The sequence below is a fragment of the Anser brachyrhynchus genome (genome assembly GCF_964034855.1).
Source record: "Anser brachyrhynchus genome assembly, contig: SCAFFOLD_106, whole genome shotgun sequence".
Classification (NCBI taxonomy): Eukaryota; Metazoa; Chordata; class Aves; order Anseriformes; family Anatidae; genus Anser; species Anser brachyrhynchus.
In genome coordinates, this window is record NW_027664005.1 from 218,189 (window position 1) to 358,132 (window position 139,944).

General features: G+C 48.4%; 2 protein-coding genes, 2 long non-coding RNA genes and 1 pseudogene across 6 annotated transcripts in view; all 5 read left to right on the top strand.

Moving 5' to 3' along the window:
• The first annotated feature begins 21,253 nt into the window (after window positions 1-21,253).
• On the top strand, window positions 21,254-89,682 carry LOC308186514 (zinc finger CCCH domain-containing protein 11A-like; annotated as a pseudogene). The gene is made up of 16 exons (XR_013956150.1): window positions 21,254-24,751; window positions 25,223-25,281; window positions 25,489-28,959; window positions 73,957-78,365; window positions 78,591-78,710; window positions 79,493-79,616; window positions 80,061-80,264; window positions 80,788-80,907; window positions 81,416-81,496; window positions 81,912-82,022; window positions 82,760-82,822; window positions 83,081-83,176; window positions 83,387-83,452; window positions 83,966-84,346; window positions 85,462-85,664; window positions 86,811-89,682. The product of XR_013956150.1 is annotated as a zinc finger CCCH domain-containing protein 11A-like (transcript).
• On the top strand, window positions 40,375-44,283 carry LOC308186497 (zinc finger CCCH domain-containing protein 11A-like). 2 transcript variants are annotated; one of them, XM_080608615.1, is made up of 5 exons: window positions 40,375-41,348; window positions 41,716-41,909; window positions 42,136-42,255; window positions 43,038-43,161; window positions 43,606-44,283. In XM_080608615.1, exons 2-5 carry the CDS (start codon window positions 41,856-41,858, stop codon window positions 43,707-43,709), a joined length of 402 nt encoding a protein of 133 aa, XP_080464741.1. In that variant the 5' UTR covers window positions 40,375-41,348; window positions 41,716-41,855; the 3' UTR covers window positions 43,710-44,283. The 2 variants fall into 2 exon arrangements, with proteins under 2 accessions (XP_080464741.1, XP_080464740.1); XM_080608614.1 differs by having other exon boundaries at window positions 40,375-41,909.
• On the top strand, window positions 45,495-49,872 carry LOC308186513 (zinc finger CCCH domain-containing protein 11A-like; the record flags this gene model as incomplete). The annotated part of the gene is made up of 7 exons (XM_080608623.1): window positions 45,495-45,567; window positions 46,305-46,367; window positions 46,626-46,721; window positions 46,932-46,997; window positions 47,511-47,891; window positions 49,007-49,176; window positions 49,593-49,872. The coding sequence occupies 7 exons, from the start codon at window positions 45,495-45,497 to the stop codon at window positions 49,656-49,658; spliced, it is 915 nt and encodes a 304-aa protein (XP_080464749.1). The 3' UTR covers window positions 49,659-49,872.
• Window positions 89,683-89,692: 10 nt separating the features above from the next.
• LOC308186503 lies at window positions 89,693-100,309 on the top strand. The gene is made up of 2 exons (XR_013944089.1): window positions 89,693-90,401; window positions 97,202-100,309. It is a non-coding gene; the product is annotated as an uncharacterized lncRNA (long non-coding RNA).
• A 37,668-nt stretch (window positions 100,310-137,977) lies between these two features.
• LOC308186512 overlaps window positions 137,978-139,944 on the top strand; it is a 5,680-nt gene continuing 3,713 nt past the window's right edge. Inside the window, exon 1 of the long non-coding RNA XR_013944092.1 lies at window positions 137,978-139,944. This exon is cut by the window's right edge and continues 306 nt beyond it. This is a non-coding gene — a long non-coding RNA (uncharacterized lncRNA).

A 139,944-nucleotide genomic window follows, 5' to 3' on the forward strand; every position in this document is an offset into this window, starting at 1 on the left:
TTACAGGAAAATTAAGCAAGGTGGCAAAGTGCCTCTTGCTACAAAAACTGAACCATCTCTGCTAGACTCCGGGTGCTCTGGCTTCACAGAGAAACCCCCAAACTGAAAAATGTACCTGCTAATATATTGGGCTCTAAATGTAGCCCTGGGTTAATTGAATAACAATCCCTGGGTAAGATTGAAGTGCAGGAGGGGTTGGCTACGGTTTTAAGAGCCGGTTTGCAGAAAAGGGATTTCCCGTTAAGAAATGGCATATACTGATTGTTCTCTTCCTTGCTCTGCCAAGACCTGAAGCACATCTTGGAAGCCAGGCAGAATCCGTGGAGCCAATGGAGTTCTCAAGCTCGACTTCAGCTTCTTCCCAGCTAGAAGAAGCAAGGACACGCCGGCTGAGTTCCACAGGCAACGCGCCCGTATCTGTAGACGAGGATTTAGAGATGCTACTTTGGGAACTCTCAGACGGCATACTGGAAGCCGAGCTCGACTTGGACCCAGGGAAGGATGAGGATGACCTCCTCCTTGAGCTTTCCAAGATGATTGATGATTGAACTGCATAGTCCTATGGTATATTAAAAAAAAAAAAAAAAAAACCAACAAGAAAAAAAAACTCTTCTTCTTGTTGGATACCCCGAGGTGATCCTTTTTCTAACTGAGGCTTTGCAATGAGACTTAAAGCACAGTTGGAACTGGTAGAAATTGGCAGGATCTGCACTCAGTTGTCCTAAGTTTTCCTGCTGGTCAGAGTTAAGGTCTTGTGCATGGTTCCGTAACTATAGGTGGCTACCTTTGATATCAAGAGGACAAAGCACTTGTTTCTTTTGGCACAGAAAGATGTCCATCGGCACGCTGTGGTGGCTGTGAATTGACGTAGTGATGGAGCGATGCTCTGAAGGCTTAAACGGAAAGCTTCTTCCTTCCGCCCCCCCTTGGCACAGCTCGATGTTGGGCACATTGTGAAGCCTGGGTGTTCTGATTTCTCGGACAGTTGATACCCAAATCCCGGAGTTACTATGTCAACTCTTGACTTTTATTTGTGTATGCCATTGTTTTGACTGTAATCTTTTCAGATGATGAAGCTGTAGGGGCGGGAGGGAGCAAAATAATTATTCTAGCGTTGTGGACCAAACATGCTGCCAGGAGTGGTGGTGGTGGGGTCAGCCCACCCGGCCTTACTTTCAATTATCAGGGATGATAAAATGGTGTGAAAAGCAGCAGCTCTGCGATACGGCTACGCTACCCCCACTCCCTTCTCTTGTGCTGTACCAAAGTTCCCCCAAGCTTTGGTTGGTGCTTTTTGCTGGTGACAGTAGGACTCCAGGGCGAGTAGTCGGGACTCTCCTGCAGTAACTGGGTCAATTAAGGGTTGGTTTAAGTGCCTCCTGGTTTTTAAAATTGCTCCCCTGAGCTGCTGGCTCTGCTGCCTGCTACAGCAAATGTTCGGGTGCCATCAGCGTCGCACTTGGGCGTGGGCACTGACCCTGCGGAGGAGAGCTGAGACTCGCGTGTATTGTGTACCCTGCCGCCAGTGATCGTTTTCCCCTAGCAGATCTATTTTGAATCATTTCCCTAAATTTTAGAGGAACTTTAGGCTCTTTGTGCTATGATTTGTGAAGCTGTAGGGGCCCTCAGGCATTTGCTGCTGGCAGAGGAAAACCGCTTGTCGAATTTGTTGTAAATACTTTCTGTTTGGACAACAACGCCTGTGTGTGTGTGTGTGTGTGTGTGTGTGTGTGCACGCGTGCGTGCTTTGACGACCCCCTGCGACGCCCCAGCTCCGCGAGGGAAGCTTTGAAGCGGCTCTGGGAAAACCTCTGCGGAAGAAACCGCTGCTAGTGACTTGCGGAAAAGGGACTCCACAATCAGTGAGATTGTAAAGTAGGTATGTTTATTCAGCGCTGGGCAGCACGGGAGGTCGTGGGCATGAAGATTGATGACTCTTCCTCGTCACCGCTAGTTGACCTCTTGTCTTTGCACAGACTCAGTTGCTCCTTGGCTCTTGTCCATCTGCAGGACCAGTTTCTCCCAGTTTCTTAAGACAGGCTCACTCTCTTATTAGGAGACTGACCTTGGTAAGGGGCCCAAGGCTTCTTGCTTTAGTTAATTGGCACAATGCACCATAGTTAGCAAAGACACTAAGTAGCATCCTAGTTTAACGCTGTCAGCGCTCTATCTCTACTTGATAAGATTCTCCTAACTCCCTCTCTCACTGGAGCCCACGCAGCCCTCCGTCCTGCCGAAGGACTTCACGGGGACTTCTGCCGGCTCCGGGTGCCCGCACACAGACAGAAATGGCTTTGAGAGAAAACAATCAGGAGGAGGAGAGCTCAGAGACTGCGGCCGGCTTCGGCCACCTTCCCCTCGCTTTCCCTCTCCGTGTTCAAACCGAGCACTGTTCTGCCGTCAACCTTCGCTGCCTCTGCCCGCGGCGCCGGGCTTTCGCGGGTGCCATTGCTCCTCTACATATTTTATCCTTCCTTTTGTAAGGAATGGTCCAGCAATTCGTGTCACTAAGGGATTTGAAGGGTTACCATCGAGGCCCGGGTCTAGGTGATAAGAGAACAAAGGGGTTTTTAGGGAAAAGTGCTGACTACTGCAGGGGATGTTGCTAGAGTTTCTGAAATCCGGCGCAGAGGCTCCCAAACGAGGAGGAAGGGGGAGCTGAAGGACAATTGAAGGACAAAAGCCTGAGAGGAAGACAACCAGCATTCAGCCCGAGCAAGCCCCGAGAGACCACCAGAGACTGGTACGCAGGCGCCCCTGGGAGGGGTTTCGGATTCCGGAAACCAATTCTAATAACCCTGCCTCTTCTCGAAGTAGTAATGAATATGTATTAGCCTGGGAGCATCAAAACCAGCCGCCTTACGTAACAGGTGTGCGTCCTGGGGGAGCAGAGACTCCCGGCGCACCCAGCGCTGCTTGCTTGCCTCTATTCGTTTAATAAATTGTAAACTTTGATTGTAATCCTATTTGGATTTATAACAGCCATTTGTAACACTTTTTATATTTGTATTTTATTTAAGGCTGTCTTGCCCCCCTCCCCCCCCAGCCTCGCTGCTCGCCAATAAAGCTGGCGCAGGGGCTAAGGGATTTGAAGGGCCTGCTTGTACACCTAAGGGATTTGAGGGCCTGCTTGTACACCTTTGGGGACTGCCTCTTTTGGGGGGGGGGGGGGGGGGGGGGTGTTAGGAGCTGCTTGTATACTTTTTTAGGCATTCCTCTGAGAGGGGGTTGGGAGCTTCGTGTATACTGGGGGGGGAGGGCCTCCCTCGAGGTGGAAGCGGGGGGGGTTGGAGCGTTTCTACACTGTAGGGGCCTGCCTGTACACTTTTGGGGCCTGCCTTGGAGGGGTTGGGAACTGCTTGTACACCTTTGGGGCCTGCGTCTGCGCGGGGCGGGGGGGGTTAGGGGGTTGGAGCTGGTTTTAACCTTTCGGGCTTGCATCTGGAGGGGCTTGGGGCCTGCCTTTGGGGGGGTGGTTGTGAGCTGCTTGTATACTGTAGGGGCCTGCTTGTACACCTTTGGGGCCTGCGTCTAGGGGGGGGTGGGAGCTGCTTGTACACTGTTAGGGCCTGCCTTGGGGGAGGGGTTGGGGCATGTGCCTTGGGGGCATGGGGTTGGGAGCTGCTTCTACGCTGTAGGGGTCTGGGTCTTGGGGGGTTGGGGCTGTTTGTACACCTTTGGGGCGTGCCTCTGGGGAGGATGGGGAGTTGCTTGTACACCTTTGGGGCCTGTGTCTGGGGGGGGGTTGGGGCCTGTGCCGGGGGGGTTGGGAGCTGCTTGTATGCTCTAGGGTCCTCTGGCAGGCTTTGGGGCCTCCCTTTGAGGGGGGCAGTTGGGAGCTGGTTGTACACCTTTGGGGCCTGAGTCTGGGGTGTGGGGGCTGGGGCTGAGGCCTGGGGCCTGGGGCATGCATCTGGGTGGTGGTGGGGGGGGGTCCAGTTCATGGGGGGGGTGGGTTGGGAGCTGCTTGTGGACAGTTGGGGTCTGCATCCGGGTGTGGCTGGGGCCTGCTTGTAGACTTCTGCAGCCTGTGTCTGGTGTTTGGGGGCTTTTCTGTAGTGTTTGGGGATTGCATTTTGGCTTTGGGATGTGTCTAGAGCTTCTGGGGCCTAGCTGTAGTGCTTGGGGCCTGCGTCTGGGGCTTTTCTGTAGCATTTTGGTAGCGTGTTTGTGATTTGGGGTCTGTATCCAGGGTTTTGCCTTTTTTGTAGTTTTCAGCTTTGTGTCTGTTTCTTTGTTGGTTGCCTGGGGTTTGGGGTTTGGATCATTAGTCAGTGTCATTAGCGTCGGGGGGTTGATATGAAGGGTTAGGGTTGTGGTTAGAGTTGTTACGGTTAAAGAGAATAAGGATTTTAGGGTAAGGGGATCAAGGTTGTGGGAATAAAAATGTTTTTGCACAGAGTTACATCGTTTAGAGGGAAGGAAGGTGGTATTGATATATGCTTGCAGTGATAAGAAAGCTTAACAGACAACCTTGTAAAATGCAGACAACCAGAATCCTTAGAGCAATTGGGTGGAAATCACGGTGTAAGAAACATTACCACCTCAAAGAGGAAAACAGTCAAGAAAAAAATAAAATTGACTAGTAACAGGCCAGCAGCTGTGTATTTTCTGTGAAGCACTGGATAGATCGTGAACATGGATTACCCAGTCAATGGGGAAACTGGGGAGGGTCCTGGTCACCGAGAGGAAAAAAAAAATTATATAAACTGTGTTATGGAACTAGTAGGTGGCTTGTGGGACGCCTGCCATTGCAATCGTGAATAAAAATGCTACCTCACTGAGATACTTGCCTGAGCCTATGGTATTGGTTACAGAGTGTTTCTAATAAGGTGTTAGGGTTTTAAGGTTTCAGGGCTAAGGCACTAGGGTTGGGTTTCAGGGTTAGGGTTTCCAGGGTTTAGGGTTAGGATTTTAAGGTTGTTAGGGTTGGAGTTATAAGGGTTAGGGTTTGGGGGTTAGTGTGTTAAGGTTTTAAAGTATTTTGTGGTTTTAGTGTTGATAGGGTTTTTAGGGTTAGGGTCTTAGGGTTTTAGTTATGGTCAGGTATTTAGGGTTAGGGTTTTAAGGTATTTTTTTTTTTTTTTAAGGTTAGGGTCTCCAGCGGTAGGGCTTTGAGAATCTTTACGTTTTGGGTTAGGGTTTAGAGGGTCTTAATTTTTAGGGTTAGGGCTTTTAGGCGTAGGTCTAGTGTGGTAAATTTTATCGGGTTAGGACTGTAAGGGTTTTTAGGGTTAGGGTTTCTAGGGTTTTTTGGGGTAGGGGTTAGGGTTAGATCCGTGGGAGCCGTAGTGTTAGGGGTCAGGGTTCTTAGGGGTAAGGCCCAATATTAGGGTGGAAGGCCAAACTAAGGGGGGAGCCCCCCCCAAAATTGAAGGGTCGAAGCCCCAATTTAGGGGAAGAAACGTCAAAATTGTGGGGTCCCCCAAAATTGGGCGGAAGAGCTCTTAATATTGGGGGAAACCCAAAAAAGGAGGGTGGAGGACTCTAAAATTGGGGGGACCCCCCCAAATTGGTTGTGTCCCCCCCAAAATTGGTTGTGTCCCCCCCAATTAGGGGAGGAACCCCCAAAATTGGGTGGGCGAACCCCCATATTGGGGGGGCAGAACACTTAAATGGAAGTGTGAAATTCCAGAATTGAATGTGGACCCCCCAGAACAGTCTTCAGGGGTTTAGTGTGGTAAATTTTATCGGGTTAGGGCTGTAAGGGTTTTTAGGGTTAGGGTTTCTAGGGTTTGTTGGGGTAGGGGTTAGGGTTAGATCTGTGGTTGCCATAGCGTTAGGGGTCAAGGTTCTTAGGGGTTAGGCCTAATATTAGGGCGGAAGGCCAAAATAAGAGGGTGGGAGCCCCCCCCAAAATTGAAGGGTTGAAGCCCCAAGTTAGGGGAAGGAACGTCAAAATTGTGGGGTCCCCCAAAATTGGGCGGAAGAACTTTTAATATTAGGGGGGAACCCAAAAAAGGAGGGTGGGGGACTCTAAAATCGGTTGTGTCCCCCCCAAATTAGGGGAGGAACCCCCAAAATTGGGTGGGCGAACCCCCAAATTGGGGGGAAGAAGACTTAAATGGAAGTATGAAATTCCAGAATTGGATGTGGACCCCCCAGAACAGTCTTCAGGGGTTTAGTGTGGTAAATTTTATCGGGTTAGGGCTGTAAGGGTTTTTAGGGTTAGGGTTTCTAGGGTTTGTTGGGGTAGGGGTTAGGGTTAGATCCGTGGTTGCCATAGGGTTAGGGGTCAAGGTTCTTAGGGGTTAGGCCTAATATTAGGGCGGAAGGCCAAAATAAGAGGGGAGGAGCCCACCCAAAATTGAAGGGTTGAAGCCCAAAGTTAGGGGAAGGAACGTCAAAATTGTGGGGTCCCCCAAAATTGAGCGGAAGAGCTCTTAATATTGGGGGAAACCCAAAAAAGGAGGGTGGGGGACTCTAAAATTGGTTGTGTCCCCCCCAAAATTGGTTGTGTCCCCCCCAATTAGGGGAGGAACCCCCAAAATTGGGTGGGCGAACCCCCATATTGGGGGGGCAGAACACTTAAATGGAAGTGTGAAATTCCAGAATTGAATGTGGACCCCCCAGAACAGTCTTCAGGGGTTTAGTGTGGTAAATTTTATCGGGTTAGGGCTGCAAGGGTTTTTAGGGTTAGGGTTTCTAGGGTTTGTTGGGGTAGGGGTTAGGGTTAGATCCGTGGTTGCCATAGGCTTAGGGGTCAAGGTTCTTAGGGGTTAGGCCTAATATTAGGGCGGAAGGCCAAAATAAGAGGGGGGGAGCCCCCCCCAAAATCGAAGGGTTGAAGCCCAAAGTTAGGGGAAGGAACGGCCAAATTGTGGGGTCCCCCAAAATTGGGCGGAAGAACTCTTTAATATTAGGGGGGAACCCAAAAAAGGAGGGTGGGGGACTCTACAATTGGGGGGGACCCCCAAAATTGGTCGGGTCCCCCCAAATTAGGGGAGGAACCCCCAAAATTGGGTGGGTGAACCCCCAAATTGGGGGGAAGAAGACTTAAATGGAAGTGTGAAATTCCAGAATTGAATGTGGACCCCCCCCAGACCTGGGGAGGAATCCCCAAACTTGGGGGGGACCCCCAAAATTGGGGTTAAAGCCCCAGATCCCGGGGAGCTAAGCCCCAAATTAAGGGAAGGAACCTCAAACATGTGGTGAGAACCCCAACACTGGGGGAAAGAACCTTAATATTAGGGTGGCAGGCCAAGAAAGGATGGTGGGGGCCTCCAAAATTGTGGGGGGCTTGGAATTGGGGGGAATCCCCAAAATGGAGGGGGAACCCCAAAAGTGGGGGGGGGGCGAAGCACCAAATTAGGGGAAGGAACCCCAAAATTGCGGGGAAGAACTCTGAAATGGAGAGCTGAAAACCCGAAATTGAGGGGAAACCCCCCAAAACGGCGGGAAAACCCTCCATAAACACGAAACCGGTAATGTAACAGAGCAAAAAATGGCGTCCTACGGCAAGGTGCGAGGCTCAATTTTCTGGGGAGTGCTGGGAAATGTAGTTCTTGGCCACCGGGTTTCCGGGAGTCCATATTGTTTTCCCAGAGCATGCCGGGAGATGTAGTTCTCGGACACTGGGCTTCCGGGAGGCCATGTTGGTTTCCCATCTTTGCTAGACTCCGGGTGCTCTGGCTTCACAGAGAAACCCCCAAACTGAAAAATGTACCTGCTAATATATTGGGCTCTAAATGTAGCCCTGGGTTAATTGAATAACAATCCCTGGGTAAGATTGAAGTGCAGGAGGGGTTGGCTACGGTTTTAAGAGCCGGTTTGCAGAAAAGGGATTTCCCGTTAAGAAATGGCATATACTGATTGTTCTCTTCCTTGCTCTGCCAAGACCTGAGGCACATCTTGGAAGCCAGGCAGAATCCGTGGAGCCAATGGAGTTCTCAAGCTCGACTTCAGCTTCTTCCCAGCTAGAAGAAGCAAGGACACGCCGGCTGAGTTCCACAGGCAACGCGCCCGTATCTGTAGACGAGGATTTAGAGATGCTACTTTGGGAACTCTCAGACGGCATACTGGAAGCCGAGCTCGACTTGGACCCAGGGAAGGATGAGGATGACCTCCTCCTTGAGCTTTCCAAGATGATTGATGATTGAACTGCATAGTCCTATGGTATATTAAAAAAAAAAAAAAAAAAAAAAAGAAAACAACTCTTCTTCTTGTTGGATACCCTGAGGTGATCCTTTTTCTAACTGAGGCTTTGCAATGAGACTTAAAGCACAGTTGGAACTGGTAGAAATTGGCAGGATCTGCACTCAGTTGTCCTAAGTTTTCCTGCTGGTCAGAGTTAAGGTCTTGTGCATGGTTCCGTAACTATAGGTGGCTACCTTTGATATCAAGAGGACAAAGCACTTGTTTCTTTTGGCACAGAAAGATGTCCATCGGCACGCTGTGGTGGCTGTGAATTGACGTAGTGATGGAGCGATGCTCTGAAGGCTTAAACGGAAAGCTTCTTCCTTCCGCCCCCCCTTGGCACAGCTCGATGTTGGGCACATTGTGAAGCCTGAGTGTTCTGATTTCTCGGACAGTTGATACCCAAATCCCGGAGTTACTATGTCAACTCTTGACTTTTATTTGTGTATGCCATTGTTTTGACTGTAATCTTTTCAGATGATGAAGCTGTAGGGGCGGGAGGGAGCAAAATAATTATTCTAGCGTTGTGGACCAAACATGCTGCCAGGAGTGGTGGTGGTGGGGTCAGCCCACCCGGCCTTACTTTCAATTATCAGGGATGATAAAATGGTGTGAAAAGCAGCAGCTCTGCGATACGGCTACGCTACCCCCACTCCCTTCTCTTGTGCTGTACCAAAGTTCCCCCAAGCTTTGGTTGGTGCTTTTTGCTGGTGACAGTAGGACTCCAGGGCGAGTAGTCGGGACTCTCCTGCAGTAACTGGGTCAATTAAGGGTTGGTTTAAGTGCCTCCTGGTTTTTAAAATTGCTCCCCTGAGCTGCTGGCTCTGCTGCCTGCTACAGCAAATGTTCGGGTGCCATCTGCGTCGCACTTGGGCGTGGGCACTGACCCTGCGGAGGAGAGCTGAGAATCGCGTGTATTGTGTACCCTGCCGCCAGTGATCGTTTTCCCCTAGCAGATCTATTTTGAATCATTTCCCTAAATTTTAGAGGAACTTTAGGCTCTTTGTGCTATGATTTGTGAAGCTGTAGGGGCCCTCAGGCATTTGCTGCTGGCAGAGGAAAACCGCTTGTCGAATTTGTTGTAAATACTTTCTGTTTGGACAACAACGCCTGTGTGTGTGTGTGTGTGTGTGTGTGTGTGTGTGTGCGTGCTTTGACGACCCCCTGCGACGCCCCAGCTCCGCGAGGGAAGCTTTGAAGCGGCTCTGGGAAAACCTCTGCGGAAGAAACCGCTGCTAGTGACTTGCGGAAAAGGGACTCCACAATCAGTGAGATTGTAAAGTAGGTATGTTTATTCAGCGCTGGGCAGCACGGGAGGTCGTGGGCATGAAGATTGATGACTCTTCCTCGTCACCGCTAGTTGACCTCTTGTCTTTGCACAGACTCAGTTGCTCCTTGGCTCTTGTCCATCTGCAGGACCAGTTTCTCCCAGTTTCTTAAGACAGGCTCACTCTCTTATTAGGAGACTGACCTTGGTAAGGGGCCCAAGGCTTCTTGCTTTAGTTAATTGGCACAATGCACCATAGTTAGCAAAGACACTAAGTAGCATCCTAGTTTAACGCTGTCAGCGCTCTATCTCTACTTGATAAGATTCTCCTAACTCCCTCTCTCACTGGAGCCCACGCAGCCCTCCGTCCTGCCGAAGGACTTCACGGGGACTTCTGCCGGCTCCGGGTGCCCGCACACAGACAGAAATGGCTTTGAGAGAAAACAATCAGGAGGAGGAGAGCTCAGAGACTGCGGCCGGCTTCGGCCACCTTCCCCTCGCTTTCCCTCTCCGTGTTCAAACCGAGCACTGTTCTGCCGTCAACCTTCGCTGCCTCTGCCCGCGGCGCCGGGCTTTCGCGGGTGCCATTGCTCCTCTACATATTTTATCCTTCCTTTTGTAAGGAATGGTCCAGCAATTCGTGTCACTAAGGGATTTGAAGGGTTACCATCGAGGCCCGGGTCTAGGTGATAAGAGAACAAAGGGGTTTTTAGGGAAAAGTGCTGACTACTGCAGGGGATGTTGCTAGAGTTTCTGAAATCCGGCGCAGAGGCTCCCAAACGAGGAGGAAGGGGGAGCTGAAGGACAATTGAAGGACAAAAGCCTGAGAGGAAGACAACCAGCATTCAGCCCGAGCAAGCCCCGAGAGACCACCAGAGACTGGTACGCAGGCGCCCCTGGGAGGGGTTTCGGATTCCGGAAACCAATTCTAATAACCCTGCCTCTTCTCGAAGTAGTAATGAATATGTATTAGCCTGGGAGCATCAAAACCAGCCGCCTTACGTAACAGGCGTGCGTCCTGGCGGAGCAGAGACTCCCGGCGCACCCAGCGCTGCTTGCTTGCCTCTATTCGTTTAATAAATTGTAAACTTTGATTGTAATCCTATTTGGATTTATAACAGCCATTTATAACACTTTTTATATTTGTATTTTATTTAAGGCTGTCTTGCCCCCCTCCCCCCCCAGCCTCGCTGCTCGCCAATAAAGCTGGCGCAGGGGCTAAGGGATTTGAAGGGCCTGCTTGTACACCTAAGGGATTTGAGGGCCTGCTTGTACACCTTTGGGGACTGCCTCTTTTGGGGGGGGGGGGGGGGGTGTTAGGAGCTGCTTGTATACTTTTTTAGGCATTCCTCTGAGAGGGGGTTGGGAGCTTCGTGTATACTGGGGGGGGAGGGCCTCCCTCGAGGTGGAAGCGGGGGGGGTTGGAGCGTTTCTACACTGTAGGGGCCTGCCTGTACACTTCTGGGGCCTGCCTTGGAGGGGTTGGGAACTGCTTGTACACCTTTGGGGCCTGCGTCTGCGCGGGGCGGGGGGGGTTAGGGGGTTGGAGCTGGTTTTAACCTTTCGGGCTTGCATCTGGAGGGGCTTGGGGCCTGCCTTTGGGGGGGTGGTTGTGAGCTGCTTGTATACTGTAGGGGCCTGCTTGTACACCTTTGGGGCCTGCGTCTAGGGGGGGGTGGGAGCTGCTTGTACACTGTTAGGGCCTGCCTTGGGGGAGGGGTTGGGGCATGTGCCTTGGGGGCATGGGGTTGGGAGCTGCTTCTACGCTGTAGGGGTCTGGGTCTTGGGGGGTTGGGGCTGTTTGTACACCTTTGGGGCGTGCCTCTGGGGAGGATGGGGAGTTGCTTGTACACCTTTGGGGCCTGTGTCTGGGGGGGGGTTGGGGCCTGTGCCGGGGGGGTTGGGAGCTGCTTGTACGCTCTAGGGTCCTCTGGCAGGCTTTGGGGCCTCCCTTTGAGGGGGGCAGTTGGGAGCTGGTTGTACACCTTTGGGGCCTGAGTCTGGGGTGTGGGGGCTGGGGCTGAGGCCTGGGGCCTGGGGCATGCATCTGGGTGGTGGTGGGGGGGGGTCCAGTTCATGGGGGGGGTGGGTTGGGAGCTGCTTGTGGACAGTTGGGGTCTGCATCCGGGTGTGGCTGGGGCCTGCTTGTAGACTTCTGCAGCCTGTGTCTGGTGTTTGGGGGCTTTTCTGTAGTGTTTGGGGATCGCATTTTGGCTTTGGGATGTGTCTAGAGCTTCTGGGGCCTAGCTGTAGTGCTTGGGGCCTGCGTCTGGGGCTTTTCTGTAGCATTTTGGTAGCGTGTTTGTGATTTGGGGTCTGTATCCAGGGTTTTGCCTTTTTTGTAGTTTTCAGCTTTGTGTCTGTTTCTTTGTTGGTTGCCTGGGGTTTGGGGTTTGGATCATTAGTCAGTGTCATTAGCGTCGGGGGGTTGATATGAAGGGTTAGGGTTGTGGTTAGAGTTGTTACGGTTAAAGAGAATAAGGATTTTAGGGTAAGGGGATCAAGGTTGTGGGAATAAAAATGTTTTTGCACAGAGTTACATCGTTTAGAGGGAAGGAAGGTGGTATTGATATATGCTTGCAGTGATAAGAAAGCTTAACAGACAACCTTGTAAAATGCAGACAACCAGAATCCTTAGAGCAATTGGGTGGAAATCACGGTGTAAGAAACATTACCACCTCAAAGAGGAAAACAGTCAAGAAAAAAATAAAATTGACTAGTAACAGGCCAGCAGCTGTGTATTTTCTGTGAAGCACTGGATAGATCGTGAACATGGATTACCCAGTCAATGGGGAAACTGGGGAGGGTCCTGGTCACCGAGAGGAAAAAAAAAATTATATAAACTGTGTTATGGAACTAGTAGGTGGCTTGTGGGACGCCTGCCATTGCAATCGTGAATAAAAATGCTACCTCACTGAGATACTTGCCTGAGCCTATGGTATTGGTTACAGAGTGTTTCTAATAAGGTGTTAGGGTTTTAAGGTTTCAGGGCTAAGGCACTAGGGTTGGGTTTCAGGGTTAGGGTTTCCAGGGTTTAGGGTTAGGATTTTAAGGTTGTTAGGGTTGGAGTTATAAGGGTTAGGGTTTGGGGGTTAGTGTGTTAAGGTTTTAAAGTATTTTGTGGTTTTAGTGTTGATAGGGTTTTTAGGGTTAGGGTCTTAGGGTTTTAGTTATGGTCAGGTATTTAGGGTTAGGGTTTTAAGGTCTTATTTTTTTTTTTTTTAAGGTTAGGGTCTCCAGCGTTAGGGCTTTGAGAATCTTTACGTTTTGGGTTAGGGTTTAGAGGGTCTTAATTTTTAGGGTTAGGGCTTTTAGGCGTAGGTCTAGGGTGGTAAATTTTATCGGGTTAGGACTGTAAGGGTTTTTAGGGTTAGGGTTTCTAGGGTTTTTTGGGGTAGGGGTTAGGGTTAGATCCGTGGGAGCCGTAGTGTTAGGGGTCAGGGTTCTTAGGGGTAAGGCCCAATATTAGGGTGGAAGGCCAAACTAAGGGGGGAGCCCCCCCCAGAATTGAAGGGTCGAAGCCCCAATTTAGGGGAAGAAACGTCAAAATTGTGGGGTCCCCCAAAATTGGGCGGAAGAGCTCTTAATATTGGGGGAAACCCAAAAAAGGAGGGTGGAGGACTCTAAAATTGGGGGGACCCCCCCAAATTGGTTGTGTCCCCCCCAAAATTGGTTGTGTCCCCCCCAATTAGGGGAGGAACCCCCAAAATTGGGTGGGCGAACCCCCATATTGGGGGGGCAGAACACTTAAATGGAAGTGTGAAATTCCAGAATTGAATGTGGACCCCCCAGAACAGTCTTCAGGGGTTTAGTGTGGTAAATTTTATCGGGTTAGGGCTGTAAGGGTTTTTAGGGTTAGGGTTTCTAGGGTTTGTTGGGGTAGGGGTTAGGGTTAGATCCGTGGTTGCCATAGGGTTAGGGGTCAAGGTTCTTAGGGGTTAGGCCTAATATTAGGGCGGAAGGCCAAAATAAGAGGGGAGGAGCCCACCCAAAATTGAAGGGTTGAAGCCCAAAGTTAGGGGAAGGAACGTCAAAATTGTGGGGTCCCCCAAAATTGAGCGGAAGAGCTCTTAATATTGGGGGAAACCCAAAAAAGGAGGGTGGGGGACTCTAAAATTGGTTGTGTCCCCCCCAAAATTGGTTGTGTCCCCCCCAATTAGGGGAGGAACCCCCAAAATTGGGTGGGCGAACCCCCATATTGGGGGGGCAGAACACTTAAATGGAAGTGTGAAATTCCAGAATTGAATGTGGACCCCCCAGAACAGTCTTCAGGGGTTTAGTGTGGTAAATTTTATCGGGTTAGGGCTGCAAGGGTTTTTAGGGTTAGGGTTTCTAGGGTTTGTTGGGGTAGGGGTTAGGGTTAGATCCGTGGTTGCCATAGGCTTAGGGGTCAAGGTTCTTAGGGGTTAGGCCTAATATTAGGGCGGAAGGCCAAAATAAGAGGGGGGGAGCCCCCCCCAAAATCGAAGGGTTGAAGCCCAAAGTTAGGGGAAGGAACGGCCAAATTGTGGGGTCCCCCAAAATTGGGCGGAAGAACTCTTTAATATTAGGGGGGAACCCAAAAAAGGAGGGTGGGGGACTCCACAATTGGGGGGGACCCCCAAAATTGGTCGGGTCCCCCCAAATTAGGGGAGGAACCCCCAAAATTGGGTGGGTGAACCCCCAAATTGGGGGGAAGAAGACTTAAATGGAAGTGTGAAATTCCAGAATTGAATGTGGACCCCCCCCAGACCTGGGGAGGAATCCCCAAACTTGGGGGGGACCCCCAAAATTGGGGTTAAAGCCCCAGATCCCGGGGAGCTAAGCCCCAAATTAAGGGAAGGAACCTCAAACATGTGGTGAGAACCCCAACATTGGGGGAAAGAACCTTAATATTAGGGTGGCAGGCCAAGAAAGGATGGTGGGGGCCTCCAAAATTGTGGGGGGCTTGGAATTGGGGGGAATCCCCAAAATGGAGGGGGAACCCCAAAAGTGGGGGGGGGGCGAAGCACCAAATTAGGGGAAGGAACCCCAAAATTGCGGGGAAGAACTCTGAAATGGAGAGCTGAAAACCCGAAATTGAGGGGAAACCCCCCAAAACGGCGGGAAAACCCTCCATAAACACGAAACCGGTAATGTAACAGAGCAAAAAATGGCGTCCTACGGCCAGGTGCGAGGCTCAATTTTCTGGGGAGTGCTGGGAAATGTAGTTCTTGGCCACCGGGTTTCCGGGAGTCCATATTGTTTTCCCAGAGCATGCCGGGAGATGTAGTTCTCGGACACTGGGCTTCCGGGAGGCCATGTTGGTTTCCCATCTTTGCTAGACTCCGGGTGCTCTGGCTTCACAGAGAAACCCCCAAACTGAAAAATGTACCTGCTAATATATTGGGCTCTAAATGTAGCCCTGGGTTAATTGAATAACAATCCCTGGGTAAGATTGAAGTGCAGGAGGGGTTGGCTACGGTTTTAAGAGCCGGTTTGCAGAAAAGGGATTTCCCGTTAAGAAATGGCATATACTGATTGTTCTCTTCCTTGCTCTGCCAAGACCTGAAGCACATCTTGGAAGCCAGGCAGAATCCGTGGAGCCAATGGAGTTCTCAAGCTCGACTTCAGCTTCTTCCCAGCTAGAAGAAGCAAGGACACGCCGGCTGAGTTCCACAGGCAACGCGCCCGTATCTGTAGACGAGGATTTAGAGATGCTACTTTGGGAACTCTCAGACGGCATACTGGAAGCCGAGCTCGACTTGGACCCAGGGAAGGATGAGGATGACCTCCTCCTTGAGCTTTCCAAGATGATTGATGATTGAACTGCATAGTCCTATGGTATATTAAAAAAAAAAAAAAAAAAAAGAAAAAAAAGAAAACAACTCTTCTTCTTGTTGGATACCCTGAGGTGATCCTTTTTCTAACTGAGGCTTTGCAATGAGACTTAAAGCACAGTTGGAACTGGTAGAAATTGGCAGGATCTGCACTCAGTTGTCCTAAGTTTTCCTGCTGGTCAGAGTTAAGGTCTTGTGCATGGTTCCGTAACTATAGGTGGCTACCTTTGATATCAAGAGGACAAAGCACTTGTTTCTTTTGGCACAGAAAGATGTCCATCGGCACGCTGTGGTGGCTGTGAATTGACGTAGTGATGGAGCGATGCTCTGAAGGCTTAAACGGAAAGCTTCTTCCTTCCGCCCCCCCTTGGCACAGCTCGATGTTGGGCACATTGTGAAGCCTGAGTGTTCTGATTTCTCGGACAGTTGATACCCAAATCCCGGAGTTACTATGTCAACTCTTGACTTTTATTTGTGTATGCCATTGTTTTGACTGTAATCTTTTCAGATGATGAAGCTGTAGGGGCGGGAGGGAGCAAAATAATTATTCTAGCGTTGTGGACCAAACATGCTGCCAGGAGTGGTGGTGGTGGGGTCAGCCCACCCGGCCTTACTTTCAATTATCAGGGATGATAAAATGGTGTGAAAAGCAGCAGCTCTGCGATACGGCTACGCTACCCCCACTCCCTTCTCTTGTGCTGTACCAAAGTTCCCCCAAGCTTTGGTTGGTGCTTTTTGCTGGTGACAGTAGGACTCCAGGGCGAGTAGTCGGGACTCTCCTGCAGTAACTGGGTCAATTAAGGGTTGGTTTAAGTGCCTCCTGGTTTTTAAAATTGCTCCCCTGAGCTGCTGGCTCTGCTGCCTGCTACAGCAAATGTTCGGGTGCCATCTGCGTCGCACTTGGGCGTGGGCACTGACCCTGCGGAGGAGAGCTGAGAATCGCGTGTATTGTGTACCCTGCCGCCAGTGATCGTTTTCCCCTAGCAGATCTATTTTGAATCATTTCCCTAAATTTTAGAGGAACTTTAGGCTCTTTGTGCTATGATTTGTGAAGCTGTAGGGGCCCTCAGGCATTTGCTGCTGGCAGAGGAAAACCGCTTGTCGAATTTGTTGTAAATACTTTCTGTTTGGACAACAACGCCTGTGTGTGTGTGTGTGTGTGTGTGTGTGTGTGTGTGCGTGCTTTGACGACCCCCTGCGACGCCCCAGCTCCGCGAGGGAAGCTTTGAAGCGGCTCTGGGAAAACCTCTGCGGAAGAAACCGCTGCTAGTGACTTGCGGAAAAGGGACTCCACAATCAGTGAGATTGTAAAGTAGGTATGTTTATTCAGCGCTGGGCAGCACGGGAGGTCGTGGGCATGAAGATTGATGACTCTTCCTCGTCACCGCTAGTTGACCTCTTGTCTTTGCACAGACTCAGTTGCTCCTTGGCTCTTGTCCATCTGCAGGACCAGTTTCTCCCAGTTTCTTAAGACAGGCTCACTCTCTTATTAGGAGACTGACCTTGGTAAGGGGCCCAAGGCTTCTTGCTTTAGTTAATTGGCACAATGCACCATAGTTAGCAAAGACACTAAGTAGCATCCTAGTTTAACGCTGTCAGCGCTCTATCTCTACTTGATAAGATTCTCCTAACTCCCTCTCTCACTGGAGCCCACGCAGCCCTCCGTCCTGCCGAAGGACTTCACGGGGACTTCTGCCGGCTCCGGGTGCCCGCACACAGACAGAAATGGCTTTGAGAGAAAACAATCAGGAGGAGGAGAGCTCAGAGACTGCGGCCGGCTTCGGCCACCTTCCCCTCGCTTTCCCTCTCCGTGTTCAAACCGAGCACTGTTCTGCCGTCAACCTTCGCTGCCTCTGCCCGCGGCGCCGGGCTTTCGCGGGTGCCATTGCTCCTCTACATATTTTATCCTTCCTTTTGTAAGGAATGGTCCAGCAATTCGTGTCACTAAGGGATTTGAAGGGTTACCATCGAGGCCCGGGTCTAGGTGATAAGAGAACAAAGGGGTTTTTAGGGAAAAGTGCTGACTACTGCAGGGGATGTTGCTAGAGTTTCTGAAATCCGGCGCAGAGGCTCCCAAACGAGGAGGAAGGGGGAGCTGAAGGACAATTGAAGGACAAAAGCCTGAGAGGAAGACAACCAGCATTCAGCCCGAGCAAGCCCCGAGAGACCACCAGAGACTGGTACGCAGGCGCCCCTGAGAGGGGTTTCGGATTCCGGAAACCAATTCTAATAACCCTGCCTCTTCTCGAAGTAGTAATGAATATGTATTAGCCTGGGAGCATCAAAACCAGCCGCCTTACGTAACAGGCGTGCGTCCTGGGGGAGCAGAGACTCCCGGCGCACCCAGCGCTGCTTGCTTGCCTCTATTCGTTTAATAAATTGTAAACTTTGATTGTAATCCTATTTGGATTTATAACAGCCATTTATAACACTTTTTATATTTGTATTTTATTTAAGGCTGTCTTGCCCCCCTCCCCCCCCAGCCTCGCTGCTCGCCAATAAAGCTGGCGCAGGGGCTAAGGGATTTGAAGGGCCTGCTTGTACACCTAAGGGATTTGAGGGCCTGCTTGTACACCTTTGGGGACTGCCTCTTTTGGGGGGGGGGGGGGGGGTGTTAGGAGCTGCTTGTATACTTTTTTAGGCATTCCTCTGAGAGGGGGTTGGGAGCTTCGTGTATACTGGGGGGGGAGGGCCTCCCTCGAGGTGGAAGCGGGGGGGGTTGGAGCGTTTCTACACTGTAGGGGCCTGCCTGTACACTTCTGGGGCCTGCCTTGGAGGGGTTGGGAACTGCTTGTACACCTTTGGGGCCTGCGTCTGCGCGGGGCGGGGGGGGTTAGGGGGTTGGAGCTGGTTTTAACCTTTCGGGCTTGCATCTGGAGGGGCTTGGGGCCTGCCTTTGGGGGGGTGGTTGTGAGCTGCTTGTATACTGTAGGGGCCTGCTTGTACACCTTTGGGGCCTGCGTCTGGGGGGGGTGGGAGCTGCTTGTACACTGTTAGGGCCTGCCTTGGGGGAGGGGTTGGGGCATGTGCCTTGGGGGCATGGGGTTGGGAGCTGCTTCTACGCTGTAGGGGTCTGGGTCTTGGGGGGTTGGGGCTGTTTGTACACCTTTGGGGCGTGCCTCTGGGGAGGATGGGGAGTTGCTTGTACACCTTTGGGGCCTGTGTCTGGGGGGGGGTTGGGGCCTGTGCCGGGGGGGTTGGGAGCTGCTTGTACGCTCTAGGGTCCTCTGGCAGGCTTTGGGGCCTCCCTTTGAGGGGGGCAGTTGGGAGCTGGTTGTACACCTTTGGGGCCTGAGTCTGGGGTGTGGGGGCTGGGGCTGAGGCCTGGGGCCTGGGGCATGCATCTGGGTGGTGGTGGTGGGGGGTCCAGTTCATGGGGCGGGTGGGTTGGGAGCTGCTTGTGGACAGTTGGGGTCTGCATCCGGGTGTGGCTGGGGCCTGCTTGTAGACTTCTGCAGCCTGTGTCTGGTGTTTGGGGGCTTTTCTGTAGTGTTTGGGGATTGCATTTTGGCTTTGGGATGTGTCTAGAGCTTCTGGGGCCTAGCTGTAGTGCTTGGGGCCTGCGTCTGGGGCTTTTCTGTAGCATTTTGGTAGCGTGTTTGTGATTTGGGGTCTGTATCCAGGGTTTTGCCTTTTTTGTAGTTTTCAGCTTTGTGTCTGTTTCTTTGTTGGTTGCCTGGGGTTTGGGGTTTGGATCATTAGTCAGTGTCATTAGCGTCGGGGGGTTGATATGAAGGGTTAGGGTTGTGGTTAGAGTTGTTACGGTTAAAGAGAATAAGGATTTTAGGGTAAGGGGATCAAGGTTGTGGGAATAAAAATGTTTTTGCACAGAGTTACATCGTTTAGAGGGAAGGAAGGTGGTATTGATATATGCTTGCAGTGATAAGAAAGCTTAACAGACAACCTTGTAAAATGCAGACAACCAGAATCCTTAGAGCAATTGGGTGGAAATCACGGTGTAAGAAACATTACCACCTCAAAGAGGAAAACAGTCAAGAAAAAAATAAAATTGACTAGTAACAGGCCAGCAGCTGTGTATTTTCTGTGAAGCACTGGATAGATCGTGAACATGGATTACCCAGTCAATGGGGAAACTGGGGAGGGTCCTGGTCACCGAGAGGAAAAAAAAAATTATATAAACTGTGTTATGGAACTAGTAGGTGGCTTGTGGGACGCCTGCCATTGCAATCGTGAATAAAAATGCTACCTCACTGAGATACTTGCCTGAGCCTATGGTATTGGTTACAGAGTGTTTCTAATAAGGTGTTAGGGTTTTAAGGTTTCAGGGCTAAGGCACTAGGGTTGGGTTTCAGGGTTAGGGTTTCCAGGGTTTAGGGTTAGGATTTTAAGGTTGTTAGGGTTGGAGTTATAAGGGTTAGGGTTTGGGGGTTAGTGTGTTAAGGTTTTAAAGTATTTTGTGGTTTTAGTGTTGATAGGGTTTTTAGGGTTAGGGTCTTAGGGTTTTAGTTATGGTCAGGTATTTAGGGTTAGGGTTTTAAGGTCTTATTTTTTTTTTTTTAAGGTTAGGGTCTCCAGCGTTAGGGCTTTGAGAATCTTTACGTTTTGGGTTAGGGTTTAGAGGGTCTTAATTTTTAGGGTTAGGGCTTTTAGGCGTAGGTCTAGTGTGGTAAATTTTATCGGGTTAGGACTGTAAGGGTTTTTAGGGTTAGGGTTTCTAGGGTTTTTTGGGGTAGGGGTTAGGGTTAGATCCGTGGGAGCCGTAGTGTTAGGGGTCAGGGTTCTTAGGGGTAAGGCCCAATATTAGGGTGGAAGGCCAAACTAAGGGGGGAGCCCCCCCCAAAATTGAAGGGTCGAAGCCCCAATTTAGGGGAAGAAACGTCAAAATTGTGGGGTCCCCCAAAATTGGGCGGAAGAGCTCTTAATATTGGGGGAAACCCAAAAAAGGAGGGTGGGGGACTCTAAAATTGGGGGGACCCCCCCAAATTGGTTGTGTCCCCCCCAAAATTGGTTGTGTCCCCCCCAATTAGGGGAGGAACCCCCAAAATTGGGTGGGCGAACCCCCATATTGGGGGGGCAGAACACTTAAATGGAAGTGTGAAATTCCAGAATTGAATGTGGACCCCCCAGAACAGTCTTCAGGGGTTTAGTGTGGTAAATTTTATCGGGTTAGGGCTGTAAGGGTTTTTAGGGTTAGGGTTTCTAGGGTTTGTTGGGGTAGGGGTTAGGGTTAGATCTGTGGTTGCCATAGCGTTAGGGGTCAAGGTTCTTAGGGGTTAGGCCTAATATTAGGGCGGAAGGCCAAAATAAGAGGGTGGGAGCCCCCCCCAAAATTGAAGGGTTGAAGCCCCAAGTTAGGGGAAGGAACGTCAAAATTGTGGGGTCCCCCAAAATTGGGCGGAAGAACTTTTAATATTAGGGGGGAACCCAAAAAAGGAGGGTGGGGGACTCTAAAATCGGTTGTGTCCCCCCCAAATTAGGGGAGGAACCCCCAAAATTGGGTGGGCGAACCCCCAAATTGGGGGGAAGAAGACTTAAATGGAAGTGTGAAATTCCAGAATTGAATGTGGACCCCCCCCAGACCTGGGGAGGAATCCCCAAACTTGGGGGGGACCCCCAAAATTGGGGTTAAAGCCCCAGATCCCGGGGAGCTAAGCCCCAAATTAAGGGAAGGAACCTCAAACATGTGGTGAGAACCCCAACATTGGGGGAAAGAACCTTAATATTAGGGTGGCAGGCCAAGAAAGGATGGTGGGGGCCTCCAAAATTGTGGGGGGCTTGGAATTGGGGGGAATCCCCAAAATGGAGGGGGAACCCCAAAAGTGGGGGGGGGGCGAAGCACCAAATTAGGGGAAGGAACCCCAAAATTGCGGGGAAGAACTCTGAAATGGAGAGCTGAAAACCCGAAATTGAGGGGAAACCCCCCAAAACGGCGGGAAAACCCTCCATAAACACGAAACCGGTAATGTAACAGAGCAAAAAATGGCGTCCTACGGCAAGGTGCGAGGCTCAGTTTTCTGGGGAGTGCTGGGAAATGTAGTTCTTGGCCACCGGGTTTCCGGGAGTCCATATTGTTTTCCCAGAGCATGCCGGGAGATGTAGTTCTCGGACACTGGGCTTCCGGGAGGCCATGTTGGTTTCCCATCTTTGCTAGACTCCGGGTGCTCTGGCTTCACAGAGAAACCCCCAAACTGAAAAATGTACCTGCTAATATATTGGGCTCTAAATGTAGCCCTGGGTTAATTGAATAACAATCCCTGGGTAAGATTGAAGTGCAGGAGGGGTTGGCTACGGTTTTAAGAGCCGGTTTGCAGAAAAGGGATTTCCCGTTAAGAAATGGCATATACTGATTGTTCTCTTCCTTGCTCTGCCAAGACCTCAAGCACATCTTGGAAGCCAGGCAGAATCCGTGGAGCCAATGGAGTTCTCAAGCTCGACTTCAGCTTCTTCCCAGCTAGAAGAAGCAAGGACACGCCGGCTGAGTTCCACAGGCAACGCGCCCGTATCTGTAGACGAGGATTTAGAGATGCTACTTTGGGAACTCTCAGACGGCATACTGGAAGCCGAGCTCGACTTGGACCCAGGGAAGGATGAGGATGACCTCCTCCTTGAGCTTTCCAAGATGATTGATGATTGAACTGCATAGTCCTATGGTATATTAAAAAAAAAAAAAAAAAAAAAAAGAAAACAACTCTTCTTCTTGTTGGATACCCTGAGGTGATCCTTTTTCTAACTGAGGCTTTGCAATGAGACTTAAAGCACAGTTGGAACTGGTAGAAATTGGCAGGATCTGCACTCAGTTGTCCTAAGTTTTCCTGCTGGTCAGAGTTAAGGTCTTGTGCATGGTTCCGTAACTATAGGTGGCTACCTTTGATATCAAGAGGACAAAGCACTTGTTTCTTTTGGCACAGAAAGATGTCCATCGGCACGCTGTGGTGGCTGTGAATTGACGTAGTGATGGAGCGATGCTCTGAAGGCTTAAACGGAAAGCTTCTTCCTTCCGCCCCCCCTTGGCACAGCTCGATGTTGGGCACATTGTGAAGCCTGAGTGTTCTGATTTCTCGGACAGTTGATACCCAAATCCCGGAGTTACTATGTCAACTCTTGACTTTTATTTGTGTATGCCATTGTTTTGACTGTAATCTTTTCAGATGATGAAGCTGTAGGGGCGGGAGGGAGCAAAATAATTATTCTAGCACTGTGGACCAAACATGCTGCCAGGAGTGGTGGTGGTGGGGTCAGCCCACCCGGCCTTACTTTCAATTATCAGGGATGATAAAATGGTGTGAAAAGCAGCAGCTCTGCGATACGGCTACGCTACCCCCACTCCCTTCTCTTGTGCTGTACCAAAGTTCCCCCAAGCTTTGGTTGGTGCTTTTTGCTGGTGACAGTAGGACTCCAGGGCGAGTAGTCGGGACTCTCCTGCAGTAACTGGGTCAATTAAGGGTTGGTTTAAGTGCCTCCTGGTTTTTAAAATTGCTCCCCTGAGCTGCTGGCTCTGCTGCCTGCTACAGCAAATGTTCGGGTGCCATCAGCGTCGCACTTGGGCGTGGGCACTGACCCTGCGGAGGAGAGCTGAGACTCGCGTGTATTGTGTACCCTGCCGCCAGTGATCGTTTTCCCCTAGCAGATCTATTTTGAATCATTTCCCTAAATTTTAGAGGAACTTTAGGCTCTTTGTGCTATGATTTGTGAAGCTGTAGGGGCCCTCAGGCATTTGCTGCTGGCAGAGGAAAACCGCTTGTCGAATTTGTTGTAAATACTTTCTGTTTGGACAACAACGCCTGTGTGTGTGTGTGTGTGTGTGTGTGTGTGTGTGTGCGTGCTTTGACGACCCCCTGCGACGCCCCAGCTCCGCGAGGGAAGCTTTGAAGCGGCTCTGGGAAAACCTCTGCGGAAGAAACCGCTGCTAGTGACTTGCGGAAAAGGGACTCCACAATCAGTGAGATTGTAAAGTAGGTATGTTTATTCAGCGCTGGGCAGCACGGGAGGTCGTGGGCATGAAGATTGATGACTCTTCCTCGTCACCGCTAGTTGACCTCTTGTCTTTGCACAGACTCAGTTGCTCCTTGGCTCTTGTCCATCTGCAGGACCAGTTTCTCCCAGTTTCTTAAGACAGGCTCACTCTCTTATTAGGAGACTGACCTTGGTAAGGGGCCCAAGGCTTCTTGCTTTAGTTAATTGGCACAATGCACCATAGTTAGCAAAGACACTAAGTAGCATCCTAGTTTAACGCTGTCAGCGCTCTATCTCTACTTGATAAGATTCTCCTAACTCCCTCTCTCACTGGAGCCCACGCAGCCCTCCGTCCTGCCGAAGGACTTCACGGGGACTTCTGCCGGCTCCGGGTGCCCGCACACAGACAGAAATGGCTTTGAGAGAAAACAATCAGGAGGAGGAGAGCTCAGAGACTGTGGCCAGCTTCGGCCACCTTCCCCTCGCTTTCCCTCTCCGTGTTCAAACCGAGCACTGTTCTGCCGTCAACCTTCGCTGCCTCTGCCCGCGGTGCCGGGCTTTCGCGGGTGCCATTGCTCCTCTACATATTTTATCCTTCCTTTTGTAAGGAATGGTCCAGCAATTTGTGTCACTAAGGGATTTGAAGGGTTACCATCGAGGCCCGGGTCTAGGTGATAAGAGAACAAAGGGGTTTTTAGGGAAAAGTGCTGACTACTGCAGGGGATGTTGCTAGAGTTTCTGAAATCCGGCGCAGAGGCTCCCAAACGAGGAGGAAGGGGGAGCTGAAGGACAATTGAAGGACAAAAGCCTGAGAGGAAGACAACCAGCATTCAGCCCGAGCAAGCCCCGAGAGACCACCAGAGACTGGTACGCAGGCGCCCCTGGGAGGGGTTTCGGATTCCGGAAACCAATTCTAATAACCCTGCCTCTTCTCGAAGTAGTAATGAATATGTATTAGCCTGGGAGCATCAAAACCAGCCGCCTTACGTAACAGGCGTGCGTCCTGGGGGAGCAGAGACTCCCGGCGCACCCAGCGCTGCTTGCTTGCCTCTATTCGTTTAATAAATTGTAAACTTTGATTGTAATCCTATTTGGGACTCAGCCATTTATAAAACTTTTTATATTCGTATTTTATTTAAGGCTGTCTTGCCCCCCTCCCCCCCCCAGCCTCGCTGCTCGCCAATAAAGCTAGCGCAGGGACCCCTGCCTGCAACCATAGAGACGCGGTCCTCCCGGCCTGCTAGAGCGGCCCCCCACGCTCCTCCAGCATCCCAGCGTCCCTTGCGCGCTCCCGCCCGGCCTCAGGGGCTTCCGGAGGCGGCCCAGCAGGGGCGGCGGGAGCAGCGAGGCGGCGGCAGCCATGGCGTACCGCGGGCAGGACCAGAAGGTGCAGAAGGTGATGGTGCAGCCCATCGTAGCCTTCCTGCGGCCGGGGAGCGACGGGGGAGCGGGTGGGGGGCGGCCCCGGCCTCAGGGGTCTCGGCCCGGGCCTTGAGGCCTTGTCCCGGGGCCCTGGGGCCTCGTTGCAGGGTTTGAGGCCTTGTCCTGAGGCCTTGTCCCGGGCCTGGAGCTCTTGTCCCCGTGCTGAGCCCTTCACGCAGCGCCCCAGAACCTCATCTTCCGCTACCTGCAGAGCGTGAGTAGCGCGGGGAGAGGACGGGGAGGGGATGGGGATGGGGATTTGGGGGGGGTGGGGGGAGCGGGGAGGGTCCGGGGATCTCCCTCGCTGAGTTTTCGGCTCCCACCCGTTGCTCGGGGCAGGTTTGTGGGGAATGGAGAGCTGTGCGGCGTGCTGGTGGGTACAAGGAGCTGCTGCGCAGCCCGGCGTTTCGCCCTCGTGTTAACGGGAGTGGGATCGTGCAGCCGGGCGTGCAGGAGTGTTCCCTTGTGACTGGAAACGTGTCCTTCAGCAAACGTGTAGTATTCACCCAGTCATATAAGACTCTAAAATGTCAGACTGTTAATTGAAACTGCCCCTGAGAGTTGCTCCTTGGAGTGTTTGGGAGCTCTAGCGGCTATGGTTAGCGGGTATTTCTGAACACACGAGAGAGAACAAAACTGCTCGCGGTGTTTGTGTTCCAGTTTACTCTCCTCCTTCGTTCTGCAGAGCTCGAGGATCCAGGTGTGGCTGAGCAAGTGAACGTGCGGATAGAAGGCTGCATCATCGTGAGTGTCAGCACGACCCCACGTTACGTCGTTAGTTTGTTTTCCCTCATTCACAATCCTGTTTTTTCTTGTCAAGAAAAACTAGCCCAAGGGAAAAAAGAAATCGTGCTTCTCTAACAATTAGTCTTCATTGTCCAGCCTGGCTCAGCAAAGCTGACGATGGTTCGTGTTGTTGCTGAACTAATTGCCACTGTTGCCGATTTCTAGGGCTTTGACGAGTACGTGAATTTGGCGCTGGACGACGCAGAGGAGATTCACTCCAAGACAAAATCAAGGAAACAGCTGGGTGTGTCGTGTGTCTGTGCAACCCGAGTGACGCGCGGTCTGAAACCTGCCCGGGTGAGCCTTCTAGGTAGCAGCACTGAGAGGTACCAACCGTGTGACGAGCCTTGCTGTTGAAGTTCAGTGAGCAATTCCTGGCTACATCTCTGTCCCTGATGATTTTTGAGCTGCTGATTTTGCTGAATGAAGGAGAATCTGTCCCTGCCTGAGACCAGTTCTGGTCTTTGAAACGTGTAATACCAGGCGGCCTGCACTCTGCGTGATGGGCAAAACCCTGCTCAACCACACGAAACACTTTCTGAAAACACGAGATTATTCTCAGGTTCTGGGCTCTCTCTAATCCCCTCTTTCCCTTCTCTGTGCTGCAGGCCGTATCGTGTTAAAAGGGGACAGCATCACTCTTCTACAGAGCGTTTCTAAGTAGAATTTGCCATCCTTAGAACAAAGGTGGCTGCCGTGCTGCGGAGTGACTGAGTGCCAGGGGAACGCGGCCCGCTGGTAGATAGGAAGTTATTTGTAACTGGGGTTGCATGCTGAGGTCAAAAGTCCTTCCTTTGTGGGAGCGAGTTGTTTGTAGCTTGAAACAATACGTGATGTATTTCACAAATAGCCATTTTTCACATTAACTGTAAATGTAAACCACAAATCTGCTTGTTTTCAGTCTCTTCCTTCTGTGAATGGAGAAGGAGGAGAAATATAGAAGCGTGGGCTTTTCTTTTTGCTGTGGATCTGATAAGTTTCGATAACGCTATGTGCTTTCTTGACCATTACATCTGCATTACGTGGCCAGGGTGGACTCGTTCAGGGCACGGAAGCCCCACACAGTCCTTGAGCTAGCAGGGTGCTAAGGAGGGTGTTGGAGATTTTGCATGCAATTGCAGCCCTTTGTTGCTGCAGTGACAGGTTCCTCAGATTCTTTCTAAACAGGGTTTAACTTGTTGAGAATCTTTTTGGGAGTGCTTATTGTGGATCAGTCAGTAAAAGTATCTTAGTGGGCCCGTGAGGGATTTGGGGCTGTGGTGCAGTAACCCAGTGTTTACAAGTGTTACTGCTACGCATGCTTGTCCAATAACGTCTCCAGATCAGAGAGTGAGAGCGGGCAACTGGTTTGGATTAAATCTGTCACTTCTTGCTGCTTTGGACAGAGCCTGTAGATTAAACCCTTGTGCTGTTCAATAAGCTGGGGTATCAGATGTGTCGGTTGGGTTTTTACCATTTGATTTATTTTTTTTATCCGTTTGGAGATCTGTCTTTTCTATTTAAGTTTCCCCAAGAGAGCTGAGTTGCTTGATGCATCGACCAAAGAGAAGTTCCCCGGCTGGCTTGGGACAGCCAGTCCCCTCGTTTTTCTGATCACAAAAAAAAAGAAAAAAGAAAAAAATCGAAGAAGAAAAATTTTGACTGTAACTGTAACTCAGAAACTAAGATTACCTAAATGGAGAGAAATGAATTTTGATGCACAGGCTGTGCTAGAAATCTGTTAATCAGCATTCAGTTTTTCAAAACTTCAATTTGTGTATCATCATCATGAAAATTAATAAATTCAAGGTGGGAGATCCTTTCCTGAAAGGGAAGGACAGAAATACGAGTCTTGCTGTGGGGCCTACCCAGCGCAGTTCTGCCATTCCGAGAAGTAATACGTCAGGAGTGTCACAGCAGACGTTCCCAGGAAGAAACCTTTGAGGGGCAGCACGACACACTTGATTGGCTAAAGCAGCTTCAGCTGGACAGCCTGCTGCCGGGATGGGTAATTCTAAGTTGTGTTCAAGTTGCTGAGTTCCTTTCAGCATGTAGTAAAGATGTAACGTGCCAATGTCGTTCGGGAACAGGAGGCATTACGTGTCACCAGCAGTGGGCACGTAGGGAACAAAACAGTATCTTACGAGGTCCTCCACATCTGCCTTTCATTTTGTCCTTGGTTTGCCAGCTGGAGCTTTCAGGAGGTGAGGAAGGAGGCTGTCCCAGTGAATAGTTCAGGTGTTGCAGGGTATTTGTGATGCAGTGCTTGTAAAATTTACCTGCCCGCATCTCCTGTTACAGGCAGCCCCCCGCGGGCCCTGTGAGACGGGGAGCTGCTGCCCGGGGTTAGGCCCAAGGTGCCCTGTCAGGCCCAGGGCCGCCCTTCCCCTTGCCCTGCCCTTCCCTCCCGCTCCGCAGCCCTTGCTCAGGCCTTTTGGGCCGTCTGGCCGTCCGTCTGGCCGTCTGTCCATCCATCCGGCCGTCTGGCCATCCATCTGGCCCTATGTCCCTCCATCCCACCTCCCTGCCCTGTCCCTGCCGTCTCCCTGGGGAAGCAAAGAGTCCCTGGGCTGTCTTCAGGGGGGAGGTTCTGCTCAGGAAATTAAAGCTTCCCCCTTAACCCGCCTTGCGAGTTATTTTGAGTTCCAACCTTCTGCCTTCCTTTCGTAGCAGTGCCTCTGAGGGGTGCGCTGTAAGGTAGCCGTCATCTGGCGCGCTGCTCCTGCGTTTCCCAAAGGAACTGCCTTCGGGATCTGACTAACTCTGGATGCACGCGGTTGTCACCTTAATTTCTCCGTTAGTTTGCTGAAAACAACCCGCTTGGGTTGTTCAAACCCGCTTGGGTTTGTTCAAACTTGGATCGAGGAGGTCTCTGTTTCCTTATGCTGATGTTCACAATGAAAGTGCAGAAGGGATGCTTACTGTTGCCCGGGTCAGTCCTGTTGCCAGGATGGGAATGTTTAGCCTACCGGCCCTCTGGTGCTGTTAGGCTGCACTCGGAGTGTGAGCTCTGGGCCTTATTTGGAAAAGACTGCGTTATTTGAGTGTACAAACCCGAGATATTCTGCGGATAGGTGATTCTCAAACCACGTCAGAACCACCGCTGTGGCGTGTGCTGGAGTCGGACGCGCGTTTGACTGATCAGGCGGAGCAGGTGAATTGAATTTGTTGCTGGATGGCGAGGTGTTCTGGGGGAAGAGCTAGTCTAAGGAAAACTTCCTCTTACTGCCCCTTCCCATCTCAAATGGCCACTGTCTGGGGAAATTGCTTCTTTATGACATTAACTACAACGTTACAGTGAGGATGAGGAATCATCATTACTCCCATAGTTATTTGCTGCCAGGCCGCAGCGTTGATTTCAGAGATTTAAAAAAAAAAAAAGGAAAAAGAAAGGAAGTATGTATTCTTTCACATACTCTCTTTTCCCTGAGAGTAAATGTTGTAGCTTCAGCAGTACCCTTCCTCTGGAAACGATTCCCAGTGCCTGCTCAGACACTGGGGAGGAAAATGACAGAGAGAACAATGGAGGAGAGCCACCCGATACAAAGAAAGGAAAAAAGGGGTTATGGATGAAGGGAAAGCAACTACATAAAAAATTGGTGCTATCTAAAAATTGGTTAAGGGTTTGGGACCTGCAGGTGCTGCCTACACGTGCGTGTGTTGCAGTCGTGCCTGTTGCCACTGCGCAAAATGGAGAGAGCTTCTTTGTTGAATGCAGCATGTTAAAGCATGCGCCATTGCCTGGAAGAAAAGCACGGCCTTCCCTCGTGTGGGACTTCTTCCCCATTGATCTGTGGTTTACCTGAAGGTTTACCATAACCTGCATAAGTTTCAAAAGCAAGCAAACAACCAACCAAAAAACAACACCAACATTAAAGAGTGGCAAGGCAGATGCTCATCTGGGGACTCTGACTCATCGGTGACATCACCAAGCAAAGCACTGTGAGTGCTTCGGGTCGGGGCTGCTGCGGCGAGCCTCGCAGCCGGGAGGGAGAGCGGGTACGGTTCGCCTCTGGCGGGTCTGTGTCAGCCCTCTGCCCTGGTGGCTTCGTTAGCAGTGAGAGTTTGACTGCTGTGTTCCCAGCTTTCGCTTCTGCACCGACCGTGTGGCAGAGCCCGCAAGCTGCTTCCTCAGCTGGAAGAGGAAGAGGAGTGACCTCAACTGTGCCGAGGTAAAGCAGAACTGTTGAAAAGATTTGTCAAAGATGCGGGTTGTACCAGCGCAGCCGCTGCAGCTGCAGCAGGTCCTGGAGCATTGGAGAAGATAGAGAGGGGTTTCTTCGTGAAAAGAACGCTGTGAAAGTGTTTTCACGCGGGAAATTAGGAGAAGCGCCTCTGTTGTTTGGATATCCTCTATTGACCTGGCACACGGGCATTACAGCATACCTGGCACACTCTTTGTATTGTTTGTAAAAAAAAAAAAAAAAAAGTGTTTTAGGGCAGGCCAAAAACCTGCCTTGGCACTTCCACATCGCAGCAGTGCTTGCAGGCCGTGCATCCTGGATGCCAGGCCAGGATCTAAATCCGATGGTGCTGTTGGTAACGTGAAGTTCAGGAAGCACTTCTGGGTTTTTCTGCTCTTCCATGTGAATTTTTGCCCTGTGAAGGTGGTGTACTGAGCTCTTTTCTTACCAACAAATAGGTTTAAAAGCAGTTACAGCAAGGATGAGCTGTGCTAGCAGGGGGCTGTTCTGTGCTTCGACCATGGGAAGATGAATGGTTTACCTATGCACCGTTAAATATAGTTTGACACCTAGCACACAACACTTGCAGCCTGTGGGGTGCTTTAACAAGCAGGTAAATCAGCGGAGACTGTTTTGCAGCCAGGCTGATGCTGGGTGATTGAAAAGCAGGGTCACAACAAGGAGTTTATGCTGTTCTTTCTTGCTTGTCATCCGACTGTCCGCTTACACTGTTCTAAAAAAAAAAAAACCACCAAAACGGGGTAAGCATCTTTAATACCTTTATTATAAATGGAAGGCACAAAACAGGCCAGCAACAGAGACTGTCCAAGAGAAAGACTTTGTGCTTTATAAACAAACAAGAAATTACCCTTAGGTAGGTGTGATAATCCTTCCCTAATGCATTTTTTGGAGTGCAAAAATATTTTGTTCCCTTCTTGCTCTTCTCTCCAGGACAAAGGCAGAATAGCCAACTGGAAAGTTAGACCAGGGAGGTCAGTTTGTTCCATACTGAGAAAGACAAGCCTGTAAAACAAACTAGACAGGTTTTCTTTGGACTAGTTATCTTTGTTATAAATGACTGAGTCCCAAATAGGATTGCAATCAAAGTTTACAATTTATTAAATGAATAGAGGGAAGCAAACAGCGCTGGGTGCGCCGGGAGTCTCTGCTCCACCAGGACGCACACCCGTTACGTGAGGCATCTAATTTTTTTATACTCCTAGGCTAATACATATTTATTACTACTTCTAAAAGAGGCAAGGTTATTATAATTGGTTTCCCGAATCCGACGTCCTTCCAAGTGCACCCGCTTATCAGTCTTTGTTACTTTCTCGGGGGCCGCTCGGACAGGGAGACAGGGAGGCTCATATTTTTCCTCCTTATCTAGTGGTCTCTTGGCCGGCTGTCAGAAGTTACTGCACATTCGTGCAAAGTCAGCAGTTTTTTCTCCGAAGAAATCCCTTTGTTCTTTTCTCGCCTAAACCCAGGCCTCAATGTTAACCCTTCAAAACCCCTTAGTGGCACGAATTGCTGGACCATTTCTTACAATTCCTCCCTTTTTTTTTTTTTTTTTTTTTTTTTTAATCTTCAATTCGTGTCTCTCCTTCAACCTTTGTCAGTAACAATTGGATTTCATCAGTCAGTTCTCGGGGTGTCCACTTTTTAAGCATCATTATCGACACGTCACCTTTTCTCTCCACTGAAGTCATCACAAATTGGGTGCTATTTATTACTCGCCGTATCAACAACGTAAAGCAAGGTATCATACAAGGTATAAACAATAATGTCACTATACCACATAAAAATAAAAACAGCATCCTTTTAACCCATGGTTCACCAGGCAACCATGAAAAGAAATCCCAATCCATACCCTTCCAAGTTTGTACTGGGACGTGGGCTAACTTTCTAATTTCCTTTGTTATCTGCTTGACCACTTTTCCATTATCATCAATCTGTAGACAACAATTAGAATCGTTCAGTTTTCCACATACTCCCCCTTCTTCTGCTAGTAAATAGTCTAAGACCATTCTATGTTGGAATATAGCATTTCTCATTTGAGTGGATTGGTCAGCCAAAAGATCCAAGGCTGTCGCTGTTTGATTTGTTACAACCTCGAGGATAGCTTGCAACCTAATTATTCGGTTCAAATTATAAATAGGTTCTCGGGCTCCTGATATCAACTCATTCGGGTTCCAGGTGGCTGGCCCATAATGCTGTATGATTCTTTCAGGAGGCCATTCATCCTTTCCCCATTTTTGGGCACTACCCCCGGTTAAGGAAGTATCTATAGATCGTTTCACTCTGTTCAGGTCATCATATAATCTTATTCCTAAATGATCTCCTTGTGTTTGTGACAATAAAAAGAACAAGGGTCTTATGTACCCCACATAGCATATTCCCGACCAATTTTCAGGTAGCCTCTTGTAAGCATGTTTGCCACACACCCAATAATGTCCCTTTAGGGCCCATGTCCCATTTGGAAAAGGACCATTCCATCCCTTTTTAGCCCTTGGGGCGTGATAATACAGAGTGTCCTTGTTACCGAGTGGTCCTGTTACAATGTCTGCCCCGTTCGTACTCGTATATGCGCACTTCCAAGCTCCCGCATCGGGTTTCCACTTACAGTCACAATTCAGTTCTCCTTGGTGGCCAGTTATATTATAAGCTGACCAGAAATGCTTAAAGAACACTCGCCTCCCATTCTCATTCTGCCATCTCCAGCGATAGACCCGCACCACATGCTGTTCCTTAGTTGTGTTATCATGTTGACAGTCTAAGATTCGACTATCGAATTGTCCCCCCGCTTGGGCTCTTGCCACAGTTTTACATCCGGATCCAAAAAATTCTCTGTATGAGCATTTCAGCCAAGTCCCATTTCTCAGCTGAACATGTGTGGTGTTCCATTTCCCACTACGTGCTGTACAGTTTATAGGACTACATCCAGGATCGGTACAATCATATCCAGGTGACAGAGTCCAATTGCAAATGCTTTTTCCCACCGCCACTGTTCCTGTTCTGTTCAAGCAGTATACACCCCGAGCTGACGAGTGTAACCGCCATGGGCCTCCTTCCTCTTTCCAAAATTGCGTCCCATTATGAACTTCGCTCAGATTACTGACCCACCACTTGGGTTCAACTGGGCCTGCTACCCAGGGCCAACTTTCAGTTCCCCCCGGTCCTCCACAAATCCAGCAGTTACTAAGGTTAAAGGCCCTAGCCACTTCCTCCCCCAAAGTGAAAAAGTTATTCCTCCATTGTTGCCCATGGCCCAATTGCCCCTGTAAAAACAATACCAGAAAGTATAGCATTTCTTATCCTTTTTCGTCGTCCAATCTTGAGAGTGTGGGAAACGCCTTCAATCATGAGGTCGGGCCCGTTTCAGAGCTTGTGTTACCATTCAGCCCTTCGGGGTGATCCAGCTCCTGGAAAAACTAATCACAATTTCATTATGGGTTTAAGAGATTCTCATGATACTTTTCTCAGGACAACCTGATCTTAGCGCGGGAGAAGTCCGGTCGAGGCCCTCTCACTCGGCAGTCAATACCCATAGGGGTTGCCTCCCTCGGTAGACCATACACACCGCAGTGGAGGGTCCTACCCCGGTCTTGCCTTCTCCCTTTCCTCCCTTCAGACTTGTCCTCTTTATCCAGTGCCCTTAATTCATGCAGAACCTTATTGCTGGGATATCAGTTCCTCTTTAATCTCAGTTTCAGTTCCCCAGGAGTGGACTCAACCCTCCAGGCTTCGGTAGTTATTGGTCCTTTTATTCTGGATGCGTGGGTCCAACCCCTTTCTGCCGTTCTCACAGCTGTTTCAGTAGTAAGTAAAACAAGGTACGGTCCCTCCCATCGGGGGTTCAATGATTCTTCTCTCCAGGTTTTTATTAAGACCTTGTCTCCTGGTTGTATCTTATGAATAGCAAATCCTAAAGGTGGTGTCTGAGTCATCATCCCAATTTCTCTTAGCTCTTGTAATCTCCTTCCAATGGTAATTATGTATTTCTGGATACTATGATCCTCAATTACATTGTTCCCTAGGGGCATCCCTTGAGAATAAGGCATACCATATAACATTTCATATGATGATAATCCAGTCTCACTGTGTGGTTTAGTTCTTATGTTTAAAAGTGCCAATGGTAAGCATTTCGTCCAGGGCAGCTGTGTCTCGATCATTAACTTAGTCAATTGTTGTTTTATTGTTTGATTCATCCTTTCTACTTTCCCTGAGCTCTGTGGGTGCCAGGGAGTGTGGTATTCCCACTGAATACCTAATGATTGACACAACAATTTTATTATTTTAGAAGTAAAGTGTGTGCCCTGATCAGAATCAATGTACTGGATTATCCCATACCTTGGTATTAAATGTTCCAATAAAATTTTTACCACTGTCTGTGCAGTAGCTCGTGCTACAGGATAAGCTTCTACCCATTGTGTTAAATGATCTACGATTACCAATAGATATTTCATTCTCCCTACCTTGGGCAATTCAGTGAAATCAACTTGTACTTTCTCGAAAGGCCTATAAGCTGTTTTTCTCCCTCCCATAGCTGCTTGTCGAAACACTTTCTTATTTATTTTCTGACAAGTTAAACAACCTTGTGTAACTTGTTTCGCTATTTCAAAAATTCCAATGCAACCAAATTGTTTAAGGAAATGATCGCTTAATGCCTTCATACCCCAATGTGTTTGTGCATGTAAACGTTCCAGTATTTGCCTCGCATAGGCTTTTGGCAATATCTCTCGCCCGTCAGGCAGTGTCCATTCTCCTTGTTCTAACTTAGCCCCTATTTTCTCCAATTTTGCTTGTTCTTCAGGGGTAAATTTCTTTTCTTCTCTTTCTCGCCTTTCTTCCTCTCGTATCACATTGATTTTAACAACCTGAGTCCTCAGGGCTGCTTCCTGGGCCTCCTTATCTGCTAGATTATTTCCTCTGATTCGATAATCCAATCCCTTTTGGTGTCCTCTTACATGTACCACTGCTATCTCCTTTGGTTCTCTTAATGCCCTTAAAATTTTTATTATTAACTCTTGATGTATAAGATTCCTCCCTTGAGTATTAATTAGACCTCTTTCTTCCCAAATTTTTCCAAAAGTATGGACCACCCCATATGCATATTTAGAGTCTGTATATATCGTCCCACTTTTCCCTTTTAATAGTTCCAGGGCCCTACATAGGGCATACAGCTCACAAGCCTGAGCTGACCATGATGGGCTCAAAGGTCCGGATTCCACAGGTTCTAAGTTCTTATTAATTATTGCATATCCTGATTTTCTTTTTCCTTCCACTACTCGGGAGGAGCCATCTACAAACAGTGCCTCTCCTTTCTCCAACTCAGCATCCTTTAAATCCGGCCTCACTGTTGTCTGAGTCTCAATTACCTCTAAACAGTTATGTTGTACTCCCTCCTGTGGTTCTCCGAACAAAAATTGTGCTGGGCTCTGAGCAGAGGTTACCCTCAGTTCTAAGTCAGGTGAGTCAATTAGTATTGCTTCATACTTTAGGATCCGACTATCCGTTAACCATTTTTCTGCTTTTTGCTGTAAGACACTTCTAACATTGTGTGGAGTATACACCTTTAAAGGAGCACTAAAGGTAATCTTCCTAACTTCTTCTATTAGTAATGCTGTAGCGACCAGAGCTTGAAGACAAGCAGGCCACCCTCTACTTACTGGATCAAGCAACCTAGAGCAATACCCTACAGGTTTCTTAATCCCTGCCCAATCTTGAGTGAGAACTCCATATGCTGTTTGGTTCGATGTATTTACAAAGAGATAGAAAGGTTTTTCCAGATCCGGAAGGCTCAGTACAGGTGCCTGTATTAAAGCCCTTTTTATTTCCTCAAATTTCTGATCATCCTCTGTGAACCACTTAAGCTGGTTATTAGTTAATTTCTCATATAAGAATTTGACCTTTTCACTGTAGCCTTCAAGCCACGGTCTACAATATCCTAATAATCCCAATACTTGCCGAATTTCCTTTTTAGTTTGTGGGGGTCTTAAAGATAGAATCCCTAATACCCTGTCAGGATCTAATTTCTTTTTTCCCTTACTCAGCCAGTGCCCCAAGTATTTTACTTCCTGTTCCACAAACTGTAATTTCGATCGAGACACCTTTAATCTCCTTTCCCCTAAAAAGTTTAGCAATTTAATAGTAGCTTCTCGGGTTCCCTCTTCAGTTTCTCCTGCTATTAATAGATCATCCACATATTGCAATAATTTGACCCCCCTAGGTAACGTGAAATCTTGTAAAATTTTTTCTAAGGTTTGTCCAAATAGATTTGGTGACTCTGTAAACCCCTGTGGTAGCACAGTCCATCTTAATTGTTGTTTTCGTCCCGTTTCGGGGTCCTCCCACTCGAAGGCAAAATAATCTCTGGATCTCTCATCCAGAGGGCAGGCCCAAAATGCATCTTTCAGATCTATTACACTATACCAGGTATGTTTGGGAGATATGCGACTCAATAAAGTATAAGGATTTGCCACCACAGGGAATTTAGCGAGTGTTCGCTGATTTACAGCTCTCAGGTCTTGCACCATCCTGTATGACCCATCCGATTTTTTTACGGGGAGGATGGGTGTATTATGAGGCGACATGCACGGTTCTAAAGTTCCTTTTCCCAGAAGTCTGTCAACCACAGGTTTTAACCCCTTTCGACCCTCCATTGGTATAGGGTATTGTTTGACTCGGATTGGACGATGGGGATCCATTATTTGAATATTTATGGGGTCCATTTCTATGCTTCCGGTCTCCCCCTCCTTATACCATACTAAAGGGTTAATGACTTCTTCATCTTTTTGTGTCAAAGTGTATAATTTAATCTGCAATTCGTCCCCTTGACTCTGAATGCTCAAATTCAATCTTAAAATCAAATCTCTCCCCAGTAAATTGTACTCCGCTTCAGGGAGCAAAAGAAAATCATTAACATAAGTTTTCTTCCCAGTTTCTACTTTTACATTCTTCAAGACAGGCACTCTAAAAGGCTCTCCTTTTGCCCCTATTACTGACATATAATTGTTCCCTTCCTCTACTCCTTTTGGAAGTTTTTGAATAGTAGATTTTTCAGCTCCTGTGTCCACTAAAAACAAAACTTCCTCTTTATGGGGACCAATTAGTAGTTTTATCAAGGGCTCCGTTGGTGTTGACGTCCCCAGAAGATACAGCCCCTGACACCCCTATTCTTCTTTGAATGTTTTCTCATCTTGTTCCCGCTTACGACAGTTCCTCTGAATGTGTCCCTTCTTGTTACAATAGTAACAAGCGGGAATGGTGTACTTCTCTCGACAAGACTGCCCCCTAGGGGCTTTCTCTATTCCCTTCTCCCTCCTTTCTCCGGACAGAGTCTTATTTCTCTGACTTTCTCTTACTGCTGCTACAAAAATCTTAGCTTTTGCTTTTTGTTTTTCCTCATCTCTCCTAACATATACTTTCTGTGCTTCCCTAAGTAACTCTTCTAATCCCCTCTCTTGCCAATCTTCCAGCTTCTCTAATTTCCTCCTTATGTCCCCCCAGGATTTAGCTACAAATTGCGTTCTAAGGAGTGCAGTTCCAGCCACTGTATTCGGGTCAATTCCAGAGTACATTTGTAAACTTCTCCTTAATCTCTCCAACCATTCTGTTGGAGATTCGTCTTTCCCTTGTTGCTCATTAAATGCTTTATTAATGTTTTGCCCTCGGGGAACAGCTTCCCTTATTCCCTGTATGATTAATGTTCTCAAATCCCTCATATTCTGCCTTCCTTGGGGTTGTTGATGATCCCAGTGGGGATCCACGTTTGGCCATTTTTGGTCTCCTGGGGGTCCTGCCTGATTCTGTCTCTCCCACATTCTCATTCCAGCTTGCCTAATCATTCCTTTTTCCTCGACAGTAAATAAGATCCCTAAAATGGACTGTATTTCTTCCCAGGTATAAGTATTGGGACCTAGGAATTGGTCCAGTCTTTCAGCTACTCCGAGGGGGTCATCTAATAAGGCCCCCATTTCTTTCTTGAAATTCCTTACATCTGTGGTATTTAAGGGGACTGCCACAAACCCAATGCCTCCCTGATTGCCCCCCAGGGGTACCTCTCTTAAGGGATATAGAGAAGCTCCCTCAGATGTGGCAGTTCTACTTCTCGTACATGCAGCCGGGGGTCGGTCTGATTCCGGTGCTGTCGGCGGTGGAGATATCACAGCTGCCGGAGGTGGGGCCACTGCCAGAGGTGGATTGTTAGAATATAGAGGTGGTAAATTATCTAATGGCTCCCATTTATCCTCTTTTTCTTTTTCCCGTTTTTCTTCTCCTTTTTCAAACTCCTCCTCTGTTTTTAGTGTAAATACTGAGGCTGGAAAAGGACGTGAAGTCCTGATCCATAACCTTGCATAATCACTTTCCTCCTGACTAAAAGGTTCCTTTGAGTTAACATGTAGATTTAAAGCCTGGCAAACCCAGTCTTCAAAAGATCCGAAAATAGGCCAAAAGACATGTGGTCTTAAAGGCTCCTTTGGCCATTCTATCATACAATACTGAATCATTTTTACTTTGCTTTTTCCTTTTCTGGGGCCCCTATAGTTCCAATTTCTAATCATTATCCCTAATGGACTTTCTGGTGGTATGTCTGGTAATTTGCTCCCTTTTCTCTGGTCCCGGGTCTTCGATTTAATCTGACCCATCTAGGAATTTTACTGTGGCAATTCCTACAGCCCTTGGTTGCCTTAGTGAGAGTGTCTTGCAGGGGGTTTAGGACCTATCACCCACCCACGAATCCTATAGGAATCGCTTCGGTCCTTCACCGGCCAAGTCCCTCGCGGGAGATTGGAACCGCGGTTAGAAGACCTCCACAATCGCTTCGGAACTACGTTCCGTCTCAATCACACTCTCACACACACAGGCAACCGAATCCCACCCAACCGAACGGTATACACATTAAATACTTACGACTCCGTCGTCTTCGTTCGGATCTTCGCGCGCAGAATTACGGGCAAAATATAGTGCTGCAGCCGGCAAAAGGGAGCTCATAAAAATCTAAATCTTTGCTTGCCCTTATTCAGGTTCGAGATGGCATTAGTCCCGACCTGACTCGAACAGGAGCCACCAAATGGTGGGGGCGCCCCTCCTAGATCAAGTCAGAATTCAGGAACCAAGACCATCCCGGACGAGCCCCCAATTGTTATAAATGACTGAGTCCCAAATAGGATTGCAATCAAAGTTTACAATTTATTAAATGAATAGAGGCAAGCAAACAGCGCTGGGTGCGCCGGGAGTCTCTGCTCCACCAGGACGCACACCCGTTACGTGAGGCATCTAATTTTTTTATACTCCTAGGCTAATACATATTTATTACACTTCTAAAAGAGGCAAGGTTATTATAATTGGTTTCCCGAATCCGACGTCCTTCCAAGTGCACCCGCTTATCAGTCTTTGTTACTTTCTCGGGGGCCGCTCGGACAGGGAGACAGGGAGGCTCATATTTTTCCTCCTTATCTAGTGGTCTCTTGGCCGGCTGTCAGAAGTTACTGCACATTCGTGCAAAGTCAGCAGTTTTTTCTCCGAAGAAATCCCTTTGTTCTTTTCTCGCCTAAACCCAGGCCTCAATGTTAACCCTTCAAAACCCCTTAGTGGCACGAATTGCTGGACCATTTCTTACATCTTCCTTCAGCAAAGGCAAAGTTTATGACACTTGTTGGCATGTATTTCCAGACCCCCAGCTACCGTGACTGTAGTGCATCTGTAATTCTTTTGTACAAAAAGAGTTCAAAATCTCGTAACGCAAAAACTTTACTAGCACCCTGGAGAAAAAAGAAATCTAAAACTCTTGCCAACTTCTATTACAGACCTGCTGAGTGCACCAGAGTTACTCATTTTTATTCAGGCTTTCAGGGGCTAGTTCAGTTGGTTTCTGTTCAGCACTTGGATCGCCATATTGGCAGATGTCAGTTAAAAAAAAAAAAAAAGCTTTGGAGATCTTTTTTAAAATGAGACTGCTTTTTATGGCATTTAGGGCTGTGAGGTATCCTTGGTTTTTGCTTTCTTCCCATTCCTTAGACCAGATCCATTCATACCCTGAACAGCGTTCTGGGTCTGTTCAGGAAAATGGAAGGCAACAAGCAAAATGATGAGCGCCTTGGGCATTCAAAAGAGCTCAATCTGGAAAAGATTTCAAGTCCAACTTCCATGCTAAGGAGCACCAGTAATTTTTAGAAGTAGATGCAGAGGAATCTGCATGGCACTAAGTGTGTTTCTGAAGGTGCTAAAGGTCGGAAGTGACGATTCCTCTCAATACTAAAGAAGAGAAGGAAACCTTGCACTTAACTACTGTTTTTATTCCCTTTGTCAAGCAGTCAAAACCAACAACTAATACGAGAACCCAACTTTTCCCCTCTTTACTTTAGATTTGGGAAAATTCCCTGCCAAAATAATACTTCCTGGAAAATTCACTAGTGTTTGTGTGAGTAAAAGGTTCCAACCTTTTATTATTAATTTGTAAGAACTATTTCATCCGCTTTTGTCCAGAAGAGTCAGAAATAATTTGCACAGAAATGTGCAGCATTTTAATGAAAGGATTCAGAATCACTCTAATTTGAACTTTATCTGGTCTGGTTGCAGGTTTTATGACATTTAGTATCTTAAAAAAAAATCAAAATATCTGACTTCACATCAGAAAAAAAAACCTGCTTGTGGCTAAATAAAATCTGTTGCAGCTCTGGTCATTGAAAAATCATTGGCTGTTAAATTGGACCTAAGTCATCTTTTCTAACCTTTCATGATCTTGCAGCAATGGATGATGATGGATATATGGATTAGGGAACAGCACGTGATGGCAAACCTGTGGTATTTGCTACAGCGCAGAAAGAAAACAAATTGCTTCCAAAAAATCAAACTAATTCAAAATTCTTGGTATCATGCAGCCATGCCACTGGCAAAGTGAGCACTGCCCTGCCTCTCAAAGCTTGCTGTATCCTTGATCTGCTGTCTTCCTGCTGTTAATTGATTGCAACTCTACGTGTCTGATCAGGGCTACGAGTTGTTCTCCATATGGATACCATACAACATATACTGTGCACGCTTGTGTGTATAGGTATGTTTATCCTGTATGCATGTACATATGTATGCATATTTGTGTGCTGGCCCCCAGATCACTCATGGTATAAAGCATTGGCCTCGAAGGCATACTCATCAAAATATTTGGTAGATCCTCCATTTTTTTCTAGTTCCCTCAAAATGAGAGAGTTTTTACGCGCTCTCTGTGTCAAAAAGGCAAAACTTCTGATTTCCACTGTCGCTCTCGCTAACTTTCTATCACTCACTCCTCGTGTGTGTGTCTAAACACATATGTGTGTATGCGTATGCACATTTGTGTATTTCTATGCACTGGTGTGTTTTTTGCTGTACAGGTAATAAAGACGGGGAAAGGTTTTAGTGTTTTCTTAATAGGTGAAGAAATCTTGAAGACCAGAGATTGGAACATACTGAATTTTGAATTAAAAAAAAAAAAAAAAGAGTCAAATTGTCTGGCTGTGGAAGATGGATCCTCATTTTTGCAGCCACTTTGAATCACGAGTTCATCTCTAAAGGCACTGGGTTTTTTTGTTTTTGTTTTGTTTTGTGGGGGTTTTTTTTTGGTTTTTATTTTTTGAAGAGCTAACTAACCCTGGCTGTCTCCAGTCTGAGAGAGTGTTCAGATGGACTTGCTTCCTCCATTAGTTATAAGCTGTTTAAAAGCACATCCTACGTTTGAATTGTGGATGAGAGGTTCCCTTGGCAAAGTGGAGAGGCAAATTCTTCCTACCCCTTTATCATTAATTCACGGATTCAGTGTTGGTTCGGCCTCCAGGAGAAGTTAACTGGAAGTCTTTGAAGATCAATAACTTTGCTGAGGTTGTCCAGGTAGGTGAACTCGAAGACCCACAGTGACTGGAACATGCTATTTAACGCGTCATACTGCGTTCTGTAGAAGTTACTCGTAGCCATAGTTGATCATTGCCTTGCATGTATGATCAGGTGGTTTTTGAAGAAGTGACTCCATTTTCAGGCTTCCAGGTGTGCTCCAAGGCATATTATTGAGGACGTGGAAGAGAACACTTGCTGACAAAGCTCCTGGCAGCTTTACAGAACTTTAGTTTAATATTGTGTTAGTTCCCGTAACAGCTGATTTCAAGGCATTGCTCTCCTCAAGAGACTAATTTGATGAACAGAAGAAAGCTGGAAAAATGCTTGTTACTCATTATTTTTCACTTGTTGGTACTTTGTTTAGGGTTACTTTTAAAAAGAAGATTTCACTGATCACAAGCCAGTGGAAGACTTTCAGCCCAAGCAAGGGTGAAGACAGCTCTCTCCAAGAGCAGAGGAAGTCGCTGTGGAGAGAACCCGAGCTTGTTATCAGAACTTGTCGGCATGTCTAAACAAGGAGACGATTGCTACTTCTATTTCTATTCTACCTGTACCAAGGTATGGCTGGGTTTCTTTTGCTTTGCTTTGCTTTGTTTTTTTGTTGGTTTTTTTTTTTTTTTCATTTTTTTCAGGAAGGGGTAGAGTAGGAGGAGGAGGCACACTGGTCTTTGGTTAACGTGATAACCAGATAGATTCTGAATTCAATCGTAGCAACCTGAGGCAGTAGCATGGACGTTTTTGAGGCTGTACTATATTTTCCTTGTTGGTTTCCTTTTGGTTACAGGGAGACAACTGTTCCTTCCGCCACTGCGAAGCTGCTCTGGGGAACGAGACAGTCTGCACGCTGTGGCAGGAGGGTCGTTGTTTCAGGAATGTCTGCCGATTCAGACACATGGAAATTGACGTGAGTGCCTAAAGATGTGTTCTCAAAATAAATCAACAAAAGCATTTTTCAGTGCTGTAGGTGTGCTGATTGTGCTTTTGCAGGATAGAGTCATTTGCTTTGGAATTACACTGGTTTCTGTTAGCAGGGGAGGGGGTGGGAGGAAGGAGAGGGAAATAAAATCAATGCCTTAGGTATGTCTTAGCAAGATTTTCTTTTATTAGACGCCGACAGTATTGTCTCAACAGATGCAGAATAACCGCTAACTAGACTGCTAAAACCTGCTGGAGCAGGGGGGTAATAAACAGGCTGTACTAGCCTCCTGAGAGCAGGCTTGATAATGATCTATCAGGTCTCTTGTGTCCCGGAGTCCTTCAGATAATGCTGTTCTAGCTGCCTGGGCTAGGAAGCAGTGGGGAAAGTTAAAGGTGCAGAAGAACGAAGTCTCCAAGAAGTAGTTCTGGATAGAGTTAACGTAGGCAATTTAAGATGTTCTTTTTCCCTCTGAATAATCCTAGTATAATCCTAGGTGTATTAGTTTAACCCACCCTAAACTGATGTCTGAGAGTGCCTGTCTTCTCAAACTGAATGATGACAGGGCTAAACGTGCATAGTGGTTACAGCTTCTGCAAACTTTGTGAATATGCCCGGAAATACTATACTTCCGTGATAAACTGACCTTTGGAATGATGTTTCAGCACTGTATTGTGACAGCCCTATCGCTGTCGTGACCTGGAACTGTGCATCTCTTTGCAAACCTTAGGTGCATGTTATCACGAGCTTGTCTTTCTTTCTGTCTTCAGAAAAAGCGCGGTGAGATTCCCTGCTACTGGGAGAAGCAGCCAGTAGGCTGTCAGAAAGCCAACTGTGCTTTTCATCACGCAAAGGGACGTTACATCGATGGAGTCTTCTTACCACCAAGCAAGAGTGAGTTTAGGTCCTTTTTCTTTAAGTATTGAAGAATTAATTTTGCATATTACTTAGTGGGTGCCAATAGTGTAGGAGACATCAGGTAACCGTCCATTTGTGAGTGCAGGAAAAGGTCTGCAGCCCTAGGTGGTCAGCTAAACCGAGTGTACTGCTGCTGTACTGCTGGTATTTGTTTTCTGCTTTCATGCTCAGCTTCTCTCTGCTTTGTGTGATATTTGCCTTGCAGTTTGCTTTCTGTTGTTTCGTCCTCTGCTGGGTGGTAGGGAGATGTGTTGTTGTTTGAAGGCAAGTCATTGTTCACGGTGTAAACAGTGGCGGGATGGGCAAAAGGAGATGCTGAATTCATTGTCTGTGCAGGTTATCTGCCTTAGCTACCATCTTCGTGCATTGTGGTCAAAGTTTTAAACTGCCATATTACTGATGATCCTCCTCTTCCTCTAGCTACACTGCCAAGTCCGCCTGAGTCCGCGGACGATGATTTGAAAGTGGCTCAGATGTCACTGCAGCAAAACAAACTTTCTGTCCAGTCCAATCCCTCTCCATAGCTAAGGCGGGTGATGAAAGTGGAAAACTCGGAAAATGTCCCAAGCCCTACACACCCTCCAGTTGTAATCAATGCTGCAGATGATGATGAAGATGATGATGGTGAGCATGGTTTGGTTCTTGGAAGGAATTTGTGCTGTAAATGATTGTGTAAGTCTTTGGTTCTTGGAAGGAATTTGTGCTGTAAATCAATGTATAAATCACAGATGACCTGAGGTCTGACTAGCGATAGGGCAGGCAGTCTGGTCAGGTCACTGGTGGCTTTGTCTGGCAGTCAGTGGACAGAACCTGAAATGTTGGAGGAAAGCTTAGAACCCCTCTTGGCTTTAGTTGGTCTGTTGTGTAAAGCTCTATGTGAAACTAGGAAGGAAATTCCTTTTTTTTTGTCTGAAGAGTAATATGTTGTGTAGTAGTTAAAGCTGCAGAGAGAATCTAGAGTCCTAGATGTTTTGTCCTAGGGTAGTCTACTTACGAGTTCATCAGGTCAGTGTAGCTGTATTAAAAAAAAAAAAAAAAAAAAAAAAAAGCTTTTTTATAGGAACCATGGACTGAAGTGTCATTGCATGAGCTACATAATCACGAACAATCTGGCCTATGCATAACTGAATAGATTTTTCCCCTTCAGACCAGCTTTCTGCGGAAGGAGAAGAAACTAAAACTCCCGTCCAGCAACCAGCTGAGGAAGGCCAAAATGGATTACGGATGATTTCCACTCGGAAAGCCAGTGCTACTACTGCTAAACAAGGTATTCCAGCACCTGTAGTAGGATAAATCGGAAGGAGAACTTGACAATTAACTCAAAAGCAATGTGGCGTAAAAACACAACAGAATGTAGGGGTGCTGAATGGACTCGGTTATTTCCATGATCTCATTTCTCCCTGATACCATCATGTGCCCATTGGGTCAGAAAGTTGAACTCCTTTTCTTTCCTTTTGGAGAACAAAACAGGGTCACAGCATGGAGTTTAAATGGCTGCACGTGCAGCCTGGCAACCACTGTTGAAAGCCATATCTAACGATAGAGGGATCTAATATCACGTAAATGGATTAAAATTAAAACTACAGTTTTTACCCTGAAGGGTGAAAGGAGGGGCAAAATGCCATTGATTCTATGGTTGTTTCACTTGTGAGGAGTGTTGACAGGGTTTATTCTAAATACTTCTGAAAGTTCCTGAGCACTAAGAAGCCTGAGGATCTGTGGTCCTCAGTGAGTGCCTCTAAGCCTTAGTCTCATTAACTGTTTTCTGTTTTCAGAGGACGGTCTGAATTTTGGAATAAAAACACTTGAAGAAATCAAATTGCAGAAAATGAAGGAAAAAACTAAGAGACACGGTGGTGAGTTAATATTCCCTACTTTCTTACCCTCTTCACCTTCATCCTGTGTGATGATTTTTCTTTCAAAAAAAAATTCTTCCAGTAATACCGGGTAGCTGGCTATGCTTTGGTGAATCCAACTATTTGCCAAAGAAGTGAAATTTGATTGGCTTCAGAATGGCAGGTGATGGTGGCTGGGAGCTGCTTGAGGGATAGACTTCCATGTTTAGCTGGGGGCATCGAGCAACCTGATTCTCAGCCAGCTGGTATTCTAGATGGGAATTCCAAGGGCAACCAGAGGCAAATTAGTCACCTCTCTTATTTGCATGCTCTGGTCACTGTATGTTTGACAGTAATGAATAATTACAGTTTTTTGTTCTTCGTGATAGTTTTTTCTGTTTGGTAAACTTCCTTATGTTTTGCTTGCTCTGAGCAGAAGGTCCTTCAAGATCTTCTCTTCCTCCCGTCGATTCTATGATTTTTCCTGCTCTGGAAAAGGAAAATGTCCGGACAGTGGTGAGAACTGTGACACTGTCTACAGAGGAAGGTAATAATTAATGCTTTTGTTTTGATTTCATTACTCCTAAACTGGAAGGTTAAGCAAGAAGGAAGGCAATTCACCCCTGTTAGCCTCCTGGTGCTGCCGCCTTCTGTTCAAAACATGCTTTTATGCTGAAAGTCCCTGGTTGTACTGGAAAGCTTTGGTGCTCAGGTTAAGTGCAGTAGCAGGAGAAAGAAAAAAATGTGTCAGTATGCAAATAGGGGGATAACTGAAAAACAGGAGAGTAACGAGAAGAAAGAGCTCTAGAGGACAGTGCTATGTAAGAAGCAATTTCTGAAGCTTTAAAGAGGCTGACAGTGGCACGTGTGGACAGTAGTGCGATAGGAGTCTGTGTATAAATTATATTGTTTAGAGTTGTGCAAATTCCTTTGAAAGGGAAAGAAGTGAAGAAGTACTTTTACTCATAGACATTCACCTTAGAAAGGAATATTTCTCAGCATTTGTACCTAATAATATTCTGCTTGCTTATGCAGCTCTGTTCTGCACAAAGTATAGCTGTCAAGCAGACTCAGATTCATTCTCGACTACATTCAGCTGGAATTTGAGGCAAACACTGAGACTATGGATACTTTTTCTAAGTTAATTATAGTTGTAATATGAGTTTGTGTGGTTTAGCTGTCAAAACAGTGTCTTGCTGGGTTTTTTTGGACATGGGCTAACAGTATACTATTTCTATTGGCTACTGGTCTCTATGAAATAGAAAAATTTTACTTTTGTTTTAGGGGAGGAACCTGTGGTTCGACTAGATCTTGCTGAGAAACAAGGAAAACGGAAAGCCTCCGTGGGTAAGAACTTTTTATGAGCTGTTATTTAGGTGCCGCCTTCTCTATATGACTGCATCGAAGAGTATTTTTGACGTGTGAGAGGAAAATGCGTTGCAGTGGAGATCTGTGTTGACTGCAGAAATGGCAAAAAAACCATTTAGCAGCTGAAAGGCAATTTTATGAAAATATGCTTGAAAAATAGAAGCTTGTGGTTGACTGTTCTCAAATCTTCCTGCAAAGAAATGTTCTTAAAATATTCCTTGTTTTCTCTGTCTGAAGCTGATGTAAGCGCCCTTCCCGTGAAGCGCAGCCTTGCTGAAAGGCTGGGGAAGAAGGTGGAGGTTCCGGGAAATGCTGACAAAGCACCAAAGAGAGGTACAGCTACTAAACAGGCATCTGGATGTGATTCACGGGTTTTGTATTTAGGCTCTCTGTTTGTCCTTTTCCTGCGATGTTTCTTTTTGCATGTTGGCTGAGGTCTTAATCACCGGGATTCAAAGTTACCTTTCCTGCCTTGTTTTCGAATGTGAACACAAAGTTGACGTTTATGCAGCCTCCCTAATTTGGTCTTTTTCTGTTTTGCAGTTCAAGTTCCCAAGTCTGTGAAGGAGAGACTAGGATTACCTTCTCAACGGACTAGTACTGCGAAAGGTAACAACTGGCTATTAAATATACTTTCTCCTTCTTCCTTTCCGTGAACTTAGACCGTTTTCATACAGCCCTAAAAAGGAATTCAAATGAAAACAAAGAACTGGTTCCTCTTGCTCGAGTGCTGAAGCTCTTCTGACAGCCACTATCAGAAATCTGCCTCTAGGTGTGTGTTTATTTTCCGCTTGTGCCTTGTCAAGGTTTTAAGCTGCTTCTGTGAACCATCATATACAATTAGAATAGAGCCACTGCCGGGAGCAGGAATTTGAAATGCAGTCTGAAAAAGTAATCAAGTAAACTAGCATTTCTGTGTAGCAACTCTCTCTGGATAGGGCTGGTCTTCAAAATACAACAAGTGGCTCAGAGGAGGAGGAGAATGTTAGGCTATTGTCCTAAGATGGGTTATTGGGAACGCTCAGGCTTAGTTTTCCTTAGTACTGTGACAAATTTTGGAGACTTAAACTATTGTTGGACTCTCTTTAAATGCTGGTGCTTCTCATTTCTTGATGATGACAGGGAAGGCTGCTAAGCCAAAGGGAGAGATCCATGTGAAAACACTGGAGGAAATCCATCGTGAGAGAGCTCTTCGAGAAAGTCAAGCCAAAGCCCAGGCTGAATGGCATGGTAAAACCAAAGATCCCAGCGCAGGGGCAAAAATTGAGGGTGAGCCCAAGAAGCAGAGTGTGCTCACTCTTTCCGGGCCCAGCAAAGTGCAGTCGAAGGAGCCGGCAGGTAAAGCCAAGCCAGAAGGAGAAGTGCGTGTTAAAACCCTGGAAGAAATAAAGCGCGAGAAAGCTCTGCGGATGCAGCAGAGTGGAGGAAATGTGCCAGCTCCCCCAGCACAACCTGGACCTGCCCCAGCCGGGCAGAAATCGTTATGGAACACAAAGCTATCAGGTAATAAGATGCTTTAATACCTGCCCCGGTGAGGTGCTTCCCATATTGAGCAAGTTCCATTTGCTCAGGATCTGCTTTGCTTTTTCCTTCAATGCGGAGGATAAAAGAGTTTAAGGCTACAAAGTTCAAAGGCAAAGAAGGGCCAGAACGTGCAACCATGTCTGTTTTCGTTAATTACGTGATGGTATTCTGTATTTCCCACTAGAAAATTAACACATTGAGGGGCTTTTTAGTCTAATTTTGGTATTCTGTTTTTTTCTGCCATCTGTTTATGGTATGAAGTCCTCCCTGTGTTGAGTTCAAGTTCACCTTCCTCTTTGGCATGTGTTGCTTAGCTTGACACGTGTATGTGTTTGTAAAGCATGCATCAGCATCTTAATGTGGGGGGCCAGTTTCTGTCAAAAATGACAGAGGATCAAAGGCCTCGTTGTTAAGATTATATCAACTTTGTAAAATGAGATTGTGTGAGGGAGATAAGGAGGGCTTAAAGGCTGCATGCACTGCACATTGTAGCCTTTCTCTCTGTCTCACGGGACACGAGGAAATAAACACACAAAGAAAACAAGTACCCAGCTTTCTTTCGTTTCTTCTCCTGCCAGCCAGACGTTAGGTCAGGAATGGGAGACTAGAATATGACTCTACAAATTTGGATTTTGTAGAACAACTTAATAAATTTTGTGGGACATCACTGCAGGGGAGAGGAAGCTGGTACAACAGTTGCATACACTCTCTTGTCTTACTATACCTGCTGCTTTTCCTTTCCTAGAGGGAGCAAGACTTTAAATACAAAAGCTGTCAACATTTGTGAATCTTACTAGACTTCATACAACGTCTTAGAGTATTGCTTGCACTTGGGATCGCTCTGTGTCTGAGTTTCCCTCGTCCTGGATTATGATTTACTGTAGCCATTCACTTTCTTTGTTCCTTTGTATGGATTGTTGGTAGACGGAGTTTACTATGTGGAAGATATTGCTGAGAATCCAGGCAATGGCAGTGTAATTCTGCTGGCCAAATACAGTTAACTGTGTAGAAGGGCCGTGGAAATGAGGAAGAGAACGTGGATTTTTCATGAGGCAGAGCAAGACTGTATCAGTTCTCTCTTCCTTTTACTCTAGCCAACTTTAACATGTTTGCGAAGCCTTGGGATGGGAAAGTCGCTTCCCCCAAGAAGAAGGCACTGAAACGTAAGGCACCTGGCAGTTTTCCCTCTGCTGTAGCAGCTGTGAAACCACGGACTGCCTCCGACGCTGACACAATGGGACCTCCAGCCAAAAAAGCAGCTATGGTAAGGACAGGGGCTAATGCAGAAATGGATCCCTTGTAAAATTTATACCCTCCTCTAGGAGAAAAGATGGAAAACTCAAATGTTCTACAGGCCTTCTGTTTCCTTTTAAATCCAGTAGCTGCCTACAGAATTCTTGTAGTACCCTTCCATATTTATTAGATTAATGGCACTATTTACTTAGTCCTCTGTGATTCTGTGATTTCTCTGGTGTGGAGGATTTTGTCCATTAATGCTGTGTTCTTAAAAGACACAAGATCATTAGTAACCTCCAAGTGAATATTAACTTTCTTCAGGAGCACCTTGGTTTTGTATTTTGGCTAAGGCTCCGCAATGCCAGAGGAGAAGCAGCATGGAGGAAAAAGCTAGTAAGGAATCTTTTACCCATGAGTCCTAAACACTGTTTTGCTGCTTTCTAGGCTGTTCCAGCCACGCTGGAGCACGTCCCAGCCACCAGACTTGAAGAAAATCCCCAAAACAGGTGATGACCACAACTTGTTCTTTTTCTCAATCGGTGTATATCCCCAGTGAAACATAAGTTCTGTCACAGGTGGGGAAAAAAGGAGGGTTCTGAGATAATTAAAGCCCAAATCCATCAGAGGATAAGTCACTTATTTATCTTATAAGATAAATAAGTCACGTGAAATGACTTTCTAGCAGCTAGCAGGAATGCTTAATTAGACTTACTTTCTTTAAATGCTGCAAGTCGGTACAGCTTTCCAGTGACTTCTTGCTCTGTCTGAATACCTAAATGAGGATGAGGTGAAGTTCTTCTACTTCCTCGTGAGGTGATAAATGATGAGTAGTGTCCTCTGCCTTTTGGTCCTCAAGAATGCCACCCGAACAAACATACAAGGTGACAAGAGTGCAGGGAGAGCAGAGGGAAGTGATGGCTGCAGATCAGCTTCCTGTAGTGGGGAGCAAACTCTGCTGAGTGTGCCGTGGGAAAAATGACTAACTTAGTAAACAGATATTTGCAGATGGAGACTTCTTAACATTTTTACAGGAAAATTAAGCAAGGTGGCAAAGTGCCTCTTGCTACAAAAACTGAACCATCTCTGCTAGACTCCGGGTGCTCTGGCTTCACAGAGAAACCCCCAAACTGAAAAATGTACCTGCTAATATATTGGGCTCTAAATGTAGCCCTGGGTTAATTGAATAACAATCCCTGGGTAAGATTGAAGTGCAGGAGGGGTTGGCTACGGTTTTAAGAGCCGGTTTGCAGAAAAGGGATTTCCCGTTAAGAAATGGCATATACTGATTGTTCTCTTCCTTGCTCTGCCAAGACCTGAAGCACATCTTGGAAGCCAGGCAGAATCCGTGGAGCCAATGGAGTTCTCAAGCTCGACTTCAGCTTCTTCCCAGCTAGAAGAAGCAAGGACACGCCGGCTGAGTTCCACAGGCAACGCGCCCGTATCTGTAGACGAGGATTTAGAGATGCTACTTTGGGAACTCTCAGACGGCATACTGGAAGCCGAGCTCGACTTGGACCCAGGGAAGGATGAGGATGACCTCCTCCTTGAGCTTTCCAAGATGATTGATGATTGAACTGCATAGTCCTATGGTATATTAAAAAAAAAAAAAAAAAAAACCAACAACAAAAAAAAACTCTTCTTCTTGTTGGATACCCCGAGGTGATCCTTTTTCTAACTGAGGCTTTGCAATGAGACTTAAAGCACAGTTGGATCTGGTAGAAATTGGCAGGATCTGCACTCAGTTGTCCTAAGTTTTCCTGCTGGTCAGAGTTAAGGTCTTGTGCATGGCTCCGTAACTATAGGTGGCTACCTTTGATATCAAGAGGACAAAGCACTTGTTTCTTTTGGCACAGAAAGATGTCCATCGGCACGCTGTGGTGGCTGTGAATTGACGTAGTGATGGAGCGATGCTCTGAAGGCTTAAACGGAAAGCTTCTTCCTTCCGCCCCCCTTGGCACAGCTCGATGTTGGGCACATTGTGAAGCCTGGGTGTTCTGATTTCTCGGACAGTTGATACCCAAATCCCGGAGTTACTATGTCAACTCTTGACTTTTATTTGTGTATGCCATTGTTTTGACTGTAATCTTTTCAGATGATGAAGCTGTAGGGGCGGGAGGGAGCAAAATAATTATTCTAGCGTTGTGGACCAAACATGCTGCCAGGAGTGGTGGTGGTGGGGTCAGCCCACCCGGCCTTACTTTCAATTATCAGGGATGATAAAATGGTGTGAAAAGCAGCAGCTCTGCGATACGGCTACGCTACCCCCACTCCCTTCTCTTGTGCTGTACCAAAGTTCCCCCAAGCTTTGGTTGGTGCTTTTTGCTGGTGACAGTAGGACTCCAGGGCGAGTAGTCGGGACTCTCCTGCAGTAACTGGGTCAATTAAGGGTTGGTTTAAGTGCCTCCTGGTTTTTAAAATTGCTCCCCTGAGCTGCTGGCTCTGCTGCCTGCTACAGCAAATGTTCGGGTGCCATCAGCGTCGCACTTGGGCGTGGGCACTGGCCCTGCGGAGGAGAGCTGAGACTCGCGTGTATTGTGTACCCTGCCGCCAGTGATCGTTTTCCCCTAGCAGATCTATTTTGAATCATTTCCCTAAATTTTAGAGGAACTTTAGGCTCTTTGTGCTATGATTTGTGAAGCTGTAGGGGCCCTCAGGCATTTGCTGCTGGCAGAGGAAAACCGCTTGTCGAATTTGTTGTAAATACTTTCTGTTTGGACAACAACGCCTGTGTGTGTGTGTGTGTGTGTGTGTGTGTGTGTGTGTGCGTGCTTTGACGACCCCCTGCGACGCCCCAGCTCCGCGAGGGAAGCTTTGAAGCGGCTCTGGGAAAACCTCTGCAGAAGAAACCGCTGCTAGTGACTTGCGGAAAAGGGACTCCACAATCAGTGAGATTGTAAAGTAGGTATGTTTATTCAGCGCTGGGCAGCACGGGAGGTCGTGGGCATGAAGATTGATGACTCTTCCTCGTCACCGCTAGTTGACCTCTTGTCTTTGCACAGACTCAGTTGCTCCTTGGCTCTTGTCCATCTGCAGGACCAGTTTCTCCCAGTTTCTTAAGACAGGCTCACTCTCTTATTAGGAGACTGACCTTGGTAAGGGGCCCAAGGCTTCTTGCTTTAGTTAATTGGCACAATGCACCATAGTTAGCAAAGACGCTAAGTAGCATCCTAGTTTAACGCTGTCAGCGCTCTATCTCTACTTGATAAGATTCTCCTAACTCCCTCTCTCACTGGAGCCCACGCAGCCCTCCGTCCTGCCGAAGGACTTCACGGGGACTTCTGCCGGCTCCGGGTGCCCGCACACAGACAGAAATGGCTTTGAGAGAAAACAATCAGGAGGAGGAGAGCTCAGAGACTGCGGCCGGCTTCGGCCACCTTCCCCTCGCTTTCCCTCTCCGTGTTCAAACCGAGCACTGTTCTGCCGTCAACCTTCGCTGCCTCTGCCCGCGGCGCCGGGCTTTCGCGGGTGCCATTGCTCCTCTACATATTTTATCCTTCCTTTTGTAAGGAATGGTCCAGCAATTCGTGTCACTAAGGGATTTGAAGGGTTACCATCGAGGCCCGGGTCTAGGTGATAAGAGAACAAAGGGGTTTTTAGGGAAAAGTGCTGACTACTGCAGGGGATGTTGCTAGAGTTTCTGAAATCCGGCGCAGAGGCTCCCAAACGAGGAGGAAGGGGGAGCTGAAGGACAATTGAAGGACAAAAGCCTGAGAGGAAGACAACCAGCATTCAGCCCGAGCAAGCCCCGAGAGACCACCAGAGACTGGTACGCAGGCGCCCCTGGGAGGGGTTTCGGATTCCGGAAACCAATTCTAATAACCCTGCCTCTTCTCGAAGTAGTAATGAATATGTATTAGCCTGGGAGCATCAAAACCAGCCGCCTTACGTAACAGGCGTGCGTCCTGGGGGAGCAGAGACTCCCGGCGCACCCAGCACTGCTTGCTTGCCTCTATTCGTTTAATAAATTGTAAACTTTGATTGTAATCCTATTTGGATTTATAACAGCCATTTATAACACTTTTTATATTTGTATTTTATTTAAGGCTGTCTTGCCCCCCTCCCCCCCCAGCCTCGCTGCTCGCCAATAAAGCTGGCGCAGGGGCTAAGGGATTTGAAGGGCCTGCTTGTACACCTAAGGGATTTGAGGGCCTGCTTGTACACCTTTGGGGACTGCCTCTTTTTGGGGGGGGGGGGTGGGGGGGTGTTAGGAGCTGCTTGTATACTTTTTTAGGCATTCCTCTGAGAGGGGGTTGGGAGCTTCGTGTATACTGGGGGGGGAGGGCCTCCCTCGAGGTGGAAGCGGGGGGGGTTGGAGCGTTTCTACACTGTAGGGGCCTGCCTGTACACTTTTGGGGCCTGCCTTGGAGGGGCTGGGAACTGCTTGTACACCTTTGGGGCCTGCGTCTGCGCGGGGCGGGGGGGGTTAGGGGGTTGGAGCTGGTTTTAACCTTTCGGGCTTGCATCTGGAGGGGCTTGGGGCCTGCCTTTGGGGGGGTGGTTGTGAGCTGCTTGTATACTGTAGGGGCCTGCTTGTACACCTTTGGGGCCTGCGTCTGGGGGGGGGTGGGAGCTGCTTGTACACTGTTAGGGCCTGCCTTGGGGGAGGGGTTGGGGCATGTGCCTTGGGGGCATGGGGTTGGGAGCTGCTTCTACGCTGTAGGGGTCTGGGTCTTGGGGGGTTGGGAGCTGCTTCTACGCTGTAGGGGTCTGGGTCTTGGGGGGTTGGGGCTGTTTGTACACCTTTGGGGCGTGCCTCTGGGGAGGATGGGGAGTTGCTTGTACACCTTTGGGGCCTGTGTCTGGGGGGGGGTTGGGGCCTGTGCCGGGGGGGTTGGGAGCTGGTTGTACGCTCTAGGGTCCTCTGGCAGGCTTTGGGGCCTCCCTTTGAGGGGGGCAGTTGGGAGCTGGTTGTACACCTTTGGGGCCTGAGTCTGGGGTGTGGGGGCTGGGGCTGAGGCCTGGGGCCTGGGGCATGCATCTGGGTGGTGGTGGTGGGGGGGTCCAGTTCATGGGGGGGGGTGGGTTGGGAGCTGCTTGTGGACAGTTGGTGTCTGCATCCGGGTGTGGCTGGGGCCTGCTTGTAGACTTCTGCAGCCTGTGTCTGGTGTTTGGGGGCTTTTCTGTAGTGTTTGGGGATCGCATTTTGGCTTTGGGATGTGTCTAGAGCTTCTGGGGCCTAGCTGTAGTGCTTGGGGCCTGCGTCTGGGGCTTTTCTGTAGCATTTTGGTAGCGTGTTTGTGATTTGGGGTCTGTATCCAGGGTTTTGCCTTTTTTGTAGTTTTCAGCTTTGTGTCTGTTTCTTTGTTGGTTGCCTGGGGTTTGGGGTTTGGATCATTAGTCAGTGTCATTAGCGTCGGGGGGTTGATATGAAGGGTTAGGGTTGTGGTTAGAGTTGTTACGGTTAAAGAGAATAAGGATTTTAGGGTAAGGGGATCAAGGTTGTGGGAATAAAAATGTTTTTGTACAGAGTTACATCGTTTAGAGGGAAGGAAGGTGGTATTGATATATGCTTGCAGTGATAAGAAAGCTTAACAGACAACCTTGTAAAATGCAGACAACCAGAATCCTTAGAGCAATTGGGTGGAAATCACGGTGTAAGAAACATTACCACCTCAAAGAGGAAAACAGTCAAGAAAAAAATAAAATTGACTAGTAACAGGCCAGCAGCTGTGTATTTTCTGTGAAGCACTGGATAGATCGTGAACATGGATTACTCAGTCAATGGGGAAACTGGGGAGGGTCCTGGTCACCGAGAGGAAAAAAAAAATTATATAAACTGTGTTATGGAACTAGTAGGTGGCTTGTGGGACGCCTGCCATTGCAATCGTGAATAAAAATGCTACCTCACTGAGATACTTGCCTGAGCCTATGGTATTGGTTACAGAGTGTTTCTAATAAGGTGTTAGGGTTTTAAGGTTTCAGGGCTAAGGCACTAGGGTTGGGTTTCAGGGTTAGGGTTTCCAGGGTTTAGGGTTAGGATTTTAAGGTTGTTAGGGTTGGAGTTATAAGGGTTAGGGTTTGGGGGTTAGTGTGTTAAGGTTTTAAAGTATTTTGTGGTTTTAGTGTTGATAGGGTTTTTAAGGTTAGGGTCTTAGGGTTTTAGTTATGGTCAGGTATTTAGGGTTAGGGTTTTAAGGTCTTATTTTTTTTTTTTTAAGGTTAGGGTCTCCAGCGTTAGGGCTTTGAGAATCTTTACATTTTGGGTTAGGGTTTAGAGGGTCTTAATTTTTAGGGTTAGGGCTTTTAGGCGTAGGTCTAGTGTGGTAAATTTTATCGGGTTAGGACTGTAAGGGTTTTTAGGGTTAGGGTTTCTAGGTTTTTTTGGGGTAGGGGTTAGGGTTAGATCCGTGGGAGCCGTAGTGTTAGGGGTCAGGGTTCCTAGGGGTAAGGCCCAATATTAGGGTGGAAGGCCAAACTAAGGGGGGAGCCCCCCCCAAAATTGAAGGTTCGAAGCCCCAATTTAGGGGAAGAAACGTCAAAATTGTGGGGTCCCCCAAAATTGGGCGGAAGAGCTCTTAATATTGGGGGAAACCCAAAAAAGGAGGGTGGGAGACTCTAAAATTGGGGGGACCCCCCCAAATTGGTTGTGTCCCCCCCAAAATTGGTTGTGTCCCCCCCAATTAGGGGAGGAACCCCCAAAATTGGGTGGGCGAACCCCCATATTGGGGGGGCAGAACACTTAAATGGAAGTGTGAAATTCCAGAATTGAATGTGGACCCCCCAGAACAGTCTTCAGGGGTTTAGTGTGGTAAATTTTATCGGGTTAGGCCTGTAAGGGTTTTTAGGGTTAGGGTTTCTAGGGTTTGTTGGGGTAGGGGTTAGGGTTAGATCCGTGGTTGCCATAGCGTTAGGGGTCAAGGTTCTTAGGGGTTAGGCCTAATATTAGGGCGGAAGGCCAAAATAAGAGGGTGGGAGCCCCCCCCAAAATTGAAGGGTTGAAGCCCCAAGTTAGGGGAAGGAACGTCAAAATTGTGGGGTCCCCCAAAATTGGGCGGAAGAACTTTTAATATTAGGGGGGAACCCAAAAAAGGAGGGTGGGGGACTCTAAAATCGGTTGTGTCCCCCCCAAATTAGGGGAGGAACCCCCAAAATTGGGTGGGCGAACCCCCAAATTGGGGGGAAGAAGACTTAAATGGAAGTGTGAAATTCCAGAATTGAATGTGGACCCCCCCCCAGACCTGGGAAGGAATCCCCGAACTTGGGGGGGACCCCCAAAATTGGGGTTAAAGCCCCAGATCCCGGGGAGCTAAGCCCCAAATTAAGGGAAGGATCCTCAAACATGTGGTGAGAACCCCAACATTGGGGGAAAGAACCTTAATATTAGGGTGGCAGGCCAAGAAAGGATGGTGGGGGCCTCCAAAATTGTGGGGGGCTTGGAATTGGGGGGAATCCCCAAAATGGAGGGGGAACCCCAAAAGTGGGGGGGGGGCGAAGCACCAAATTAGGGGAAGGAACCCCAAAATTGCGGGGAAGAACTCTGAAATGGAGAGCTGAAAACCCGAAATTGAGGGGAAACCCCCCAAAACGGCGGGAAAACCCTCCATAAACACGAAACCGGTAATGTAACAGAGCAAAAAATGGCGTCCTACGGCAAGGTGCGAGGCTCAATTTTCTGGGGAGTGCTGGGAAATGTAGTTCTTGGCCACCGGGTTTCCGGGAGTCCATATTGTTTTCCCAGAGCATGCCGGGAGATGTAGTTCTCGGACACTGGGCTTCCGGGAGGCCATGTTGGTTTCCCATCTTTGCTAGACTCCGGGTGCTCTGGCTTCACAGAGAAACCCCCAAACTGAAAAATGTACCTGCTAATATATTGGGCTCTAAATGTAGCCCTGGGTTAATTGAATAACAATCCCTGGGTAAGATTGAAGTGCAGGAGGGGTTGGCTACGGTTTTAAGAGCCGGTTTGCAGAAAAGGGATTTCCCGTTAAGAAATGGCATATACTGATTGTTCTCTTCCTTGCTCTGCCAAGACCTGAAGCACATCTTGGAAGCCAGGCAGAATCCGTGGAGCCAATGGAGTTCTCAAGCTCGACTTCAGCTTCTTCCCAGCTAGAAGAAGCAAGGACACGCCGGCTGAGTTCCACAGGCAACGCGCCCGTATCTGTAGACGAGGATTTAGAGATGCTACTTTGGGAACTCTCAGACGGCATACTGGAAGCCGAGCTCGACTTGGACCCAGGGAAGGATGAGGATGACCTCCTCCTTGAGCTTTCCAAGATGATTGATGATTGAACTGCATAGTCCTATGGTATATTAAAAAAAAAAAAAAAAAAAGAAAAAAAAGAAAACAACTCTTCTTCTTGTTGGATACCCTGAGGTGATCCTTTTTCTAACTGAGGCTTTGCAATGAGACTTAAAGCACAGTTGGAACTGGTAGAAATTGGCAGGATCTGCACTCAGTTGTCCTAAGTTTTCCTGCTGGTCAGAGTTAAGGTCTTGTGCATGGCTCCGTAACTATAGGTGGCTACCTTTGATATCAAGAGGACAAAGCACTTGTTTCTTTTGGCACAGAAAGATGTCCATCGGCACGCTGTGGTGGCTGTGAATTGACGTAGTGATGGAGCGATGCTCTGAAGGCTTAAACGGAAAGCTTCTTCCTTCCGCCCCCCTTGGCACAGCTCGATGTTGGGCACATTGTGAAGCCTGGGTGTTCTGATTTCTCGGACAGTTGATACCCAAATCCCGGAGTTACTATGTCAACTCTTGACTTTTATTTGTGTATGCCATTGTTTTGACTGTAATCTTTTCAGATGATGAAGCTGTAGGGGCGGGAGGGAGCAAAATAATTATTCTAGCGTTGTGGACCAAACATGCTGCCAGGAGTGGTGGTGGTGGGGTCAGCCCACCCGGCCTTACTTTCAATTATCGGGGATGATAAAATGGTGTGAGAAGCAGCAGCTCTGCGATACGGCTACGCTACCCCCACTCCCTTCTCTTGTGCTGTACCAAAGTTCCCCCAAGCTTTGGTTGGTGCTTTTTGTTGGTGACAGTAGGACTCCAGGGCGAGTAGTCGGGACTCTCCTGCAGTAACTGGGTCAATTAAGGGTTGGTTTAAGTGCCTCCTGGTTTTTAAAATTGCTCCCCTGAGCTGCTGGCTCTGCTGCCTGCTACAGCAAATGTTCGGGTGCCATCAGCGTCGCACTTGGGCGTGGGCACTGACCCTGCGGAGGAGAGCTGAGACTCGCGTGTATTGTGTACCCTGCCGCCAGTGATCGTTTTCCCCTAGCAGATCTATTTTGAATCATTTCCCTAAATTTTAGAGGAACTTTAGGCTCTTTGTGCTATGATTTGTGAAGCTGTAGGGGCCCTCAGGCATTTGCTGCTGGCAGAGGAAAACCGCTTGTCGAATTTGTTGTAAATACTTTCTGTTTGGACAACAACGCCTGTGTGTGTGTGTGTGTGTGTGTGTGTGTGTGTGCGTGCTTTGACGACCCCCTGCGACGCCCCAGCTCCGCGAGGGAAGCTTTGAAGCGGCTCTGGGAAAACCTCTGCGGAAGAAACCGCTGCTAGTGACTTGCGGAAAAGGGACTCCACAATCAGTGAGATTGTAAAGTAGGTATGTTTATTCAGCGCTGGGCAGCACGGGAGGTCGTGGGCATGAAGATTGATGACTCTTCCTCGTCACCGCTAGTTGACCTCTTGTCTTTGCACAGACTCAGTTGCTCCTTGGCTCTTGTCCATCTGCAGGACCAGTTTCTCCCAGTTTCTTAAGACAGGCTCACTCTCTTATTAGGAGACTGACCTTGGTAAGGGGCCCAAGGCTTCTTGCTTTAGTTAATTGGCACAATGCACCATAGTTAGCAAAGACGCTAAGTAGCATCCTAGTTTAACGCTGTCAGCGCTCTATCTCTACTTGATAAGATTCTCCTAACTCCCTCTCTCACTGGAGCCCACGCAGCCCTCCGTCCTGCCGAAGGACTTCACGGGGACTTCTGCCGGCTCCGGGTGCCCGCACACAGACAGAAATGGCTTTGAGAGAAAACAATCAGGAGGAGGAGAGCTCAGAGACTGCGGCCGGCTTCGGCCACCTTCCCCTCGCTTTCCCTCTCCGTGTTCAAACCGAGCACTGTTCTGCCGTCAACCTTCGCTGCCTCTGCCCGCGGCGCCGGGCTTTCGCGGGTGCCATTGCTCCTCTACATATTTTATCCTTCCTTTTGTAAGGAATGGTCCAGCAATTCGTGTCACTAAGGGATTTGAAGGGTTACCATCGAGGCCCGGGTCTAGGTGATAAGAGAACAAAGGGGTTTTTAGGGAAAAGTGCTGACTACTGCAGGGGATGTTGCTAGAGTTTCTGAAATCCGGCGCAGAGGCTCCCAAACGAGGAGGAAGGGGGAGCTGAAGGACAATTGAAGGACAAAAGCCTGAGAGGAAGACAACCAGCATTCAGCCCGAGCAAGCCCCGAGAGACCACCAGAGACTGGTACGCAGGCGCCCCTGGGAGGGGTTTCGGATTCCGGAAACCAATTCTAATAACCCTGCCTCTTCTCGAAGTAGTAATGAATATGTATTAGCCTGGGAGCATCAAAACCAGCCGCCTTACGTAACAGGCGTGCGTCCTGGGGGAGCAGAGACTCCCGGCGCACCCAGCGCTGCTTGCTTGCCTCTATTCGTTTAATAAATTGTAAACTTTGATTGTAATCCTATTTGGATTTATAACAGCCATTTATAACACTTTTTATATTTGTATTTTATTTAAGGCTGTCTTGCCCCCCTCCCCCCCCCAGCCTCGCTGCTCGCCAATAAAGCTGGCGCAGGGGCTAAGGGATTTGAAGGGCCTGCTTGTACACCTAAGGGATTTGAGGGCCTGCTTGTACACCTTTGGGGACTGCCTCTTTTGGGGGGGGGGGGGGGGTGTTAGGAGCTGCTTGTATACTTTTTTAGGCATTCCTCTGAGAGGGGGTTGGGAGCTTCGTGTATACTGGGGGGGGAGGGCCTCCCTCGAGGTGGAAGCGGGGGAGGTTGGAGCGTTTCTACACTGTAGGGGCCTGCCTGTACACTTTTGGGGCCTTCCTTGGAGGGGTTGGGAACTGCTTGTACACCTTTGGGGCCTGCGTCTGCGCGGGGCGGGGGGGGTTAGGGGGTTGGAGCTGGTTTTAACCTTTCGGGCTTGCATCTGGAGGGGCTTGGGGCCTGCCTTTGGGGGGGTGGTTGTGAGCTGCTTGTATACTGTAGGGGCCTGCTTGTACACCTTTGGGGCCTGCGTCTGGGGGGGGGTGGGAGCTGCTTGTACACTGTTAGGGCCTGCCTTGGGGGAGGGGTTGGGGCATGTGCCTTGGGGGCATGGGGTTGGGAGCTGCTTCTACGCTGTAGGGGTCTGGGTCTTGGGGGGTTGGGGCTGTTTGTACACCTTTGGGGCGTGCCTCTGGGGAGGATGGGGAGTTGCTTGTACACCTTTGGGGCCTGTGTCTGGGGGGGGGGTTGGGGCCTGTGCCGGGGGGGTTGGGAGCTGCTTGTACGCTCTAGGGTCCTCTGGCAGGCTTTGGGGCCTCCCTTTGAGGGGGGCAGTTGGGAGCTGGTTGTACACCTTTGGGGCCTGAGTCTGGGGTGTGGGGGCTGGGGCTGAGGCCTGGGGCCTGGGGCATGCATCTGGGTGGTGGTGGGGGGGGTCCAGTTCATGGGGGGGGTGGGTTGGGAGCTGCTTGTGGACAGTTGGGGTCTGCATCCGGGTGTGGCTGGGGCCTGCTTGTAGACTTCTGCAGCCTGTGTCTGGTGTTTGGGGGCTTTTCTGTAGTGTTTGGGGATCGCATTTTGGCTTTGGGATGTGTCTAGAGCTTCTGGGGCCTAGCTGTAGTGCTTGGGGCCTGCGTCTGGGGCTTTTCTGTAGCATTTTGGTAGCGTGTTTGTGATTTGGGGTCTGTATCCAGGGTTTTGCCTTTTTTGTAGTTTTCAGCTTTGTGTCTGTTTCTTTGTTGGTTGCCTGGGGTTTGGGGTTTGGATCATTAGTCAGTGTCATTAGCGTCGGGGGGTTGATATGAAGGGTTAGGATTGTGGTTAGAGTTGTTACGGTTAAAGAGAATAAGGATTTTAGGGTAAGGGGATCAAGGTTGTGGGAATAAAAATGTTTTTGCACAGAGTTACATCGTTTAGAGGGAAGGAAGGTGGTATTGATATATGCTTGCAGTGATAAGAAAGCTTAACAGACAACCTTGTAAAATGCAGACAACCAGAATCCTTAGAGCAATTGGGTGGAAATCACGGTGTAAGAAACATTACCACCTCAAAGAGGAAAACAGTCAAGAAAAAAATAAAATTGACTAGTAACAGGCCAGCAGCTGTGTATTTTCTGTGAAGCACTGGATAGATCGTGAACATGGATTACTCAGTCAATGGGGAAACTGGGGAGGGTCCTGGTCACCGAGAGGAAAAAAAAAATTATATAAACTGTGTTATGGAACTAGTAGGTGGCTTGTGGGACGCCTGCCATTGCAATCGTGAATAAAAATGCTACCTCACTGAGATACTTGCCTGAGCCTATGGTATTGGTTACAGAGTGTTTCTAATAAGGTGTTAGGGTTTTAAGGTTTCAGGGCTAAGGCACTAGGGTTGGGTTTCAGGGTTAGGGTTTCCAGGGTTTAGGGTTAGGATTTTAAGGTTGTTAGGATTGGAGTTATAAGGGTTAGGGTTTGGGGGTTAGTGTGTTAAGGTTTTAAAGTATTTTGTGGTTTTAGTGTTGATAGGGTTTTTAGGGTTAGGGTCTTAGGGTTTTAGTTATGGTCAGGTATTTAGGGTTAGGGTTTTAAGGTCTTATTTTTTTTTTTTTTAAGGTTAGGGTCTCCAGCGTTAGGGCTTTGAGACTCTTTACGTTTTGGGTTAGGGTTTAGAGGGTCTTAATTTTTAGGGTTAGGGCTTTTAGGCGTAGGTCTAGTGTGGTAAATTTTATCGGGTTAGGACTGTAAGGGTTTTTAGGGTTAGGGTTTCTAGGGTTTTTTGGGGTAGGGGTTAGGGTTAGATCCGTGGGAGCCGTAGTGTTAGGGGTCAGGGTTCTTAGGGGTAAGGCCCAATATTAGGGTGGAAGGCCAAACTAAGGGGGTGCCCCCCCCAAAATTGAAGGGTCGAAGCCCCAATTTAGGGGAAGAAACGTCAAAATTGTGGGGTCCCCCAAAATTGGGCGGAAGAGCTCTTAATATTGGGGGAAACCCAAAAAAGGAGGGTGGGGGACTCTAAAATTGGGGGGACCCCCCCAAATTGGTTGTGTCCCCCCCAAAATTGGTTGTGTCCCCCCCAATTAGGGGAGGAACCCCCAAAATTGGGTGGGCGAACCCCCATATTGGGGGGGAAGAACACTTAAATGGAAGTGTGAAATTCCAGAATTGAATGTGGACCCCCCAGAACAGTCTTCAGGGGTTTAGTGTGGTAAATTTTATCGGGTTAGGGCTGTAAGGGTTTTTAGGGTTAGGGTTTCTAGGGTTTGTTGGGGTAGGGGTTAGGGTTAGATCCGTGGTTGCCATAGGCTTAGGGGTCAAGGTTCTTAGGGGTTAGGCCTAATATTAGGGCGGAAGGCCAAAATAAGAGGGTGGGAGCCCCCCCCAAAATCGAAGGGTTGAAGCCCCAAGTTAGGGGAAGGAACGTCAAAATTGTGGGGTCCCCCAAAATTGGGCGGAAGAACTTTTAATATTAGGGGGGAACCCAAAAAAGGAGGGTGGGGGACTCTAAAATCGGTTGTGTCCCCCCCAAATTAGGGGAGGAACCCCCAAAATTGGGTGGGCGAACCCCCAAATTGGGGGGAAGAAGACTTAAATGGAAGTGTGAAATTCCAGAATTGGATGTGGACCCCCCAGAACAGTCTTCAGGGGTTTAGTGTGGTAAATTTTATCGGGTTAGGGCTGTAAGGGTTTTTAGGGTTAGGGTTTCTAGGGTTTGTTGGGGTAGGGGTTAGGGTTAGATCCGTGGTTGCCATAGGGTTAGGGGTCAAGGTTCTTAGGGGTTAGGCCTAATATTAGGGCGGAAGGCCAAAATAAGAGGGGAGGAGCCCACCCAAAATTGAAGGGTTGAAGCCCAAAGTTAGGGGAAGGAACGTCAAAATTGTGGGGTCCCCCAAAATTGAGCGGAAGAGCTCTTAATATTGGGGGAAACCCAAAAAAGGAGGGTGGGGGACTCTAAAATTGGTTGTGTCCCCCCCAAAATTGGTTGTGTCCCCCCCAAAATTGGTTGTGTCCCCCCCAATTAGGGGAGGAACCCCCAAAATTGGGTGGGCGAACCCCCATATTGGGGGGGAAGAACACTTAAATGGAAGTGTGAAATTCCAGAATTGAATGTGGACCCCCCAGAACAGTCTTCAGGGGTTTAGTGTGGTAAATTTTATCGGGTTAGGGCTGTAAGGGTTTTTAGGGTTAGGGTTTCTAGGGTTTGTTGGGGTAGGGGTTAGGGTTAGATCCGTGGTTGCCATAGGCTTAGGGGTCAAGGTTCTTAGGGGTTAGGCCTAATATTAGGGCGGAAGGCCAAAATAAGAGGGTGGGAGCCCCCCCCAAAATCGAAGGGTTGAAGCCCCAAGTTAGGGGAAGGAATGTCAAAATTGTGGGGTCCCCCAAAATTGGGCGGAAGAACTTTTAATATTAGGGGGGAACCCAAAAAAGGAGGGTGGGGGACTCTAAAATCGGTTGTGTCCCCCCCAAATTAGGGGAGGAACCCCCAAAATTGGGTGGGCGAACCCCCAAATTGGGGGGAAGAAGACTTAAATGGAAGTGTGAAATTCCAGAATTGGATGTGGACCCCCCAGAACAGTCTTCAGGGGTTTAGTGTGGTAAATTTTATCGGGTTAGGGCTGTAAGGGTTTTTAGGGTTAGGGTTTCTAGGGTTTGTTGGGGTAGGGGTTAGGGTTAGATCCGTGGTTGCCATAGGGTTAGGGGTCAAGGTTCTTAGGGGTTAGGCCTAATATTAGGGCGGAAGGCCAAAATAAGAGGGGAGGAGCCCACCCAAAATTGAAGGGTTGAAGCCCAAAGTTAGGGGAAGGAACGTCAAAATTGTGGGGTCCCCCAAAATTGAGCGGAAGAGCTCTTAATATTGGGGGAAACCCAAAAAAGGAGGGTGGGGGACTCTAAAATTGGTTGTGTCCCCCCCAAAATTGGTTGTGTCCCCCCCAAAATTGGTTGTGTCCCCCCCAATTAGGGGAGGAACCCCCAAAATTGGGTGGGCGAACCCCCATATTGGGGGGGAAGAACACTTAAATGGAAGTGTGAAATTCCAGAATTGAATGTGGACCCCCCAGAACAGTCTTCAGGGGTTTAGTGTGGTAAATTTTATCGGGTTAGGGCTGTAAGGGTTTTTAGGGTTAGGGTTTCTAGGGTTTGTTGGGGTAGGGGTTAGGGTTAGATCCGTGGTTGCCATAGGCTTAGGGGTCAAGGTTCTTAGGGGTTAGGCCTAATATTAGGGCGGAAGGCCAAAATAAGAGGGTGGGAGCCCCCCCCAAAATTGAAGGGTTGAAGCCCCAAGTTAGGGGAAGGAACGTCAAAATTGTGGGGTCCCCCAAAATTGGGCGGAAGTACTTTTAATATTAGGGGGGAACCCAAAAAAGGAGGGTGGGGGACTCTAAAATCGGTTGTGTCCCCCCCAAATTAGGGGAGGAACCCCCAAAATTGGGTGGGCGAACCCCCAAATTGGGGGGAAGAAGACTTAAATGGAAGTGTGAAATTCCAGAATTGGATGTGGACCCCCCAGAACAGTCTTCAGGGGTTTAGTGTGGTAAATTTTATCGGGTTAGGGCTGTAAGGGTTTTTAGGGTTAGGGTTTCTAGGGTTTGTTGGGGTAGGGGTTAGGGTTAGATCCGTGGTTGCCATAGGGTTAGGGGTCAAGGTTCTTAGGGGTTAGGCCTAATATTAGGGCGGAAGGCCAAAATAAGAGGGGAGGAGCCCACCCAAAATTGAAGGGTTGAAGCCCAAAGTTAGGGGAAGGAACGTCAAAATTGTGGGGTCCCCCAAAATTGAGCGGAAGAGCTCTTAATATTGGGGGAAACCCAAAAAAGGAGGGTGGGGGACTCTAAAATTGGTTGTGTCCCCCCCAAAATTGGTTGTGTCCCCCCCAAAATTGGTTGTGTCCCCCCCAATTAGGGGAGGAACCCCCAAAATTGGGTGGGCGAACCCCCATATTGGGGGGGAAGAACACTTAAATGGAAGTGTGAAATTCCAGAATTGAATGTGGACCCCCCCAGAACAGTCTTCAGGGGTTTAGTGTGGTAAATTTTATCGGGTTAGGGCTGCAAGGGTTTTTAGGGTTAGGGTTTCTAGGGTTTGTTGGGGTAGGGGTTAGGGTTAGATCCGTGGTTGCCATAGGCTTAGGGGTCAAGGTTCTTAGGGGTTAGGCCTAATATTAGGGCGGAAGGCCAAAATAAGAGGGGAGGAGCCCACCCAAAATTGAAGGGTTGAAGCCCAAAGTTAGGGGAAGGAACGTCAAAATTGTGGGGTCCCCCAAAATTGAGCGGAAGAGCTCTTAATATTGGGGGAAACCCAAAAAAGGAGGGTGGGGGACTCTACAATTGGGGGGGACCCCCAAAATTGGTTGTGTCCCCCCAAATTAGGGGAGGAACCCCCAAAATTGGGTGGGTGAACCCCCAAATTGGGGGGAAGAAGACTTAAATGGAAGTGTGAAATTCCAGAATTGAATGTGGACCCCCCCCCAGACCTGGGGAGGAATCCCCAAACTTGGGGGGGACCCCCAAAATTGGGGTTAAAGCCCCAGATCCCGGGGAGCTAAGCCCCAAATTAAGGGAAGGAACCTCAAACATGTGGTGAGAACCCCAACATTGGGGGAAAGAACCTTAATATCAGGGTGGCAGGCCAAGAAAGGATGGTGGGGGCCTCCAAAATTGTGGTGGCTTGGAATTGGGGGGAATCCCCAAAATGGAGGGGGAACCCCAAAAGTGGGGGGGGGGGCGAAGCACCAAATTAGGGGAAGGAACCCCAAAATTGCGGGGAAGAACTCTGAAATGGAGAGCTGAAAACCCGAAATTGAGGGGAAACCCCCCAAAACGGCGGGAAAACCCTCCATAAACACGAAACCGGTAATGTAACAGAGCAAAAAATGGCGTCCTACGGCAAGGTGCGAGGCTCAATTTTCTGGGGAGTGCTGGGAAATGTAGTTCTTGGCCACCGGGTTTCCGGGAGTCCATATTGTTTTCCCAGAGCATGCCGGGAGATGTAGTTCTCGGACACTGGGCTTCCGGGAGGCCATGTTGGTTTCCCATCTTTGCTAGACTCCGGGTGCTCTGGCTTCACAGAGAAACCCCCAAACTGAAAAATGTACCTGCTAATATATTGGGCTCTAAATGTAGCCCTGGGTTAATTGAATAACAATCCCTGGGTAAGATTGAAGTGCAGGAGGGGTTGGCTACGGTTTTAAGAGCCGGTTTGCAGAAAAGGGATTTCCCGTTAAGAAATGGCATATACTGATTGTTCTCTTCCTTGCTCTGCCAAGACCTGAAGCACATCTTGGAAGCCAGGCAGAATCCGTGGAGCCAATGGAGTTCTCAAGCTCGACTTCAGCTTCTTCCCAGCTAGAAGAAGCAAGGACACGCCGGCTGAGTTCCACAGGCAACGCGCCCGTATCTGTAGACGAGGATTTAGAGATGCTACTTTGGGAACTCTCAGACGGCATACTGGAAGCCGAGCTCGACTTGGACCCAGGGAAGGATGAGGATGACCTCCTCCTTGAGCTTTCCAAGATGAGTGATGATTGAACTGCATAGTCCTATGATATATTAAAAAAAAAAAAAAAAAAAGAAAAAAAAGAAAACAACTCTTCTTCTTGTTGGATACCCTGAGGTGATCCTTTTTCTAACTGAGGCTTTGCAATGAGACTTAAAGCACAGTTGGAACTGGTAGAAATTGGCAGGATCTGCACTCAGTTGTCCTAAGTTTTCCTGCTGGTCAGAGTTAAGGTCTTGTGCATAGTTCCGTAAGTATAGGTGGCTACCTTTGATATCAAGAGGACAAAGCACTTGTTTCTTTTGGCACAGAAAGATGTCCATCGGCACGCTGTGGTGGCTGTGAATTGACGTAGTGATGGAGCGATGCTCTGAAGGCTTAAACGGAAAGCTTCTTCCTTCCGCCCCCCTTGGCACAGCTCGATGTTGGGCACATTGTGAAGCCTGGGTGTTCTGATTTCTCGGACAGTTGATACCCAAATCCCGGAGTTACTATGTCAACTCTTGACTTTTATTTGTGTATGCCATTGTTTTGACTGTAATCTTTTCAGATGATGAAGCTGTAAGGGCGGGAGGGAGCAAAATAATTATTCTAGCGTTGTGGACCAAACATGCTGCCAGGAGTGGTGGTGGTGGGGTCAGCCCACCCGGCCTTACTTTCAATTATCAGGGATGATAAAATGGTGTGAAAAGCAGCAGCTCTGCGATACGGCTACGCTACCCCCACTCCCTTCTCTTGTGCTGTACCAAAGTTCCCCCAAGCTTTGGTTGGTGCTTTTTGCTGGTGACAGTAGGACTCCAGGGCGAGTAGTCGGGACTCTCCTGCAGTAACTGGGTCAATTAAGGGTTGGTTTAAGTGCCTCCTGGTTTTTAAAATTGCTCCCCTGAGCTGCTGGCTCTGCTGCCTGCTACAGCAAATGTTCGGGTGCCATCAGCGTCGCACTTGGGCGTGGGCACTGACCCTGCGGAGGAGAGCTGAGACTCGCGTGTATTGTGTACCCTGCCGCCAGTGATCGTTTTCCCCTAGCAGATCTATTTTGAATCATTTCCCTAAATTTTAGAGGAACTTTAGGCTCTTTGTGCTATGATTTGTGAAGCTGTAGGGGCCCTCAGGCATTTGCTGCTGGCAGAGGAAAACCGCTTGTTGAATTTGTTGTAAATACTTTCTGTTTGGACAACAACGCCTCTGTGTGTGTGTGTGTGTGTGTGTGTGTGCGTGCTTTGACGACCCCCTGCGACGCCCCAGCTCCGCGAGGGAAGCTTTGAAGCGGCTCTGGGAAAACCTCTGCGGAAGAAACCGCTGCTAGTGACTTGCGGAAAAGGGACTCCACAATCAGTGAGATTGTAAAGTAGGTATGTTTATTCAGCGCTGGGCAGCACGGGAGGTCGTGGGCATGAAGATTGATGACTCTTCCTCGTCACCGCTAGTTGACCTCTTGTCTTTGCACAGACTCAGTTGCTCCTTGGCTCTTGTCCATCTGCAGGACCAGTTTCTCCCAGTTTCTTAAGACAGGCTCACTCTCTTATTAGGAGACTGACCTTGGTAAGGGGCCCAAGGCTTCTTGCTTTAGTTAATTGGCACAATGCACCATAGTTAGCAAAGACACTAAGTAGCATCCTAGTTTAATGCTGTCAGCGCTCTATCTCTACTTGATAAGATTCTCCTAACTCCCTCTCTCACTGGAGCCCACGCAGCCCTCTGTCCTGCCGAAAGACTTCACGGGGACTTCTGCCGGCTCCGGGTGCCCGCACACAGACAGAAATGGCTTTGAGAGAAAACAATCAGGAGGAGGAGAGCTCAGAGACTGCGGCCGGCTTCGGCCACCTTCCCCTCGCTTTCCCTCTCCGTGTTCAAACCGAGCACTGTTCTGCCGTCAACCTTCGCTGCCTCTGCCCGCGGCGCTGGGCTTTCGCGGGTGCCATTGCTCCTCTACATATTTTATCCTTCCTTTTGTAAGGAATGGTCCAGCAATTCGTGTCACTAAGGGATTTGAAGGGTTACCATCGAGGCCCGGGTCTAGGTGATAAGAGAACAAAGGGGTTTTTAGGGAAAAGTGCTGACTACTGCAGGGGATGTTGCTAGAGTTTCTGAAATCCGGCGCAGAGGCTCCCAAACGAGGAGGAAGGGGGAGCTGAAGGACAATTGAAGGACAAAAGCCTGAGAGGAAGACAACCAGCATTCAGCCCGAGCAAGCCCCGAGAGACCACCAGAGACTGGTACGCAGGCGCCCCTGGGAGGGGTTTCGGATTCCGGAAACCAATTCTAATAACCCTGCCTCTTCTCGAAGTAGTAATGAATATGTATTAGCCTGGGAGCATCAAAACCAGCCGCCTTACGTAACAGGCGTGCGTCCTGGGGGAGCAGAGACTCCCGGCGCACCCAGCGCTGCTTGCTTGCCTCTATTCGTTTAATAAATTGTAAACTTTGATTGTAATCCTATTTGGGACTCAGCCATTTATAAAACTTTTTATATTCGTATTTTATTTAAGGCTGTCTTGCCCCCCTCCCCCCCCCAGCCTCGCTGCTCGCCAATAAAGCTAGCGCAGGGACCCCTGCCTGCAACCATAGAGACGCGGTCCTCCCGGCCTGCTAGAGCGGCCCCCCACGCTCCTCCAGCATCCCAGCGTCCCTTGCGCGCTCCCGCCCGGCCTCAGGGGCTTCCGGAGGCGGCCCAGCAGGGGCGGCGGGAGCAGCGAGGCGGCGGCAGCCATGGCGTACCGCGGGCAGGACCAGAAGGTGCAGAAGGTGATGGTGCAGCCCATCGTAGCCTTCCTGCGGCCGGGGAGCGACGGGGGAGCGGGTGGGGGGCGGCCCCGGCCTCAGGGGTCTCGGCCCGGGCCTTGAGGCCTTGTCCCGGGGCCCTGGGGCCTCGTTGCAGGGTTTGAGGCCTTGTCCTGAGGCCTTGTCCCGGGCCTGGAGCTCTTGTCCCCGTGCTGAGCCCTTCACGCAGCGCCCCAGAACCTCATCTTCCGCTACCTGCAGAGCGTGAGTAGCGCGGGGAGAGGACGGGGAGGGGATGGGGATGGGGATTTGGGGGGGGTGGGGGGAGCGGGGAGGGTCCGGGGATCTCCCTCGCTGAGTTTTCGGCTCCCACCCGTTGCTCGGGGCAGGTTTGTGGGGAATGGAGAGCTGTGCGGCGTGCTGGTGGGTACAAGGAGCTGCTGCGCAGCCCGGCGTTTCGCCCTCGTGTTAACGGGAGTGGGATCGTGCAGCCGGGCGTGCAGGAGTGTTCCCTTGTGACTGGAAACGTGTCCTTCAGCAAACGTGTAGTATTCACCCAGTCATATAAGACTCTAAAATGTCAGACTGTTAATTGAAACTGCCCCTGAGAGTTGCTCCTTGGAGTGTTTGGGAGCTCTAGCGGCTATGGTTAGCGGGTATTTCTGAACACACGAGAGAGAACAAAACTGCTCGCGGTGTTTGTGTTCCAATTTACTCTCCTCCTTCGTTCTGCAGAGCTCGAGGATCCAGGTGTGGCTGAGCAAGTGAACGTGCGGATAGAAGGCTGCATCATCGTGAGTGTCAGCACGACCCCACGTTACGTCGTTAGTTTGTTTTCCCTCATTCACAATCCTATTTTTTCTTGTCAAGAAAAACTAGCCCAAGGGAAAAAAGAAATCGTGCTTCTCTAACAATTAGTCTTCATTGTCCAGCCTGGCTCAGCAAAGCTGACGATGGTTCGTGTTGTTGCTGAACTAATTGCCACTGTTGCCGATTTCTAGGGCTTTGACGAGTACGTGAATTTGGCGCTGGACGACGCAGAGGAGATTCACTCCAAGACAAAATCAAGGAAACAGCTGGGTGTGTCGTGTGTCTGTGCAACCCGAGTGACGCGCGGTCTGAAACCTGCCCGGGTGAGCCTTCTAGGTAGCAGCACTGAGAGGTACCAACCGTGTGACGAGCCTTGCTGTTGAAGTTCAGTGAGCAATTCCTGGCTACATCTCTGTCCCTGATGATTTTTGAGCTGCTGATTTTGCTGAATGAAGGAGAATCTGTCCCTGCCTGAGACCAGTTCTGGTCTTTGAAACGTGTAATACCAGGCGGCCTGCACTCTGCGTGATGGGCAAAACCCTGCTCAACCACACGAAACACTTTCTGAAAACACGAGATTATTCTCAGGTTCTGGGCTCTCTCTAATCCCCTCTTTCCCTTCTCTGTGCTGCAGGCCGGATCGTGTTAAAAGGGGACAGCATCACTCTTCTACAGAGCGTTTCTAAGTAGAATTTGCCATCCTTAGAACAAAGGTGGCTGCCGTGCTGCGGAGTGACTGAGTGCCAGGGGAACGCGGCCCGCTGGTAGATAGGAAGTTATTTGTAACTGGGGTTGCATGCTGAGGTCAAAAGTCCTTCCTTTGTGGGAGCGAGTTGTTTGTAGCTTGAAACAATACGTGATGTATTTCACAAATAGCCATTTTTCACATTAACTGTAAATGTAAACCACAAATCTGCTTGTTTTCAGTCTCTTCCTTCTGTGAATGGAGAAGGAGGAGAAATATAGAAGCGTGGGCTTTTCTTTTTGCTGTGGATCTGATAAGTTTCGATAACGCTATGTGCTTTCTTGACCATTACATCTGCATTACGTGGCCAGGGTGGACTCGTTCAGGGCACGGAAGCCCCACACAGTCCTTGAGCTAGCAGGGTGCTAAGGAGGGTGTTGGAGATTTTGCATGCAATTGCAGCCCTTTGTTGCTGCAGTGACAGGTTCCTCAGATTCTTTCTAAACAGGGTTTAACTTGTTGAGAATCTTTTTGGGAGTGCTTATTGTGGATCAGTCAGTAAAAGTATCTTAGTGGGCCCGTGAGGGATTTGGGGCTGTGGTGCAGTAACCCAGTGTTTACAAGTGTTACTGCTACGCATGCTTGTCCAATAACGTCTCCAGATCAGAGAGTGAGAGCGGGCAACTGGTTTGGATTAAATCTGTCACTTCTTGCTGCTTTGGACAGAGCCTGTAGATTAAACCCTTGTGCTGTTCAATAAGCTGGGGTATCAGATGTGTCGGTTGGGTTTTTACCATTTGATTTATTTTTTTTATCCGTTTGGAGATCTGTCTTTTCTATTTAAGTTTCCCCAAGAGAGCTGAGTTGCTTGATGCATCGACCAAAGAGAAGTTCCCCGGCTGGCTTGGGACAGCCAGTCCCCTCGTTTTTCTGATCACAAAAAAAAAGAAAAAAGAAAAAAATCGAAGAAGAAAAATTTTGACTGTAACTGTAACTCAGAAACTAAGATTACCTAAATGGAGAGAAATGAATTTTGATGCACAGGCTGTGCTAGAAATCTGTTAATCAGCATTCAGTTTTTCAAAACTTCAATTTGTGTATCATCATCATGAAAATTAATAAATTCAAGGTGGGAGATCCTTTCCTGAAAGGGAAGGACAGAAATACGAGTCTTGCTGTGGGGCCTACCCAGCGCAGTTCTGCCATTCCGAGAAGTAATACGTCAGGAGTGTCACAGCAGACGTTCCCAGGAAGAAACCTTTGAGGGGCAGCACGACACACTTGATTGGCTAAAGCAGCTTCAGCTGGACAGCCTGCTGCCGGGATGGGTAATTCTAAGTTGTGTTCAAGTTGCTGAGTTCCTTTCAGCATGTAGTAAAGATGTAACGTGCCAATGTCGTTCGGGAACAGGAGGCATTACGTGTCACCAGCAGTGGGCACGTAGGGAACAAAACAGTATCTTACGAGGTCCTCCACATCTGCCTTTCATTTTGTCCTTGGTTTGCCAGCTGGAGCTTTCAGGAGGTGAGGAAGGAGGCTGTCCCAGTGAATAGTTCAGGTGTTGCAGGGTATTTGTGATGCAGTGCTTGTAAAATTTACCTGCCCGCATCTCCTGTTACAGGCAGCCCCCCGCGGGCCCTGTGAGACGGGGAGCTGCTGCCCGGGGTTAGGCCCAAGGTGCCCTGTCAGGCCCAGGGCCGCCCTTCCCCTTGCCCTGCCCTTCCCTCCCGCTCCGCAGCCCTTGCTCAGGCCTTTTGGGCCGTCTGGCCGTCCGTCTGGCCGTCTGTCCATCCATCCGGCCGTCTGGCCATCCATCTGGCCCTATGTCCCTCCATCCCACCTCCCTGCCCTGTCCCTGCCGTCTCCCTGGGGAAGCAAAGAGTCCCTGGGCTGTCTTCAGGGGGGAGGTTCTGCTCAGGAAATTAAAGCTTCCCCCTTAACCCGCCTTGCGAGTTATTTTGAGTTCCAACCTTCTGCCTTCCTTTCGTAGCAGTGCCTCTGAGGGGTGCGCTGTAAGGTAGCCGTCATCTGGCGCGCTGCTCCTGCGTTTCCCAAAGGAACTGCCTTCGGGATCTGACTAACTCTGGATGCACGCGGTTGTCACCTTAATTTCTCCGTTAGTTTGCTGAAAACAACCCTCTTGGGTGACCTTTGTGTTTGTTTCTTCAAACTTGGATCGAGGAGGTCTCTGTTTCCTTATGCTGATGTTCACAATGAAAGTGCAGAAGGGATGCTTACTGTTGCCCGGGTCAGTCCTGTTGCCAGGATGGGAATGTTTAGCCTACCGGCCCTCTGGTGTTGTTAGGCTGCACTCGGAGTGTGAGCTCTGGGCCTTATTTGGAAAAGACTGCGTTATTTGAGTGTACAAACCGGAGATATTCTGCGGATAGGTGATTCTCAAACCACGTCAGAACCACCGCTGTGGCGTGTGCTGGAGTCGGACGCGCGTTTGACTGATCAGGCGGAGCAGGTGAATTGAATTTGTTGCTGGATGGCGAGGTGTTCTGGGGGAAGAGCTAGTCTAAGGAAAACTTCCTCTTACTGCCCCTTCCCATCTCAAATGGCCACTGTCTGGGGAAATTGCTTCTTTATGACATTAACTACAACGTTACAGTGAGGATGAGGAATCATCATTACTCCCATAGTTATTTGCTGCCAGGCCGCAGCGTTGATTTCAGAGATTTAAAAAAAAAAAAAAAGGAAAAAGAAAGGAAGTATGTATTCTTTCACATACTCTCTTTTCCCTGAGAGTAAATGTTGTAGCTTCAGCAGTACCCTTCCTCTGGAAACGATTCCCAGTGCCTGCTCAGACACTGGGGAGGAAAATGACAGAGAGAACAATGGAGGAGAGCCACCCGATACAAAGAAAGGAAAAAAGGGGTTATGGATGAAGGGAAAGCAACTACATAAAAAATTGGTGCTATCTAAAAATTGGTTAAGGGTTTGGGACCTGCAGGTGCTGCCTACACGTGCGTGTGTTGCAGTCGTGCCTGTTGCCACTGCGCAAAATGGAGAGAGCTTCTTTGTCGAATGCAGCATGTTAAAGCATGCGCCATTGCCTGGAAGAAAAGCACGGCCTTCCCTCGTGTGGGACTTCTTCCCCATTGATCTGTGGTTTACCTGAAGGTTTACCATAACCTGCATAAGTTTCAAAAGCAAGCAAACAACCAACCAAAAAACAACACCAACATTAAAGAGTGGCAAGGCAGATGCTCATCTGGGGACTCTGACTCATCGGTGACATCACCAAGCAAAGCACTGTGAGCGCTTCGGGTCGGGGCTGCTGCGGCGAGCCTCGCAGCCGGGAGGGAGAGCGGGTACGGTTCGCCTCTGGCGGGTCTGTGTCAGCCCTCTGCCCTGGTGGCTTCGTTAGCAGTGAGAGTTTGACTGCTGTGTTCCCAGCTTTCGCTTCTGCACCGACCGTGTGGCAGAGCCCGCAAGCTGCTTCCTCAGCTGGAAGAGGAAGAGGAGTGACCTCAACTGTGCCGAGGTAAAGCAGAACTGTTGAAAAGATTTGTCAAAGATGCGGGTTGTACCAGCGCAGCCGCTGCAGCTGCAGCAGGTCCTGGAGCATTGGAGAAGATAGAGAGGGGTTTCTTCGTGAAAAGAACGCTGTGAAAGTGTTTTCACGCGGGAAATTAGGAGAAGCGCCTCTGTTGTTTGGATATCCTCTATTGACCTGGCACACGGGCATTACAGCATACCTGGCACACTCTTTGTATTGTTTGTAAAAAAAAAAAAAAAAAGTGTTTTAGGGCAGGCCAAAAACCTGCCTTGGCACTTCCACATCGCAGCAGTGCTTGCAGGCCGTGCATCCTGGATGCCAGGCCAGGATCTAAATCCGATGGTGCTGTTGGTAACGTGAAGTTCAGGAAGCACTTCTGGGTTTTTCTGCTCTTCCATGTGAATTTTTGCCCTGTGAAGGTGGTGTACTGAGCTCTTTTCTTACCGACAAATAGGTTTAAAAGCAGTTACAGCAAGGATGAGCTGTGCTAGCAGGAGGCTGTTCTGTGCTTCGACCATGGGAAGATGAATGGTTTACCTATGCACCGTTAAATATAGTTTGACACCTAGCACACAACACTTGCAGCCTGTGGGGTGCTTTAACAAGCAGGTAAATCAGCGGAGACTGTTTTGCAGCCAGGCTGATGCTGGGTGATTGAAAAGCAGGGTCACAACAAGGAGTTTATGCTGTTCTTTCTTGCTTGTCATCCGACTGTCCGCTTACACTGTTCTAAAAAAAAAAAAAACCACCAAAACGGGGTAAGCATCTTTAATACCTTTATTATAAATGGAAGGCACAAAACAGGCCAGCAACAGAGACTGTCCAAGAGAAAGACTTTGTGCTTTATAAACAAACAAGAAATTACCCTTAGGTAGGTGTGATAATCCTTCCCTAATGCATTTTTTGGAGTGCAAAAATATTTTGTTCCCTTCTTGCTCTTCTCTCCAGGACAAAGGCAGAATAGCCAACTGGAAAGTTAGACCAGGGAGGTCAGTTTGTTCCATACTGAGAAAGACAAGCCTGTAAAACAAACTAGACAGGTTTTCTTTGGACTAGTTATCTTCCTTCAGCAAAGGCAAAGTTTATGACACTTGTTGGCATGTATTTCCAGACCCCCAGCTACCGTGACTGTAGTGCATCTGTAATTCTTTTGTACAAAAAGAGTTCAAAATCTCGTAACGCAAAAACTTTACTAGCACCCTGGAGAAAAAAGAAATCTAAAACTCTTGCCAACTTCTATTACAGACCTGCTGAGTGCACCAGAGTTACTCATTTTTATTCAGGCTTTCAGGGGCTAGTTCAGTTGGTTTCTGTTCAGCACTTGGATCGCCATATTGGCAGATGTCAGTTAAAAAAAAAAAAAAAGCTTTGGAGATCTTTTTTAAAATGAGACTGCTTTTTATGGCATTTAGGGCTGTGAGGTATCCTTGGTTTTTGCTTTCTTCCCATTCCTTAGACCAGATCCATTCATACCCTGAACAGCGTTCTGGGTCTGTTCAGGAAAATGGAAGGCAACAAGCAAAATGATGAGCGCCTTGGGCATTCAAAAGAGCTCAATCTGGAAAAGATTTCAAGTCCAACTTCCATGCTAAGGAGCACCAGTAATTTTTAGAAGTAGATGCAGAGGAATCTGCATGGCACTAAGTGTGTTTCTGAAGGTGCTAAAGGTCGGAAGTGACGATTCCTCTCAATACTAAAGAAGAGAAGGAAACCTTGCACTTAACTACTGTTTTTATTCCCTTTGTCAAGCAGTCAAAACCAACAACTAATACGAGAACCCAACTTTTCCCCTCTTTACTTTAGATTTGGGAAAATTCCCTGCCAAAATAATACTTCCTGGAAAATTCACTAGTGTTTGTGTGAGTAAAAGGTTCCAACCTTTTATTATTAATTTGTAAGAACTATTTCATCCGCTTTTGTCCAGAAGAGTCAGAAATAATTTGCACAGAAATGTGCAGCATTTTAATGAAAGGATTCAGAATCACTCTAATTTGAACTTTATCTGGTCTGGTTGCAGGTTTTATGACATTTAGTGTCTTAAAAAAAAAATCAAAATATCTGACTTCACATCAGAAAAAAAAACCTGCTTGTGGCTAAATAAAATCTGTTGCAGCTCTGGTCATTGAAAAATCATTGGCTGTTAAATTGGACCTAAGTCATCTTTTCTAACCTTTCATGATCTTGCAGCAATGGATGATGATGGATATATGGATTAGGGAACAGCACGTGATGGCAAACCTGTGGTATTTGCTACAGCGCAGAAAGAAAACAAATTGCTTCCAAAAAATCAAACTAATTCAAAATTCTTGGTATCATGCAGCCATGCCACTGGCAAAGTGAGCATTGCCCTGCCTCTCAAAGCTTGCTGTATCCTTGATCTGCTGTCTTCCTGCTGTTAATTGATTGCAACTCTACGTGTCTGATCAGGGCTACGAGTTGTTCTCCATATGGATACCATACAACATATACTGTGCACGCTTGTGTGTATAGATATGTTTATCCTGTATGCATGTACATATGTATGCATATTTGTGTGCTGGCCCCCAGATCACTCATGGTATAAAGCATTGGCCTCGAAGGCATACTCATCAAAATATTTGGTAGATCCTCCATTTTTTTCTAGTTCCCTCAAAATGAGAGAGTTTTTACGCGCTCTCTGTGTCAAAAAGGCAAAACTTCTGATTTCCACTGTCGCTCTCGCTAACTTTCTATCACTCACTCCTCGTGTGTGTGTCTAAACACATATGTGTGTATGCGTATGCACATTTGTGTATTTCTATGCACTGGTGTGTTTTTTGCTGTACAGGTAATAAAGACGGGGAAAGGTTTTAGTGTTTTCTTAATAGGTGAAGAAATCTTGAAGACCAGAGATTGGAACATACTGAATTTTGAATTAAAAAAAAAAAAAAAAAAGTCAAATTGTCTGGCTGTGGAAGATGGATCCTCATTTTTGCAGCCACTTTGAATCACGAGTTCATCTCTAAAGGCACTGGGTTTTTTTGTTTTTGTTTTGTTTTGTGGGGGTTTTTTTTTGGTTTTTATTTTTTGAAGAGCTAACTAACCCTGGCTGTCTCCAGTCTGAGAGAGTGTTCAGATGGACTTGCTTCCTCCATTAGTTATAAGCTGTTTAAAAGCACATCCTATGTTTGAATTGTGGATGAGAGGCTCCCTTGGCAAAGTGAGGAGGCAAATTCTTCCTACCCCTTTATCATTAATTCACGGATTCAGTGTTGGTTCGGCCTCCAGGAGAAGTTAACTGGAAGTCTTTGAAGATCAATAACTTTGCTGAGGTTGTCCAGGTAGGTGAACTCGAAGACCCACAGTGACTGGAACATGCTATTTAACGCGTCATACTGCGTTCTGTAGAAGTTACTCGTAGCCATAGTTGATCATTGCCTTGCATGTATGATCAGGTGGTTTTTGAAGAAGTGACTCCATTTTCAGGCTTCCAGGTGTGCTCCAAGGCATATTATTGAGGACGTGGAAGAGAACACTTGCTGACAAAGCTCCTGGCAGCTTTACAGAACTTTAGTTTAATATTGTGTTAGTTCCCGTAACAGCTGATTTCAAGGCATTGCTCTCCTCAAGAGACTAATTTGATGAACAGAAGAAAGCTGGAAAAATGCTTGTTACTCATTATTTTTCACTTGTTGGTACTTTGTTTAGGGTTACTTTTAAAAAGAAGATTTCACTGATCACAAGCCAGTGGAAGACTTTCAGCCCAAGCAAGGGTGAAGACAGCTCTCTCCAAGAGCAGAGGAAGTCGCTGTGGAGAGAACCCGAGCTTGTTATCAGAACTTGTCGGCATGTCTAAACAAGGAGACGATTGCTACTTCTATTTCTATTCTACCTGTACCAAGGTATGGCTGGGTTTCTTTTGCTTTGCTTTGCTTTGTTTTTTTGTTGTTTTTTTTTTTTTTTCATTTTTTTCAGGAAGGGGTAGAGTAGGAGGAGGAGGCACACTGGTCTTTGGTTAACGTGATAACCAGATAGATTCTGAATTCAATCGTAGCAACCTGAGGCAGTAGCATGGACGTTTTTGAGGCTGTACTATATTTTCCTTGTTGGTTTCCTTTTGGTTACAGGGAGACAACTGTTCCTTCCGCCACTGCGAAGCTGCTCTGGGGAACGAGACAGTCTGCACGCTGTGGCAGGAGGGTCGTTGTTTCAGGAATGTCTGCCGATTCAGACACATGGAAATTGACGTGAGTGCCTAAAGATGTGTTCTCAAAATAAATCAACAAAAGCATTTTTCAGTGCTGTAGGTGTGCTGATTGTGCTTTTGCAGGATAGAGTCATTTGCTTTGGAATTACACTGGTTTCTGTTAGCAGGGGAGGGGGTGGGAGGAAGGAGAGGGAAATAAAATCAATGCCTTAGGTATGTCTTAGCAAGATTTTCTTTTATTAGACGCCGACAGTATTGTCTCAACAGATGCAGAATAACCGCTAACTAGACTGCTAAAACCTGCTGGAGCAGGGGGGTAATAAACAGGCTGTACTAGCCTCCTGAGAGCAGGCTTGATAATGATCTATCAGGTCTCTTGTGTCCCGGAGTCCTTCAGATAATGCTGTTCTAGCTGCCTGGGCTAGGAAGCAGTGGGGAAAGTTAAAGGTGCAGAAGAACGAAGTCTCCAAGAAATAGTTCTGGATAGAGTTAACGTAGGCAATTTAAGATGTTCTTTTTCCCTCTGAATAATCCTAGTATAATCCTAGGTGTATTAGTTTAACCCACCCTAAACTGATGTCTGAGAGTGCCTGTCTTCTCAAACTGAATGATGACAGGGCTAAACGTGCATAGTGGTTACAGCTTCTGCAAACTTTGTGAATATGCCCGGAAATACTATACTTCCGTGATAAACTGACCTTTGGAATGATGTTTCAGCACTGTATTGTGACAGCCCTATCGCTGTCGTGACCTGGAACTGTGCATCTCTTTGCAAACCTTAGGTGCATGTTATCACGAGCTTGTCTTTCTTTCTGTCTTCAGAAAAAGCGCGGTGAGATTCCCTGCTACTGGGAGAAGCAGCCAGTAGGCTGTCAGAAAGCCAACTGTGCTTTTCATCACGCAAAGGGACGTTACATCGATGGAGTCTTCTTACCACCAAGCAAGAGTGAGTTTAGGTCCTTTTTCTTTAAGTATTGAAGAATTAATTTTGCATATTACTTAGTGGGTGCCAATAGTGTAGGAGACATCAGGTAACCGTCCATTTGTGAGTGCAGGAAAAGGTCTGCAGTCCTAGGTGGTCAGCTAAACCGAGTGTACTGCTGCTGTACTGCTGGTATTTGTTTTCTGCTTTCATGCTCAGCTTCTCTCTGCTTTGTGTGATATTTGCCTTGCAGTTTGCTTTCTGTTGTTTCGTCCTCTGCTGGGTGGTAGGGAGATGTGTTGTTGTTTGAAGGCAAGTCATTGTTCACGGTGTAAACAGTGGCGGGATGGGCAAAAGGAGATGCTGAATTCATTGTCTGTGCAGGTTATCTGCCTTAGCTACCATCTTCGTGCATTGTGGTCAAAGTTTTAAACTGCCATATTACTGATGATCCTCCTCTTCCTCTAGCTACACTGCCAAGTCCGCCTGAGTCCGCGGACGATGATTTGAAAGTGGCTCAGATGTCACTGCAGCAAAACAAACTTTCTGTCCAGTCCAATCCCTCTCCATAGCTAAGGCGGGTGATGAAAGTGGAAAACTCGGAAAATGTCCCAAGCCCTACACACCCTCCAGTTGTAATCAATGCTGCAGATGATGATGAAGATGATGATGGTGAGCATGGTTTGGTTCTTGGAAGGAATTTGTGCTGTAAATGATTGTGTAAGTCTTTGGTTCTTGGAAGGAATTTGTGCTGTAAATCAATGTATAAATCACAGATGACCTGAGGTCTGACTAGCGATAGGGCAGGCAGTCTGGTCAGGTCACTGGTGGCTTTGTCTGGCAGTCAGTGGACAGAACCTGAAATGTTGGAGGAAAGCTTAGAACCCCTCTTGGCTTTAGTTGGTCTGTTGTGTAAAGCTCTATGTGAAACTAGGAAGGAAATTCCTTTTTTTTTGTCTGAAGAGTAATATGTTGTGTAGTAGTTAAAGCTGCAGAGAGAATCTAGAGTCCTAGATGTTTTGTCCTAGGGTAGTCTACTTACGAGTTCATCAGGTCAGTGTAGCTGTATTAAAAAAAAAAAAAAAAAAAAAAAAAAGCTTTTTTATAGGAACCATGGACTGAAGTGTCATTGCATGAGCTACATAATCACGAACAATCTGGCCTATGCATAACTGAATAGATTTTTCCCCTTCAGACCAGCTTTCTGCGGAAGGAGAAGAAACTAAAACTCCCGTCCAGCAACCAGCTGAGGAAGGCCAAAATGGATTACGGATGATTTCCACTCGGAAAGCCAGTGCTACTACTGCTAAACAAGGTATTCCAGCACCTGTAGTAGGATAAATCGGAAGGAGAACTTGACAATTAACTCAAAAGCAATGTGGCGTAAAAACACAACAGAATGTAGGGGTGCTGAATGGACTCGGTTATTTCCATGATCTCATTTCTCCCTGATACCATCATGTGCCCATTGGGTCAGAAAGTTGAACTCCTTTTCTTTCCTTTTGGAGAACAAAACAGGGTCACAGCATGGAGTTTAAATGGCTGCACGTGCAGCCTGGCAACCACTGTTGAAAGCCATATCTAACGATAGAGGGATCTAATATCACGTAAATGGATTAAAATTAAAACTACAGTTTTTACCCTGAAGGGTGAAAGGAGGGGCAAAATGCCATTGATTCTATGGTTGTTTCACTTGTGAGGAGTGTTGACAGGGTTTATTCTAAATACTTCTGAAAGTTCCTGAGCACTAAGAAGCCTGAGGATCTGTGGTCCTCAGTGAGTGCCTCTAAGCCTTAGTCTCATTAACTGTTTTCTGTTTTCAGAGGACGGTCTGAATTTTGGAATAAAAACACTTGAAGAAATCAAATTGCAGAAAATGAAGGAAAAAACTAAGAGACACGGTGGTGAGTTAATATTCCCTACTTTCTTACCCTCTTCACCTTCATCCTGTGTGATGATTTTTCTTTCAAAAAAAAATTCTTCCAGTAATACCGGGTAGCTGGCTATGCTTTGGTGAATCCAACTATTTGCCAAAGAAGTGAAATTTGATTGGCTTCAGAATGGCAGGTGATGGTGGCTGGGAGCTGCTTGAGGGATAGACTTCCATGTTTAGCTGGGGGCATCGAGCAACCTGATTCTCAGCCAGCTGGTATTCTAGATGGGAATTCCAAGGGCAACCAGAGGCAAATTAGTCACCTCTCTTATTTGCATGCTCTGGTCACTGTATGTTTGACAGTAATGAATAATTACAGTTTTTTGTTCTTCGTGATAGTTTTTTCTGTTTGGTAAACTTCCTTATGTTTTGCTTGCTCTGAGCAGAAGGTCCTTCAAGATCTTCTCTTCCTCCCGTCGATTCTATGATTTTTCCTGCTCCGGAAAAGGAAAATGTCCGGACAGTGGTGAGAACTGTGACACTGTCTACAGAGGAAGGTAATAATTAATGCTTTTGTTTTGATTTCATTACTCCTAAACTGGAAGGTTAAGCAAGAAGGAAGGCAATTCACCCCTGTTAGCCTCCTGGTGCTGCCGCCTTCTGTTCAAAACATGCTTTTATGCTGAAAGTCCCTGGTTGTACTGGAAAGCTTTGGTGCTCAGGTTAAGTGCAGTAGCAGGAGAAAGAAAAAAATGTGTCAGTATGCAAATAGGGGGATAACTGAAAAACAGGAGAGTAACGAGAAGAAAGAGCTCTAGAGGACAGTGCTATGTAAGAAGCAATTTCTGAAGCTTTAAAGAGGCTGACAGTGGCACGTGTGGACAGTAGTGCGATAGGAGTCTGTGTATAAATTATATTGTTTAGAGTTGTGCAAATTCCTTTGAAAGGGAAAGAAGTGAAGAAGTACTTTTACTCATAGACATTCACCTTAGAAAGGAATATTTCTCAGCATTTGTACCTAATAATATTCTGCTTGCTTATGCAGCTCTGTTCTGCACAAAGTATAGCTGTCAAGCAGACTCAGATTCATTCTCGACTACATTCAGCTGGAATTTGAGGCAAACACTGAGACTATGGATACTTTTTCTAAGTTAATTATAGTTGTAATATGAGTTTGTGTGGTTTAGCTGTCAAAACAGTGTCTTGCTGGGTTTTTTTGGACATGGGCTAACAGTATACTATTTCTATTGGCTACTGGTCTCTATGAAATAGAAAAATTTTACTTTTGTTTTAGGGGAGGAACCTGTGGTTCGACTAGATCTTGCTGAGAAACAAGGAAAACGGAAAGCCTCCGTGGGTAAGAACTTTTTATGAGCTGTTATTTAGGTGCCGCCTTCTCTATATGACTGCATCGAAGAGTATTTTTGACGTGTGAGAGGAAAATGCGTTGCAGTGGAGATCTGTGTTGACTGCAGAAATGGCAAAAAAACCATTTAGCAGCTGAAAGGCAATTTTATGAAAATATGCTTGAAAAATAGAAGCTTGTGGTTGACTGTTCTCAAATCTTCCTGCAAAGAAATGTTCTTAAAATATTCCTTGTTTTCTCTGTCTGAAGCTGATGTAAGCGCCCTTCCCGTGAAGCGCAGCCTTGCTGAAAGGCTGGGGAAGAAGGTGGAGGTTCCGGGAAATGCTGACAAAGCACCAAAGAGAGGTACAGCTACTAAACAGGCATCTGGATGTGATTCACGGGTTTTGTATTTAGGCTCTCTGTTTGTCCTTTTCCTGCGATGTTTCTTTTTGCATGTTGGCTGAGGTCTTAATCACCGGGATTCAAAGTTACCTTTCCTGCCTTGTTTTCGAATGTGAACACAAAGTTGACGTTTATGCAGCCTCCCTAATTTGGTCTTTTTCTGTTTTGCAGTTCAAGTTCCCAAGTCTGTGAAGGAGAGACTAGGATTACCTTCTCAACGGACTAGTACTGCGAAAGGTAACAACTGGCTATTAAATATACTTTCTCCTTCTTCCTTTCCGTGAACTTAGACCGTTTTCATACAGCCCTAAAAAGGAATTCAAATGAAAACAAAGAACTGGTTCCTCTTGCTCGAGTGCTGAAGCTCTTCTGACAGCCACTATCAGAAATCTGCCTCTAGGTGTGTGTTTATTTTCCGCTTGTGCCTTGTCAAGGTTTTAAGCTGCTTCTGTGAACCATCATATACAATTAGAATAGAGCCACTGCCGGGAGCAGGAATTTGAAATGCAGTCTGAAAAAGTAATCAAGTAAACTAGCATTTCTGTGTAGCAACTCTCTCTGGATAGGGCTGGTCTTCAAAATACAACAAGTGGCTCAGAGGAGGAGGAGAATGTTAGGCTATTGTCCTAAGATGGGTTATTGGGAACGCTCAGGCTTAGTTTTCCTTAGTACTGTGACAAATTTTGGAGACTTAAACTATTGTTGGACTCTCTTTAAATGCTGGTGCTTCTCATTTCTTGATGATGACAGGGAAGGCTGCTAAGCCAAAGGGAGAGATCCATGTGAAAACACTGGAGGAAATCCATCGTGAGAGAGCTCTTCGAGAAAGTCAAGCCAAAGCCCAGGCTGAATGGCATGGTAAAACCAAAGATCCCAGCGCAGGGGCAAAAATTGAGGGTGAGCCCAAGAAGCAGAGTGTGCTCACTCTTTCCGGGCCCAGCAAAGTGCAGTCGAAGGAGCCGGCAGGTAAAGCCAAGCCAGAAGGAGAAGTGCGTGTTAAAACCCTGGAAGAAATAAAGCGCGAGAAAGCTCTGCGGATGCAGCAGAGTGGAGGAAATGTGCCAGCTCCCCCAGCACAACCTGGACCTGCCCCAGCCGGGCAGAAATTGTTATGGAACACAAAGCTATCAGGTAATAAGATGCTTTAATACCTGCCCCGGTGAGGTGCTTCCCATATTGAGCAAGTTCCATTTGCTCAGGATCTGCTTTGCTTTTTCCTTCAATGCGGAGGATAAAAGAGTTTAAGGCTACAAAGTTCAAAGGCAAAGAAGGGCCAGAACGTGCAACCATGTCTGTTTTCGTTAATTACGTGATGGTATTCTGTATTTCCCACTAGAAAATTAACACATTGAGGGGCTTTTTAGTCTAATTTTGGTATTCTGTTTTTTTCTGCCATCTGTTTATGGTATGAAGTCCTCCCTGTGTTGAGTTCAAGTTCACCTTCCTCTTTGGCATGTGTTGCTTAGCTTGACACGTGTATGTGTTTGTAAAGCATGCATCAGCATCTTAATGTGGGGGGCCAGTTTCTGTCAAAAATGACAGAGGATCAAAGGCCTCGTTGTTAAGATTATATCAACTTTGTAAAATGAGATTGTGTGAGGGAGATAAGGAGGGCTTAAAGGCTGCATGCACTGCACATTGTAGCCTTTCTCTCTGTCTCACGGGACACGAGGAAATAAACACACAAAGAAAACAAGTACCCAGCTTTCTTTCGTTTCTTCTCCTGCCAGCCAGACGTTAGGTCAGGAATGGGAGACTAGAATATGACTCTACAAATTTGGATTTTGTAGAACAACTTAATAAATTTTGTGGGACATCACTGCAGGGGAGAGGAAGCTGGTACAACAGTTGCATACACTCTCTTGTCTTACTATACCTGCTGCTTTTCCTTTCCTAGAGGGAGCAAGACTTTAAATACAAAAGCTGTCAACATTTGTGAATCTTACTAGACTTCATACAACGTCTTAGAGTATTGCTTGCACTTGGGATCACTCTGTGTCTGAGTTTCCCTCGTCCTGGATTATGATTTACTGTAGCCATTCACTTTCTTTGTTCCTTTGTATGGATTGTTGGTAGACGGAGTTTACTATGTGGAAGATATTGCTGAGAATCCAGGCAATGGCAGTGTAATTCTGCTGGCCAAATACAGTTAACTGTGTAGAAGGGCCATGGAAATGAGGAAGAGAACGTGGATTTTTCATGAGGCAGAGCAAGACTGTATCAGTTCTCTCTTCCTTTTACTCTAGCCAACTTTAACATGTTTGCGAAGCCTTGGGATGGGAAAGTCGCTTCCCCCAAGAAGAAGGCACTGAAACGTAAGGCACCTGGCAGTTTTCCCTCTGCTGTAGCAGCTGTGAAACCACGGACTGCCTCCGACGCTGACACAATGGGACCTCCAGCCAAAAAAGCAGCTATGGTAAGGACAGGGGCTAATGCAGAAATGGATCCCTTGTAAAATTTATACCCTCCTCTAGGAGAAAAGATGGAAAACTCAAATGTTCTACAGGCCTTCTGTTTCCTTTTAAATCCAGTAGCTGCCTACAGAATTCTTGTAGTACCCTTCCATATTTATTAGATTAATGGCACTATTTACTTAGTCCTCTGTGATTCTGTGATTTCTCTGGTGTGGAGGATTTTGTCCATTAATGCTGTGTTCTTAAAAGACACAAGATCATTAGTAACCTCCAAGTGAATATTAACTTTCTTCAGGAGCACCTTGGTTTTGTATTTTGGCTAAGGCTCCGCAATGCCAGAGGAGAAGCAGCATGGAGGAAAAAGCTAGTAAGGAATCTTTTACCCATGAGTCCTAAACACTGTTTTGCTGCTTTCTAGGCTGTTCCAGCCACGCTGGAGCACGTCCCAGCCACCAGACTTGAAGAAAATCCCCAAAACAGGTGATGACCACAACTTGTTCTTTTTCTCAATCGGTGTATATCCCCAGTGAAACATAAGTTCTGTCACAGGTGGGGAAAAAAGGAGGGTTCTGAGATAATTAAAGCCCAAATCCATCAGAGGATAAGTCACTTATTTATCTTATAAGATAAATAAGTCACGTGAAATGACTTTCTAGCAGCTAGCAGGAATGCTTAATTAGACTTACTTTCTTTAAATGCTGCAAGTCGGTACAGCTTTCCAGTGACTTCTTGCTCTGTCTGAATACCTAAATGAGGATGAGGTGAAGTTCTTCTACTTCCTCGTGAGGTGATAAATGATGACTAGTGTCCTCTGCCTTTTGGTCCTCAAGAATGCCACCCGAACAAACATACAAGGTGACAAGAGTGCAGGGAGAGCAGAGGGAAGTGATGGCTGCAGATCAGCTTCCTGTAGTGGGGAGCAAACTCTGCTGAGTGTGCCGTGGGAAAAATGACTAACTTAGTAAACAGATATTTGCAGATGGAGACTTCTTAACATTTTTACAGGAAAATTAAGCAAGGTGGCAAAGTGCCTCTTGCTACAAAAACTGAACCATCTCTGCTAGACTCCGGGTGCTCTGGCTTCACAGAGAAACCCCCAAACTGAAAAATGTACCTGCTAATATATTGGGCTCTAAATGTAGCCCTGGGTTAATTGAATAACAATCCCTGGGTAAGATTGAAGTGCAGGAGGGGTTGGCTATGGTTTTAAGAGCCGGTTTGCAGAAAAGGGATTTCCCGTTAAGAAATGGCATATACTGATTGTTCTCTTCCTTGCTCTGCCAAGACCTGAAGCACATCTTGGAAGCCAGGCAGAATCCGTGGAGCCAATGGAGTTCTCAAGCTCGACTTCAGCTTCTTCCCAGCTAGAAGAAGCAAGGACACGCCGGCTGAGTTCCACAGGCAACGCGCCCGTATCTGTAGACGAGGATTTAGAGATGCTACTTTGGGAACTCTCAGACGGCATACTGGAAGCCGAGCTCGACTTGGACCCAGGGAAGGATGAGGATGACCTCCTCCTTGAGCTTTCCAAGATGATTGATGATTGAACTGCATAGTCCTATGGTATATTAAAAAAAAAAAAAAAAAAAAAAAAAGAAAACAACTCTTCTTCTTGTTGGATACCCTGAGGTGATCCTTTTTCTAACTGAGGCTTTGCAATGAGACTTAAAGCACAGTTGGAACTGGTAGAAATTGGCAGGATCTGCACTCAGTTGTCCTAAGTTTTCCTGCTGGTCAGAGTTAAGGTCTTGTGCATGGTTCCGTAACTATAGGTGGCTACCTTTGATATCAAGAGGACAAAGCACTTGTTTCTTTTGGCACAGAAAGATGTCCATCGGCACGCTGTGGTGGCTGTGAATTGACATAGTGATGGAGCGATGCTCTGAAGGCTTAAACGGAAAGCTTCTTCCTTCCGCCCCCTCTTGGCACAGCTCGATGTTGGGCACATTGTGAAGCCTGGGTGTTCTGATTTCTCGGACAGTTGATACCCAAATCCCGGAGTTACTATGTCAACTCTTGACTTTTATTTGTGTATGCCATTGTTTTGACTGTAATCTTTTCAGATGATGAAGCTGTAAGGGCGGGAGGGAGCAAAATAATTATTCTAGCGTTGTGGACCAAACATGCTGCCAGGAGTGGTGGTGGTGGGGTCAGCCCACCCGGCCTTACTTTCAATTATCAGGGATGATAAAATGGTGTGAAAAGCAGCAGCTCTGCGATACGGCTACGCTACCCCCACTCCCTTCTCTTGTGCTGTACCAAAGTTCCCCCAAGCTTTGGTTGGTGCTTTTTGCTGGTGACAGTAGGACTCCAGGGCGAGTAGTCGGGACTCTCCTGCAGTAACTGGGTCAATTAAGGGTTGGTTTAAGTGCCTCCTGGTTTTTAAAATTGCTCCCCTGAGCTGCTGGCTCTGCTGCCTGCTACAGCAAATGTTCGGGTGCCATCAGCGTCGCACTTGGGCGTGGGCACTGACCCTGCGGAGGAGAGCTGAGACTCGCGTGTATTGTGTACCCTGCCGCCAGTGATCGTTTTCCCCTAGCAGATCTATTTTGAATCATTTCCCTAAATTTTAGAGGAACTTTAGGCTCTTTGTGCTATGATTTGTGAAGCTGTAGGGGCCCTCAGGCATTTGCTGCTGGCAGAGGAAAACCGCTTGTCGAATTTGTTGTAAATACTTTCTGTTTGGACAACAACGCCTGTGTGTGTGTGTGTGTGTGTGTGTGTGTGTGTGTGTGTGCGTGCTTTGACGACCCCCTGCGACGCCCCAGCTCCGCGAGGGAAGCTTTGAAGCGGCTCTGGGAAAACCTCTGCGGAAGAAACCGCTGCTAGTGACTTGCGGAAAAGGGACTCCACAATCAGTGAGATTGTAAAGTAGGTATGTTTATTCAGCGCTGGGCAGCACGGGAGGTCGTGGGCATGAAGATTGATGACTCTTCCTCGTCACCGCTAGTTGACCTCTTGTCTTTGCACAGACTCAGTTGCTCCTTGGCTCTTGTCCATCTGCAGGACCAGTTTCTCCCAGTTTCTTAAGACAGGCTCACTCTCTTATTAGGAGACTGACCTTGGTAAGGGGCCCAAGGCTTCTTGCTTTAGTTAATTGGCACAATGCACCATAGTTAGCAAAGACACTAAGTAGCATCCTAGTTTAACGCTGTCAGCGCTCTATCTCTACTTGATAAGATTCTCCTAACTCCCTCTCTCACTGGAGCCCACGCAGCCCTCCGTCCTGCCGAAGGACTTCACGGGGACTTCTGCCGGCTCCGGGTGCCCGCACACAGACAGAAATGGCTTTGAGAGAAAACAATCAGGAGGAGGAGAGCTCAGAGACTGCGGCCGGCTTCGGCCACCTTCCCCTCGCTTTCCCTCTCTGTGTTCAAACCGAGCACTGTTCTGCCGTCAACCTTCGCTGCCTCTGCCCGCGGCGCCGGGCTTTCGCGGGTGCCATTGCTCCTCTACATATTTTATCCTTCCTTTTGTAAGGAATGGTCCAGCAATTCGTGTCACTAAGGGATTTGAAGGGTTACCATCGAGGCCCGGGTCTAGGTGATAAGAGAACAAAGGGGTTTTTAGGGAAAAGTGCTGACTACTGCAGGGGATGTTGCTAGAGTTTCTGAAATCCGGCGCAGAGGCTCCCAAACGAGGAGGAAGGGGGAGCTGAAGGACAATTGAAGGACAAAAGCCTGAGAGGAAGACAACCAGCATTCAGCCCGAGCAAGCCCCGAGAGACCACCAGAGACTGGTACGCAGGCGCCCCTGGGAGGGGTTTCGGATTCCGGAAACCAATTCTAATAACCCTGCCTCTTCTCGAAGTAGTAATGAATATGTATTAGCCTGGGAGCATCAAAACCAGCCGCCTTACGTAACAGGCGTGCGTCCTGGGGGAGCAGAGACTCCCGGCGCACCCAGCGCTGCTTGCTTGCCTCTATTCGTTTAATAAATTGTAAACTTTGATTGTAATCCTATTTGGATTTATAACAGCCATTTATAACACTTTTTATATTTGTATTTTATTTAAGGCTGTCTTGCCGCCCTCCCCCCCCAGCCTCGCTGCTCGCCAATGATTAGGGAAGCTGGGGCGATTCCAGATAAGAAAGGGTTAAGAATGAAACTATTAAAGGAGAACAGAACATTAGGTGTAGGGCAGGAAACAGATGTACGGACAATGTATCTCAAAATAGGACATACGGGCAATATATCTCGAACAAGACATTGGAATCCAAGATAAGAAAATAATGAGCAGAAGATTCGAAGAAAAAACAGTCCTTGCGGTTAGGAAGAAAGCTAATTCAGCAGAATCCTGACCAAGGGTGAAAAGTACACTGTGAGGAAGACTTATGGCCTTCCTCTCTGAGACCACCGACCACAGCTCGACGACCCCTGCCCAAGACCACTGAGAGGATCTGCGCAGGCGCAGGACACAAAAAACTGATTAGCATGAGAAGCGAGAGTAGGCGGGGTTAGATAATGAATATGTATAGGCGTTAATAAAATATTAATCACTGTGATGTATAAATTTGGGACGGCTTTTCACTTCGGGATGCACGATAGGCGGAAAGATCCCCCGTGCATCCGGCGCCGTCAATAAAGAATAAATCACTTAAAGAAATTGGATTTATGATCTTTGAATCAATCTGGCACCCCAGATGGGACTTCTTCTCTGTCGGACCGCAGGACCCGCTGGGAACAGGACTCCCTAGGGTACCCCCGGGATTTCCCGGAGGGACTCCTCGACTCAACGGATCACTGCGGAGGCAGACACGGACCCCATCATTGTAAGTGATTATATTCTTTATTTTGGTTTATTTGGTTGACCGGTCAATTGGGGTCGTCTGTAAGTCGGAAAGTAAAAGTTTTCTGCAGGACGGCATTTGGTTTTTTGGAAAGCACTCAGTTGCTGTTGGGAAACAAATAACCTTTGCATGCGAGGTTGGTATTACGTTGTGTTTAAATGTGGAACTTGACCTTGGCTATTGTCTTTGGGATTCTGATTGTACTCTTTATAACGTTACTAGGATCTTGGTGTTATTGTGGAAAGCTGCCGGCTTGTATTGTGTAACAAGAAACATTCTGAACTGTAACATGGTGGGGCAGCAGAGTAGTGGGATTCCGAAGAAAAGCCCGTTGGGATGTATCTTGAGTCACTGGAAAGATATAGGGGGATCCCCCGGTGGAACTGAAAATAAGAAAACGTTGATAAAATATTGTAATCAATGGTGGCCACTTTATAAGTTGGATTGTGAGGGAAATGGCCACTGAATGGAACCTTAAATTATAATACTTTACTACAGTTAATGTTGTTTCTAAGGAGAGAAGGAAAGTGGGATGAGGTGTCATACGCAGATATGTTTTTCACTTTGAGAAACCACCCAGAATGGCAGAAGGAGTGTGGAATTAACTTAGCCCCACAGGATCCTTTGATCCTGGCAATAGAAAAGGATATGAAGAAGGAAGGGGCAGGAAAAATGAAAAGATGTTGTTCGGCGTGCAGTATCGGGCAGAGATGTTTGAAATTGAATGAGTCAGAGGAGAGAATGGAGGATTATGTCCTCTCGCCCCAGATAATAGAACGAGGCGTGGGGGCGAGCCCAGGAAACGGCAGAATAGATAAGAAAAATGAGAGTTGGGGGAATGGAGACTTTACCCCGATCACGGCTCGAACCCGAAGTAAGGTCGGGCCCGTTATTCAAGCCCCGTTACGACAGGCTATGGGGGCTAACGGACCAGCTCGGATAAAAGTACCTTTCACAACTGCTGAGTTAGATTCATGGAAGGAAGCTGTGAAAGGATACCGGGATGATCCAGAATCAGTGGCCCGGAGGTTTGAGCTGATTGTAAAGAATTGGGGAGCTGGATGTGGCCTTGGCTATCCATGAGGAAATGGTTGGCGACCTGCTACGGAGCTTGGATGTGCGCAAGTCGATGGGGCCGGATGGGATCCACCCGAGGGTACTGAGAGAACTGGCGGAGGAGCTGGCTGAGCCGCTTTCCATCATTTATCGGCAGTCCTGGCTATCGGGGGAGGTCCCGGTTGACTGGCGGCTAGCCAGTGTGACGCCTATCTATAAGAAGGGCCGCAGGGCAGACCCGGGGAACTATAGGCCTGTCAGTTTGACCTCAGTGCCGGGGAAGCTCATGGAGCAGATTATCTTGAGGGTCATCACGCGGCACTTGCAGGGCAAGCAGGCGATCAGGCCCAGTCAGCATGGGTTTATGAAAGGCAGGTCCTGCTTGACGAACCTGATCTCCTTCTATGACCAAGTGACGCGCTTGGTGGATGAGGGAAAGGCTGTGGACGTGGTCTACCTTGACCTCAGTAAGGCTTTTGACACCGTTCCCCACAACATCCTCCTCAAGAAACTGGCTGCTCGGGGCTTGGACTGGCGTACGCTTCGCTGGGTTAGAAACTGGCTGGATGGCCGGGCCCAGAGAGTTGTGGTGAATGGAGTCAAATCTGGTTGGAGGCCGGTCACTAGTGGAGTCCCCCAGGGCTCGGTACTGGGGCCGGTCCTCTTTAATATCTTTATTGATGATCTGGATGAGGGCGTCCAGTGCACCCTCAGTAAGTTTGCAGATGACACCAAGCTAAGTGCGTGTGTCGATCTGCTCGAGGGCAGGAAGGCTCTGCAGGAGGATCTGGATAGGCTGGAGCGATGGGCTGAGGTCAACTGTATGAAGTTCAACAAGGCCAAGTGCCGGGTCCTGCACCTGGGCTGCAACAACCCCAAGCAGAGCTACAGGCTGGGAGATGAGTGGCTGGAAAGCTGCCTGGCCGAGAAGGACCTGGGAGTATTGGTGGATAGTCGGCTGAATATGAGCCAGCAGTGTGCCCAGGTGGCCAAGAAGGCCAACGGCATCCTGGCCTGTATAAGAAGCAGTGTGGCCAGCAGGTCGAGGGAAGTGATTGTGCCCCTGTACTCGGCTCTGGTGAGGCCGCACCTCGAGTACTGTGTTCAGTTTTGGGCCCCTCGCTACAGGAAGGACATGGACGTGCTCGAGCGAGTCCAGAGAAGGGCGACCAAGCTGGTGAGGGGTCTGGAGAACAAGTCTTACGAGGAGCGGCTGAGGGAGCTGGGCTTGTTCAGCCTGGAAAAGAGGAGGCTCAGGGGCGACCTCATCGCTCTCTACAGTTACCTGAAAGGAGGCTGTAGAGAGGTGGGGGTTGGTCTGTTCTCCCACGTGCCTGGTGACAGGACGAGGGGGAATGGGCTAAAGTTGCGACAGGGGAGTTTTAGGTTGGATGTTAGGAAGTACTTCTTTACCGAAAGGGTTATTAAGCATTGGAACGGGCTGCCCAGGGAGGTGGTGGAGTCACCATCCCTGGAGGTCTTTAAAAGACGTTTAGATGTAGAGCTTAGGGATATGGTTTAGTGGAGTACTTAGTGTTAGGTCGGAGGTTGGACTCGATGATCTTGAGGTCTCTTCCAACCTAGAGAAATCTGTGTGAATCTGTGTGTGTGAATTTATATCCCGATTGGAAAGATATAGAGATAATGCTGGCAGCATTATTGGAAACGGAAAAGCAACTGGTAATTAAGAATGCACAAACTCAAGTACAGACCCAGGTAACGTCAGTTTTACCTGGAACTGTGGAGGTATATGTGCTCAGAGTGGACCCAAACTGGGACTATAATGATGAGGGTGATTATAGGTTATTAAAAAAAATATCAGGAATGGATTAGGATCGCCTTGGAAAGTGCGATACCAAAGTCTGTAAACTGGTCTAGGTTATATACCATAAAACAGGGGCAAACTGAGACCCCGTCAGAATTTCTCGATCGACTAAGGACAGCAATGCAAAAATTTACAATGATAGACCCCTCTTCTGAGGAAGGTAAAGTCCAGCTAGTATCACTGTTCTTGGGTCAGTCTGCGGACGATATAAGGCGGAAGCTTCAGAAAATGAAAGAGCCGGATGTGAGAGATTTAGAAAGGCTGGTGGAAGAGGCATGGAGGGTATTTAGGAATCGAGAAGGGAATGAGAAACAAAGGCTGGGTAGGGCTATTGCTGCGGCAACTGTTGCGGCCTTACAGAGGCAAGAAGAACCTTTTCGGGGAAAAGGAAGAGGGAATGGGATAAGGGGAAGGTCAGTAAAGCCTCCCCTGAGACCGAATCAGTGTGCATATTGTAGGGAAGTGGGTCAGTGGAAAAGGGAATGTCCGAAACAATGGGAGAAGAACAGGTTGATGGTAGCTAGTGTATCTCCCGACCAATGAAGTGGACCGGGGGATTCTACCCTAGCAGATCTGCTGGTTAAAATTAAGCTAGGGAAATCAGGACAGGAAGTGGAGTTTTTAATTGACACAGGAGCGACTTATTCTGTGTTAAACCAGAAATTGATACCAGAGGATGAGGATTTTGTGACGGTGATAGGAGCTACAGGCCAGCACGAGAAAGCCTTTTTCCTAAGGCCTTTAAAATACAAGTTAGGGAAACAGATGGGAATACATAGGTTTTTATATTTATCAGGATCCCCGAAGTCTTTGCTGGGGCGAGATTTACTAGAACAATTAGAAGCGGAAATTGTCTTTGAAAAAGGGAAGGTGGGGTTAAAAGTGAGAGAAGAAAAGCTGATAACCGCGCTAAGCTTAATGCTGATACAAGCAGACCCCATCGGTAAAGTACCTTCGGAGATTTTAGACCAAGTTTACCCAGGAGTCTGGGCTACTGACATCCCTGGGCGAGCCAAAAATGCAGCCCCGATAGTGGTGAGATTAAAGCCAGGGGAAAGGCCAGTTAAGATTAAGCAATATCCCCTAAGATTAGAAGACAGGAAAGGAATTAAGGGGATAGTGGATAAGTTTTTAAAACATGGACTGCTGGTTGAGTGTGAATCTGAATATAATACTCCTATACTACCAATTAAGAAGCCAGATGGGAAGAACTATAGATTAGTGCAGGATTTAAGAGCTATAAATAAGATCACTGAAGATATACACCCTGTGGTAGCCAACCCGTACACATTACTGACTAAATTAAAAGATAATTTAGTTTGGTTTACCGTACTGGATTTAAAAGATGCCTTCTTCTGCCTGACTTTAGCCCCAGAAAGTCAGAAGCTTTTTGCTTTTGAATGGGAAAATTCAGACTCAGGACGAAAGGCTCAATTGACCTGGACCGTATTGCCGCAGGGATTCAAAAACAGCCCCACGATTTTTGGGAATCAACTAGCAAAAGAGCTTGAGGTTTGGGAGGCCCCAAACACCGAAGGAGTTCTGCTGCAATACGTTGATGACCTTTTGATAGCCACTGAGAATAGGAGCAGCTGCATGCAACGGACGATAAGTCTCCTTAATTTTCTGGGTTTGAATGGGTATCGAGTCTCTCAACAGAAGGCTCAGCTGATTCAGTCACGTGTAACTTACTTGGGGTTTGAGATTTCAGGGGGACAAAGGGAGTTAGGAACAGAACGGAAAGAAACTATCTGCCGTACCCCAGAACCACAGACCATTAAGGAATTACGAACTTTTCTAGGGATGACAGGTTGGTGCCGTCTATGGATTAATAATTATGGACTAATTGTAAAACCCCTATATGACCTCATCAAGAATAACCAATCGAAATTGGTCTGGACGGGGGAAGCACGGGCTGCCTTTAAGAAGCTTAAATTGGAGTTAATGCGAGCACCAGCTTTGGGTCTACCGGACTTGTCTAAACCCTTTTGGTTGTACTCCTATGAGAGACAAGGGATGGCTCTGGGGGTGCTGGCACAGAAGCTGGGCCCCTACAGGAGAGCTGTGGCCTACTTCTCTAAACAACTGGATGAAGTAAGTAAAGGTTGGCCGGGTTGCCTTCGAGCGGTGGCCGCTGTCATCATGAATATACAGGAGGCTCGGAAGTTCACTATGGGACAGAAGATAACCGTGCTGGTATCACACACTGTCTCGGCAGTCTTGGAGCAGAAAGGGGCACACTGGTTATCCCCTCAAAGATTTTTAAAATACCAAGCAATACTGGTGGAGCAAGATGACGTAGAAATTGTGGTTACTAACATTGTGAACCCAGCTTCTTTCCTTAGTAACGCTCCTGACGAGCCAGTGGTCCACGATTGTATCGAAACTATGGAAACTGTGTATTCTAGCCGACCAGATCTCAAGGAGGAGCCCTTGGAAGACGCGGACGAATCATGGTATACTGATGGAAGCAGCTTTGTGAAACAAGGACAACGCAAAGCAGGGTATGCGGTGACGACCACTCAACAGGTAATTGAGTCGAAACCATTACCCCCTGGGACGTCTGCTCAGAAAGCAGAAATAATTGCCCTTACGCGGGCATTGGAACTAGCAGCAGGAAAGAAAGTAAATATCTGGACAGACTCTAAGTATGCATTTGGTGTGGTGCATGCACATGGGGCTATCTGGAAGGAACGAGGATTATTAACGGCCCAAGGAAAACAAATAAAATATGCTGAGGAGATTTTGAAGTTGTTGGAAGTGGTAAAGCACCCAGAGAAGGTGGCTGTTATACATTGCCGGGGACACCAAAAAGGAACCGCTGACTTCGAGGTAGGGAACCGATTGGCTGACCAAGAAGCAAAAAGGGTGGCCGGATTGGCTGAGGCAGAAGCGCTCACTTTAATACCAGACGGTAAAATACAAACTTTAGGTGAAGGACAGGAACCTAGGTACACACGGGAAGATCAAAAGTTAATTGGGGACCTGGGAGGAAAAGCAAGGAGTGATGGATGGGTATACCTGAAAGATAATAGGGTTGTACTACCCTCTAATTTAATATGGCCTATGGTCATGGCAGAACATAATAAGACTCATTGGGGAGCAGACACCTTATATAAAAATCTGAGTCGAGTCTTGGTGGGAAGAAATCTGTATACTACGGTAAAACAAGTAACCCAGCAATGCAGTATTTGTTTGCATCATAACCCTAATACAGAAAATAGGGTAAAGTTCGGAATAATCAGTAAAGGAAACTATCCAGGACAACAATGGCAGATAGATTTTTCAGAACTGCCAAGAAAAGGGGGGTATCGATACTTGTTGGTTTTGACAGATACTTTTTCCGGGTGGCCGGAGGCTTTTCCCCGTCGAACCAACAAGGCAAGAGAAGTGGTTAAGGTTTTACTGAATGAGATAATACCGCGTTTCGGAATTCCGGCAGCAATGTCCTCGGATAGAGGCTCTCATTTTTGTGCGCAAATAGTTCAAGAAGTAAGTAAGGTCTTAGGGGTAGACTGGCAACTCCATACCCCTTACAGACCACAGGCAAGCGGACAAGTGGAAAAGATGAATCATCTAATCAAACAACAAATAGCCAAAATAGGACAAGAGACTAATTTATCATGGCCTCAGTCTCTCCCTTTGGCTTTACTTAGAATTAGAGTAAAACCACGGACAAAGGAAAATCTAAGCCCTTTTGAAATATTATACGGAAGACCCTATCAGTTTTTGTTCAGCGGGGAGGACCTGACGCAACTGGGGTCGGGATACTTGTGTAATTATTTAATAGGACTCCAAAAACAGTTGGATCAAATATCTAAAGTTGTCTCAGGAACCAGGGCTAGAGGGCTGGACCAACCAATCCACCCCTTTAAACCTGGGGATTATGTGTATGTAAAAGCATTTGCAGGTCGCCCTTTGGAAGAAAAGTGGACGGGACCATACCAGGTGTTGCTGACAACACATACCGCCATCAAGATTAAGGAGCAAACGGCCTGGATCCATTATTCGAGAGTGAAGAAAGCTCCAAAAGCCCCCTGGAAAGTAACGCTGGGTGACGGTGAACTGAAACTAAAGTTCAGTCAAGCGAAATGAAGACACTATGGTCAGGAGCATTTAGTAATGTAGTTAGCAGAAATTTAGTTAACAGAATTGTTTTATTTCTGTGGTTTATAGTTGTAATTGTGATTCAAGAATTGGAAGGTGCTTCTATGATGATAGAGAATGGTGGGTGGCCTTGGTCTGAAGCCGTAACCACAGAGGATAAGAGCATTAATGGAAAGTTAGCTGTTGTGGTTATTTGGCGAACAAATGGTGATCATTTACATGCATTATCAGAATGGCAAAATTTAGGGGAAGGGTGGATACACCAAAGAACTGTAGGGGACGAAATTGAAATAGGGTGCCGAATGATTAATGGAACAGCCCACGAGAAAGCAACGGGGATTTTAGTAAAACCGACTTCCAAAAGTGGCCAACAAGAAGGTTGTATCCGCCCAGGTAAATTAGATTGTTGGTATAATTTTACATTAACAGTTAACTGTTTTTGGACAGTGAGACCCCCTATTGCACTTCCTTCCCCTACAACCTATGCCCAAGCCCCAGTCAAGCTGGAACCCAAAATTTATGAAACAGGCCCATATGTAGTAAGGAACACAGGCCAACAACAATTGTTATTTAATCCAGAATGGTCTCTCAAGCGTGTTGAATTGCTAATACAAATTAACATCTCAGCAGTTCAACCAGCCTGTTCTCCTTTCCTGAAGACATCATTAGAAGGCTGGACAATATGGTCACAAAAGCAAGTACACCTCAGGGGCAGAAGACAAAGAGACTTAACTGGAATGCTAGGAACAGGATTAGGAGTTTTAAATGGAATTGATTCAGAAATACTAATGAATAAGCTAGCCACAGCAACAAGCGATTTGACAAAACTAAAACAGCCCCTGCAATCATCCTTACTGGCATTGGGAACTAGCCAATGGCAAGTTTCAAAGGTGTTACCAATATGGGAAAAGGCTGAAGACCAGGACCACAGACTAATAATAGATGCACTTAGTATGGCGCAAGATAATGTCTCTTTAGCTCTTAGTTGTATACAGGTACAGTTATGGATGCAGGCAACGGCTGCCTTGATCATTAGGGAAGGAAGTGAAGGCATTTTTCCGGCTGAAGTCCGAAAGATTGTTTGGGACAATGCCAATGATTTTGAAAAGAAGTTCCAATCTTGGTGGACTCTGGTAAATTTTACATATGATCCCATTATTAACATGGCTACTGCCTTTGTGCTTACTATACGTAATGCTACAGTTTATGTTATCCACCCCATTATTGCACTAGGATTAAATCATGAGGAAACAGTGCTCTATCCTTCGGAGCATAGAACCTGGGCCCGGATGAAGAATGGGAAATGGCAGTCTGTGAATCTAGAATCATGTGTTACCTGGGAACAACAAGGATTTATTTGTGAGAGCAACACAATTGATGCTCAGGATGTCTGTCTTGACACTGAGCGAGGTGTTTGCCACTTTGAAATTCATCCAAATACTAGTCAAAAGACTGTGCTTGTATATATTGGTCAAGGCTGTGTGTGTTTAAGAACTGCTTGTGCTTTTGTAGAAGTAGATAAGGAAAACATAACTCTACCTAGCAAAAATCATTCTAACTTTTGTATTTGTAACTTTGTTAGAATCATCGGGTGTGATTTTTTTATATTCAGCACCAGTGGTATCCCACCAGTTGATCAAGTCCAACAACACAATGTATCACAAGTTATTACCCACACCTATTGGGATGAACCTCACGCTAGTGAAGTAATTACTTAAACACCAAGACCTGATCAAAATTTTAAAAGGCATTCAGGAAGATGGAGAGAAGACTTTAATCACTGTCCACCATGATACAAACGAAATAAACAGAGTTTTGCAAAGAGTAAAACAAGACACAGATCATAGCTGGTGGGACAAACTCTTTGGATGGTCGCCAACTGCAACTGGGATTTTGAACACATTGTGTCACCCAATTATTGTTCTATTGATGTTAGTTGGTATAAGTTTAATATTGTCTTTTGTAATACTTGTTTGGAATTGGAAATTGTTACAACGAATGGCAATATTAGCTTCCCTGACGAAAGTACATGGCAAGGTATTGAGCGATACATATCGTAGAGGCTGGGAAGAAGAATTTTTGTATTCGGAAAGGTCTCTACCGACATAGAGGAAATATAGAAACAAACAAAGGTTCTGTATAAGATTAGTAAGGATAACATTTCATGGGGCTTTGAGGAAATATGGAATAAGTTAACCTCATGGTTACCCAACTTTCAATAGTTAGAACAAGTTTTTACTGATCTGGTTATGTTATTGGTAGTAGGAATATTTGTATGTATGTCACTGCGATACTGCTAATGATAAGGGCATGCAATGCAAAAGAATTTGCATGGGGAAAAGAAAAGGGGGGATTGATTAGGGAAGCTGAGGCGATTCCAGATAAGAAAGGGTTAAGAATGAAACTATTAAAGGAGAACAGAACATTAGGTGTAGGGCAGGAAACAGATGTACGGACAATGTATCTCAAAATAGGACATACGGGCAATATATCTCGAACAAGACATTGGAATCCAAGATAAGAAAATAATGAGCAGAAGATTCGAAGAAAAAACAGTCCTTGCGGTTAGGAAGAAAGCTAATTCAGCAGAATCCTGACCAAGGGTGAAAAGTACACTGTGAGGAAGACTTATGGCCTTCCTCTCTGAGACCACCGACCACAGCTCGACGACCCCTGCCCAAGACCACTGAGAGGATCTGCGCAGGCGCAGGACACAAAAAACTGATTAGCATGAGAAGCGAGAGTAGGCGGGGTTAGATAATGAATATGTATAGGCGTTAATAAAATATTAATCACTGTGATGTATAAATTTGGGACGGCTTTTCACTTCGGGATGCACGATAGGCGGAAAGATCCCCCGTGCATCCGGCGCCGTCAATAAAGAATAAATCACTTAAAGAAATTGGATTTATGATCTTTGAATCACCAATAAAGCTGGCGCAGGGGCTAAGGGATTTGAAGGGCCTGCTTGTACACCTAAGGGATTTGAGGGCCTGCTTGTACACCTTTGGGGACTGCCTCTTTTTGGGGGGGGGGGGGGGGGGGGGGGTGTTAGGAGCTGCTTGTATACTTTTTTAGGCATTCCTCTGAGAGGGGGTTGGGAGCTTCGTGTATACTGGGGGGGGAGGGCCTCCCTCGAGGTGGAAGCGGGGGGGGTTGGAGCGTTTCTACACTGTAGGGGCCTGCCTGTACACTTTTGGGGCCTGCCTTGGAGGGGTTGGGAACTGCTTGTACACCTTTGGGGCCTGCGTCTGCGCGGGGCGGGGGGGGTTGGGGGGTTGGAGCTGGTTTTAACCTTTCGGGCTTGCATCTGGAGGGGCTTGGGGCCTGCCTTTGGGGGGGTGGTTGTGAGCTGCTTGTATACTGTAGGGGCCTGCTTGTACACCTTTGGGGCCTGCGTCTGGGGGGGGGGTGGGAGCTGCTTGTACACTGTTAGGGCCTGCCTTGGGGGAGGGGTTGGGGCATGTGCCTTGGGGGCATGGGGTTGGGAGCTGCTTCTACGCTGTAGGGGTCTGGGTCTTGGGGGGTTGGGGCTGTTTGTACACCTTTGTGGCGTGCCTCTGGGGAGGATGGGGAGTTGCTTGTACACCTTTGGGGCCTGTGTCTGGGGGGGGGGTTGGGGCCTGTGCCGGGGGGGTTGGGAGCTGCTTGTACGCTCTAGGGTCCTAGAAGGACTCTACAATTGGGGGGGACCCCCAAAATTGGTCGGGTCCCCCCAAATTAGGGGAGGAACCCCCAAAATTGGGTGGGTGAACCCCCAAATTGGGGGGAAGAAGACTTAAATGGAAGTGTGAAATTCCAGAATTGAATGTGGACCCCCCCCAGACCTGGGGAGGAATCCCCAAACTTGGGGGGGACCCCCAAAATTGGGGTTAAAGCCCCAGATCCCGGGGAGCTAAGCCCCAAATTAAGGGAAGGAACCTCAAACATGTGGTGAGAACCCCAACATTGGGGGAAAGAACCTTAATATTAGGGTGGCAGGCCAAGAAAGGATGGTGGGGGCCTCCAAAATTGTGGGGGGCTTGGAATTGGGGGGAATCCCCAAAATGGAGGGGGAACCCCAAAAGTGGGGGGGGGGGGCGAAGCACCAAATTAGGGGAAGGAACCCCAAAATTGCGGGGAAGAACTCTGAAATGGAGAGCTGAAAACCCGAAATTGAGGGGAAACCCCCCAAAACGGCAGGAAAACCCTCCATAAACACGAAACCGGTAATGTAACAGAGCAAAAAATGGCGTCCTACGGCAAGGTGCGAGGCTCAATTTTCTGGGGAGTGCTGGGAAATGTAGTTCTTGGCCACTGGGTTTCCGGGAGTCCATATTGTTTTCCCAGAGCATGCCGGGAGATGTAGTTCTCGGACACTGGGCTTCCGGGAGGCCATGTTGGTTTCCCATCTTTGCTAGACTCCGGGTGCTCTGGCTTCACAGAGAAACCCCCAAACTGAAAAATGTACCTGCTAATATATTGGGCTCTAAATGTAGCCCTGGGTTAATTGAATAACAATCCCTGGGTAAGATTGAAGTGCAGGAGGGGTTGGCTACGGTTTTAAGAGCCGGTTTGCAGAAAAGGGATTTCCCGTTAAGAAATGGCATATACTGATTGTTCTCCTCCTTGCTCTGCCAAGACCTCAAGCACATCTTGGAAGCCAGGCAGAATCCGTGGAGCCAATGGAGTTCTCAAGCTCGACTTCAGCTTCTTCCCAGCTAGAAGAAGCAAGGACACGCCGGCTGAGTTCCACAGGCAACGCGCCCGTATCTGTAGACGAGGATTTAGAGATGCTACTTTGGGAACTCTCAGACGGCATACTGGAAGCCGAGCTCGACTTGGACCCAGGGAAGGATGAGGATGACCTCCTCCTTGAGCTTTCCAAGATGATTGATGATTGAACTGCATAGTCCTATGGTATATTAAAAAAAAAAAAAAAAAAAAGAAAAAAAAGAAAACAACTCTTCTTCTTGTTGGATACCCTGAGGTGATCCTTTTTCTAACTGAGGCTTTGCAATGAGACTTAAAGCACAGTTGGAACTGGTAGAAATTGGCAGGATCTGCACTCAGTTGTCCTAAGTTTTCCTGCTGGTCAGAGTTAAGGTCTTGTGCATGGTTCCGTAACTATAGGTGGCTACCTTTGATATCAAGAGGACAAAGCACTTGTTTCTTTTGGCACAGAAAGATGTCCATCGGCACGCTGTGGTGGCTGTGAATTGACGTAGTGATGGAGCGATGCTCTGAAGGCTTAAACGGAAAGCTTCTTCCTTCCGCCCCCCCTTGGCACAGCTCGATGTTGGGCACATTGTGAAGCCTGAGTGTTCTGATTTCTCGGACAGTTGATACCCAAATCCCGGAGTTACTATGTCAACTCTTGACTTTTATTTGTGTATGCCATTGTTTTGACTGTAATCTTTTCAGATGATGAAGCTGTAGGGGCGGGAGGGAGCAAAATAATTATTCTAGCACTGTGGACCAAACATGCTGCCAGGAGTGGTGGTGGTGGGGTCAGCCCACCCGGCCTTACTTTCAATTATCAGGGATGATAAAATGGTGTGAAAAGCAGCAGCTCTGCGATACGGCTACGCTACCCCCACTCCCTTCTCTTGTGCTGTACCAAAGTTCCCCCAAGCTTTGGTTGGTGCTTTTTGCTGGTGACAGTAGGACTCCAGGGCGAGTAGTCGGGACTCTCCTGCAGTAACTGGGTCAATTAAGGGTTGGTTTAAGTGCCTCCTGGTTTTTAAAATTGCTCCCCTGAGCTGCTGGCTCTGCTGCCTGCTACAGCAAATGTTCGGGTGCCATCAGCGTCGCACTTGGGCGTGGGCACTGACCCTGCGGAGGAGAGCTGAGACTCGCGTGTATTGTGTACCCTGCCGCCAGTGATCGTTTTCCCCTAGCAGATCTATTTTGAATCATTTCCCTAAATTTTAGAGGAACTTTAGGCTCTTTGTGCTATGATTTGTGAAGCTGTAGGGGCCCTCAGGCATTTGCTGCTGGCAGAGGAAAACCGCTTGTCGAATTTGTCGTAAATACTTTCTGTTTGGACAACAACGCCTGTGTGTGTGTGTGTGTGTGTGTGTGTGTGTGTGTGCACGCGTGCGTGCTTTGACGACCCCCTGCGACGACCCAGCTCCGCGAGGGAAGCTTTGAAGCGGCTCTGGGAAAACCTCTGCGGAAGAAACCGCTGCTAGTGACTTGCGGAAAAGGGACTCCACAATCAGTGAGATTGTAAAGTAGGTATGTTTATTCAGCGCTGGGCAGCACGGGAGGTCGTGGGCATGAAGATTGATGACTCTTCCTCGTCACCGCTAGTTGACCTCTTGTCTTTGCACAGACTCAGTTGCTCCTTGGCTCTTGTCCATCTGCAGGACCAGTTTCTCCCAGTTTCTTAAGACAGGCTCACTCTCTTATTAGGAGACTGACCTTGGTAAGGGGCCCAAGGCTTCTTGCTTTAGTTAATTGGCACAATGCACCATAGTTAGCAAAGACGCTAAGTAGCATCCTAGTTTAACGCTGTCAGCGCTCTATCTCTACTTGATAAGATTCTCCTAACTCCCTCTCTCACTGGAGCCCACGCAGCCCTCCGTCCTGCCGAAGGACTTCACGGGGACTTCTGCCGGCTCCGGGTGCCCGCACACAGACAGAAATGGCTTTGAGAGAAAACAATCAGGAGGAGGAGAGCTCAGAGACTGCGGCCGGCTTCGGCCACCTTCCCCTCGCTTTCCCTCTCCGTGTTCAAACCGAGCACTGTTCTGCCGTCAACCTTCGCTGCCTCTGCCCGCGGCGCCGGGCTTTCGCGGGTGCCATTGCTCCTCTACATATTTTATCCTTCCTTTTGTAAGGAATGGTCCAGCAATTCGTGTCACTAAGGGATTTGAAGGGTTACCATCGAGGCCCGGGTCTAGGTGATAAGAGAACAAAGGGGTTTTTAGGGAAAAGTGCTGACTACTGCAGGGGATGTTGCTAGAGTTTCTGAAATCCGGCGCAGAGGCTCCCAAACGAGGAGGAAGGGGGAGCTGAAGGACAATTGAAGGACAAAAGCCTGAGAGGAAGACAACCAGCATTCAGCCCGAGCAAGCCCCGAGAGACCACCAGAGACTGGTACGCAGGCGCCCCTGGGAGGGGTTTCGGATTCCGGAAACCAATTCTAATAACCCTGCCTCTTCTCGAAGTAGTAATGAATATGTATTAGCCTGGGAGCATCAAAACCAGCCGCCTTACGTAACAGGTGTGCGTCCTGGGGGAGCAGAGACTCCCGGCGCACCCAGCGCTGCTTGCTTGCCTCTATTCGTTTAATAAATTGTAAACTTTGATTGTAATCCTATTTGGATTTATAACAGCCATTTATAACACTTTTTATATTTGTATTTTATTTAAGGCTGTCTTGCCCCCCTCCCCCCCCAGCCTCGCTGCTCGCCAATAAAGCTGGCGCAGGGGCTAAGGGATTTGAAGGGCCTGCTTGTACACCTAAGGGATTTGAGGGCCTGCTTGTACACCTTTGGGGACTGCCTCTTTTGGGGGGGGGGGGGGGGGTGTTAGGAGCTGCTTGTATACTTTTTTAGGCATTCCTCTGAGAGGGGGTTGGGAGCTTCGTGTATACTGGGGGGGGAGGGCCTCCCTCGAGGTGGAAGCGGGGGGGGGTTGGAGCGTTTCTACACTGTAGGGGCCTGCCTGTACACTTTTGGGGCCTGCCTTGGAGGGGTTGGGAACTGCTTGTACACCTTTGGGGCCTGCGTCTGCGCGGGGCGGGGGGGGTTGGGGGGTTGGAGCTGGTTTTAACCTTTCGGGCTTGCATCTGGAGGGGCTTGGGGCCTGCCTTTCGGGGGGTGGTTGTGAGCTGCTTGTATACTGTAGGGGCCTGCTTGTACACCTTTGGGGCCTGCGTCTGGGGGGGGGTGGGAGCTGCTTGTACACTGTTAGGGCCTGCCTTGGGGGAGGGGTTGGGGCATGTGCCTTGGGGGCATGGGGTTGGGAGCTGCTTCTACGCTGTAGGGGTCTGGGTCTTGGGGGCTTGGGGCTGTTTGTACACCTTTGTGGCGTGCCTCTGGGGAGGATGGGGAGTTGCTTGTACACCTTTGGGGCCTGTGTCTGGGGGGGGGTTGGGGCCTGTGCCGGGGGGGTTGGGAGCTGCTTGTACGCTCTAGGGTCCTCTGGCAGGCTTTGGGGCCTCCCTTTGAGGGGGGCAGTTGGGAGCTGGTTGTACACCTTTGGGGCCTGAGTCTGGGGTGTGGGGGCTGGGGCTGAGGCCTGGGGCCTGGGGCATGCATCTGGGTGGTGGTGGTGGGGGGTCCAGTTCATGGGGGGGGTGGGTTGGGAGCTGCTTGTGGACAGTTGGGGTCTGCATCCGGGTGTGGCTGGGGCCTGCTTGTAGACTTCTGCAGCCTGTGTCTGGTGTTTGTGGGCTTTTCTGTAGTGTTTGGGGATCGCATTTTGGCTTTGGGATGTGTCTAGAGCTTCTGGGGCCTAGCTGTAGTGCTTGGGGCCTGCGTCTGGGGCTTTTCTGTAGCATTTTGGTAGCGTGTTTGTGATTTGGGGTCTGTATCCAGGGTTTTGCCTTTTCTGTAGTTTTCAACTTTGTGTCTGTTTCTTTGTTGGTTGCCTGGGGTTTGGGGTTTGGATCATTAGTCAGTGTCATTAGCGTCGGGGGGTTGATATGAAGGGTTAGGGTTGTGGTTAGAGTTGTTACGGTTAAAGAGAATAAGGATTTTAGGGTAAGGGGATCAAGGTTGTGGGAATAAAAATGTTTTTGCACAGAGTTACATCGTTTAGAGGGAAGGAGGGTGGTATTGATATATGCTTGCAGTGATAAGAAAGCTTAACAGACAACCTTGTAAAATGCAGACAACCAGAATCCTTAGAGCAATTGGGTGGAAATCACGGTGTAAGAAACATTACCACCTCAAAGAGGAAAACAGTCAAGAAAAAAATAAAATTGACTAGTAACAGGCCAGCAGCTGTGTATTTTCTGTGAAGCACTGGATAGATTGTGAACATGGATTACCCAGTCAATGGGGAAACTGGGGAGGGTCCTGGTCACCGAGAGGAAAAAAAAAAATTATATAAACTGTGTTATGGAACTAGTAGGTGGCTTGTGGGACGCCTGCCATTGCAATCGTGAATAAAAATGCTACCTCACTGAGATACTTGCCTGAGCCTATGGTATTGGTTACAGAGTGTTTCTAATAAGGTGTTAGGGTTTTAAGGTTTCAGGGCTAAGGCACTAGGGTTGGGTTTCAGGGTTAGGGTTTCCAGGGTTTAGGGTTAGGATTTTAAGGTTGTTAGGGTTGGAGTTATAAGGGTTAGGGTTTGGGGGTTAGTGTGTTAAGGTTTTAAAGTATTTTGTGGTTTTAGTGTTGATAGGGTTTTTAGGGTTAGGGTCTTAGGGTTTTAGTTATGGTCAGGTATTTAGGGTTAGGGTTTTAAGGTCTTATTTTTTTTTTTTTTAAGGTTAGGGTCTCCAGCGTTAGGGCTTTGAGAATCTTTACGTTTTGGGTTAGGGTTTAGAGGGTCTTAATTTTTAGGGTTAGGGCTTTTAGGCGTAGGTCTAGTGTGGTAAATTTTATCGGGTTAGGACTGTAAGGGTTTTTAGGGTTAGGGTTTCTAGGGTTTTTTGGGGTAGGGGTTAGGGTTAGATCCGTGGGAGCCGTAGTGTTAGGGGTCAGGGTTCTTAGGGGTAAGGCCCAATATTAGGGTGGAAGGCCAAACTAAGGGGGGAGCCCCCCCCAAAATTGAAGGGTTGAAGCCCCAATTTAGGGGAAGAAACGTCAAAATTGTGGGGTCCTCCAAATTTGGGCGGAAGAGCTCTTAATATTGGGGGAAACCCAAAAAAGGAGGGTGGGGGACTCTAAAATTGGGGGGACCCCCCAAATTGGTTGTGCCCCCCCCCAAATTGGTTGTGTCCCCCCCAAAATTGGTTGTGTCCCCCCCAATTAGGGGAGGAACCCCCAAAATTGGGTGGGCGAACCCCCATATTGGGGGGGCAGAACACTTAAATGGAAGTGTGAAATTCCAGAATTGAATGTGGACCCCCCAGAACAGTCTTCAGGGGTTTAGTGTGGTAAATTTTATCGGGTTAGGGCTGTAAGGGTTTTTAGGGTTAGGGTTTCTAGGGTTTGTTGGGGTAGGGGTTAGGGTTAGATCCGTGGGAGCCGTAGTGTTAGGGGTCAAGGTTCTTAGGGGTTAGGCCTAATATTAGGGCGGAAGGCCAAAATAAGAGGGGGGGAGCCCCCCCCAAAATTGAAGGGTTGAAGCCCCAAGTTAGGGGAAGGAACGTCAAAATTGTGGGGTCCCCCAAAATTGGGCGGAAGAACTTTTAATATTAGGGGGGAACCCAAAAAAGGAGGGTGGGGGACTCTAAAATCGGTTGTGTCCCCCCCAAATTAGGGGAGGAACCCCCAAAATTGGGTGGGCGAACCCCCAAATTGGGGGGGCAGAACACTTAAATGGAAGTGTGAAATTCCAGAATTGGATGTGGACCCCCCAGAACAGTCTTCAGGGGTTTAGTGTGGTAAATTTTATCGGGTTAGGGCTGTAAGGGTTTTTAGGGTTAGGGTTTCTAGGGTTTGTTGGGGTAGGGGTTAGGGTTAGATCCGTGGTTGCCATAGGCTTAGGGGTCAAGGTTCTTAGGGGTTAGGCCTAATATTAGGGCGGAAGGCCAAAATAAGAGGGGAGGAGCCCACCCAAAATTGAAGGGTTGAAGCCCAAAGTTAGGGGAAGGAACGTCAAAATTGTGGGGTCCCCCAAAATTGAGCGGAAGAGCTCTTAATATTGGGGGAAACCCAAAAAAGGAGGGTGGGGGACTCTAAAATCGGTTGTGTCCCCCCCAAAATTGGTTGTGTCCCCCCCAAAATCGGTTGTGTCCCCCCCAATTAGGGGAGGAACCCCCAAAATTGGGTGGGCGAACCCCCATATTGGGGGGGAAGAACACTTAAATGGAAGTGTGAAATTCCAGAATTGAATGTGGACCCCCCAGAACAGTCTTCAGGGGTTTAGTGTGGTAAATTTTATCGGGTTAGGGCTGCAAGGGTTTTTACGGTTAGGGTTTCTAGGGTTTGTTGGGGTAGGGGTTAGGGTTAGATCCGTGGTTGCCATAGCGTTAGGGGTCAAGGTTCTTAGGGGTTAGGCCTAATATTAGGGCGGAAGGCCAAAATAAGAGGGGGGGAGCCCCCCCCAAAATCGAAGGGTTGAAGCCCAAAGTTAGGGGAAGGAACGGCCAAATTGTGGGGTCCCCCAAAATTGGGCGGAAGAACTCTTTAATATTAGGGGGGAACCCAAAAAAGGAGGGTGGGGGACTCTACAATTGGGGGGACCCCCAAAATTGGTCGGGTCCCCCCAAATTAGGGGAGGAACCCCCAAAATTGGGTGGGTGAACCCCCAAATTGGGGGGAAGAAGACTTAAATGGAAGTGTGAAATTCCAGAATTGAATGTGGACCCCCCCCAGACCTGGGGAGGAATCCCCAAACTTGGGGGGGACCCCCAAAATTGGGGTTAAAGCCCCAGATCCCGGGGAGCTAAGCCCCAAATTAAGGGAAGGAACCTCAAACATGTGGTGAGAACCCCAACATTGGGGGAAAGAACCTTAATATTAGGGTGGCAGGCCAAGAAAGGATGGTGGGGGCCTCCAAAATTGTGGGGGGCTTGGAATTGGGGGGAATCCCCAAAATGGAGGGGGAACCCCAAAAGTGGGGGGGGGGGGGCGAAGCACCAAATTAGGGGAAGGAACCCCAAAATTGCGGGGAAGAACTCTGAAATGGAGAGCTGAAAACCCGAAATTGAGGGGAAACCCCCCAAAACGGCAGGAAAACCCTCCATAAACACGAAACCGGTAATGTAACAGAGCAAAAAATGGCGTCCTACGGCAAGGTGCGAGGCTCAATTTTCTGGGGAGTGCTGGGAAATGTAGTTCTTGGCCACTGGGTTTCCGGGAGTCCATATTGTTTTCCCAGAGCATGCCGGGAGATGTAGTTCTCGGACACTGGGCTTCCGGGAGGCCATGTTGGTTTCCCATCTTTGCTAGACTCCGGGTGCTCTGGCTTCACAGAGAAACCCCCAAACTGAAAAATGTACCTGCTAATATATTGGGCTCTAAATGTAGCCCTGGGTTAATTGAATAACAATCCCTGGGTAAGATTGAAGTGCAGGAGGGGTTGGCTACGGTTTTAAGAGCCGGTTTGCAGAAAAGGGATTTCCCGTTAAGAAATGGCATATACTGATTGTTCTCCTCCTTGCTCTGCCAAGACCTCAAGCACATCTTGGAAGCCAGGCAGAATCCGTGGAGCCAATGGAGTTCTCAAGCTCGACTTCAGCTTCTTCCCAGCTAGAAGAAGCAAGGACACGCCGGCTGAGTTCCACAGGCAACGCGCCCGTATCTGTAGACGAGGATTTAGAGATGCTACTTTGGGAACTCTCAGACGGCATACTGGAAGCCGAGCTCGACTTGGACCCAGGGAAGGATGAGGATGACCTCCTCCTTGAGCTTTCCAAGATGATTGATGATTGAACTGCATAGTCCTATGGTATATTAAAAAAAAAAAAAAAAAAAAAACAACTCTTCTTCTTGTTGGATACCCTGAGGTGATCCTTTTTCTAACTGAGGCTTTGCAATGAGACTTAAAGCACAGTTGGAACTGGTAGAAATTGGCAGGATCTGCACTCAGTTGTCCTAAGTTTCCCTGCTGGTCAGAGTTAAGGTCTTGTGCATGGTTCCGTAAGTATAGGTGGCTACCTTTGATATCAAGAGGACAAAACACTTGTTTCTTTTGGCACAGAAAGATGTCCATCGGCACGCTGTGGTGGCTGTGAATTGACGTAGTGATGGAGCGATGCTCTGAAGGCTTAAACGGAAAGCTTCTTCCTTCCGCCCCCCCTTGGCACAGCTCGATGTTGGGCACATTGTGAAGCCTGGGTGTTCTGATTTCTCGGACAGTTGATACCCAAATCCCGGAGTTACTATGTCAACTCTTGACTTTTATTTGTGTATGCCATTGTTTTGACTGTAATCTTTTCAGATGATGAAGCTGTAAGGGCGGGAGGGAGCAAAATAATTATTCTAGCGTTGTGGACCAAACATGCTGCCAGGAGTGGTGGTGGTGGGGTCAGCCCACCCGGCCTTACTTTCAATTATCAGGGATGATAAAATGGTGTGAAAAGCAGCAGCTCTGCGATACGGCTACGCTACCCCCACTCCCTTCTCTTGTGCTGTACCAAAGTTCCCCCAAGCTTTGGTTGGTGCTTTTTGCTGGTGACAGTAGGACTCCAGGGCGAGTAGTCGGGACTCTCCTGCAGTAACTGGGTCAATTAAGGGTTGGTTTAAGTGCCTCCTGGTTTTTAAAATTGCTCCCCTGAGCTGCTGGCTCTGCTGCCTGCTACAGCAAATGTTCGGGTGCCATCAGCGTCGCACTTGGGCGTGGGCACTGACCCTGCGGAGGAGAGCTGAGACTCGCGTGTATTGTGTACCCTGCCGCCAGTGATCGTTTTCCCCTAGCAGATCTATTTTGAATCATTTCCCTAAATTTTAGAGGAACTTTAGGCTCTTTGTGCTATGATTTGTGAAGCTGTAGGGGCCCTCAGGCATTTGCTGCTGGCAGAGGAAAACCGCTTGTCGAATTTGTTGTAAATACTTTCTGTTTGGACAACAACGCCTGTGTGTGTGTGTGTGTGTGTGTGTGTGTGCGTGCTTTGACGACCCCCTGCGACGCCCCAGCTCCGCGAGGGAAGCTTTGAAGCGGCTCTGGGAAAACCTCTGCGGAAGAAACCGCTGCTAGTGACTTGCGGAAAAGGGACTCCACAATCAGTGAGATTGTAAAGTAGGTATGTTTATTCAGCGCTGGGCAGCACGGGAGGTCGTGGGCATGAAGATTGATGACTCTTCCTCGTCACCGCTAGTTGACCTCTTGTCTTTGCACGGACTCAGTTGCTCCTTGGCTCTTGTCCATCTGCAGGACCAGTTTCTCCCAGTTTCTTAAGACAGGCTCACTCTCTTATTAGGAGACTGACCTTGGTAAGGGGCCCAAGGCTTCTTGCTTTAGTTAATTGGCACAATGCACCATAGTTAGCAAAGACGCTAAGTAGCATCCTAGTTTAACGCTGTCAGCGCTCTATCTCTACTTGATAAGATTCTCCTAACTCCCTCTCTCACTGGAGCCCACGCAGCCCTCCGTCCTGCCGAAGGACTTCACGGGGACTTCTGCCGGCTCCGGGTGCCCGCACACAGACAGAAATGGCTTTGAGAGAAAACAATCAGGAGGAGGAGAGCTCAGAGACTGCGGCCGGCTTCGGCCACCTTCCCCTCGCTTTCCCTTTCCGTGTTCAAACCGAGCACTGTTCTGCCGTCAACCTTCGCTGCCTCTGCCCGCGGCGCTGGGCTTTCGCGTGTGCCATTGCTCCTCTACATATTTTATCCTTCCTTTTGTAAGGAATGGTCCAGCAATTCGTGTCACTAAGGGATTTGAAGGGTTACCATCGAGGCCCGGGTCTAGGTGATAAGAGAACAAAGGGGTTTTTAGGGAAAAGTGCTGACTACTGCAGGGGATGTTGCTAGAGTTTCTGAAATCCGGCGCAGAGGCTCCCAAACGAGGAGGAAGGGGGAGCTGAAGGACAATTGAAGGACAAAATCCTGAGAGGAAGACAACCAGCATTCAGCCCGAGCAAGCCCCGAGAGACCACCAGAGACTGGTACGCAGGCGCCCCTGGGAGGGGTTTCGGATTCCGGAAACCAATTCTAATAACCCTGCCTCTTCTCGAAGTAGTAATGAATATGTATTAGCCTGGGAGCATCAAAACCAGCCGCCTTACGTAACAGGTGTGCGTCCTGGGGGAGCAGAGACTCCCGGCGCACCCAGCGCTGCTTGCTTGCCTCTATTCGTTTAATAAATTGTAAACTTTGATTGTAATCCTATTTGGATTTATAACAGCCATTTATAACACTTTTTATATTTGTATTTTATTTAAGGCTGTCTTGCCCCCCTCCCCCCCCAGCCTCGCTGCTCGCCAATAAATCTGGCGCAGGGGCTAAGGGATTTGAAGGGCCTGCTTGTACACCTAAGGGATTTGAGGGCCTGCTTGTACACCTTTGGGGACTGCCTCTTTTGGGGGGGGGGGGGGGGGGGTGTTAGGAGCTGCTTGTATACTTTTTTAGGCATTCCTCTGAGAGGGGGTTGGGAGCTTCGTGTATACTGGGGGGGGAGGGCCTCCCTCGAGGTGGAAGCGGGGGGGGTTGGAGCGTTTCTACACTGTAGGGGCCTGCCTGTACACTTTTGGGGCCTGCCTTGGAGGGGTTGGGAACTGCTTGTACACCTTTGGGGCCTGCGTCTGCGCGGGGCGGGGGGGGTTGGGGGGTTGGAGCTGGTTTTAACCTTTCGGGCTTGCATCTGGAGGGGCTTGGGGCCTGCCTTTCGGGGGGTGGTTGTGAGCTGCTTGTATACTGTAGGGGCCTGCTTGTACACCTTTGGGGCCTGCGTCTGGGGGGGGGTGGGAGCTGCTTGTACACTGTTAGGGCCTGCCTTGGGGGAGGGGTTGGGGCATGTGCCTTGGGGGCATGGGGTTGGGAGCTGCTTCTACGCTGTAGGGGTCTGGGTCTTGGGGGCTTGGGGCTGTTTGTACACCTTTGTGGCGTGCCTCTGGGGAGGATGGGGAGTTGCTTGTACACCTTTGGGGCCTGTGTCTGGGGGGGGGTTGGGGCCTGTGCCGGGGGGGTTGGGAGCTGCTTGTACGCTCTAGGGTCCTCTGGCAGGCTTTGGGGCCTCCCTTTGAGGGGGGCAGTTGGGAGCTGGTTGTACACCTTTGGGGCCTGAGTCTGGGGTGTGGGGGCTGGGGCTGAGGCCTGGGGCCTGGGGCATGCATCTGGGTGGTGGTGGTGGGGGGTCCAGTTCATGGGGGGGGTGGGTTGGGAGCTGCTTGTGGACAGTTGGGGTCTGCATCCGGGTGTGGCTGGGGCCTGCTTGTAGACTTCTGCAGCCTGTGTCTGGTGTTTGTGGGCTTTTCTGTAGTGTTTGGGGATCGCATTTTGGCTTTGGGATGTGTCTAGAGCTTCTGGGGCCTAGCTGTAGTGCTTGGGGCCTGCGTCTGGGGCTTTTCTGTAGCATTTTGGTAGCGTGTTTGTGATTTGGGGTCTGTATCCAGGGTTTTGCCTTTTCTGTAGTTTTCAGCTTTGTGTCTGTTTCTTTGTTGGTTGCCTGGGGTTTGGGGTTTGGATCATTAGTCAGTGTCATTAGCGTCGGGGGGTTGATATGAAGGGTTAGGGTTGTGGTTAGAGTTGTTACGGTTAAAGAGAATAAGGATTTTAGGGTAAGGGGATCAAGGTTGTGGGAATAAAAATGTTTTTGCACAGAGTTACATCGTTTAGAGGGAAGGAGGGTGGTATTGATATATGCTTGCAGTGATAAGAAAGCTTAACAGACAACCTTGTAAAATGCAGACAACCAGAATCCTTAGAGCAATTGGGTGGAAATCACGGTGTAAGAAACATTACCACCTCAAAGAGGAAAACAGTCAAGAAAAAAATAAAATTGACTAGTAACAGGCCAGCAGCTGTGTATTTTCTGTGAAGCACTGGATAGATCGTGAACATGGATTACTCAGTCAATGGGGAAACTGGGGAGGGTCCTGGTCACCGAGAGGAAAAAAAAAATTATATAAACTGTGTTATGGAACTAGTAGGTGGCTTGTGGGACGCCTGCCATTGCAATCGTGAATAAAAATGCTACCTCACTGAGATACTTGCCTGAGCCTATGGTATTGGTTACAGAGTGTTTCTAATAAGGTGTTAGGGTTTTAAGGTTTCAGGGCTAAGGCACTAGGGTTGGGTTTCAGGGTTAGGGTTTCCAGGGTTTAGGGTTAGGATTTTAAGGTTGTTAGGGTTGGAGTTATAAGGGTTAGGGTTTGGGGGTTAGTGTGTTAAGGTTTTAAAGTATTTTGTGGTTTTAGTGTTGATAGGGTTTTTAGGGTTAGGGTCTTAGGGTTTTAGTTATGGTCAGGTATTTAGGGTTAGGGTTTTAAGGTCTTATTTTTTTTTTTTTTAAGGTTAGGGTCTCCAGCGTTAGGGCTTTGAGAATCTTTACGTTTTGGGTTAGGGTTTAGAGGGTCTTAATTTTTAGGGTTAGGGCTTTTAGGCGTAGGTCTAGTGTGGTAAATTTTATCGGGTTAGGACTGTAAGGGTTTTTAGGGTTAGGGTTTCTAGGGTTTTTTGGGGTAGGGGTTAGGGTTAGATCCGTGGGAGCCGTAGTGTTAGGGGTCAGGGTTCTTAGGGGTAAGGCCCAATATTAGGGTGGAAGGCCAAACTAAGGGGGGAGCCCCCCCCAAAATTGAAGGGTCGAAGCCCCAATTTAGGGGAAGAAACGTCAAAATTGTGGGGTCCTCCAAATTTGGGCGGAAGAGCTCTTAATATTGGGGGAAACCCAAAAAAGGAGGGTGGGGGACTCTAAAATTGGGGGAACCCCCCAAATTGGTTGTGCCCCCCCCCAAATTGGTTGTGTCCCCCCCAAAATTGGTTGTGTCCCCCCCAATTAGGGGAGGAACCCCCAAAATTGGGTGGGCGAACCCCCATATTGGGGGGGCAGAACACTTAAATGGAAGTGTGAAATTCCAGAATTGAATGTGGACCCCCCAGAACAGTCTTCAGGGGTTTAGTGTGGTAAATTTTATCGGGTTAGGGCTGTAAGGGTTTTTAGGGTTAGGGTTTCTAGGGTTTGTTGGGGTAGGGGTTAGGGTTAGATCCGTGGGAGCCGTAGTGTTAGGGGTCAAGGTTCTTAGGGGTTAGGCCTAATATTAGGGCGGAAGGCCAAAATAAGAGGGGGGGAGCCCCCCCCAAAATTGAAGGGTTGAAGCCCCAAGTTAGGGGAAGGAACGTCAAAATTGTGGGGTCCCCCAAAATTGGGCGGAAGAACTTTTAATATTAGGGGGTAACCCAAAAAAGGAGGGTGGGGGACTCTAAAATCGGTTGTGTCCCCCCCAAATTAGGGGAGGAACCCCCAAAATTGGGTGGGCGAACCCCCAAATTGGGGGGGAAGAACACTTAAATGGAAGTGTGAAATTCCAGAATTGGATGTGGACCCCCCAGAACAGTCTTCAGGGGTTTAGTGTGGTAAATTTTATCGGGTTAGGGCTGTAAGGGTTTTTAGGGTTAGGGTTTCTAGGGTTTGTTGGGGTAGGGGTTAGGGTTAGATCCGTGGTTGCCATAGGCTTAGGGGTCAAGGTTCTTAGGGGTTAGGCCTAATATTAGGGCGGAAGGCCAAAATAAGAGGGGAGGAGCCCACCCAAAATTGAAGGGTTGAAGCCCAAAGTTAGGGGAAGGAACGTCAAAATTGTGGGGTCCCCCAAAATTGAGCGGAAGAGCTCTTAATATTGGGGGAAACCCAAAAAAGGAGGGTGGGGGACTCTAAAATCGGTTGTGTCCCCCCCAAAATTGGTTGTGTCCCCCCCAAAATCGGTTGTGTCCCCCCCAATTAGGGGAGGAACCCCCCAAAATTGGGTGGGCGAACCCCCATATTGGGGGGGAAGAACACTTAAATGGAAGTGTGAAATTCCAGAATTGAATGTGGACCCCCCAGAACAGTCTTCAGGGGTTTAGTGTGGTAAATTTTATCGGGTTAGGGCTGCAAGGGTTTTTAGGGTTAGGGTTTCTAGGGTTTGTTGGGGTAGGGGTTAGGGTTAGATCCGTGGTTGCCATAGCGTTAGGGGTCAAGGTTCTTAGGGGTTAGGCCTAATATTAGGGCGGAAGGCCAAAATAAGAGGGGGGGAGCCCCCCCCAAAATCGAAGGGTTGAAGCCCAAAGTTAGGGGAAGGAACGGCCAAATTGTGGGGTCCCCCAAAATTGGGCGGAAGAACTCTTTAATATTAGGGGGGAACCCAAAAAAGGAGGGTGGGGGACTCTACAATTGGGGGGGACCCCCAAAATTGGTCGGGTCCCCCCAAATTAGGGGAGGAACCCCCAAAATTGGGTGGGTGAACCCCCAAATTGGGGGGAAGAAGACTTAAATGGAAGTGTGAAATTCCAGAATTGAATGTGGACCCCCCCCAGACCTGGGGAGGAATCCCCAAACTTGGGGGGGACCCCCAAAATTGGGGTTAAAGCCCCAGATCCCGGGGAGCTAAGCCCCAAATTAAGGGAAGGAACCTCAAACATGTGGTGAGAACCCCAACATTGGGGGAAAGAACCTTAATATTAGGGTGGCAGGCCAAGAAAGGATGGTGGGGGCCTCCAAAATTGTGGGGGGCTTGGAATTGGGGGGAATCCCCAAAATGGAGGGGGAACCCCAAAAGTGGGGGGGGGGGCGAAGCACCAAATTAGGGGAAGGAACCCCAAAATTGCGGGGAAGAACTCTGAAATGGAGAGCTGAAAACCCGAAATTGAGGGGAAACCCCCCAAAACGGCGGGAAAACCCTCCATAAACACGAAACCGGTAATGTAACAGAGCAAAAAATGGCGTCCTACGGCAAGGTGCGAGGCTCAATTTTCTGGGGAGTGCTGGGAAATGTAGTTCTTGGCCACCGGGTTTCCGGGAGTCCATATTGTTTTCCCAGAGCATGCCGGGAGATGTAGTTCTCGGACACTGGGCTTCCGGGAGGCCATGTTGGTTTCCCATCTTTGCTAGACTCCGGGTGCTCTGGCTTCACAGAGAAACCCCCAAACTGAAAAATGTACCTGCTAATATATTGGGCTCTAAATGTAGCCCTGGGTTAATTGAATAACAATCCCTGGGTAAGATTGAAGTGCAGGAGGGGTTGGCTACGGTTTTAAGAGCCGGTTTGCAGAAAAGGGATTTCCCGTTAAGAAATGGCATATACTGATTGTTCTCTTCCTTGCTCTGCCAAGACCTGAAGCACATCTTGGAAGCCAGGCAGAATCCGTGGAGCCAATGGAGTTCTCAAGCTCGACTTCAGCTTCTTCCCAGCTAGAAGAAGCAAGGACACGCCGGCTGAGTTCCACAGGCAACGCGCCCGTATCTGTAGACGAGGATTTAGAGATGCTACTTTGGGAACTCTCAGACGGCATACTGGAAGCCGAGCTCGACTTGGACCCAGGGAAGGATGAGGATGACCTCCTCCTTGAGCTTTCCAAGATGATTGATGATTGAACTGCATAGTCCTATGGTATATTAAAAAAAAAAAAAAAAAGAAAACAACTCTTCTTCTTGTTGGATACCCTGAGGTGATCCTTTTTCTAACTGAGGCTTTGCAATGAGACTTAAAGCACAGTTGGAACTGGTAGAAATTGGCAGGATCTGCACTCAGTTGTCCTAAGTTTTCCTGCTGGTCAGAGTTAAGGTCTTGTGCATGGTTCCGTAACTATAGGTGGCTACCTTTGATATCAAGAGGACAAAACACTTGTTTCTTTTGGCACAGAAAGATGTCCATCGGCACGCTGTGGTGGCTGTGAATTGACGTAGTGATGGAGCGATGCTCTGAAGGCTTAAACGGAAAGCTTCTTCCTTCCGCCCCCCCTTGGCACAGCTCGATGTTGGGCACATTGTGAAGCCTGGGTGTTCTGATTTCTCGGACAGTTGATACCCAAATCCCGGAGTTACTATGTCAACTCTTGACTTTTATTTGTGTATGCCATTGTTTTGACTGTAATCTTTTCAGATGATGAAGCTGTAGGGGCGGGAGGGAGCAAAATAATTATTCTAGCGTTGTGGACCAAACATGCTGCCAGGAGTGGTGGTGGTGGGGTCAGCCCACCCGGCCTTACTTTCAATTATCAGGGATGATAAAATGGTGTGAAAAGCAGCAGCTCTGCGATACGGCTACGCTACCCCCACTCCCTTCTCTTGTGCTGTACCAAAGTTCCCCCAAGCTTTGGTTGGTGCTTTTTGCTGGTGACAGTAGGACTCCAGGGCGAGTAGTCGGGACTCTCCTGCAGTAACTGGGTCAATTAAGGGTTGGTTTAAGTGCCTCCTGGTTTTTAAAATTGCTCCCCTGAGCTGCTGGCTCTGCTGCCTGCTACAGCAAATGTTCGGGTGCCATCAGCGTCGCACTTGGGCGTGGGCACTGACCCTGCGGAGGAGAGCTGAGACTCGCGTGTATTGTGTACCCTGCCGCCAGTGATCGTTTTCCCCTAGCAGATATATTTTGAATCATTTCCCTAAATTTTAGAGGAACTTTAGGCTCTTTGTGCTATGATTTGTGAAGCTGTAGGGGCCCTCAGGCATTTGCTGCTGGCAGAGGAAAACCGCTTGTCGAATTTGTTCTAAATACTTTCTGTTTGGACAACAACGCCTGTGTGTGTGTGTGTGTGTGTGTGTGTGTGTGTGTGTGTGCGTGCTTTGACGACCCCCTGCGACGCCCCAGCTCCGCGAGGGAAGCTTTGAAGCGGCTCTGGGAAAACCTCTGCGGAAGAAACCGCTGCTAGTGACTTGCGGAAAAGGGACTCCACAATCAGTGAGATTGTAAAGTAGGTATGTTTATTCAGCGCTGGGCAGCACGGGAGGTCGTGGGCATGAAGATTGATGACTCTTCCTCGTCACCGCTAGTTGACCTCTTGTCTTTGCACAGACTCAGTTGCTCCTTGGCTCTTGTCCATCTGCAGGACCAGTTTCTCCCAGTTTCTTAAGACAGGCTCACTCTCTTATTAGGAGACTGACCTTGGTAAGGGGCCCAAGGCTTCTTGCTTTAGTTAATTGGCACAATGCACCATAGTTAGCAAAGACACTAAGTAGCATCCTAGTTTAACGCCGTCAGCGCTCTATCTCTACTTGATAAGATTCTCCTAACTCCCTCTCTCACTGGAGCCCACGCAGCCCTCCGTCCTGCCGAAGGACTTCACGGGGACTTCTGCCGGCTCCGGGTGCCCGCACACAGACAGAAATGGCTTTGAGAGAAAACAATCAGGAGGAGGAGAGCTCAGAGACTGCGGCCGGCTTCGGCCACCTTCCCCTCGCTTTCCCTCTCCGTGTTCAAACCGAGCACTGTTCTGCCGTCAACCTTCGCTGCCTCTGCCCGCGGCGCTGGGCTTTCGCGTGTGCCATTGCTCCTCTACATATTTTATCCTTCCTTTTGTAAGGAATGGTCCAGCAATTCGTGTCACTAAGGGATTTGAAGGGTTACCATCGAGGCCCGGGTCTAGGTGATAAGAGAACAAAGGGGTTTTTAGGGAAAAGTGCTGACTACTGCAGGGGATGTTGCTAGAGTTTCTGAAATCCGGCGCAGAGGCTCCCAAACGAGGAGGAAGGGGGAGCTGAAGGACAATTGAAGGACAAAAGCCTGAGAGGAAGACAACCAGCATTCAGCCCGAGCAAGCCCCGAGAGACCACCAGAGACTGGTACGCAGGCGCCCCTGGGAGGGGTTTCGGATTCCGGAAACCAATTCTAATAACCCTGCCTCTTCTCGAAGTAGTAATGAATATGTATTAGCCTGGGAGCATCAAAACCAGCCGCCTTACGTAACAGGCGTGCGTCCTGGGGGAGCAGAGACTCCCGGCGCACCCAGCGCTGCTTGCTTGCCTCTATTCGTTTAATAAATTGTAAACTTTGATTGTAATCCTATTTGGATTTATAACAGCCATTTATAACACTTTTTATATTTGTATTTTATTTAAGGCTGTCTTGCCCCCCTCCCCCCCCAGCCTCGCTGCTTGCCAATAAAGCTGGCGCAGGGGCTAAGGGATTTGAAGGGCCTGCTTGTACACCTAAGGGATTTGAGGGCCTGCTTGTACACCTTTGGGGACTGCCTCTTTTTGGGGGGGGGGGGGGGGGGGGGTGTTAGGAGCTGCTTGTATACTTTTTTAGGCATTCCTCTGAGAGGGGGTTGGGAGCTTCGTGTATACTGGGGGGGGAGGGCCTCCCTCGAGGTGGAAGCGGGGGGGGTTGGAGCGTTTCTACACTGTAGGGGCCTGCCTGTACACTTTTGGGGCCTGCCTTGGAGGGGCTGGGAACTGCTTGTACACCTTTGGGGCCTGCGTCTGCGCGGGGCGGGGGGGGTTGGGGGGTTGGAGCTGGTTTTAACCTTTCGGGCTTGCATCTGGAGGGGGTTGGGGCCTGCCTTTGGGGGGGTGGTTGTGAGCTGCTTGTATACCGTAGGGGCCTGCTTGTACACCTTTGGGGCCTGCGTCTGGGGGGGGGTGGGAGCTGCTTGTACACTGTTAGGGCCTGCCTTGGGGGAGGGGTTGGGGCATGTGCCTTGGGGGCATGGGGTTGGGAGCTGCTTCTACGCTGTAGGGGTCTGGGTCTTGGGGGGTTGGGGCTGTTTGTACACCTTTGTGGCGTGCCTCTGGGGAGGATGGGGAGTTGCTTGTACACCTTTGGGGCCTGTGTCTGGGGGGGGGTTGGGGCCTGTGCTGGGGGGGTTGGGAGCTGCTTGTACGCTCTAGGGTCCTCTGGCAGGCTTTGGGGCCTCCCTTTGAGGGGGGCAGTTGGGAGCTGGTTGTACACCTTTGGGGCCTGAGTCTGGGGTGTGGGGGCTGGGGCTGAGGCCTGGGGCCTGGGGCATGCATCTGGGTGGTGGTGGTGGGGGGTCCAGTTCATGGGGGGGGTGGGTTGGGAGCTGCTTGTGGACAGTTGGGGTCTGCATCCGGGTGTGGCTGGGGCCTGCTTGTAGACTTCTGCAGCCTGTGTCTGGTGTTTGGGGGCTTTTCTGTAGTGTTTGGGGATCGCATTTTGGCTTTGGGATGTGTCTAGAGCTTCTGGGGCCTAGCTGTAGTGCTTGGGGCCTGCGTCTGGGGCTTTTCTGTAGCATTTTGGTAGCGTGTTTGTGATTTGGGGTCTGTATCCAGGGTTTTGCCTTTTTTGTAGTTTTCAGCTTTGTGTCTGTTTCTTTGTTGGTTGCCTGGGGTTTGGGGTTTGGATCATTAGTCAGTGTCATTAGCGTCGGGGGGTTGATCTGAAGGGTTAGGGTTGTGGTTAGAGTTGTTAGGGTTAAAGAGAATAAGGATTTTAGGGTAAGGGGATCAAGGTTGTGGGAATAAAAATGTTTTTGCACAGAGTTACATCGTTTAGAGGGAAGGAAGGTGGTATTGATATATGCTTGCAGTGATAAGAAAGCTTAACAGACAACCTTGTAAAATGCAGACAACCAGAATCCTTAGAGCAATTGGGTGGAAATCACGGTGTAAGAAACATTACCACCTCAAAGAGGAAAACAGTCAAGAAAAAAATAAAATTGACTAGTAACAGGCCAGCAGCTGTGTATTTTCTGTGAAGCACTGGATAGATTGTGAACATGGATTACCCAGTCAATGGGGAAACTGGGGAGGGTCCTGGTCACCGAGAGGAAAAAAAAAATTATATAAACTGTGTTATGGAACTAGTAGGTGGCTTGTGGGACGCCTGCCATTGCAATCGTGAATAAAAATGCTACCTCACTGAGATACTTGCCTGAGCCTATGGTATTGGTTACAGAGTGTTTCTAATAAGGTGTTAGGGTTTTAAGGTTTCAGGGCTAAGGCACTAGGGTTGGGTTTCAGGGTTAGGGTTTCCAGGGTTTAGGGTTAGGATTTTAAGGTTGTTAGGGTTGGAGTTATAAGGGTTAGGGTTTGGGGGTTAGTGTGTTAAGGTTTTAAAGTATTTTGTGGTTTTAGTGTTGATAGGGTTTTTAGGGTTAGGGTCTTAGGGTTTTAGTTATGGTCAGGTATTTAGGGTTAGGGTTTTAAGGTCTTATTTTTTTTTTTTAAGGTTAGGGTCTCCAGCGTTAGGGCTTTGAGAATCTTTACGTTTTGGGTTAGGGTTTAGAGGGTCTTAATTTTTAGGGTTAGGGCTTTTAGGCGTAGGTCTAGTGTGGTAAATTTTATCGGGTTAGGACTGTAAGGGTTTTTAGGGTTAGGGTTTCTAGGGTTTTTTGGGGTAGGGGTTAGGGTTAGATCCGTGGGAGCCGTAGTGTTAGGGGTCAGGGTTCTTAGGGGTAAGGCCCAATATTAGGGTGGAAGGCCAAACTAAGGGGGGAGCCCCCCCCAAAATTGAAGGGTCGAAGCCCCAATTTAGGGGAAGAAACGTCAAAATTGTGGGGTCCCCCAAAATAGGGCGGAAGAGCTCTTAATATTGGGGGAAACCCAAAAAAGGAGGGTGGGGGACTCTAAAATTGGGGGGACCCCCCCAAATTGGTTGTGTCCCCCCCCCAAATTGGTTGTGTCCCCCCCAAAATTGGTTGTGTCCCCCCCAATTAGGGGAGGAACCCCCAAAATTGGGTGGGCGAACCCCCATATTGGGGGGGCAGAACACTTAAATGGAAGTGTAAAATTCCAGAATTGAATGTGGACCCCCCAGAACAGTCTTCAGGGGTTTAGTGTGGTAAATTTTATCGGGTTAGGGCTGTAAGGGTTTTTAGGGTTAGGGTTTCTAGGGTTTGTTGGGGTAGGGGTTAGGGTTAGATCCGTGGTTGCCATAGGCTTAGGGGTCAAGGTTCTTTGGGGTTAGGCCTAATATTAGGGCGGAAGGCCAAAATAAGAGGGGAGGAGCCCACCCAAAATTGAAGGGTTGAAGCCCAAAGTTAGGGGAAGGAACGTCAAAATTGTGGGGTCCCCCAAAATTGAGCGGAAGAGCTCTTAATATTGGGGGAAACCCAAAAAAGGAGGGTGGGGGACTCTAAAATCGGTTGTGTCCCCCCCAAAATTGGTTGTGTCCCCCACAAAATCGGTTGTGTCCCCCCCAATTAGGGGAGGAACCCCCAAAATTGGGTGGGCGAACCCCCATATTGGGGGGGAAGAACACTTAAATGGAAGTGTGAAATTCCAGAATTGAATGTGGACCCCCCAGAACAGTCTTCAGGGGTTTAGTGTGGTAAATTTTATCGGGTTAGGGCTGCAAGGGTTTTTAGGGTTAGGGTTTCTAGGGTTTGTTGGGGTAGGGGTTAGGGTTAGATCCGTGGTTGCCATAGCGTTAGGGGTCAAGGTTCTTAGGGGTTAGGCCTAATATTAGGGCGGAAGGCCAAAATAAGAGGGGGGGAGCCCACCCCAAAATCGAAGGGTTGAAGCCCAAAGTTAGGGGAAGGAACGGCCAAATTGTGGGGTCCCCCAAAATTGGGCGGAAGAACTCTTTAATATTAGGGGGGAACCCAAAAAAGGAGGGTGGGGGACTCTACAATTGGGGGGGACCCCCAAAATTGGTCGGGTCCCCCCAAATTAGGGGAGGAACCCCCAAAATTGGGTGGGTGAACCCCCAAATTGGGGGGAAGAAGACTTAAATGGAAGTGTGAAATTCCAGAATTGAATGTGGACCCCCCCCAGACCTGGGGAGGAATCCCCAAACTTGGGGGGGACCCCCAAAATTGGGGTTAAAGCCCCAGATCCCGGGGAGCTAAGCCCCAAATTAAGGGAAGGAACCTCAAACATGTGGTGAGAACCCCAACATTGGGGGAAAGAACCTTAATATTAGGGTGGCAGGCCAAGAAAGGATGGTGGGGGCCTCCAAAATTGTGGGGGGCTTGGAATTGGGGGGAATCCCCAAAATGGAGGGGGAACCCCAAAAGTGGGGGGGGGGGGCGAAGCACCAAATTAGGGGAAGGAACCCCAAAATTGCGGGGAAGAACTCTGAAATGGAGAGCTGAAAACCCGAAATTGAGGGGAAACCCCCCAAAACGGCGGGAAAACCCTCCATAAACACGAAACCGGTAATGTAACAGAGCAAAAAATGGCGTCCTACGGCAAGGTGCGAGGCTCAATTTTCTGGGGAGTGCTGGGAAATGTAGTTCTTGGCCACCGGGTTTCCGGGAGTCCATATTGTTTTCCCAGAGCATGCCGGGAGATGTAGTTCTCGGACACTGGGCTTCCGGGAGGCCATGTTGGTTTCCCATCTTTGCTAGACTCCGGGTGCTCTGGCTTCACAGAGAAACCCCCAAACTGAAAAATGTACCTGCTAATATATTGGGCTCTAAATGTAGCCCTGGGTTAATTGAATAACAATCCCTGGGTAAGATTGAAGTGCAGGAGGGGTTGGCTACGGTTTTAAGAGCCGGTTTGCAGAAAAGGGATTTCCCGTTAAGAAATGCCATATACTGATTGTTCTCTTCCTTGCTCTGCCAAGACCTGAAGCACATCTTGGAAGCCAGGCAGAATCCGTGGAGCCAATGGAGTTCTCAAGCTCGACTTCAGCTTCTTCCCAGCTAGAAGAAGCAAGGACACGCCGGCTGAGTTCCACAGGCAACGCGCCCGTATCTGTAGACGAGGATTTAGAGATGCTACTTTGGGAACTCTCAGACGGCATACTGGAAGCCGAGCTCGACTTGGACCCAGGGAAGGATGAGGATGACCTCCTCCTTGAGCTTTCCAAGATGATTGATGATTGAACTGCATAGTCCTATGGTATATTAAAAAAAAAAAAAAAAAAAAAAGAAAACAACTCTTCTTCTTGTTGGATACCCTGAGGTGATCCTTTTTCTAACTGAGGCTTTGCAATGAGACTTAAAGCACAGTTGGAACTGGTAGAAATTGGCAGGATCTGCACTCAGTTGTCCTAAGTTTCCCTGCTGGTCAGAGTTAAGGTCTTGTGCATGGTTCCGTAAGTATAGGTGGCTACCTTTGATATCAAGAGGACAAAACACTTGTTTCTTTTGGCACAGAAAGATGTCCATCGGCACGCTGTGGTGGCTGTGAATTGACGTAGTGATGGAGCGATGCTCTGAAGGCTTAAACGGAAAGCTTCTTCCTTCCGCCCCCCCTTGGCACAGCTCGATGTTGGGCACATTGTGAAGCCTGGGTGTTCTGATTTCTCGGACAGTTGATACCCAAATCCCGGAGTTACTATGTCAACTCTTGACTTTTATTTGTGTATGCCATTGTTTTGACTGTAATCTTTTCAGATGATGAAGCTGTAAGGGCGGGAGGGAGCAAAATAATTATTCTAGCGTTGTGGACCAAACATGCTGCCAGGAGTGGTGGTGGTGGGGTCAGCCCACCCGGCCTTACTTTCAATTATCAGGGATGATAAAATGGTGTGAAAAGCAGCAGCTCTGCGATACGGCTACGCTACCCCCACTCCCTTCTCTTGTGCTGTACCAAAGTTCCCCCAAGCTTTGGTTGGTGCTTTTTGCTGGTGACAGTAGGACTCCAGGGCGAGTAGTCGGGACTCTCCTGCAGTAACTGGGTCAATTAAGGGTTGGTTTAAGTGCCTCCTGGTTTTTAAAATTGCTCCCCTGAGCTGCTGGCTCTGCTGCCTGCTACAGCAAATGTTCGGGTGCCATCAGCGTCGCACTTGGGCGTGGGCACTGACCCTGCGGAGGAGAGCTGAGACTCGCGTGTATTGTGTACCCTGCCGCCAGTGATCGTTTTCCCCTAGCAGATATATTTTGAATCATTTCCCTAAATTTTAGAGGAACTTTAGGCTCTTTGTGCTATGGTTTGTGAAGCTGTAGGGGCCCTCAGGCATTTGCTGCTGGCAGAGGAAAACCGCTTGTCGAATTTGTTGTAAATACTTTCTGTTTGGACAACAACGCCTGTGTGTGTGTGTGTGTGTGTGTGTGTGTGTGTGTGTGCGTGCTTTGACGACCCCCTGCGACGCCCCAGCTCCGCGAGGGAAGCTTTGAAGCGGCTCTGGGAAAACCTCTGCGGAAGAAACCGCTGCTAGTGACTTGCGGAAAAGGGACTCCACAATCAGTGAGATTGTAAAGTAGGTATGTTTATTCAGCGCTGGGCAGCACGGGAGGTCGTGGGCATGAAGATTGATGACTCTTCCTCGTCACCGCTAGTTGACCTCTTGTCTTTGCACGGACTCAGTTGCTCCTTGGCTCTTGTCCATCTGCAGGACCAGTTTCTCCCAGTTTCTTAAGACAGGCTCACTCTCTTATTAGGAGACTGACCTTGGTAAGGGGCCCAAGGCTTCTTGCTTTAGTTAATTGGCACAATGCACCATAGTTAGCAAAGACACTAAGTAGCATCCTAGTTTAACGCCGTCAGCGCTCTATCTCTACTTGATAAGATTCTCCTAACTCCCTCTCTCACTGGAGCCCACGCAGCCCTCCGTCCTGCCGAAGGACTTCACGGGGACTTCTGCCGCCTCCGGGTGCCCGCACACAGACAGAAATGGCTTTGAGAGAAAACAATCAGGAGGAGGAGAGCTCAGAGACTGCGGCCGGCTTCGGCCACCTTCCCCTCGCTTTCCCTCTCCGTGTTCAAACCGAGCACTGTTCTGCCGTCAACCTTCGCTGCCTCTGCCCGCGGCGCTGGGCTTTCGCGTGTGCCATTGCTCCTCTACATATTTTATCCTTCCTTTTGTAAGGAATGGTCCAGCAATTCGTGTCACTAAGGGATTTGAAGGGTTACCATCGAGGCCCGGGTCTAGGTGATAAGAGAACAAAGGGGTTTTTAGGGAAAAGTGCTGACTACTGCAGGGGATGTTGCTAGAGTTTCTGAAATCCGGCGCAGAGGCTCCCAAACGAGGAGGAAGGGGGAGCTGAAGGACAATTGAAGGACAAAAGCCTGAGAGGAAGACAACCAGCATTCAGCCCGAGCAAGCCCCGAGAGACCACCAGAGACTGGTACGCAGGCGCCCCTGGGAGGGGTTTCGGATTCCGGAAACCAATTCTAATAACCCTGCCTCTTCTCGAAGTAGTAATGAATATGTATTAGCCTGGGAGCATCAAAACCAGCCGCCTTACGTAACAGGCGTGCGTCCTGGGGGAGCAGAGACTCCCGGCGCACCCAGCGCTGCTTGCTTGCCTCTATTCGTTTAATAAATTGTAAACTTTGATTGTAATCCTATTTGGATTTATAACAGCCATTTATAACACTTTTTATATTTGTATTTTATTTAAGGCTGTCTTGCCCCCCTCCCCCCCCAGCCTCGCTGCTTGCCAATAAAGCTGGCGCAGGGGCTAAGGGATTTGAAGGGCCTGCTTGTACACCTAAGGGATTTGAGGGCCTGCTTGTACACCTTTGGGGACTGCCTCTTTTTGGGGGGGGGGGGGGGGGTTGTTAGGAGCTGCTTGTATACTTTTTTAGGCATTCCTCTGAGAGGGGGTTGGGAGCTTCGTGTATACTGGGGGGGGAGGGCCTCCCTCGAGGTGGAAGCGGGGGGGGTTGGAGCGTTTCTACACTGTAGGGGCCTGCCTGTACACTTTTGGGGCCTGCCTTGGAGGGGCTGGGAACTGCTTGTACACCTTTGGGGCCTGCGTCTGCGCGGGGCGGGGGCGGGGGGGGGGTGGTTGGAGCTGGTTTTAACCTTTCGGGCTTGCATCTGGAGGGGTTTGGGGCCTGCCTTTCGGGGGGTGGTTGTGAGCTGCTTGTATACCGTAGGGGCCTGCTTGTACACCTTTGGGGCCTGCGTCTGGGGGGGGGTGGGAGCTGCTTGTACACTGTTAGGGCCTGCCTTGGGGGAGGGGTTGGGGCATGTGCCTTGGGGGCATGGGGTTGGGAGCTGCTTCTACGCTGTAGGGGTCTGGGTCTTGGGGGCTTGGGGCTGTTTGTACACCTTTGTGGCGTGCCTCTGGGGAGGATGGGGAGTTGCTTGTACACCTTTGGGGCCTGTGTCTGGGGGGGGGTTGGGGCCTGTGCCGGGGGGGTTGGGAGCTGCTTGTACGCTCTAGGGTCCTCTGGCAGGCTTTGGGGCCTCCCTTTGAGGGGGGCAGTTGGGAGCTGGTTGTACACCTTTGGGGCCTGAGTCTGGGGTGTGGGGGCTGGGGCTGAGGCCTGGGGCCTGGGGCATGCATCTGGGTGGTGGTGGTGGGGGGTCCAGTTCATGGGGGGGGTGGGTTGGGAGCTGCTTGTGGACAGTTGGGGTCTGCATCCGGGTGTGGCTGGGGCCTGCTTGTAGACTTCTGCAGCCTGTGTCTGGTGTTTGGGGGCTTTTCTGTAGTGTTTGGGGATCGCATTTTGGCTTTGGGATGTGTCTAGAGCTTCTGGGGCCTAGCTGTAGTGCTTGGGGCCTGCGTCTGGGGCTTTTCTGTAGCATTTTGGTAGCGTGTTTGTGATTTGGGGTCTGTATCCAGGGTTTTGCCTTTTTTGTAGTTTTCAGCTTTGTGTCTGTTTCTTTGTTGGTTGCCTGGGGTTTGGGGTTTGGATCATTAGTCAGTGTCATTAGCGTCGGGGGGTTGATCTGAAGGGTTAGGGTTGTGGTTAGAGTTGTTAGGGTTAAAGAGAATAAGGATTTTAGGGTAAGGGGATCAAGGTTGTGGGAATAAAAATGTTTTTGCACAGAGTTACATCGTTTAGAGGGAAGGAAGGTGGTATTGATATATGCTTGCAGTGATAAGAAAGCTTAACAGACAACCTTGTAAAATGCAGACAACCAGAATCCTTAGAGCAATTGGGTGGAAATCACGGTGTAAGAAACATTACCACCTCAAAGAGGAAAACAGTCAAGAAAAAAATAAAATTGACTAGTAACAGGCCAGCAGCTGTGTATTTTCTGTGAAGCACTGGATAGATTGTGAACATGGATTACCCAGTCAATGGGGAAACTGGGGAGGGTCCTGGTCACCGAGAGGAAAAAAAAAATTATATAAACTGTGTTATGGAACTAGTAGGTGGCTTGTGGGACGCCTGCCATTGCAATCGTGAATAAAAATGCTACCTCACTGAGATACTTGCCTGAGCCTATGGTATTGGTTACAGAGTGTTTCTAATAAGGTGTTAGGGTTTTAAGGTTTCAGGGCTAAGGCACTAGGGTTGGGTTTCAGGGTTAGGGTTTCCAGGGTTTAGGGTTAGGATTTTAAGGTTGTTAGGGTTGGAGTTATAAGGGTTAGGGTTTGGGGGTTAGTGTGTTAAGGTTTTAAAGTATTTTGTGGTTTTAGTGTTGATAGGGTTTTTAGGGTTAGGGTCTTAGGGTTTTAGTTATGGTCAGGTATTTAGGGTTAGGGTTTTAAGGTCTTATTTTTTTTTTTTTAAGGTTAGGGTCTCCAGCGGTAGGGCTTTGAGAATCTTTACGTTTTGGGTTAGGGTTTAGAGGGTCTTAATTTTTAGGGTTAGGGCTTTTAGGCGTAGGTCTAGTGTGGTAAATTTTATCGGGTTAGGACTGTAAGGGTTTTTAGGGTTAGGGTTTCTAGGGTTTTTTGGGGTAGGGGTTAGGGTTAGATCCGTGGGAGCCGTAGTGTTAGGGGTCAGGGTTCTTAGGGGTAAGGCCCAATATTAGGGTGGAAGGCCAAACTAAGGGGGGAGCCCCCCCCAAAATTGAAGGGTCGAAGCCCCAATTTAGGGGAAGAAACGTCAAAATTGTGGGGTCCCCCAAAATTGGGCGGAAGAGCTCTTAATATTGGGGGAAACCCAAAAAAGGAGGGTGGGGGACTCTAAAATTGGGGGGACCCCCCCAAATTGGTTGTGTCCCCCCCCAAATTGGTTGTGTCCCCCCCAAAATTGGTTGTGTCCCCCCCAATTAGGGGAGGAACCCCCAAAATTGGGTGGGCGAACCCCCATATTGGGGGGGCAGAACACTTAAATGGAAGTGTGAAATTCCAGAATTGAATGTGGACCCCCCAGAACAGTCTTCAGGGGTTTAGTGTGGTAAATTTTATCGGGTTAGGGCTGCAAGGGTTTTTAGGGTTAGGGTTTCTAGGGTTTGTTGGGGTAGGGGTTAGGGTTAGATCCGTGGTTGCCATAGCGTTAGGGGTCAAGGTTCTTAGGGGTTAGGCCTAATATTAGTGCGTAAGGCCAAAATAAGAGGGTGGGAGCCCCCCCCAAAATCGAAGGGTTGAAGCCCCAAGTTAGGGGAAGGAACGTCAAAATTGTGGGGTCCCCCAAAATTGGGCGGAAGAACTTTTAATATTAGGGGGGAACCCAAAAAAGGAGGGTGGGGGACTCTAAAATCGGTTGTGTCCCCCCCAAATTAGGGGAGGAACCCCCAAAATTGGGTGGGCGAACCCCCAAATTGGGGGGAAGAAGACTTAAATGGAAGTGTGAAATTCCAGAATTGGATGTGGACCCCCCAGAACAGTCTTCAGGGGTTTAGTGTGGTAAATTTTATCGGGTTAGGGCTGCAAGGGTTTTTAGGGTTAGGGTTTCTAGGGTTTGTTGGGGTAGGGGTTAGGGTTAGATCCGTGGTTGCCATAGGCTTAGGGGTCAAGGTTCTTAGGGGTTAGGCCTAATATTAGGGCGGAAGGCCAAAATAAGAGGGGAGGAGCCCACCCAAAATTGAAGGGTTGAAGCCCAAAGTTAGGGGAAGGAACGTCAAAATTGTGGGGTCCCCCAAAATTGAGCGGAAGAGCTCTTAATATTGGGGGAAACCCAAAAAAGGAGGGTGGGGGACTCTAAAATTGGTTGTGTCCCCCCCAAAATTGGTTCTGTCCCCCCCAAAATTGGTTGTGTCCCCCCCAATTAGGGGAGGAACCCCCAAAATTGGGTGGGCGAACCCCCATATTGGGGGGAAGAAGACTTAAATGGAAGTGTGAAATTCCAGAATTGAATGTGGACCCCCCCCAGACCTGGGGAGGAATCCCCAAACTTGGGGGGGACCCCCAAAATTGGGGTTAAAGCCCCAGATCCCGGGGAGCTAAGCCCCAAATTAAGGGAAGGAACCTCAAACATGTGGTCAGAACTCCAACATTGGGGGAAAGAACCTTAATATTAGGGTGGCAGGCCAAGAAAGGATGGTGGGGGCCTCCAAAATTGTGGGGGGCTTGGAATTGGGGGGAATCCCCAAAATGGAGGGGGAACCCCAAAAGTGGGGGGGGGGGGGCGAAGCACCAAATTAGGGGAAGGAACCCCAAAATTGCGGGTAAGAACTCTGAAATGGAGAGCTGAAAACCCGAAATTGAGGGGAAACCCCCCAAAACGGCGGGAAAACCCTCCATAAACACGAAACCGGTAATGTAACAGAGCAAAAAATGGCGTCCTACGGCAAGGTGCGAGGCTCAATTTTCTGGGGAGTGCTGGGAAATGTAGTTCTTGGCCACCGGGTTTCCGGGAGTCCATATTGTTTTCCCAGAGCATGCCGGGAGATGTAGTTCTCGGACACTGGGCTTCCGGGAGGCCATGTTGGTTTCCCATCTTCGCTAGACTCCGGGTGCTCTGGCTTCACAGAGAAACCCCCAAACTGAAAAATGTACCTGCTAATATACTGGGCTCTAAATGTAGCCCTGGGTTAATTGAATAACAATCCCTGGGTAAGATTGAAGTGCAGGAGGGGTTGGCTACGGTTTTAAGAGCCGGTTTGCAGAAAAGGGATTTCCCGTTAAGAAATGCCATATACTGATTGTTCTCTTCCTTGCTCTGCCAAGACCTGAAGCACATTTTGGAAGCCAGGCAGAATCCGTGGAGCCAATGGAGTTCTCAAGCTCGACTTCAGCTTCTTCCCAGCTAGAAGAAGCAAGGACACGCCGGCTGAGTTCCACAGGCAACGCGCCCGTATCTGTAGACGAGGATTTAGAGATGCTACTTTGGGAACTCTCAGACGGCATACTGGAAGCCGAGCTCGACTTGGACCCAGGGAAGGATGAGGATGACCTCCTCCTTGAGCTTTCCAAGATGATTGATGATTGAACTGCATAGTCCTATGGTATATTAAAAAAAAAAAAAAAAAAAAAAAAAAAAGAAAACAACTCTTCTTCTTGTTGGATACCCTGAGGTGATCCTTTTTCTAACTGAGGCTTTGCAATGAGACTTAAAGCACAGTTGGAACTGGTAGAAATTGGCAGGATCTGCACTCAGTTGTCCTAAGTTTTCCTGCTGGTCAGAGTTAAGGTCTTGTGCATGGTTCCGTAACTATAGGTGGCTACCTTTGATATCAAGAGGACAAAACACTTGTTTCTTTTGGCACAGAAAGATGTCCATCGGCACGCTGTGGTGGCTGTGAATTGACGTAGTGATGGAGCGATGCTCTGAAGGCTTAAACGGAAAGCTTCTTCCTTCCGCCCCCCCCTTGGCACAGCTCGATGTTGGGCACATTGTGAAGCCTGGGTGTTCTGATTTCTCGGACAGTTGATACCCAAATCCCGGAGTTACTATGTCAACTCTTGACTTTTATTTGTGTATGCCATTGTTTTGACTGTAATCTTTTCAGATGATGAAGCTGTAGGGGCGGGAGGGAGCAAAATAATTATTCTAGCGTTGTGGACCAAACATGCTGCCAGGAGTGGTGGTGGTGGGGTCAGCCCACCCGGCCTTACTTTCAATTATCAGGGATGATAAAATGGTGTGAAAAGCAGCAGCTCTGCGATACGGCTACGCTACCCCCACTCCCTTCTCTTGTGCTGTACCAAAGTTCCCCCAAGCTTTGGTTGGTGCTTTTTGCTGGTGAGAGTAGGACTCCAGGGCGAGTAGTCGGGACTCTCCTGCAGTAACTGGGTCAATTAAGGGTTGGTTTAAGTGCCTCCTGGTTTTTAAAATTGCTCCCCTGAGCTGCTGGCTCTGCTGCCTGCTACAGCAAATGTTCGGGTGCCATCAGCGTCGCACTTGGGCGTGGGCACTGACCCTGCGGAGGAGAGCTGAGACTCGCGTGTATTGTGTACCCTGCCGCCAGTGATCGTTTTCCCCTAGCAGATCTATTTTGAATCATTTCCCTAAATTTTAGAGGAACTTTAGGCTCTTTGTGCTATGATTTGTGAAGCTGTAGGGGCCCTCAGGCATTTGCTGCTGGCAGAGGAAAACCGCTTGTCGAATTTGTTGTAAATACTTTCTGTTTGGACAACAACGCCTGTGTGTGTGTGTGTGTGTGTGTGTGTGTGTGTGTGTGTGCGTGCTTTGACGACCCCCTGCGACGCCCCAGCTCCGCGAGGGAAGCTTTGAAGCGGCTCTGGGAAAACCTCTGCGGAAGAAACCGCTGCTAGTGACTTGCGGAAAAGGGACTCCACAATCAGTGAGATTGTAAAGTAGGTATGTTTATTCAGCGCTGGGCAGCACGGGAGGTCGTGGGCATGAAGATTGATGACTCTTCCTCGTCACCGCTAGTTGACCTCTTGTCTTTGCACAGACTCAGTTGCTCCTTGGCTCTTGTCCATCTGCAGGACCAGTTTCTCCCAGTTTCTTAAGACAGGCTCACTCTCTTATTAGGAGACTGACCTTGGTAAGGGGCCCAAGGCTTCTTGCTTTAGTTAATTGGCACAATGCACCATAGTTAGCAAAGACGCTAAGTAGCATCCTAGTTTAACGCTGTCAGCGCTCTATCTCTACTTGATAAGATTCTCCTAACTCCCTCTCTCACTGGAGCCCACGCAGCCCTCCGTCCTGCCGAAGGACTTCACGGGGACTTCTGCCGGCTCCGGGTGCCCGCACACAGACAGAAATGGCTTTGAGAGAAAACAATCAGGAGGAGGAGAGCTCAGAGACTGCGGCTGGCTTCGGCCACCTTCCCCTCGCTTTCCCTCTCCGTGTTCAAACCGAGCACTGTTCTGCCGTCAACCTTCGCTGCCTCTGCCCGCGGCGCTGGGCTTTCGCGTGTGCCATTGCTCCTCTACATATTTTATCCTTCCTTTTGTAAGGAATGGTCCAGCAATTCGTGTCACTAAGGGATTTGAAGGGTTACCATCGAGGCCCGGGTCTAGGTGATAAGAGAACAAAGGGGTTTTTAGGGAAAAGTGCTGACTACTGCAGGGGATGTTGCTAGAGTTTCTGAAATCCGGCGCAGAGGCTCCCAAACGAGGAGGAAGGGGGAGCTGAAGGACAATTGAAGGACAAAAGCCTGAGAGGAAGACAACCAGCATTCAGCCCGAGCAAGCCCCGAGAGACCACCAGAGACTGGTACGCAGGCGCCCCTGGGAGGGGTTTCGGATTCCGGAAACCAATTCTAATAACCCTGCCTCTTCTCGAAGTAGTAATGAATATGTATTAGCCTGGGAGCATCAAAACCAGCCGCCTTACGTAACAGGCGTGCGTCCTGGGGGAGCAGAGACTCCCGGCGCACCCAGCGCTGCTTGCTTGCCTCTATTCGTTTAATAAATTGTAAACTTTGATTGTAATCCTATTTGGATTTATAACAGCCATTTATAACACTTTTTATATTTGTATTTTATTTAAGGCTGTCTTGCCCCCCTCCCCCCCCAGCCTCGCTGCTTGCCAATAAAGCTGGCGCAGGGGCTAAGGGATTTGAAGGGCCTGCTTGTACACCTAAGGGATTTGAGGGCCTGCTTGTACACCTTTGGGGACTGCCTCTTTTTGGGGGTGGGGGGGTGGGGGGGTGTTAGGAGCTGCTTGTATACTTTTTTAGGCATTCCTCTGAGAGGGGGTTGGGAGCTTCGTGTATACTGGGGGGGGAGGGCCTCCCTCGAGGTGGAAGCGGGGGGGGTTGGAGCGTTTCTACACTGTAGGGGCCTGCCTGTACACTTTTGGGGCCTGCCTTGGAGGGGTTGGGAACTGCTTGTACACCTTTGGGGCCTGCGTCTGCGCGGGGCGGGGCGGGGGGGTGGTGGTTGGAGCTGGTTTTAACCTTTCGGGCTTGCATCTGGAGGGGGTTGGGGCCTGCCTTTGGGGGGGTGGTTGTGAGCTGCTTGTATACTGTAGGGGCCTGCTTGTACACCTTTGGGGCCTGCGTCTGGGGGGGGGTGGGAGCTGCTTGTACACTGTTAGGGCCTGCCTTGGGGGAGGGGTTGGGGCATGTGCCTTGGGGGCATGGGGTTGGGAGCTGCTTCTACGCTGTAGGGGTCTGGGTCTTGGGGGGTTGGGGCTGTTTGTACACCTTTGTGGCGTGCCTCTGGGGAGGATGGGGAGTTGCTTGTACACCTTTGGGGCCTGTGTCTGGGGGGGGGTTGGGGCCTGTGCCGGGGGGGTTGGGAGCTGCTTGTACGCTCTAGGGTCCTCTGGCAGGCTTTGGGGCCTCCCTTTGAGGGGGGCAGTTGGGAGCTGGTTGTACACCTTTGGGGCCTGAGTCTGGGGTGTGGGGGCTGGGGCTGAGGCCTGGGGCCTGGGGCATGCATCTGGGTGGTGGTGGTGGGGGGTCCAGTTCATGGGGGGGGTGGGTTGGGAGCTGCTTGTGGACAGTTGGGGTCTGCATCCGGGTGTGGCTGGGGCCTGCTTGTAGACTTCTGCAGCCTGTGTCTGGTGTTTGGGGGCTTTTCTGTAGTGTTTGGGGATCGCATTTTGGCTTTGGGATGTGTCTAGAGCTTCTGGGGCCTAGCTGTAGTGCTTGGGGCCTGCGTCTGGGGCTTTTCTGTAGCATTTTGGTAGCGTGTTTGTGATTTGGGGTCTGTATCCAGGGTTTTGCCTTTTTTGTAGTTTTCAGCTTTGTGTCTGTTTCTTTGTTGGTTGCCTGGGGTTTGGGGTTTGGATCATTAGTCAGTGTCATTAGCGTCGGGGGGTTGATCTGAAGGGTTAGGGTTGTGGTTAGAGTTGTTAGGGTTAAAGAGAATAAGGATTTTAGGGTAAGGGGATCAAGGTTGTGGGAATAAAAATGTTTTTGCACAGAGTTACATCGTTTAGAGGGAAGGAAGGTGGTATTGATATATGCTTGCAGTGATAAGAAAGCTTAACAGACAACCTTGTAAAATGCAGACAACCAGAATCCTTAGAGCAATTGGGTGGAAATCACGGTGTAAGAAACATTACCACCTCAAAGAGGAAAACAGTCAAGAAAAAAATAAAATTGACTAGTAACAGGCCAGCAGCTGTGTATTTTCTGTGAAGCACTGGATAGATTGTGAACATGGATTACCCAGTCAATGGGGAAACTGGGGAGGGTCCTGGTCACCGAGAGGAAAAAAAAAATTATATAAACTGTGTTATGGAACTAGTAGGTGGCTTGTGGGACGCCTGCCATTGCAATCGTGAATAAAAATGCTACCTCACTGAGATACTTGCCTGAGCCTATGGTATTGGTTACAGAGTGTTTCTAATAAGGTGTTAGGGTTTTAAGGTTTCAGGGCTAAGGCACTAGGGTTGGGTTTCAGGGTTAGGGTTTCCAGGGTTTAGGGTTAGGATTTTAAGGTTGTTAGGGTTGGAGTTATAAGGGTTAGGGTTTGGGGGTTAGTGTGTTAAGGTTTTAAAGTATTTTGTGGTTTTAGTGTTGATAGGGTTTTTAGGGTTAGGGTCTTAGGGTTTTAGTTATGGTCAGGTATTTAGGGTTAGGGTTTTAAGGTCTTATTTTTTTTTTTTTAAGGTTAGGGTCTCCAGCGTTAGGGCTTTGAGAATCTTTACGTTTTGGGTTAGGGTTTAGAGGGTCTTAATTTTTAGGGTTAGGGCTTTTAGGCGTAGGTCTAGTGTGGTAAATTTTATCGGGTTAGGACTGTAAGGGTTTTTAGGGTTAGGGTTTCTAGGGTTTTTTGGGGTAGGGGTTAGGGTTAGATCCGTGGGAGCCGTAGTGTTAGGGGTCAGGGTTCTTAGGGGTAAGGCCCAATATTAGGGTGGAAGGCCAAACTAAGGGGGGAGCCCCCCCCAAAATTGGAGGGTCGAAGCCCCAATTTAGGGGAAGAAACGTCAAAATTGTGGGGTCCCCCAAAATTGGGCGGAAGAGCTCTTAATATTGGGGGAAACCCAAAAAAGGAGGGTGGGGGACTCTAAAATTGGGGGGACCCCCCCAAATTGGTTGTGTCCCCCCCCAAATTGGTTGTGTCCCCCCCAAAATTGGTTGTGTCCCCCCCAATTAGGGGAGGAACCCCCAAAATTGGGTGGGCGAACCCCCATATTGGGGGGGCAGAACACTTAAATGGAAGTGTGAAATTCCAGAATTGAATGTGGACCCCCCAGAACAGTCTTCAGGGGTTTAGTGTGGTAAATTTTATCGGGTTAGGGCTGTAAGGGTTTTTAGGGTTAGGGTTTCTAGGGTTTGTTGGGGTAGGGGTTAGGGTTAGATCCGTGGTTGCCATAGGGTTAGGGGTCAAGGTTCTTAGGGGTTAGGCCTAATATTAGGGCGGAAGGCTAAAATAAGAGGGGAGGAGCCCACCCAAAATTGAAGGGTTGAAGCCCAAAGTTAGGGGAAGGAACGTCAAAATTGTGGGGTCCCCCAAAATTGAGCGGAAGAGCTCTTAATATTGGGGGAAACCCAAAAAAGGAGGGTGGCGGACTCTAAAATCGGTTGTGTCCCCCCCAAAATTGGTTGTGTCCCCCCCAAAATCGGTTGTGTCCCCCCCAATTAGGGGAGGAACCCCCAAAATTGGGTGGGCGAACCCCCATATTGGGGGGGAAGAACACTTAAATGGAAGTGTGAAATTCCAGAATTGAATGTGGACCCCCCAGAACAGTCTTCAGGGGTTTAGTGTGGTAAATTTTATCGGGTTAGGGCTGCAAGGGTTTTTAGGGTTAGGGTTTCTAGGGTTTGTTGGGGTAGGGGTTAGGGTTAGATCCGTGGTTGCCATAGGCTTAGGGGTCAAGGTTCTTAGGGGTTAGGCCTAATATTAGGGCGGAAGGCCAAAATAAGAGCTTCAAAGAGCATCAAAACCAGCCGCCTTACGTAACAGGTGTGCGTCCTGGGGGAGCAGAGACTCCCGGCGCACCCAGCGCTGCTTGCTTGCCTCTATTCGTTTAATAAATTGTAAACTTTGATTGTAATCCTATTTGGATTTATAACAGCCATTTATAACACTTTTTATATTTGTATTTTATTTAAGGCTGTCTTGCCCCCCTCCCCCCCCAGCCTCGCTGCTCGCCAATAAAGCTGGCGCAGGGGCTAAGGGATTTGAAGGGCCTGCTTGTACACCTAAGGGATTTGAGGGCCTGCTTGTACACCTTTGGGGACTGCCTCTTTTTGGGGGGGGTGGGGGGGTGTTAGGAGCTGCTTGTATACTTTTTTAGGCATTCCTCTGAGAGGGGGTTGGGAGCTTCGTGTATACTGGGGGGGGAGGGCCTCCCTCGAGGTGGAAGGGGGGGGGGTTGGAGCGTTTCTACACTGTAGGGGCCTGCCTGTACACTTTTGGGGCCTGCCTTGTGATTCAAAGATCATAAATCCAATTTCTTTAAGTGATTTATTCTTTATTGACGGCGCCGGATGCACGGAGGATCTTTCCGCCTATCGTGCATCCCGAAGTGAAAAGCCGTCTCAAATTTATACATCACAGTGATTAATATTTTATTAACGCCTATACATATTTATTATCTAACCCCGCCTACTCTCGCTTCTCATGCTAATCAGTTTTTTGTGTCCTGCGCCTGCGCAGATCCTCTCAGTGGTCTTGGGCAGGGGTCGTCGAGCTGTGGTCAGTGGTCTCAGAGAGGAAGGCCATAAGTCTTCCTCACAGTGTACTTTTCACCCTTGGTCAGGATTCTGCTGAGTTAGCTTTCTTCCTAACCGCAAGGACTGTTTTTTCTTCGAATCTTCTGCTCATTATTTTCTTATCTTGGATTCCAATGTCTTGTTCGAGATATATTGCCCATATATGTCCTATTTCGAGATACATTGTCCGTACATCTGTTTCCTGCCCTACACCTAATGTTCTGTTCTCCTTTAATAGTTACATTCTTAACCCTTTCTTATCTGGAATCGCCTCAGCTTCCCTAATCAATCCCCCCTTTTCTTTTCCCCATGCAAATTCTTTTGCATTGCATGCCCTTATCATTAGCAGTATCGCAGTAACATACATACAAATATTCCTACTACCAATAACATAACCAGATCAGTAAAAACTTGTTCTAACTATTGAAAGTTGGGTAACCATGAGGTTAACTTATTCCATATTTCCTCAAAGCCCCATGAAATGTTATCCTTACTAATCTTATACAGAACCTTTGTTTGTTTCTATATTTCCGCTATGTCGGTAGAGACCTTTCCGAATACAAAAATTCTTCTTCCCAGCCTCTACGATATGTATCCCTCAATACCTTGCCATGTACTTTCGTCAGGGAAGCTAATATTGCCATTCGTTGTAACAATTTCCAATTCCAAACAAGTATTACAAAAGACAATATTAAACTTATACCAACTAACATCAATAGAACAATAATTGGGTGACACAATGTGTTCAAAATCCCAGTTGCAGTTGGCGACCATCCAAAGAGTTTGTCCCACCAGCTATGATCTGTGTCTTGTTTTACTCTTTGCAAAACTCTGTTTATTTCTTTTGTATCATGGTGGACAGTGATTAAAGTCTTCTCTCCATCTTCCTGAATGCCTTTTAAAATTTTGATCAGGTCTTGGTGTTTAAGTAATTGCTTCACTAGCGTGAGGTTCATCAATAGGTGTGGGTAATAACTTGTGATACATTGTGTTTTTGGACTTGATCAACTGGTGGGATACCACTGGTGCTGAATATAAAAAATCACACCCGATGATTCTAACAAAGTTATAAATACAAAAGTTAGAATGATTTTTGCTAGGTAGAGTTATGTTTTCCTTATCTACTTCTACAAAAGCACAAGCAGTTCTTAAACACACACAGCCTTGACCAATATATACAAGCACAGTCTTTTGACTAGTATTTGGATGAATTTCAAAGTGGCAAACACCTCGCTCAGTGTCAAGACAGACATCCTGAGCATCAATTGTGTTGCTCTCACAAATAAATCCTTGTTGTTCCCAGGTAACACATGATTCTAGATTCACAGACTGCCATTTCCCATTCTTCATCCGGGCCCAGGTTCTATGCTCCGAAGGATAGAGCACTGTTTCCTCATGATTTAATCCTAGTGCAATAATGGGGTGGATAACATAAACTGTAGCATTACGTATAGTAAGCACAAAGGCAGTAGCCATGTTAATAATGGGATCATAGGTAAAATTTACCAGAGTCCACCAAGATTGGAACTTCTTTTCAAAATCATTGGCATTGTCCCAAACAATCTTTCGGACTTCAGCCGGAAAAATGCCTTCACTTCCTTCCCTAATGATCAAGGCAGCCGTTGCCTGCA

Bases quoted from the DNA above. Each gene is read 5' to 3' on its own strand.
- LOC308186497 (XM_080608614.1), top strand. From the start codon at position 41,856: ATGTCTAAACAAGGAGACGATTGCTACTTCTATTTCTATTCTACCTGT. The intron at 41,910-42,135 runs GTATGGCTGGGT...TTTTGGTTACAG, and splicing joins TCTATTCTACCTGTACCAAG to GGAGACAACTGTTCCTTCCG. The intron at 43,162-43,605 runs GTGAGTTTAGGT...CTCTTCCTCTAG, and splicing joins CTTCTTACCACCAAGCAAGA to CTACACTGCCAAGTCCGCCT.